Source organism: Xiphias gladius, chromosome 19, assembly GCF_016859285.1.
Source record: "Xiphias gladius isolate SHS-SW01 ecotype Sanya breed wild chromosome 19, ASM1685928v1, whole genome shotgun sequence".
NCBI classification, from domain to species: domain Eukaryota; kingdom Metazoa; phylum Chordata; class Actinopteri; order Istiophoriformes; family Xiphiidae; genus Xiphias; species Xiphias gladius.
In genome coordinates, this window is record NC_053418.1 from 23,038,063 (window position 1) to 23,182,241 (window position 144,179).

Here is a 144,179-nt window from a genome sequence, read left to right on the forward strand (position 1 = left end):
TCCCCTAAATTTCCAAGATGTTCTTGACTCAGTTGCTTTTTTATCTTCTGTGATATCCTCATTGAAATATCTATTTATGACACATTAAAATTTAATGTAACATTAGCACAAGTAGAGTAGTAAGAGGCATAAAGACAGCAAACTTACCCAGTTATGTCACACAACCAGTCACACCAGACCAAATAAGGCTATAGCAGCAGAACCCCTCAGAGTACTGAATTGAGTAAAGGTGCATTTCATTGTTTAGGAATTCTGCTTGTGTATTCTAAGAGGAAGCTTGTGTTATTTCCTCTTTTGAAAAGTTACATAGTCTCCTCATGGAGTGTGTCAGATGAGTAGACATGGAGCTTTTCAAATCCTGTGTATCATACAGTATATCATATCATGCATCATAAGTATTAACATTTCCATTTTTCATCGTGGCCTCTTCTTTCTAGTGTGACCCTGTGGTTTGCATGACAAATCCAGATCACTTTGTGTTCTTTTGACACGCTACACTAACAAGACTATCTTAAATCTGGTAGCTCTATTTAAATGCCAGTGCTTTAACAAACTAAATCCTTAATTGTTTTAACTAGTCAGCAGTGGTTGGGGTCAGGAAAGTAAATAAAGGTTAATATAATGCACGGTCCATCATGTCATCCGCCAGTGGCCATGCAGTCATCTCTGGTCAGCTGTTAATCAGCAGGACAATAATCTGATATCCAATGAGAGGATTCAACTGCAAATAATATTATGTTAGATACTGGACTTCTTTTGTGTAGATATACCAACTGGTTTAATCACTACTATCTGTTAGTTAAGGTAACGTGTCATAATATGTCACAGCCTTACAGCAGATGCCTCTCTGGGTACACTATAATAACAAAAGATTATTTCCTTGACTCACTTCATGTCTGAAGAATCCTGCACCCCCCCAATCAGGAAGTAGGCTAATGCTTAAAGCCTTTATCCTCTTTTATGTAGCCACCAGCCTTTCTTTGTTCCCCTTCAGTCCAGGAATCTTAAACCAGTGCAGAATAACAGCCCACAGAAACAATTTAGAGTCAATTCTTAAAAAAGAATTTTACAATTTTGTAAAAATTTTACAAAAATAAAAATCTGAAAAGTATTTTGTAATAAATCTTGGAAAAAAAATTATCACAAAGTGTTGTAGTTTTCCCACAACCAACATGAAAGTAATGAAAGACATGCAGTGGTATTTTCCAATAATAGCCTTCCAATATGACTTCCTTGAGTAATCTGTAGGGATTTCAAAAAGATTAATGCATGACACATTTCCTATGCACTCAGAAATTAATGTATTGAAAAAAGCAGTTATTGTTGCTTATACTTTCTTTAAAACATTCAAATCAGATGTAAGCACTATAAGTTAATATCATAAAATATGTATAACCCAAAAGTGAGTGAGTTCCATGGAGCAATTTGTTGGGATATGCCACACAGCCAACGTCATGTCAGCCAGGCAGCTCAGCAGGGGATAATGGTATTTAGACGTCCTGTAAGCACGCGGATCCTCTCTGTCAGCAACATTAATGGGGCCATGAGGCGTCCTGCTCCTTTCTTCCATGCTTAGGTAAAGGGGGTATTAGACAGCAGTAATGTTGGCTGGTCTGTGCGCTCTGTCTGCCGTGTAGTCTGGGGGGGATCGACATGGGGAGCACCAGCAAGGTGGTCCACTGGTGGAACAGGAGACAGAGTCTCTTCCCCAACTACAAAGTAACAGATTCAGACATTAATCGAAGACCCTCTGAGATCGTTTACCCACTAGCCAAGGAAACCCTCGTGAAGACATGGAACTCCATGCAGGAGCTGAGCAGAGACATCTACGACATTTATGCTGAGTATGAGGATGAAGATGATGACAATGCTCCGTACAGCTTCTCCAAGCAGATTTCACCCTCCAAGAGGAACTACATGATCAACATCAATGTAGGGGGGAAGCCCTATCAGATAGCCTACAAGATGGCTGCCAAGTACCCCAAGACCAGAATAGGACGACTGGCCACTTACACTGACCACAACATGAAGCTGGACCTGTGCGATGACTACACTGTGACCAACAATGAGTACTTCTTTGACAGGGACCCAGATGTCTTCCACAGCATCTTCAACTTCTACAGGACTGGTGTGCTGTGGATTAAAGACGAGTTGTGTCCCCGCAACTTCCTGGAGGAAATCAACTACTGGGGTGTGAGGATCAAGAACACCCACCGCTGCTGCCGCATCTCCTTCGAGGAGAGGCAGGACGAGCTGAACGAGCAGCTGAAGATCCAGAGGGAGCTGGAGGCCGAGGTGGAGATCGAGGAGAATGAGGAGCTCTTTCAGGACATGTTCATGGGCCAGAGGCGGCGAGCTATCTGGAACCTGATGGAGAAGCCGTTTTCGTCTATTAAGGCCAAATTGATGGCTGTGGCCTCCAGTCTGTTTGTCCTGGTCTCCCTGGTGGCCATGACTCTCAACACAGTGCAGGAGATGCAATACAGAACTCCCACAGGTCAGCTCAGTGGTAAGACATACTGGGAATACGTGGAGTCCATGTGCATCGCCTTCTTCACCATGGAGTACCTGCTCCGTCTGGTGTCCACTCCTGACCTCACGGCCTTCAGCAGGAGTGTGCTCAACACCGTGGACCTGATCGCCATCCTGCCTCAGTATCTGCAGGCCATCCTAGAGTTCTTTGACAAACAGGAAAACTACATGAAGCACGAGGCCGACATGCAGGCGGTGGGGCAGGTGGGAAAGCTGGGGCAAGTGTTGAGGATCATGAGACTGATGCGAATCTTCCGTATCTTGAAGCTGGCGCGACACTCCACGGGTCTGCGGGCGTTTGGCTTCACTCTGCGTCAGTGCTACCAGCAAGTGGGCTGCCTCTTCCTCTTCATTGCCATGGGCATTTTCAGCTTCTCTGCCATGGTTTACACTGTGGAGCATGACATGCCACACACAAACTTCACCAGCATTCCTCATGCATGGTGGTGGGCAGCTGTAAGTACATCTTTGTAAAATGTAATAGTGTAAAAGACCAGGAGAATAAGAATCTAATGTGACAACACAGAGAGAAGATACATGCTAAAAAAAAAATAGAATAAAAAGAATACGATATATGAAAAACATACAGGTCATACAATTAGAAATGTTGTATAGATCCCTTACCTAAGTGACAAACCAAAGTAACCTATTTAAGTAAGTATAATGAAGTGCCCTGTCCTGTAATTAGTTTAATGCTGATATAGTCCCTGAATGGTGTTAACTGTGTAATGTTATTAGATTACACTCCAGGACTACCTGGTTTACAAAACACAATACGGTCAACTCTACTCCAGGATGTGTCACGTCCTGCTTTGGCATGTGTGACCTGTGTGGTCAGTAGGAAGATTCAAACTACAGAGTATATATTTATACTGTATTGTATATTAACTGATTTATTCTTGGCACCTGGTCAGTTTTACAGGGTGGAATAATGTTAATAGTTGTACCTGTACTTAAGGTCTTTATTTGAATTAGACTGCTAACACGAACCTTGGATTCACTGAGTCTGTTGCCATGAAAAAAACCCGTTAACAGATCATTCCCCTCCCTCTTTGACCGAGTGGTAGACTCTTACCTCTAATCCTGGGGAAGGAAATAATAATCCTTGTAATCATAGTAATGGTTGTAGTAACAGTTACTTTAAGCACTACTTACTGCTCCTGACTCCTGCTGTATTCATATGAACTGAAGCACAAGAATTGTGTACCGTCTTTGCGTCACCGGAGCGTCCACCTCTGGGTCAGTTTTGCTGCAGTCTGTTGGCAGGAAACCTCAAAAATCTATGAATGTCCACGTGGGTGTGACAGTGGGCATAATTTCTCACTAAAAGGCAGATACAGTAGAGCCAGACTGTCTGCCTATCAACAGGAAGAAGAAGCAGGAAACCTGAGTGGGAAACGTCACTGACCTACCACTTCTTCTAGAGACTTTAGGGCAAAGCTAATGACCACACAATGGTGACTGTCTATACAGTGCTGCTACAAACTGCTAAAACTGTGATGTGTCTAGAATTTTAACAGGCGTATCTCATGGAGTTTAAGGTGCAGTCAAGAAAAGATGCAGGAGACGTATGTGCTTCTCCTGATGTGAAACTTTGTTGGTAATAGAGGGTACCGGAAAAAATTGTTCTGCAATTTAATACTTTTGGTGGACGTGTGGGTCCTAATGAGTGCGATGTAATTATTCGAGCATAAAATCAACCATCAACTTATGGTTTGATTTTGTTGTCTAACAGTTGGTTTTGCTTGTGACCATAAGTGGTCATTTTTTATTTTTATTACTTTGACTATCAACAGTTTAAGGAAACCTAAACAATTTCTTTCCCCAGTTGGCAGCAGTAAATCCAATATGATGCAAACCGTTATAATCAGCGAACTTTACGAGGTTTTTCAGACTCTGCATACCCTGGTTGAATGGGTGTATGTTTTTTCCTGTGTTAATTGTTTTTTACGGTGCAGAGGGGCTCCAGACTTATGATTGGTTGATACTTTCACTGTTGCAGTGTGGTCTGGTCATACTTTGTTTCTGCTTTAACTTTTTATACTTATACTTTTTATATAATTACCTGTGTTACTGGATTAGGCATACAATTACTGTGGCTGTCCTTGTGGTCGTAACATATTCACAAGTTTCGCAGTTTGATTCCAGTCCCCCTACTGACTGCTCTCCTCACTCCTCCGTAGGTCAGCATCTCCACCGTGGGCTACGGAGACGTCTACCCAGAGACCATACTGGGTCGTCTTTTCGCTTTCATCTGCATCGCTTTTGGAATTATCCTGAACGGCCTGCCCATATCCATCCTCTTCAACAAGTTCTCAGACTATTACTCTAAACTCAAGTCCAATCAGTACACAGCCTCCCTGAAGAAACGAGGGAAGGTCAGATTTGCCAAGAGGACAGTGAAAAAGCTCAGCCACTGCTTTGGAAACCGCCATTGTCAAGCACACTGATTTCTTATGTAATTTTTCATTTAAAAAATATCTTGACTGTAAAACTGTGCAAAAAATTTGTATTTTATGGAGACAAATACATGTAACATGGACAAAAGATGAGGGTTCAATCCCCTGTGGTGGCACGTCTGGCCACGCATTCCAGTAAATTGGCAGCATTTGTGGTTGGGAAGCCAGTGAGGGATCACAAAGGCACATGTCTATCTACTTCCTCTCCAAGCCAGATTGCAATGCCAAATGGGGAGAACAAGTGGGCTAAAAATAAGCAGTAAGACTGACTGATCTCTTAAAATATTTACTTTTCTATTTGGAAAATAATATTCAGTTAGAGTACAGTCTTGTTATTAACACATCTTATCTTGTGTTATCACCATAGCAGCTCTCATGGCTTAGAGGTTTTTGCTGATCTGCAACATAACTCCATACCGCACTGATTTAGGAAGTTGTAGTTTTCAGAGACAGCTTAACCAGGTACAAATAAAGATATCCGCAACAAATATTAGTTCCCTTCTAAATGCAACTGTGATGTTTTAAATACCGTGTGCAGGGGCTTGCAAATTGTACTAAACCTTGAAACACTGGCACTGCTTTTCATTGGTTTGCAGTGTTCGGCAGTTTTGCCTACAAAGTATGCAGTATGATTTACTTGCAATGCATGTAGGTATCAAATAATGCAGTCTGATACTCTGCTGTCAATAAACACTGTACTGCTCACCAAACTATTCTCCTCACTGACTAGAATACTACCAGCTTCCTGAGAACTGTCAGGCACAGACCTGTCCACCTGCATGCATCTCTAGGGGCCTCTTCTGGATGACCTTTGCCAGTGCAAAAATCCTTTTTCATCGGTGTGTAATGAGGTGCTCCATTTTTAGTTTACCAATGACTATTGGTGCTACAATAGAGAAAAACAACATACTATAGAGAAATTCACAGCTCATTCAACACATCTGTGACACAGTTTAACTAAAAACTGAACATGGAAATCTCTATAAAGGTAAGAATTATAGATGTTATATCGGTTTATATTCTATTAAGTTAGGCATATTTCCTGAACTGGACACTCAGAGTAGGACAATTGAGGTGAGAAAGAGTCCATAATAGAACTTTGTATTTATCGGGTTTGTAGAGATATGCGGAGATATCATGGAAGATTGCCAGAGGTCTCCTGTCGAACCATGGTGATTTTAGTAGTGAAATGTGAAATATGGACCCAATGTTATGTTTGAATTCAGCAGACGGAGAGCAATTAATAAAGGGATGCTTTCTTTATGATGTAAAGAAAGCATACGACATGGTATGGAAGGGGATAGTGAAGGTTCTAATAAGATGATGACTTGTTTTGAATGGGAGACCTATGCAACTAAAAATTTGATCATGCATTTTATATAGGTATGTTTACAGTCTATATATTAATAACGAGGAAAAAAGTGCATTTATAAATAAATCACTGATATGGTATGATCTTTATTTGAAGGTGTTTTGTGGCAAAGAGAGAATTACAATTATTTATTATCACTATTTATTTAATTTTATTTTCTATAGTTACAATGACAAATGCCTTAAACAAACTTAAACTTCGAAAAGAACACAACTGACATCCACTTTCCACCGAAAGGGACAATTTATTCCAGAAGATGGCAGTACTTAAAACAACGTCAATATTAGCTACAGTAACGCGTCAACGAAGAAGACGTATCTTCTCCCGTAGCTCTCTGCTTTGCTAAAGTGACCTCTGCTGCTAGCAGTTAGCCTCTCCTGGAACAATGGCTCCTCCAGTTGCAGTGTCGCCTTTGATTAAGGTCTGTGTGGTCAGATATACTGTGAAAAGAGGTTGCTCGTGTTTTACTTTAGAATGACCCTTGCGATCGTATTTCAGTTTGCTAGCTACGCAGAGCACGCTAACCTGCTAACCATTAGCTAGGAAGCATGCTAGCCAACAGCTAGCTGTAACTTGGCAACGGTACTGAAGTCTGCAGTCAGGCAAACTCCAAGCTAGTGATTACAGTTGTGCTGCATTAGATTTTAATAACGCATTTGGTGAGTGTTACTGTGTAGTGCAACGTGCATTGACGGAACATCAATCTTGACGTTGCTGAAGGCTAAGACAAGAAGCTGTCTCATTGAAAGGACGTAGCGCTAGCCGGTGGTTATAAATAGAAAAGTCCTTGGAAATAATGGACATATATACAATACAAGGCATTTTATAAACAATTCCGCATCTTTTACCTCGGTTAACAAAAAGTTTACCTATAGTTAATCATTCAATTCAGCTGTAACACAGGTTTTAGAATCAGTCTGATGTCCTCGTCGTTGCCCACCACTGCAAACATCGGAGCGACAGGTTGTTATGTTTGAATGAAGCCAATGCTTCTCAGTGGATTGTGTTTTTCTGCCGAGCTAAAGAGTGGGCAAACGCCCTGGAAACTCATTCAATTCAACTCTGTTAGACGTCCGTTTAGTGCACAGGACTAAGGTCTTAACTACTTCCTGCAGCACTGCAACGCTATGGAGTTTAGTGGATGCAGCAACGATATGGGAAGCGATGCTAAGTAAGGATGTCACCAACTACTGTGTACTTCTAGATGCCCTGGACCTGTGTTGAATCTCAATGGGCTCATTGGAGATTTTGTGACTGTCACTAATGTGTATCCTCTTTTTCCATCACAGACAGCCAGGTATTCAGCTTTGATTGCTGGCATCATCTATGGCAAAAGGAAATATGGTGCGTTATTCTAAATAGTCTTTTACAACAACAGTGCACTTAGATCAACCTACTTAAACCCACAAAATTTTTCAACAGAAATTTTGCACACCAAACATTATGTTTAAAACACTAGAGACAAATGATCTGTCGGTTTTACAGGGAAGTATGAAAACTGTTTAATGATTAAGGCTCATTAGAGATAAGTCATATGCAGACATTGAAATCTCGCTTGATAATGATAACCAGATGTAACCAGATGTCATTTTGAACTATATTGTAGGCAGTTACGATGATGGTTGGGATTTATTCCTTAATTAATGTTGTATTTTTTTTTTTTTGTTAAAAATAAACCCTTTAATTTGCTCAGATAACCTGAAGCCTATTGCAGCTGAGGAGAGGAGGATCGAGGAGGAGGAGAAAAAGGCCCGCGAGGAGCAGGAGCGCATTGCCAAGCAGCTAGCAGAAGGTTGTCCCTTCAGCCTTATTCACGTCAGATATTCAGTCCCCAGTTAGCACACGCATACGTCTGTGCATACAGTGTACAGACGTATGCGAGCTGTTGTTAAATCACTCTTTGAACTGCAAAATTTTTTTTTACACTTAGCGTTTTTGAATCGTGCTTGCAGTGTAAAATCCAAATTTTACTAATCTTATATATTTTGCTTTCCTCCTTACAGCAAATGAAGACACCATTCTGAAGTAAAGCTTTGGAGTGCTGTGTGTAGATGTCCACGTACATGTGCAGTTTCCAACCTCTTCCTCCTTTTTCTGGAGTAACAATGGCAAAGTCGGGTCACAACCAGTCAAACACTCCCGAGTAGTGGATATGTTCACTGTTAGCTTGAACAATACAACACTTCTCTGGATTGCCAGATATAGCAATTTTAATGTAGTTACATGTTATGAAATAAGGCTCTTGTACTCAGCATTGTAATACTGCAAATGCAGCCTCATAAGTTATTAAGTTTGTTTGTAATGAAGCAATGTCATAAACACAGAAGAACACGATCACTGTAGTCTTTGTCTTTGTTTGCTCACGTGTGACCTTTGAGTGTAATCTGTGTTTTCCCAGAAACTGCACAGAAAAAGCACAGATGAGGCCGATGTAATATTATAGTCAGACCTTGTTGTTTTGCAGTTAAAACTCAGTTGAGTCTTAACATAAAATGCAGAAGTTTTTTATTTGTCTTAACGGGAATATGGTAAGAACAAGAAGTGTTGTCACTGTATAGCTCTCGGATGATGATCCATTGCCCCCTGCTTACCAACACGTTTATCGATCTCATTAGAAATATGACGGGTCTTATTTATTGCACTGATTTAGTATTTTTTTTTAAAGTAGCTGTATATTTGTAGTAGGAACAATCTCCCTAAGGTGTAGTTAATCAATATTTCAATTGGAAAGGCAAATATATGCTATAAACCGGAATTCCTTTCCCTGTTGCGTCACTAATGAAGTTTTGTGAGCATATGACAAATGTTAATACGTAAATGCTGAAATTGAACATGGAATTATGGGGAAAAGTATTAGATATAGCCATAATATCCCTATTATTTCATAGTGTGTTATTTCTTGTGGACATTTGTGGGCAATTGTCAGCTTTAAAATGATAAAGACTTGTAAACTAGAGATTTAACAATTATTTTTATTATTGGTAAATTGCTCTGTAAAAATGAAAGAATGTGAAATATGGCCATTACAATTTTCAAATTTCCCAAGGTGATGTCAGTTTATTGTCACAAAAGAGAAAAGCTGAATTTTCACAACTGGGAAGCTGGAAGTAGGGAATGTTTGCTTTTTTTGGGTTTTTTTTGTGGTTTTTGTCTTGAAAAATGAATCTAACAACTTCAGATGCAAGAGGAGTTAAAAAAAATTTATATGAATGATTTTCACTGCTGAATAGTCTGGCAATATTTTCTATGGAAAGTGCTATTTATTTATTTATTTTTTAGTTTAGTTTAAAAAAAAACATGTTAATGAAGACCTGCTAAAAATCAATAAATAAAAAATGCAAAATGTTTTTTCTGACCATCATCTGCTCTTATTCTCTTGTTATTCAACTTGCCTCTTTCATACCCATCAGCCAGTGGCCTGACATGGCTCGGGCCCAGACATGTTCAACCTGAGCTCATCTCCAGTTAAGCATGTGTGCGTCTGCAACAGGATCACTTAAACCTAACTTTTGTTTTCTGATTAGTGATGCGGAGTTAATTCTGTTGACATGTCACTTGTCGGGTCGACAGATTTGACTGTGCTGAACAGCCCAGGATGTCAAAACACGAAGGCCTTACCTAATATCTTCAGGACAGGTTATTAATAGAACTACAAAAATTCCAGGGATGACTACAAAATCCAGCTGGATTTACTGGAATGCTTCTCCTGTTTAATTAGCTGTCACCTACCGTAGTGCAAAACAAAAAAATCTCCTGAGGACTGGTGAGGGGAACTTGTTAGGAGTGAAAGCGATTACAGTGAACTATTTAAATTTTTTTCTTTTTTTTTTTAAGTACCGCACAACATAGATAACAGTTTAAAAAAAAAAAAAACAGTTGCATTGCTCAACAACAAGGTTGAATGAGAAAATTTAAATACTGAGTAAGAAATTAAAACATTCTTATACTTAGGGAAAACCCATGAAATTATTTAAAGTACAATTGGGTTGAATTATAGCAATAAAGAACTGCTTTAAAGCAGATCTACAAAGTTTGGTTTAACAAATGACATAAAATGTGATATTGATAACATTGGGAGTAAAAAAACTAATTAGATTCATAAATGCATCTGCTGAAGCAAAATGGAAAGTAACACACCCCAGCTTTACACCTGTGAAAAGGGGACATTGTTAAACTTTGGTATCTCTCTGCGCTTTGCTACTTTGCTGATGCTGAAGTGGTGTAAACTTCCTTTAACAAACCTTAGCTGTTTCCTATATGACATGTTTTGCTTGTGGGATTACAGGTTTAAGCTCAGGCAGCATTTACGGGCAAGATGACAGCGCGTTACTTAACCGAGTGGGTGACAGCAGACAGGAACACCTGAGCCTCTGCTCACATTACATGACAGTTGTTCATTACTCAGTTCTATTCTCCAGGCTGTTTTCTAATGTAAAATGTTACTAGTTTTGGTTTTTTTTTATTTGTGGTGCCTGTCATGGGGAGTATGCCCCTTTTTCTTCCCTTTCACTTCCTTTATGTCTTACAAAACATTTTGTATCTGAATGTAGAATTGATTGAGGACTTCAACTTTGTGGATCTTTTAATGTTTTACACCCAAATAAAAAGTTCTGTCTACAGTAATCAACAACAAAACCCTACTCACTTCAAGCGCACTTACAGTCTCTCTCCCATTAATCAGAGCTGGAGATTCAAATCGAAATCTATTAATAATAAAATGAGGCACTTTATTTTTGTCCCTGGTTATCAAGGCCAGTTGTGAAGCATAAAAGAAGAACAGGAAAAACTTTTCTTGACAGTCATGAACTTCAGCTTTTGTTGTTGAGATTAGTATCCCAGTCCAGAGATTTGGGAACATTTTATCTGAAGATGGGCAAAGAAGAAAGAAGATGGCTGGGTTTATGGACACTTTAAGTAGAGGAAAACAAAACCAAGAATCACAACAACATAATCTTATCTCATAGTCTTTCATTCACCCTATATTCACACTACTTTCTCACAGGTCTGACTCAACAAATCTGTATCAACACTTTGTCCTATTTTAGGTTTTCGTGTGACCTTAGTGCCCAAAATACACCTGTTTGCTCATGTAAAAACATTTGCTGTGGACGTGTGACTTGAGGCTCAGGCAAACTCTTTGCCCCCACGGCATCGGGCCATTATGTATCCCATTATGTATACCTGCAAACAATTGCATAAAGCCTATACACTGCTGAATGCGAGGGTTCATCAGCTTACAGCGGGGGATTTCCTTAACTGGATTAGCGGTAGATTTAAACTCTGCATTTAGGTTCAAGAAGTGAAAGTAATCAGTGAGCCTGTTTGTGCCTCAGGTATAAAAGGCACCATCTTCTCACCACAGCTCAGACACTGCAACAGCTCTGCACTGAAAAGTTCCATTGGCTCCGTTCTACACTTCAGGTAAGGAGATGCAGCTTTATGGGGAGCAGCTGATCTTTTTACAATAGAGCTGCTAGAGTGATGTTTTAGTTTAGCTCCGTGCCGCGTCTTTAAACAATTGTAAATGAAAAAAAGATTACAATTACACTATCAAGCAAATTGACATTTGCTCTATTTGGGTTTTCACCTAGAATGGACTTCCAAGTCTTTGCCCTGGTGATGTTGTTCCTGGCCTGCGTGGAGCAGAGCCTGGCCTCCTGTGTGGTGGACAGCTTCACAGTCAAAGAGGACTTCGACCCCAGAAGAGTGAGTACAGACATATCTCTTTTAGAAAAAACTTTAAGTCCATAAATAGAAGGACAGACGAAAGACAGCCAGCTAGCTCCGACAGATACAGACAAGTAGGAAAAACAAATTCACATCCTCCATATAAACCAGGACATCATCGACAAACAATGAAATATTGTGTTGTACATTGTGTACACACACACACACACACACACACACACACACACACACACACACACACACACACACACACACACACACACACACACACACACAAAAGAGACTCTGTACAGTGTATGTACATATCCATAGCCTACTGCTGAAATGTCTATTAAAATAATCTGTATATTTATCTTTTTGATGTTTTTTTTTCCACAACAGTATGCAGGAAAATGGTACGCTCTGCAGAAGAAAGATCCAGAGGGTTTGTTCCTGCAGGACAACATCTCGGCTGAATACACTGTTGGAGATGACGGTGCCATGGTGGCCTCCTCCAGGGGCAGAGTCACTCTCTTTGGGTGAGTAACTCTCATTTTTAAAAATCTCTTTAGCAGCAGTCTGAATGTGATATATTTAAATAACTAAATGTATCCATTCCTGCTTGCAAATGTGACATTTCTCTCTCTACTTGACACCCAGGTTCTGGGTTGTGTGCGCTGACATGGCTGCTCAGTACTCAGTGCCCGACCCCAGCACCCCTGGCAAGATGTTCATGAACTACCAGGGACTGGCCAGCTACCTGTCCAGCGGCGGTAAGCCTCCTCAGTTATACACACACATTCTCTAGGTCTCTCTCACACACAATTGAGACTAACTTCTTGTTCTCTGCTCTTCCAGGTGACAACTACTGGATCATTGACACAGACTATGACAACTATGCCATCACCTATGCCTGCCGCACCCTGAAGGAGGATGGAAGCTGTGAGGACAGTTACGCCCTGGTCTTTTCCCGCAACCCTCGTGGCCTCCCACCTGCCATCCAGAGAGTCGTCCGCCAAAAACAAGAGGAAATCTGCATGGCCGGAGAGTTTCAGCCTGTGCTGCAGTCTGGTATGTACTCAGGGTTTCAAATTCACTTTAACAGATTGTAAAGCCGTGACCATGAGTTACTTGCATTTGATGGTTTTGGTTGGTGCTCCGATGCCAAAAAAACTCCTAAAAAGCGCAAATTTGTAAGATTGGAAGTAAACAATAATGTACAAGTGTCTAGGCCACTCTTGTATTCACAATATTATCACTCACTTTTTCAAAGAACGTGTATCCTTGAGTTTAAATTTAGAAAAAGGAGGAAGTATCTTAGCTAAATAGTTTGTTTATCTAGAGTTTCACTGTTCATATTTTAGTCTTTACATTCAGGACAGATATTTCAAGCTCCGTGTTAACATGTAAACTCATCTGACACGTGTTCTTCTTCTTTCTCTGTTCTTAACAGGAGCTTGCTAAACTGGTCCGAAGATGGAGCTTGTTGAGCAGCCCTCAGTTACACTGGATTGATCATCCTGTCTAAGATGAAGACAGAGCTCCTCTCAATGACGCAAACAGGAGAATAATCCTGTTACGCTTCTGATTTGCTATGTTCCGACAGCATAGGACGGAATTATCAGACAAATCCAATTCAACGCCCCATGAAAAAATCAAATTAATGCTGCCAAAATGAAAACCAAATTCATTAAAAAACTATTACTGGTTAAGTGAACGGGATGACAGAACCAACCATTTGGTATTGTCACACTGATGGGTAACATCCGCACTGCGTAATCATTCTGTATAGGTGACAATAAATTTTGTAAAGAAACTTGCTGTTGTCCTTGTGTTTGTAAAAACAACACATTCCAGTATAGAACAAAATCTTATAAAAGTATGAGACATTTCAAGTATACAACATAGAATGTAACATTGAAAAACAGATTACAGATAAAAGACTCTTAATGTATCCATTAGATTTGTTGGTCTGATGGTATCAGTTTATGTAACAGTGTGATCAGTTGATGACTAATTTCATGGCCCAGTGATATGTTTTTTACTTCTCCTTTTATGCCAGTGACATTATGATGAAAAACTAAAGCGCCAAATGTGTATAAATTCACCGCTGAAAACAGTCCTCAACACATGTGCTAGTTACTTTTGTTTGAGTAATGTTTACTAAAAATTACAGCGACCAGCTGTTTTAGGTAATTATTTAGCCTTTTAAAAAAAATGAGACTTTATATCTGTGACCCGTTTTACGTCTTTAGCAAAATCCAGTGGGTGCCACAGACAGGGTAGAAAAGTAGCTGAGACCGACATGCACATTGTTGGTTTTGGCATTTCATGGGATTAGTTTACAATTACAAAACTATAGAATACTGTCACACAGTTTTTTATTTTGTGTTTTTATTAGTTTAAAACAAAAAGCTTGTAATTACATGTTACTGTGTGCTATGATGCGGCCAGCCCTGAGGTTAAAAGGCTTCCACCCAGACAGGATGTATTCAGTAACTTTATCCATCTCCATTACCCAATACATCTACAACAGCTTCAGAAAAGAATGTATTTTTGAGCAGGTAATGTTTGTTGATGATTATTGTATTCAGTCATTTTTATCTAATATTCAAGTCGTTGAAATTACAACCATTCCTACTGTTACCAAAAAATGTGATGCCTATATCACTGTCAAATAGAGCACGAGCATAAATACTAAATGTTTCCTTAAAATGTGACTGGGTGGATGAAACAACATTTCGCAAATGACCCATGCTGTATAACATATATCATCAGCACGCTGATTTATATAAAATGTATTTCCATTGTAAAAAACAATTTAGAAACATAATATGAATACTATCAGACGCGATCCTGGTCTAGAGCTCCTCGGAATACATCTCTGGCAGCGAGTACTGCCCGGGTCTTCCCCAGTAGTCCACAGCTCGAACTCTGTACAAACCGCCAACTTCTTTGTCCACTACAGAACACAACATGGTATATGTCATTACTTCTATGGCTGGTTGTGGCAATGCCAAAATAAAATTTGAAAAATAAAGAACATGTTGTTTTGCTGCGCAATGGCATCACTTATTATTAATCCTTGGAGGAGTTTACAGCGAATTCTTACCAGGTGAATAGACATATGAAGTAAAAATTGTGTCCTGTGTATTAATCCTGCTGAATTTCTCATTGTCTGTGGAGAATTCAACTTCAAATGTCTTGATGCATCTGCAAATACAAAGAAAAGAAAACGAGTGAATGAATGATTCATGTTTTCATATTGCATTTACATATTCACTGCATTTAAACATCATACAGAGATTACATCTACTGCACTGCTTCTGGATAAGAAGCAGTATCTACTTTCACTCCTCTACAATTTCTTGCGTTGTCATATACATAAATAGAGAAATAATCAGTCGTGTGAACCTACTTGGAATCAACACAGTGATCAGACCAGACAATCAGGACTTGGCCTTTGGTGATCCCGATGAAGCGCAATCCATTAACCTATCAGATATAGAGTTCAGGTTAATCTCTTTAGGAATACACAGCCCAGTCACAAACAAGCCCTTTTCTATCAGCTTTTCCATTGCAACACTGTCTTCATACTTCAATCACATCACTTTCTCAAAGTTCAGTGACTGGAGAGAATGTATCTTACTTGCTCTGACACAGAAAAACCTCCTCACCTGAAACACTGACACAGATGGCACAGGCTAGGATTCAACTGATGTACAGAAGAGGAGACCAGCCAGAGTCATTGTAAGTTAAACGTTGTTTTCGTGCGCTGGTACTGACCTGGTCTGGCACGGCTTTGGGCTGGGCACAAACATGGATGAGGAGAACAGAGGGAACAGACAGTTTGGCTTTTACAGTCAGAGTGTCCCCTGCAGGAACTTCCCAGGGGCCATCAACATGAGGGTCCTGCCAGAATGACACATCAGTGGGTCAAAGCATGTCCCAGATAGATCACACCAATCAACTCTGCCTTCATGTCGACAGCAAATTGAATTCAACATTTTAATTTAACCTGCACCGAACATCATGTTAATCAATGAACACACCTTGTCCCAAAACAGTGAGCAACTACAGGACATGTACTGTTGCAGAAAAACTAGTCCATGCTTTTTTTTGCTTCTAGGCTGGATTATTGCAACTTCTTATTATCAGGCTGTCCCAACAAATCTTTAAATGCTCTCCAGCTGATCCAGAATGCTGCAGCACAAGTATATCTCTGCTGTATTAGCTTCTCTCTAATGGCTCCCTGTAAAATCCAGAACAGAATTTAAAATCCTCCTCACCTACAAAGTCCTTAAATGATCAGGCACCATCATATCTTAGAGAGCTCATGGTACCTATTACCCCACTAGAACACTGTGCTCCCAGAACGAAGGCTTACTTGTGGTTCCTAGAGTCTCCAAAAGTGGAATGGGAGGCAGAGCATTGTTATCAGGCTCCTCTACTGTGGAACCATCTTCCAGCTTGGGTTTGGGAGTCAGACACCCTCTCTACGTTTAAGAGTAGGCTTAAAACCTTCGTTTTGATAAAGCTTCTAGACTGCAGGGGGACTTCCCGTGATGCACCGAGCTCCTGTCTCCTCCTCTCCCTCTCCATCTGAATGCATTCATATCGCATCAGTGCTTGTTACTAACTTGGCTTCTTCTCTCTTCCATAGTTTTGTGCTTTTTGGTCTCTTTCCTCTTGTCACTTTCCGCAGGTATTTCTGCCCCTGGTGCTGCAGAGTCTGGATCTGTGACTGCAAACCACCTACTGCCCCCATGATCAACAATCAACACCTACAGCTTCCTACCTGTACTGTGCTATACCCCCTCTCTCTCTCTCAACCCAGCGGGCAGGCGGCCGCCCACCATGAGCCGGGTTCTGTTCAAGGCTTCTACCTGCTAAAAGGGAGTTTTTCCTTGCCGCTGTTGCCAAGTGCTTGCTCATGGGGGAAGGTTGGTTCTCTGTAGATGTAACTATAAAGAGTCCGGTCTAGACCTGCTCTATGTGAAAAGTACCCTGACATAACCTCTGTTCTGATTCAGCGCTATATAAATAAAACTGAATGTAATTGAATTACAGGCACTGTAGTTGCCATCTACCAAACAGCATCCAACGACTACAAATATAAGATAAAAGATAAAACAGATAAAGCAACCGTGCTTTGAAATTGTTTTTGTGTTACTGTTAATTTTTATAACGTCGTTCAGCCCTCCGGTTTACCTGCACACTCCTGAGGTGTCTGAATTGTTCTGCCGTGGGGTAGTCGGGGCTGCCCATGCTCTGCCACAGCTGGTACGGGTTGGTTACATTGTTTTCCATGTAATATGTGACATACACAAGACCTGGACACGCAGAACAGGCAGGACTGAATTGAACCACTCACTTGCAGAAATAACGGCTTGTAGGAATTTCAGACATTAGGAAAATATTTTGATCTAAAATAAGATCAAACCCAACAGTATTTCGTTAAACCTACCTTTTTGTGCAGCCAGTCCTTTCAGTGAGACGGTGACATCATCAGTGTTGGGGGAGGTGCTGCTGTCGTCACTGTTGTAGACCAGCGCTGCTGCCTGCCAGCTGTCTGAGCCGCCCGGCATTACGGGCCTGTGGCTGCTGGCGAGAACTCCCACCGTGCTGCTGTTGCTGGATCCTGCTAAGTTCACGACCTGAGCCAGTACCTGGGTCTCTCCTTGAGGTTAAATCACATACAGGAGAGGCAACGGGGCCATCAGCATAGGACTGGGACAGATGAAATGGCAACATCCTGGAAACCTGAGCTGTAGCTGTACAGGGGCTAGTTTAGAAAATCCACACGCACAGTATATGAATTAAATCTATCATACCTCAATCATCACATTTCCACTGAGGCCCACATAAAACCCTGGAGGGTCACCTGTTCCAGAGTAAAGAGACTGTCACCTAGGAAAGCCAGCAGGCCCATGACGGTGAGCACAGGCTTCCTGATGAGCTGGACGTGAGGCGGCTGGGTGTTGTTGACCTGGAAGCGGGCCGTCAGCGTGCGCTGGGTGAAGGGGTGTGGGTGGTAGCTGAGGAAGGCATTGTCGTTGCTCAGCAGGGTGTAGTTGATGGTGCTGTTCGGGTCAGCCAGCAGCAGATCCTGGTGCTGGTTTATTACCTGTCGAAGGGAGCAGGACAGAGGTAATTTTATATTTCAGAATATTTCTTCAGTAAATCAATACAAAAAAAAAAAAAATCCCCAGTGGTGCTATACAAACACACTAAAGTATTCAGTCACAGCACTCTAAAGGACCTAAATCAGTTCACTTAAAGGACTATGTATAGCACAGACAAACTGTATGAGGGTTAACTTTTGTTGCTATAACAGGCCGATATTGGCCTGTTGTTGTAAACATTCGCTGTCCTGTGGTCTAATTTGTGTTTTCCACCCTGTTAAGTATAAAAGTCAGGGTGAAAAAACTGAACGCCTCTGTCATTTTTGGCTCAGAGTTGACAAATACAGTGAATAGAAAATTGTGCTCTAAAATTAGCAAATTAACAAAACCTGGCGCTTAATCGGAAAACGTAATATTGATTTTCCTGAGGGTCACAGTGTTAATAAAGAATGCAAATAAGTCATAGTGTGAATAACTGTCTTCCCATATAAATTTATTATTTGCTCTACACTTGTATTTCGTGTGTCCAGTGTTCAAAAATGATTTTACTCTCTACGTGATTTTCCTGTGGCTCTCCTCCATCCATTCACCTCACCTTCACAACCATGGCCGCGTAAGTCACATCAGCCCGCCACCCCTGAGGCCTGGACCAGCCCACCAGAGGATCAGCCTCATCATTGTAGACGGGGAGGCCGCGGAACCGGGGGAAACGCTCCTGGATCTCCTCCACGGTCTGGATCTCCTGCTGGAGGATGGGCAACGAAGAGCCTCCTCCCTGAAGGACAGAAACAGAAAGTCAGCTTCCAAAAAAGCATCAGCATTGGTGTTCGGAGAATGCATTAATAAATACACATCAATCATTCCTCGGGGTGTGGTGCTAATGGGATTTAAGGAGTTCTGGTATGTCAAAAACTCACTATCCTTGATGTTGGGGCTCAAAAATGAGTATATCAACTAGACTGTATCAACTAATTGTGAAAAAATCTTCACAACAATAAATATTGCAAATATAGTATTTTCAGTCATTCTGTGAACATTTACATGACCTGATATTAAAGTTCACTCTATAAGGGTTTTAAAGATCAATACAAATAATTTGAAACTTAATTTTGCAAATTTTTATCGTTTTCATACAAAAATTATGAAAACAAAAAAAATGGGAAAAATGACTGAAAATGCCTGTACTGGTTTTCTATTTGTTCTAGGTGTGCTCTGAGCCCAGAAAAGCCCACCTTCTTGTGCAGGGCGATGAAGTCAATCCTAACCCCTGTCTCTCCAGTGAAGTAGTTGGTGCCGTTGTGGCAGTGCTGCAGCATGGCCCAGCAGTATGGCGAGTGTGGGGGGGAGTGACAGGAGTCTCCTGGACCCCCAAACCTCAGGAGACTGCTGGCAGCACGCAGACCCTCCGAACAGGCGTCGTAGTAGTTTAGAAACCCTCAAGAAAAGAAAACCAGGGAACTGTTCATGGGCACAGGATTGCTGTGTCTGGTTTTTCACATTCAGCAAAAGTGACAATACTCTGACAATACTCAGTCTGTGTAGACGATCTGTCTATTCTGGTACAAATACATATATAAAATAAATCTATACATATATGTACATACACAGATATACACACACACACACACACACACACACACACACACACACATATCCTATTACAGGTAGAAGTGATGGTGATTAGCTGAATTTCCATTTTTACATCAGTATCAGCCTCATACAAAGTATGTGTCTAGTCATGGATGTATACAGTTTCAAATAAGCAACTATCAAATGAGTAGAATAAGTAGTAATAAAATAAGCACATAAGTAATATGTCTATGAGAGAAAACAGGAACACAACTGATGGGAGCAAACTGGCATTTCCAAGTAAATTTCCACTTAAAAAGAACTGATATGAATTAAAAAACGTTGTGTAGGATGTTACTGCTTTACCTTGAATTGAAACGGTGACGTTATCAAAGTCATGGTTGTTGGGCTCATTCCACGTTTCAAAGTTCCACTGAGAAACACTTCCCAGGCCATACTTGTCTGAGAAGGTTAAAATGAGCCAAAAAGGTTTTGTATTAAATTATGAAATACAAATGGTAAGATCTCAGCAATCAAGCAATCAGGTTGAAACAACCTGCACAAATCATTATTCAACCAGTTTTGGCCAATGCCTCCTTCTCAATTACAGCTCATGTTTTTTTTTTCAGACTCTGGTTTTATGGACCATGATTACATGGTACGGAGAGCAAACGTACACAATACAGTAATGACAAAACAGTGGCACTCGGCACTCACTCACCGATGTACCTCTTTGCTGTGAGATAAACCAGATTTCTCCACTCGACCACTTGTGATTTGTCTTCAAAGTCAGTGAAGTAGTTAGAGACACTGCCCATGAGTTCAAAACCTGAAAACCAGCCGCGCAAAAAAACAAAAAACAAAAACAAAAAACATCAACTCTGCTTTGGATTCTTAATGAAATCATTAAATTCAAAATTTCATCCGGTCAGCACCAACCGGGAACCGAAAGAAAAACATGAAGAGACTCTTGCCATTTATTTGGGAAGAAGATAACTTTCAATATGCATCACAAATATGGTGGGATGTTTTCCAGACTGGGGTGATGGTACAATACCTGGTTGGAGTCCATTAATCCACAAGAGCTCTATCAGCTGGTCCAGCTTAGTGAAGTTGTAGTGAGGGTGTCCTCCGATATCTCTACAACAACAACAAAATCAGATAGCTGGAATTCATCATAAAGACTACTCACAAAACCAGCGACTGAAAATCGCACTGTATGTCATCCTCAAACTAGAGAAATCTTATATTATACTAAATGGCCCACTTTCGTTCACGAGTAGTTCATATTCATTGCTTACTCTGGGGAGGTCTCAACTTGCTAGTTCACTTACTGTGCCGTGACCAGCTCCAACATCCAGTGTATCCGGACCTGCTGGATCCCTCCATGGGGGACCGAGCCCGCATAGGCCAGGTTCAGCTGCTGGTCGATGCTCAGGTCAAACTGGTGGGCCTGGGAGTGAGGGAGAGGGGGGCTGGGCACAAAGAACGGCTTCCTGTTTCACTTTGTGATGCACCGGTGACACAAAAAATGGATTTATATATTTACATTATGTTTAGACATCGATTCAATACGAAAGTGCAGCCCAGGGAGATATCAGACGGATTCGCGTGATTTGACATTTAGCCTATCCAACATTTCGTTGTCTCTTGAGAAAAACTTTGCGAATCTCCCATGGAAAAAAGGGACATTTTTAAGAAATGTCTTGGCTTTGTTAAAGATGCTGACTTGATGTAACATTACTTAACACCTTTTATTGGTCACAGGGGCCTTCTGGTAGATTCGGTATGAAATAAACCCCACAGTCCTTTCTCCAATCCACTTAAATCTCAACTTTCTGACATAGCTCACACTCGCTGCTTGCTCTCCATCACACTCGATTCTGCTGGAGGCACTGTGGGTTAAAACGGGTTGTATTTGACCTACCAGAAACCGGTGCTCCTCCAGAAATGCTTAAGATCTCCCAGTGGTCTCCCCACATCGACCGTGATGGCATGCGAAGTGCCCGAGGTTTCGGCGACGTTGAGGAGTAAGGCTACGACGGACCAAGTTTGCCACTGCATGTCTGCGTCCGAGCATGGCCACGGTCTACGTCGCGCCCGCTTAAAAATGGCTATAAAAGCGATGCGAGAATCAGCTCCGAGGGGCCAGCTGAACCCGCAGCACGCCTGACACGATGCGTGCGGGGTAAATGAGAGGGAGACCTCTCACATAAGCCACTCCGACATGACCAAAGCGCAACTTAACAAAAACATTTCCGCTCCTAGTCAGCTGAGCGTGATGACGCGTGTTGAACGCGACACCGCTGTAGTCTTTCATGGAAGTTGACTTACGATTGGACGCGTGCGGCGTTGATTTCCTTGCAGCGCAATGCCGGTTTAACCCTGTCGATGCTCGCTCCGTTGCGCCTCTGTGTGAGTGACTACCAAGGCCGAACCGTGCCTGTGTGGTTCTTCGCATTTTGCCACGTTACAGCTGTTCCTACAGCCTGAGATGTTTCAAGCGATATCAAATCTTGTGCTCAGAGACGACAGACACCGAAAGTTTCTGCAGACATGGTCACGGTATAAAGAATAAAATAAACGCTAAAACAACAAGAAGCTGTTAATGGGACATTTATTAAAAAAAACAAAAAACAAAAACAAAAACAAAAACGGGAGAGTCAAGAAGGCATGAAAGGAAAAATTCAGATGACATTTACAGTTGAACTCAAAGATACTGTTAAACAGCAAGTTATACACAACCATTTACACAACCTGTACAAATATTTTTTCCCGCAAATTTGCAATTTAAATTCAAAATAACTTAAATAGGGTTTCTATGTAAAAGTGCAAATCCTTATGTGTGGGATGTATGTAAGACCATGGCGACAGAAGGGTGCTTTGACTACTTGTAAGGCATCACAAGCACATTTCAACGTATAGCTCTACTGTTTGAAGCAGTGATGCATATGATGCCTCTAATGTACATCCACACCCGGTGTAATTAAGATGCCTTACATTGCATTAAGCTACTGATCACACATCCTCTCTCGTACAAATCAATGTTGTAATGACAATAAAACAGTCTCAACTCTTGTGATTTGACAGAGAGCCCTTTCTCAATTGAGCACGTCCAGCCCTGAATAAAAACAGCTAAATAAAAACAAAAACATTTCAGTTCAGTGTCTGTAGTGTTCTGGGGGTGAAAGTTTGGAAAGTCGGCATTTCAGCATAGCAACAATGCACTGTTACCTGTTTGGTAGTGTTATAGGTTAGCATTAAAATCACAGTTACCAGAGGACATTCTGTACGGGATGAACCCAGATACGGTGGGGCAGTAGTAGTCCACAGGTTTCAGGCTTTGACAGTGAGACAGTGTGTGTGTGTGTGTGTGTATAGAGGTGAAGGGTTGGGGATTCTCCACATTCACAAGGCATGAGGCGACAAAGAGTGGCAAACTGTTAATTCTGACACTTCAAAGTCTCTACAAGCATCCTCCTGGTTGGTGAGGAGGGGGGGGAAACTAATCCACACACGCTATTGGGCTTTACATGCTTCTGTATTAACATGCAGCCGATGCAAAAAAGAAAAAAAAAAAAAAAAAAAGTGTGTCATTGTCACGAGTAGGAGAGTATTATACAGCATATCTGCTCATGAAGCACTGGTCACCATGGGTTCTACTGGACAGGAGACTGGAAATGTGCTTGGTAAATAAAAAAGGTGTTTAGGCATCTGCAATACATGGGAGAAAATAACAAGCATTGAGTCCTTGTGTGTGTGTGTGTGTGTGTGTGTGTGTGTGCGTGCATGCGTGATGTAAAGTAACTACGACTTCTGTTCAGCTCCTGCAGCAGACTGGGCTGCGCTCTCTGGTTTAAGGATCTGGTAGGTGATGAGGTACTCTGGGTAAGCCTGAAGGAAAAATACAGACATTATACATTAGTCAGGTGTTTGACACATTTTTTGTTAATACAGCTTGAACAGGATTTAGGGAAAGAAACCTTGTTTACCTGCTCTCCTCTGTAGATGACATACTCAGCGTAGGCTAGCCCGTTAACGCTGGGCCGCCCAATGACTGAATGATGTCCTGGGGGAGCGTGGGCCATCTTCATGGCACTGAACTGTAGGAAGGATTTCCCCAGGGTCACTCGACAGAACAGCATTTGCCTGAGAGTTCAGACGAGGGGAGAAAGGTTAGACACGTGTCTAAAACCTTTAATTTGATAAAAGAACAAAAGGCATCAAAGTAGCTTCACAACCAAGACATCTAGTTAGGTTAGTTTGAACTTTGCAATTAAGCCATGATAGTCAAGGTTCGTGTCAAGTCAAAGTTACCTGTGGCACAGGTAGCAGGAGCGATCTTTGTGCGTTGGGCAGCCCGTGCCTCCACCAATTCCGTAGACGTACTGATTGCTCTTTGAGGAGTTCTCTGCAAAGTAGATCCCCGCTCCAAACATACCTCCTATGTAGGCATGGCGCTCATCAAAGCCTTTGTGGATGATGGCGTTGATGAACGGGGAACCTTAAGGAAGGCAGAATGATGCTGACATACAGTGCCTTATACGATTACGAATAGATGCCTGATCAATAATATTCGGAAGTTAGCAGTCGTTTTTAAAGAACTGAACTCAAATGACACACTAACAGATGGTGTGACTGTGTGTGTGGTTACCATGAAACAACATCCGCTCGTTGTGGTGGTTGTGGTTCTCATCTGCGATCTCCTTCTGCCGGTGGGTGTAACGTTCCCTCAGCTTCTTATTTACCACCTTCTGAATCTGTGGGATGCAATATGACACATCGTCAGACAAGATGCTGGACGCTATGTCTGCTTTAGACCAAGCATTAAATACTGACACTCATACATCTGGTCGGATTCCTGTAGTCAGTTTTCATTAACACTATCTGCCAGAGAAATAGTCCCTATAAAAGCTGTTCAGTGTTCTGTGGATTATCAAATTAGACAGAACAAGTACAGAGAGACTCCCGCTTCACACCTTTATGATGTTGTATCTGCTGAACACACCACCAGCGTTGCCTCCGTCTCTGTGCTCTCGGATGGTGCTCTGCATCTGAGTGACACACGACAAAAGCACCATGATGTTACGCTATTACTAGCCATCAGCCAATGGTCTGCAAACGTTTCTTCATTTTTTCTTTCATGCTTGATGAAAACATTGAGTGCAAAAAAAAAATAAAATAAACGCAGCAGTTAAAACACAACCACAAACAAAGCAGTGAACCTCGACTCACCTCCTCCTCCACAGACTGGTACTCCTTGTCGTCTGGGGCCAGGTCTATCAGGATGGTGCCCTGGTTGGCACAGTGGAATGTCAGGTATGGGTTGGCACCTGAAAAGTAAACAGTCAAAATGTAAAGCTGCTATACGTACAGTTGGAAAATGCCGGACTTTGGTGACGCAATGGTAGTAATAAAAAATCCCGCGGATGCCTCCTCACCTTGCTGGCCGCCCAGCAGCCTCTCAACACCCTTGATAAGCTTGTGTCGGTGGCCATAGGCGTTAATTCCAATCTCCTTCAGCTCCTCGTGACCCATGTCAGCCAACACATCCAGGCTTATCTTCAAAAAGCAAATCATCGAGCAGCTTGAGAAGTTTATAGCAACCAGTAAAATCAACTCAATCTTGTTCTGTTGGTCTGTTTGCCCCAACTACTGTGCTCTAAACCCGGTGCATTAAAATATCAGGAAGTTATACTGTTTTATGGGATTGACTGAATAACAGATGTCAAACACTAATGTGAAATTAACGCCTAAGCTTTAAGTAGGTGAAGTATTTTGGAGGTAGCTGACCTGCTCCCTCTCAAAGATGTCCCTTAGGTGCTCCAGGCCCAGGCTCTTCAGGAACTGACTTATGTTCATGTCCAGCATTGTCACTATAAAAACAGGCCGTTACAAGTTAAATGAAAAATAATTCACTATATCAAAACAGGGTTGGCACACTTTTAAGTATCCATATTTGTTTGTGTTCAGCTGCTTTGTAAACTGACCAGTGTTTGATATTATAAATTCAACAAACTTACTTTCCCCTTCCTTGCGGTCAGTGCCCGCGGCTCCATCTGCCACTCCGGAGTTGCTGGCGGCAGCAGCAGCAGCCAACTCAGTGAGCGGCCCGGCCAGGTTGTCTATGCTGCTGGCGGCTGACAGACAGGACGGTGTGGAGGCAGGGGAGATGACGGAGGCGCTCACCACTGTAGCCTGGGGCTTAAAGCAGCTGGGCAGGGCATCTGGTGGCATGGCGTCCATCAGCAAAGCCCGGATATCATCAGCCTGCAGGGATGGCGGAGAAAAACTAGTTGAAAGGAGCCCGATTTATTTTTCCATCTCCTGTACATTCTCTTTTCTATCAGCCCAGTAGAGTGACCAGTTTGGGTCCCTCAGTGTAACTGGAGAACTAGTAAGTGAAAACATAGACTTTTCCAATTTATGACGTGTTTTAATATACATCATTTGGCCTTCGCTTAGCTGGACCAGAAAAACTAATTTCACAGTAATTCCTAAGCTGTTGACAAAGGCTGTTACCGTGGCCAGGTCCAGAGCAGTCTGGCCCTCTTGGTTCTTCATGGTGGGGTCGGCTCCATGAGCCAGCAGCAGCGCACAGAGCTGTGTACGACCCTTCTGGGCTGCCTCATGGAGTGGAGTGAAAGCCCATTTGTCTGTAGCATTCACACACGTATTGTACTTGATCAGTAGGGCTGCAATGTCCACATGCTGTGGGGAAGAGAGGCAACATAGGAGAAGTCAGTGTCAATCTCTGAAACACAAAAAGGATGAAATTAAAGTTAAGTAAGACTACACAGAACCAATTAATATTTACTGGTAGCATTTACAGCAGCTGAGGGCCGGACAACCAACACCATAAATATCTTATAGTTTAAAATTTTTTACAAATTTACAATCTTGGGTTTCCTGTAGCTTTTGTTGTTGTTGAGACTGACCCCATAAGAAGCAGCATTATGAAGAGGGATAAGGCCTCCTTTGTCCTGGGCATTGACATCAGCCCCATGCTCCAGCAGATACTCTGCCACCTCAAGGTTGTTGTAGCCAGCTGAGAGAAAGGAACAGCAATCAGAGCATGAAAATGTATATTTTCCTTAATATTCTGCAGAAGTGCAGTGTTTTAATGACTTTTCAAAACACACACATTTTATATATATATATATAATAATTTATATAAATTTATTTATTTATTTATTATGTATATGTTTATATGTTTTATAAGTTATTTTTTTCCACCAGGTAGTCTCCCTGAGATCAAGACCTCTTTTGCAAGAGAGACCTGAATATAGCAGATAAACAAAAACGACCAACCAGACAAACAAAAGCACATACAGCATCAGAGACAATGTTGAAAGCTTTTCAATTTCCAATTTCCAATATTTCAATAAGGGACTAGACAAAAGATCAGAAATCTTTCAACTTCCCTGTAAATGTCATATCAGGAGTGTGTGTTGGTACTTGTATTAGGTCCAAAAAAAAAAAACCCAAAAACCGTCACACATTAAAGCAGCTAGTACTGTTTACCAGCGAGGTGGAGTGGTGTGGAGTTGCGCCCCTGTGTGTCCCTGCAGTTGATATTCTCTGGGGAGCAGAGTTTCTGGACTCGGGCCAGGCAGCCTTTCTTGGCAGCGTCCAGCAGGGCAGCATCACCCCTCAGCAGGTCCTGGATGTCTGTGTCTCCATCTTTCACCATGTCCAGCGGCATGTTGCCATCCCGGTTTTTCTTGGAGGGGTCGGCTCCGTGCTGAACAGGTCAAACAGATCATCATCAAAACAATCACTAACGGAGGACGCAAATCATTCTCAGACAACACGTGTGACAGATGACAACAATGGATCCTCACTTTGAGCAGCAGTTTGCAGATCTCGTATTTGCCTTTGGCTGCAGCCTCGTGAAGTGGGGTGAACTTCCACAGATCGGCCACGTTGACTGAAGCTCCATGTCTGACCAGCAGCTCAGCCACTTCATAGTGACCGTAGGAGCATGCGTTGTGGAGGGGGACCAGACCGCTGGAGGAGGAAAAACAGGAGTGAAAATCTTCACACCACCTAATTAAAACTTTGTATTTGTATCTGCTGCAAAACAATTGAATTATTCTAAAGATGCAGGCATGGATCACCACTGTACTGACATACAAGGCTTACAGAAAATCTGAAAAATCAATTTTAGCTCTAAAAATCCAAACACATTTCATTAATTTGTTTTATTTCTTATATAAACTACAGATAGGTAAGATGGTATTTGAAGAACACACCCCTTGTCTTTGGCATGGACATCAGCTCCATGGTGCAGTAGATATTCAACTACAGCCACACGGTTGTAACCAGCTGCAAAATGGAGAGGTGTGGAGTGGCGGCCCTCCAAGTCCCGGCAGTTTACGTTCTGTGGGGTGCAAAGTTGCTGCCATACACATAGACAATGTGACAATTAGCAACTTAACTGAGATAGTTAAAATGGGGCCTTCACAGCAATTTGTAAACCACTGCTACTAGTGAGCATGTGAAATTTCAGCACTACAAATTCTTCAAGAAAGCAAAAAAACAACTCCAGTGCACAACAATGATTGTTACAATAATGCGTAAGTAGTTTTGCTGCCAAAATCGGCAAGTGAAAATCATCTTTGAACAATACAGGTACCATGTCTAAAAACTAAACTGCGGCCACTACTACAGAAGAAACAGTGAACTTACTTGCACTGTGTCCAGATCCCCTGCTTTGGCCGCCTCCAGAAATCTGTAGTCCACGTCAGAATTACGTGTGGGAACATTTTCTGGAGAAAAAAAAAAAGGAATACATACCTCACATGAAAATCCTATGATAAGGGTTTAAATCTGGTACATCCCCCTGAAGACACTTTTGTAAAAAGCACTGAGCCCTGACATTCACTGAAGAGATACGCATACTTCAGACAACAAAATCTGCCTTATCTGGGCTGAATAAAGTTCATATGTTGGGATTGCATTTCCATTCTCAGGGGAAAAAACAAAATCAAAAAAAAACAAAACAAAAAAAACCCCAAAGCTAAAAGCAAACCATTTGAAACAGTTAGAAGTGCAGCGGGTCTGATTACCATTAAGAATCTGTTGCACAGCCTCATTGCCCATCTGGGCAGCAGTGAAACCCTGTAGAGACACGATGGAGGGGTCGGCCCCGAAGCTCAGCAGCAGCTTGCAGGTCTGGATGTGGCCCGCCAGTGCAGCTCTATGAAGAGCTGTCTGACCCAGTGTATCCACAGCATTTACCTGGAGTCACAGAAGGCGGAGTTAAGGTTCTGTAACACATTTCTACATACGGCAAATTCAACACACACACTTCTAAAAACCATTTACAAGCTGACTGCACAGAAGGAACATGTATACGGTAAACGAAACAACAGACCTTTGCTCCGTGTTTCTGCAGCACCTCCAGGATATCGTTGTGAGCTCTCTCGGCAGCGACATGCAAGGGGGTCATGAAGCTGGAAGACACAACATACAGGAAGTTCTCACTGTTAATGGTCCAGGCCAGTGCTGTAGTAATGGATACCCTTTTTTGATTTTTTTTGTTTTTGCCACTATTTCTTTTCTTCTTAGTTCTAAATGTGCTGGAGCATACTGATTACTTTCTCTCTTGTTGCTATTTTTTTATTTTATTTTTTAAAGTTTTTAATCATCTTACACATTTTTACTCATTAAAATCACGGGTAAAAAGCAAAAACTAAATGTCGTGAACTTACTCTTTGTTCTTCTCATTGATGTTGGCACCTTTACGTAGCAACAACTCAGTCACCTGCTTCCTTTTAGGGTGGGGGGAGGCCACGGCACAGTGCTGAAAGAGACATCATTAGATTAGTGCACTGGAATCTAAATCAAAGACCTGCAAAACCCTGGAAAAATGTTTTATAAAATTGCCAAGCCGCTAAACCAACAGCTAATCACGTATAACTAACTGTTCTGAACATCATCATTAATCATACAGAGCATTGCTGGAAAGACCACTTTCAATTCACCATACGAATTTCCTTCAAAATTTGAAATCAGAGAATTTTTTTTTGACATATACCGAATTTGTAACCAATAAGTAAACTAGGAAAAGGAGCTCTACCAGCACTGTTTAAGCAGTGATTTTAATTTCCAAGCTGTATGTGAAAGTGATCTTGAGCCCCAACACAAGTGTTAACGCTTGGTTCTGACCAGAGCAGTCTCGTTGGTCTGCGGATGTTTGAAGCTGATGATCTCCAGAGCCAACGTCTTCTTCACTTTGGCCATGTCTGCCTCCCGGGCTGCCTGCAGCAGCGAGTGCCCTTTGAACTCATCTACATGAAGAGAAAAAGAAAATGAAGTGTGTTTCATGGTCTGATTTTTTGAATGTAATTTGAATGATGTCAGGCTACTTAGAGAAGGGTTGAACTGATTTGGGTTTTTGGCCGCTTTTACAAACACCTGAAGTGCCAACATCCAAGCCAAAAGATATTGCTTATGCACTGAACCTATAGTGGAAGTATACTGTGTCTGTGAGATTGCTCTCCATAAAATCTTATCCAATCATTATTGTGTATGTGTGTGTCTATATGTTTGCTGTGTGACAGAGAGAACTCACAGGTGAGCCTCTCTTTAAGCTCTGGGGTCGGGGCCATATCCACGGCGCTCTTGCTGTGACAGTTGAGCAGGGTGGGATCGGCCCCGTGGCTCAGCAGCAAGGAACAGACCTCCACTCGGTTCTTGGATGCTGCCTCGTGGAGAGGAGTGAACTGCCACAAGTCCATGGCGTTCACACAAGCGCCGTGCTGCAGAGAGAACATCACATCAGAGCACAGGATATGCACAGGACAATGAACTAACAATTGCTTGCTTGAATGTGGAAAGAGCAAAATGTGTATAAAATGATAAGATGGGAGAATTGTTGTAATTGGGAGATTTTATTTTCTGGTTAAAGTGGTGAAGGTGGCCATTATAATTAAAAACAAACAAACAAACAAACAAATACCACACAACTGTACTGTGCACTTAAAAGGTATTATTTAATAAAAGAGTTGGTTTTGTTAACAACCAAGTTATGTTTTCACTCAGTGTTTCTCACTAAAACACACTGTAGATATGCCTAAGACCTAATGTATGTATTTACTGTAACCTGCCAGTAAATGAGCTTGACAGCATTTCCAAATAGTGTGACAAAGCTGCTGGCTGCAGTTTCTACGACACACAGACACACACAAAAAAGGAAAGGCACCCTAACTCCGCTAGGATGGGTTAACTTTTATCATCATATCATGGTTAAGTCTTGTCAAATGTCCTTGTTTATGATGCAGTTAAAGAGTATCTGCAATTTGATCAAAGATCAATAGCTACCTAAATGTGTTTTTCACAGCTATTCCTTCTTTCCCAGGGATAGGAACAAGTGAGGAAAATAAAAATGATGGAACTGTGGTGGCAGTAAACACTGATATCAATACACTGTGTTCAACTATGTCTGTAACCAAGGCCATGTTTGACTTTGCTGTATTGAACAACCCTGAAATGTAAAGCACATTAAGGTAAGAACTGAGACCTTTTTGTGTTTCTTACCTTAAGCAGAAGCTCAGTGACCTCAAAGTGACCGTAGGAGCAAGCATTGTGAAGAGGAACCAGGCCACTGCAGAGACAAGACAGTCAGGTTAAATTCAATAAAAATGGCTGAGTGACAAATTTAGCTCTGCGGACGTCCATTATGTCTCACCCTTTGTCCTTGGCATGAACATCGGCTCCGTGCTGAAGAAGGAGCTGAACAATACGGACCCGGTTGTAGCCGGCAGCCAGGTGGAGGGGCGTTGACTGTAAGAGAGGACAGCTTGTTAACACACACACACACACACACACACACACACACACCGATCGCCGGCTGCTTTAGTGTGTTCTGCCTTCGGTGGCCACGGGAGCAAGCAGCTGATTAGGGCCAGAAGCAATGTGCTATGGCAGGCTATGCTCGGCAAGTTGCAGATGAATGGAGGATATGATGCAAGGTCAATGGAGTTTTTTGGGGAAATCCAGCGACACAAATTCATTTGCTGTCCATGTGTGTCTGACCTGAGTGAGTGACAACAAGCAACTTAACATCTTTACTCATCTATCTCAAATTCCATTTGATAAGATCGGTGAAATAAAATATTGTTCTAGGGCTTAGAGGTTTAAAAAGATGTAGAGAGCTGGCAAGGAAGAATCCACTAGTGCAACTGTTAGAGGATTAAATTCAAAACTGCTGGGAAGGAATTATGGTTGGGATACAATAGCCTGTTTAATTTTTATCTAGTTCCAGTTAGTAAAATTTCCAAAGTTGTTTAGCTCCAAGTCCTTTGTATTTTTATGAAGAATAGGAGAAATGTAGATAGTAAACTGGCTAAATAAATATATAAAAAGGCAAATATTCACATCTTTGAATGTCAATCATTGAGTTTTGGCTCTTTAATATATTTATGTATAACATTACTTAAAATTCTTGAAAACTAAGCTTTCAGTAAATACATTTAATTAAGTTTCATAAGTAGATTTAATACTGGATTCAAGTTTGATAAAATGCGATTGAACCCCAACCGTAATAGGATGCAATGACGCTACAATAAGCAGGTTAAGTATTTGAGAAAGCATCTGTGCAAGCTATTAGATGATCAAATCAAATGGCTTTATTTCAGCCAAGAAAATAAACGTTAGTCTAAGCAAAGCTGCAAATCCAAACGTCAGTGGCATTTGTTCTCTCTTCAAAATCTAGTTCAGGTCAAAATCAAAAGAATGGACATCATTCATTTCAATTTCCATGCAGTGATATAATAGTAAAACCCAAAAAGCCAACTGTTAGATCTCAAGCCACAGTGATAAAGTCAGATGGACAAGAGAGTCGAATCATGGAGGCATCATTCAGTGTGGGATGACACGAGCAATCAAAAGCAATCAAAAGTCATTACCATGGCGGGCACAGCACTAGAATGACAGTGAAATGTAGTCCATTCATTATTGCACACCAACTGATCCAACAGGGTATGTGAAGTAGACACAAATTTCACACGTATTCAGGATTCGATTGACAAAATGCAGAGGGGCAGGCCTTCAGGCATGCATGAGTAATGATCATTAAAAAGAAAAAAAAAAAAAAAAAATCAAATTAAAAGCCAAATCAGATACTGACTGAAGAGCAAGTGACTGAAAGTTGGAGAAGTGTGGGTGAGTGTGCACAGGAGAGGACAGGCGCTGAAGAAAGCAGGCAGTGGACATTTTGAGCTCCTCTCCAAATCCAAAAAGATGAGTTGTCACCATGACACCAACCCAACTCTCTCTCTAACTCACTCACATGCCACGCACGCACGCACGCACGCACACAGAGGAGCATCAGGGTAGGATACATGAGTGACCCGTACACCCAGGTCCATGATGTGCAATTAACAAGTGACAGCCAGCTCATTTGTCAAATAAAACAATGGATTAAGGGAATAAAAACAAACAAAAAAAAAGATCACAACAGTGCATCAATCAAGTGGCCGTTAACAAGGTCAACTTACCAGCATTTTTTGGGATGTTGACTGATCGACAAATGTTGCCAGAGTCACACGGAAAACAGAACGAAACAAAAATTACAAAATGACAGGATCTTTTCACAGCAATTCTTTTCTCCCTTCCTAAGTCAATGAAACACAGGCTCTAGCTACAAATCACTGTTTGATCCATCAAACATGGTTCGTGATGAAATGTGACACAAGGCCAGGCAGGCTAAATAGCTGGAGGTGAAGTGCGACCTCACCTCCTTGGTTTTCTCTATGGCTTGGCGTTAAGGCCAGAACTGGTTAATGGTACCTGGCCAAGTCTACACCGGCATACTGGCTTAGATCATGCAAACTCTAAATATACTCTGAAGGAGGCAGAGAATGAGTAATACTTTTACTGCTGTTGAAGAAAATGTGTTTAGGAATGAATGACATAAGCTAATACTGTTATATTGTTAGGGACAATAGATTTTTCTGGCATAGTGTCATAGTGAGTCGGTGATTGTGTTTTTTGTGAGTTATTTACAACAATAAGAAAGCAATTTCACCAGATAAGACAGGAAATACTGAAATAATTTCCAAGAAAAGTAATGCATGATAGACAAAAAAGAAAACCACACAATAACAGTGTGTCTGACACGACGTGGATATGAAATGCAAAAACAATCCTACAGCTAAATCAGCAATGCTAAATGCTGAAGTCAGCAAATAACTGCAAAGTACGTTCTATAAAAAGCGCTTTTGTATAGTTATCCTTCTAGTCCACCTGCCAACAAAGATGAAAAGAGAAAAAACCTAAAATGAATGCCAAAAATATCATGATCATGACAATGCTTACATAGTTAGCAAGTTTCAATAACATGTATTGAATGCAGAGGAGACGCTAGAAATTACACAGAGAAATAAACTGCAAAAATAAACTACAGTAGTCTACTGAAGTCTTGTTTTCTGATCTGACCAGGTGGTTGAGTACTGTAATAGATTTCAAGATCACAATTAGCTTTCGCTCCAGGATCTGGCATGGAAAAAATTGATTATGGGACAGAAGAAAAAGATACTCCCATCCAGACACCTGATCCAAACGTGTTGAGAAACCATTAACAAAAACACTCAGCTGTAAATAAAGGAGTAGTCCATCTACTTTAAACTCCAGAAAATGAAAAAACTTTTTATGGTGGGAAAAAAAACAAACAAACAAACACCTGACAACACAAAAGAAAAGAACGGAGCTGAAAAATTAAAGCTGAACCTCCACACACCGTAAACGATTAATAAGTTTGGTAAAGTGAAAGTCGAAATGTTATGACAGCAGCAAATTGATTTCAAGGATGATCTGATGAGAGTCACACATGCATAATTTGAGAAAGAAAAACATTGACAGTGAGCCCCATTAAAAGCCTCCCACAAATCCGATGACATAAATCGTCTTTATACCTGCACCACACAAACTAATCCAGCCAGCATCAGCCTACTCACACGCTGCCTGACTCAGAGACCTTCTTGCTAGTTGTTAAAATACAGTATAATGATTTTGCAACCCTGCACAACATGTTGTATCAAAAGTGTTGTCAAAGATATCTGCCTGGTGTGATATGGTGTGGTACTAGCGGCTCATTTACCTTGCGGCCATCACTGGCATGACAGTTTACATTTAATGGAGTCAGCAGTGCCATCAGCTTTTCTTCATTTCCACTCCTGTAATTACATGGAAAAGACTGGTGTCATTAAGTATTCTCCATCCAAAAATCACTATACCCTGGAATTTAAATTGAGAAATTGAATTCCATAACCTACATGTTCCACAGGACTTCACAGATGACAAGAATGCAATATTAGATAAAAATAAGCACTACTTTTTGTTACTCTCATGTGTTTAACTGTTTCATATATGTATAAAACTACACTACCCACCAGTGTAGTTTATCACTTACTGGTTGTAAGCTTGTGCGATACTGTCAAACAATCTCCTTCTCACTGTACCTTAACCACTTCATGTTATAGCCACAAACACAGCTAAGAATGTCCTCTCTTGTAGTTAAGTCAAACTTAAACCCGAAGAGCAGAAAACAATGCAGCTGTTTTGACTCTGGCCGACCGGAAAATTGAGTATTGACCAGTCAGACTGATACTCGCCTTGCTGCTTCCAGAAGTTCGTCCTTCTTGTATTCACCTGGATGAAAATAAACATGAAGATTAGAGCCAGGCATGCCAAACACTTTGCTTAAATGCTCGCATGTGATGTCACTTTTTGTTTTGTGTAAATTGTTACTGCCCATGTCTGTGTTTGGTTTGTGGCAATCATTCCATGCCAGGGGACAACCGGAACTAAGTTTGCTAGCCTTTACACTTTGTTCGGGTGGAAAAAACTGGGGTGTTGACAAAGAGAACATGCATTAAAGGTTGTTAACAAAGCGCCTTGCTGCAGTTACATGCCTCTGCTCTACCAAGATACCCCAAAAACAAAGAATAAAAAGGAGCAAGGGGTCAGATAACCTGGCGCTTCACTGTTATTGCTAAATGCCTGGTTCCATGTAACAATGGTTCACTGATGTCAGGACAGAATCACGTGTACCATCTCGTGTGTGAATGCAGTTTACCTGACCATTACATTTTGAGTACTGGTTCCATTTAATGATGATTATCTGCAAACTGAAGGTTTATTTAGTCCTGTGCTCACATTTCACTTCCTGTAAAAGCATGAGTTCAATGCCTGAAATGTAAATGTGAGAGATAAACTGCTGAGAGGGACTGACCAGTGAGAACAGCCTTGGCTGACGGGTCAGCGAGATCCAGAGCAGATTTGCCATCGGTGTTGCGGATGTTTGGATCGGCTCCATGTTGGAGTAACACTGAGTGAGAGAGGTGCAGAAAAAAACAAAAAGACACATTAGTTGGTTACACAGCAGAGAGGTTGGAAGACAAACTTTCTGGTTGTTTGCTAAATTAAATTCCTATCCTGGCACGAACACACATATTTCAAAAATCTCTGTCTTAAAGTCAGACTTTCATATGCAGTTGTCAAGCTTTGAGAACCTTAGCTTGACATGCATATAATGACACATAAGACAAGAACGGTCTCGCAAAACTTTTAATCACAGATTTGCAGAATTGCCTGTGCCTGGACATAACGGACATGGATCCTTACCAATGCACACATCTATCTTTCCCTTGATGGCGGCCTCATGTAACGGAGTGTAGTTCCAGTTGTCTCTGGCGTTGGGGTCAGCGCCCTGACACAAGAGGAGGCTGACAACTTCTGCGTGGCCGAAAGAGCAGGCATTATGCAGGGGGATAAGTCCTCCATCATCTCTGGCATGAACATTGGCCCCTGTCTGTAGGAGGTGCTCCACCACATCTTTCCGGCCGAAACCTGAGAGAAGATTAAAATGCATTTAAACGTAACTTTGCCTCAGTGTTAAGTTAGGAGTGGTACACGTACACTATATAACCAGCTTGGCTATACTATCTAAAATTGCCCCGGAATAATCACAGCCGTAGGGTTCAAACGAAAATCCCTGAAAAAACTTTATGAACACACTGGAACGTCGTTGTAGACGTACCTCGTAGCCATGATTGACGTAACAGCACAGTTTGCGTTTATTTTGTTCAGGAGAAATTATGCTAACGCAACCTGCACACACAACACATAACCGTGCGTTGTGCTGCAGTTCTTGCCCCCATTATACTTAAAAGTAACGATTTCCTTCCTTCCTTCCTTCCTTCCTTTTTGCCAGGCTAAAGCTGGGGTCGTTTCGATAATCCACCCGGAGAGCGTCAAATTAGCTGGTTAGCACTGCCAGGCTATCACTTCAAAGGCGATAAACTGTAGTTACATTTAACGTTATCAGAAGGATGCGTGGCAGAAAAGGAAGGTTAGCAGTAAATACGTCCAGCAAAACACAACAACGTTAGCTAACTAGCCGTCACTTTTTAGAAACAAAACATAATGCTGCTGTATCATTAGCTTAGCTCATCGTTACCCGCAGCGAAATGAAGGGGAGTTGATTTTCGACCAGCCATGTCCTTCGCGTTTACGTTCACCGAATCGACAAGTCTCTTGACTCTGGATACATCTCCGTTACGGCAGGCCTCGAACAACTCCCTGAACGCCCCGCCGATGCCGCTGCTACCGTCACTGGGACTGGCAGCTCCAGAGCCGGGGCTTGAGACGCTGCTGCCGCCGCCGCCAGAGGTTGTCGTGGTGGAGCTCGCACTGCTCGCTAGGACCGGGGCTGGTAGGTCCGGGGAGGCCACGGCCTTCTCGATCCCTCCGCTGCATTCCCTTTCATTCTCCGGGGTTCCGACGGCCGAGGTCAGCAGAGCCATCGGCGGAGAGGCCGGAGGAGCGCCCGAAAGAGAGCTGTTTCTTGGCGGAGACTGTAAGGTACTTTGCTGTTGTTGCTGCTGCGAGGAGCGACGAGACACCGCCATTACAGCAGCTCTCTGGCGACAATAAGAGCTGTTCCTCCTTTCCGGTGAAAGTGGTGGTTATTTCCTGTCAGCTGTTTACTCTCAGTGGGGCTGACTGTGGAGAAACCCCACGATTTTTATTTCTTTGCAAAGACGTACTGAAACTACACAATCAAGTCACAAGAACTCGCGATCGCCCATATGTATGCGCTTTATTATGTTGTTTGTTATGTGCCACCTCTGGCAAAATTTTGATCTCCGTTCGTCAGTTTTCTCCATCAGTCCAAGGTTCAACTTTTTATCCTGTAATCGTTCTCCCCCCTCCATACACACAAGACTATTTGGATCAGAAATCCCTACAGCAGCCAAGCTGTTTTCCTGGTATAGCATACTCCCATTACTACTGTATCGTTCTTTTGTGTACATCTCCTGTCCTCCACAGTAAATTATCAGCAAAAAAACAATAATCATCAGACAAAAATCGATCACCAAACAAGAATACATTTTACTTTTTCTACTAAACTTTGTATGTAAATGCTTCATTTTCAGGTTGAACCCCAAGTTATGTGGAAAAAACCGGCAAAAATGACTTTACATATTAACATTTCATAGGTGACTTTGTTTTTTTCTAATATACATGAAAATAATTTGAAATGGTTAATAGCCTCTTTCAGTCATTCAAGTTTTGTATGAATATTGACACCATCAATGTAACTGTGGGGAGGCTCACCAAATCAATGTATTCCCCTTAAAACACTCATTAAAACTCATTTTTTATGAATCATCCAAATGTCAACAGTTAAAAAAGAACCTCACTGATTAACTGTATCTGAAAACTTACTTAATAATTGCAGCTCATATCAGTTTAAATCAACTATGCTTGTAACGCAGTTTCACAGGTCAGACTAAGTAACTATTTGATTACAATGATGCTCAACAATGTCTGATTCAAAATGATTCATTTATTTATTGCACAGAAAGGGGAAGGACAAGATTCAGGACTTAATGCTACACCATTGAAATTTACAATTATAAATGTGGAATAAACATCTTCTCCAATTAAAGAATTTAAGTAAGAAATGTCGGTACCAGGCCAAAAAGGCAAGACAAATATATAAATAAACAAAGAAAATGTATTAAAAATATTACATCTACAATATCAATCTTAAATCTTCAACAAAACTAAAAGCATTAGCACTGGAGTAAGAAGTAATTAGTCCAGTGAAAAAAAGAGCCATGTTTTAATGCTTAATAAATCAATGAATGACCACAGTCACACAGTCACATTTACCACCAATGGTACATACTCTACTGGTGCTCCTGGTGACATTCTCTGCCATAAACATGGAGGAAATAAGTGATTTAAAGTGTAAAATGTTTCAAACTGATGAAGCAGATTTTTCACCATTGGACATCTGACGCCTCAGAGGCTCCTAAAAAAATCAAGTCATAAAAAGGGTCAGAGTCCTGCAGCTTCAACACAGATCCAATAGCCTGAAAATCCCCAAAGACAACATCAGGCTCCTCACACTGGTTACATTAAAAAACAAACAACAGATGTTATTAAATAAAAGTTGAGACATCAAGGTCTCACAATTGAGATTAAAGATACAGTATATGGATGTCAGGAGAAAGAGGAGGGTTTCTTTATTATTTTATTTATTTTATGTATAATATGTGTTTTTCTGGGGAATGCAGGGGAATGGAGGTTGGGGCTTACAGTCATTGTGATTTTGTCTGATTCTTGTGGGAAAGTTTTATATCAAGTATATTAATTCTAGCTATTAAAAAAAAAGGGTATAAAAGAGAGAGTTCCAGCAGCGAGGCAAACAAACTAACTGCGTGAACTTGATCTACTGATAGCTAGCAAAGGTAATCTAGGACAATCAACTTAAAGTTATCAGTAAAGTGGTTAGTCAGTTAAGCAGTATGCATCCTAACCATTAGGCTACCGGGTTATCATTCTTAACAGAAACAATGAAATTGTACTCAGCAAGTTAAGCGGTGAAATCACAGAAAAAAAAAAAAAGTCATCTGGGTGAGTAAACTCAAGCAGTCAGAAGATCAGACACACTGGAAACAATCTTAGCTAAACTTATTGGGAGGATAACATGAAGGCAAATTGTAAAATTATTATGCTGTAAACATTCATCACAGTTTACAGACCAATTTCCTGCCTCATCTTGGATTCAGGATGCTTTCCACAGCTATGGGCGCACAGTTTTCCAGTGCCATGCGGGATTATTCTGTACTCTTTGTCAGTTTGACATCCAAATAATGTGGTTAGGATAATCTGGATAAACTATAGACTTGTCTACAACCTGTCTGATTGCCTGACTGCTTCTGTCTTTGTTGAAGCAATGTTGCTGTGCACCCACACACATTCCCACACAGCTCAGCAATTAACTTGCCAAGTACAATGTTGTAATGACCAATAATTATCCTTTAATACTACATATTTTTCTATTTGTGAAGTTTAGCTTTATTTACACTATCACGATTTGAAAGAAAGAGATGGAAAAATTAGGTGATTTGGGTCGAAAAATATCCAGAAACAGCAGATGAGTGCAAACCTGAGGGCTGCAGGAGTTCACTGTCTGGATTGGCACCAGCAGGGTTCAGGCTCAGGACCTCCTTTTGGACAGAGTTGTCCTCAGAGATGCACAAAACCATCAGCTCCTGAATCAAGTCATCTAATTTCTGCCAATCACACGTTTATTTCCTTAAAACCTGACAGCACCAGAACTGATTGGAAATCAACACTCCAAGCAAAAATCACTCTCAGATCAGTTAAACAGATCCATGACAACACTTTGAGATAACTGATGACTAACCATGCTGTCCTCCGAGGCCTTCCTGATGGATTTTTTGATGTCACCCCTTGGGAGCTTGTCCACAGAGAGCTTCAAAGCAGTCGCTTTCTTAACAAAGTTGTCATACTCCTGCCAATCACATGTTTATTTTCAAAGCAGCACACCATAAATTGCTCGCAGATCAATGAAACACATGTATGAAATCACTCTGAGATAACTGATGGCCAACCATTAACTCTCGAGAGATGTCATCCTTCAGTTCCCTGATGGTGGCTTGTTTGGACTTAAACAGTTCCTACAGTACAACAATAACGACAAGAGCTCACACACGGCAACTCACAAAAATTTAAAACAAACTTAGACTGTTGTGAGAATAATTCTAAGACCTGACTGGGTTCAGTTGGTCCTGATTGGGACTAGAAGAAAGGTGATGGGGCTATTAAAGACACTATGAAATGACATGACACATTAATGTGATGTTATTCCTGTTGACTGCTTGGTCATATAAACTACGGAACACAGGTTGAAATAAAATTTCAGATATAAAACCATACCTTAATGTTTTCTGCAGCTGTCTGGTCTCCCTGTCCAAAGGCGAGTGCCACCCAGAGTTTAAGCTGCTCCTTCTCCAGAGTTTCTTCAACGGCCTTTATCTGCCTCTCCAGCACCAAGACCTTCAGGTCACTCTGACGCTGCACTTCCAGAGTGGCCTCGGTCTGTGTCTTCTGCAGCTCTTCATATTCCTGCTGACACTGCGGGACACATGCATCACACGAATACCCACCAGGCATTGTTCAGTGTTCATCAACTGAGTGAATGAATAAAGTTAAAACTATGGATGTAAGTGGTTTACCTGTACGTGTTTAATCTCCAACTGCTGGTGCTTCAAATACAGGTCCCGTCTCTTCTCGAGTATACGTGCAGTTATGGCGTTGCTCCTCTGTACGAGACGTTATCAGAAATTTCAAAGTTTTAGTCAACATTCCAGTTAGTTATAAAAGCTTATTCACCACTTTCACTGTGATTTCACCGAGACCTGAAATGTTTATTGAATCAATATAATTGTCTTTTTAAATTTTACATTTTAAAATGTATGAAAATCAGAGCTTCCTTTAAACCTGAACGACAATGAACATCAATGCACCATAACAAAAATCTCTGAAAATAAACAAATATTCAACATGATTTGATCTGTTGACATCTAAAATTAGACTATCATCATATTTGTTGCCTATTCTTGTGAGGTATTATCACACCTACACTATGACAATGATGTACATGGTAGCTTTGTTGCTTTCTGCAGGATGGACTCTGCCAAAAAGCCTTAAAATGAAGCAGAACAGTTAACCTTCAGTCTCTTGGCCATGGCCTTTCTCTGGACTATCAGTTCTTGGCGCCTCTCAGACAACTTCTGCTCCATTTCCTGCAGAGACTCTGTCAGGCGTTTCTTCTTCTGCACAGCTGCAGCCATCCTCCTATCCAGTTTCTTGTCTGTTTCCTTCGCAATGTCAAGGTCTTTCTACGTAACGGCAACAAAGCATGGCATATCAAGCAAGAGCTATCTGGAAAAACAACCTCTACTTCATTCAGTTGTGGAATTCCATTTCCTGTCAAAGTCGAGTAGTTTAGTAGACTCACTGGGAAAAAAGCTATTTGTCAACAAATTCACCTCCAATGTGCGACAGGTTTGTGTATTTTCTTGTCCTTTAGTGTGACAGGACTATGGTGATTCTTTAACACATCTTACCTCTAGCTTCTTCCTCTTCAAGCTTGCTAAGTTTACATTGTTAATGGACTGTCCCCAAGCTTTATCGTGCTCCTCTATAATACTTGTGGTGAATTTTTTCATTCTCTTGTTAATCTCATTGAGCTCAGTTTGTGTTTGTATCTTGTTGTCTTCAACCATGATTTTTATTTTGTCCTTATATTGGGCCTCCATTTCTATTTAAATAGCAACAGAGAGAAATCATAGTTTAGATATCACAGTTTACAATCAGAGTTTCTGATAGCACTTTTTGACTTCTAAGTTTATTTACCTCTTAATTGCTTTTCATAGCTCACGTTTAGTTCCCTTAATTCATCCTGTTGTTTCTGATCAGAATAAAAAAGGTGACAGGTTTGTATTACAGATGCTTACTTGTGGGACTAAAACAAAAGACAACTGGAGAACCAAAAGTGCAAAAAATATGCTGGACTCAGTGCATTCTCACCTGCTTGAGCTTCCTAATGTAGATTTCTGTGTGGAACTCTCTCTCCCCCCTGTCTGCCTGTAAACGGTCCATTTTCTTCAGAAGCTCGACCTCTGAACCCACACACTCTTTATGAGTCTTTGAAGTCATGGCAGAGGCGGCCATCTTCAGCTCACAGATCTCCCTGTGGTTTGCATTCTCCAACTGTGTCAGCTTCTGCTGGTACTCCTGGAATCAATGATCAAATGTTATGTTCATATTTGAAATTCATACGCTTGTTGATTATGATTTACTCCTTTATATAACACTTTATATTACCATTCATTCGGCAGATGCTTTTGTTCAAAACAACTTAGAATAATATTTTTAAAAATGCATTTTAAATGCATGTTTAAGACTTATGTTCATATATACAGTATTTCATATGTTTTGAATTTGTATTTAAAAGGAATTGCTTAACAATGTGGGAAATATGCATATTCTCTTTCTTCCTTAGAATCCATCTTATGTCTGGGCATTAACTATGGAGCCGGAGCCAGGGGATATACTAGCTTAGCTTAGTATAAAGACTGGATGCAGGGGGAAACAGCTAGCCTGGCTCTTTTGCAAAGTTCAAAAGTAGGCTGACCATCACCTCTACAGCTCACTTATTAACAAACTGTATCTTGTTCATTTCTCTGTCCTCTGGAGTCTTAGATTTTTAATTCTGCAACGATCATGAAGACATTAAGAAATCAACTCCGCACTAATATTTCTTATCTAAAAGAAGATTGCTAGTTTGACTTATGTTACAATCACCTTAATATCACCCGGTAGTCATCTGAATATAAAACACAAAAAACCCAGTGACAATGTGCACAGGATTTAGTTTTCAAGAACAATGTTAAACAAAACAGCTACTGCTGCTGATCTAGATGAACCATATCAGAGAGAATTGTATTTCCTTGTTGAACTAGAATTCCTTTGAGAGGGTTTCTTGGAGGAATATACTTTATCTAATATTTATACTGTATATACAATATAGTGTATAAATTATACAAGCTTTTCTTTTTACCTTTGAGATAACTGACAAGAACTTGTTTTTTAAGTACATAAAAAGTTATTTATAAATGAAATATTCATGGAACACAGAGAGCTCTTTTCCCAACACTTGTTGATTGGACATTGGTCATGATGTGACTGATCCACATACAGTTTTAAATACAGTTTCTTTATCAATGCCATTATAAAATTCAGTGCTTCCATTGCATTCATTAAAACACAGTGGGCTGGCAATTCATAACATCTCTGACCAAAAAATGATTGCAGTGAGTTCAAGACTATGAGGTATACATTTTTTAAATTTGGGAGAAAGAGAGCACTGTTAAGTATCAACCTGGGTACCAACTACGACAGCAAAATGCTATTTACATATTGGTGCATCCGTATGAACAATCTAATAATATTTTATATAATAATATAACCCAGGGGCCATTTCTTACCCTTGATACTTAAAGTACATTTTGCTGATGATATTGCTGTACTTTTTCCTATGTCAGATTTTACATGAACGACATTTACTTGTAATGGTATAATTTTTATCTCAGTATTTCTTTCACCACTGGATGTGTAAAACTGGAATATAACTTAGGAATTCTTGGATAAAGCATAAAAACTGTCCAAAAAGTGTGTGAGAAGCTTACTTCAGTTTCTGCTAGATGGCGTATCTCAGCCTCCTGTTTCAACCTGTGCTTTTCTCTCATCCTGGCCTTGAGCTCCTCCAGGTTTCTCTTGGAGTTTCCATAGGATCTTAGGGCCTTGTCCCTCTTAATCTGAAAGTACTTTTTCTCCTTCTGCACCCTCTGGAGTTCCTCTTGGAGGCTCACACACTCCTCCCACAGCTGCAGGTAAAAACGTCTGTGTCAGTGTGTGAAGAGAGTTTAGCTATTTTCACTGTTCAATTACATACAATCTGACAATTTAACTGCTTTTCGGGCCCAGTAATCCTGGTTAGCTAAATTAGCCATCAGCTCTGACCTGGTCCTTCCTCCTTTCTGCCGTTGAAGGCCCGTCGACCACAGCAGGCGACTTCTCCTCAACCCTCTCCTTGGTTTCCCCTTTAGTCTTTGTTGGCAGGACAGACAATAAATTAACATTAGTAAAACCTCTTTGCATTAGCTAAACTAGTTTTCTAACAGTTGGCTAGTGTCTGGTTAATGCTTATGTCACCTGGCATACATGTCCATTCCAATCTAGTCCAGATTTGACAAGTATAAGTGTAGCAGTTTTTGTTCTAGATCTGGTCCAATGTGGTCTATGTGAAAATAGCTTTGAAATCTCCCTTCTATGTCTTGTCAACAATCTGAAAGTAGGTTTCAAACAGTGTTAAGGCTTTAACTAGAATGTCCAACACCCTCTCTCAACAGTAAGATGTGCAAAAAAATAATTGGGCGTGTAGATTTGTAAGTTACGTTTCCGTTAACTTTCCCCTTAACTGCCGAATCGGAAGCGCAAATCGGTCACTAACCCCAGCCCGATTTCTCAAATGTGTGATTGTATCTGGCTAGCAATGTTAGCCATCAGCTCTGACCTTAGTCGCCTGAGCCCTGGGCCTCTTGTCTTTTTTCTGCTTCCCACTTTTGCCTTTCGTTTTAGTCTTAGATGGCTGGACAGAAAATAGATGAAGAATAACGCATTAAAACTTGAAAACAAAGCTTATTCCTGGTTGATTCTTAGCTACCTGTCAGCCAAACCATTATTGTAAAACAAGTTTACTTACCATCATGAAATATTGCTCAGACACACACAGATATTGGCAAATTAAATGTAAATTTAAGTAAGTTTCGGCCTGGCTAAATTTAAACAAGATGCAATGTCATGGCAACCATGTTGGTGCTCCAAGTTTAGTTTAAGGATTCCAAAAAATAATAATAAAGTGTATAAATCCGTGTATGCACCACACATTATGTTACACTATTTTAATATTAGTGAAAGAATAATGGGCGAAATTAATACAAAAAATACATTTTAGTTTTTTAAATAAATATTGTAAATGCGGGCGTGCCTCAGGACGTTAATTAGGAAATGACAGGAGGATTCTTTGGTTGCTATGGATTCCATACACCGATCAGCCACAACATTAAAACCAGTTACCTGCTGAATGTTGTGCATACAGTACCTTTTATATGGAAACATTTGTCCACGCTAATAATTTCAACAACTTGGAGAAACCTCATCACCATCATGTTTGTGAAATCTTCACTTGGCTGTCCAGGGTGGCCACACCATACACCTAACAGTGTATGTGAGACATCAGTGGCCTAAAAGGCAATAATAATAATAATAATAATAATAATAATAATGAAAGGCATTTCTCACATGAAACATTTTGACATGTCACAGTAGGAAAAAACACATGACTGAATTCCATTTAGCTGCTGTAAAAGGTTTACGGATAAAAATTTGACATGAAAAAAAATCCCAGGAAGACACCATCATGATTATTTGAGGAGGGGGGAAAAAAAACCAATCACTCCACAGGACTTATGACCAAGGCCGATCAACAAAAAAAGGTTCACATTTCTGCCAAAAAGCAGGCCTTAACATTACAAGTACAAATCAGGCACAGGCTTTTTTTCAGATACAAAACTCAGCAGGAGTGATGAATGTTACTGGTATAAGGAAATCTTCCCTGGTATGACGTTTTCATCAGTCAGTATGGTCTACCTTTGCAACTTTTCAATACAGTATTCCCTTATCATAAAGAAGAGCTTAAATTTCCCCCATCATATTTATGGTGAATGATAAAAACAGATATCCAGTCAAAGATGAAATGTATATGTACAGATGGGGGACAAATTAAAGGAAGAATGTGGAAAAAAAGTGGAGAAACAGGATGACAATGCCCCCATCCATAGGGGTCACTGAATGGTTTGATAAGTATGAAAATGATGTGAATCATATGCTACGGCCTCGTAGTCACCAAGTCTCAACCCAATTGAAGGCCTATGAGAGATTTTGGACTGATGTGTTAGACAGCTCTCTCAACCACCATCATCAAAACACCAAATTAAGGAATATCTTTTGGAAGAATGTTCATCCCTCCAGCAGAGAGACTTGGAGAATCAATGCCGAGGCACATTGAGGCTGTTCTGGTGGCCGCAGCACCTTACTAAGACACTTTATGTTGGTTTTTCCTTCAATTTCTCACCCGTCTGTATTTCTGAAATCTCTTCAATGTCAAGGTGTTGGTGCATGTGTCCTGCGAACATCATGTCTTGAATATGAAAACGATGGCACTTTGTTTGGCCAAATGATAGGGAGACACTAAGGACTAATGATGGTGACGTGTTAAGTGTATGAGGAAGAAAAAAATACGTTTTATTGAAGCCCAAGCAGTTATACAGGCTTTAATGTAAGTTACATATACACACACACAAGTTTTTGCTATTGCTGCAAAGCTAATATTAGGATTAACAGCAGTTTACTTACCAGTCTTTACGCACTACTTTTTCATCCTCTCATGTTGGACTGAGGACAGACTGGAAGCTACAGTGACTCCCTATTGCAAAGTGGTATTAGGAGAAGACACTGGCCATGGCTAGCTGGTCAGCATGCTATCTTCAGTAAAAGGAAGGAAGTAAGTGTTAGAAATACAAGCAGAACAAGAGTTACCATTTGCAATGCTTTCCACAGCTCTTGGTGAGTAAAGGAATGAAGTCTGATGTCGAACTTGCAACATTTCTTCAACACTGGTAACTAAACTTCTGTTAATTCCAACGTTGGCTATGTAGCAATAGCAAAAACTTGCACATACAGAACCACTTTTAATTACTGTTGACATGAAGAGCTGAAAGCTGTATAAAGACACATTCTAGGATTTAACCTGAAAACCTGTATAAACTTATTTATAGAGCACAGAACTGTAAATAACAATCTGTATGAACATTACCAGAACACTGCCCAGTAATTTTGCCACAGGAACAATGGCTAAAAAGCATTTAAATCTTTAAGTCAGAACTTTGCAAACCATGGGCCAGTACTAATTTCAAACTTAACTGTTACACATTTGTTTAGACTTGAAATTAAAAAATGCTTATACTAATATGCCACACATATCTAAATTATTTCAGTGATGCAATACAATGTTACCTTCATGAGAAGAGTTAGCTTTTTGTTTTTCTTTTCTTTTTTTTCTTTAAATCATGGTGTGAAATGATAAGCAGCCTTCTGGGAAACATCTGTAGTACTAAAGGATTATTCACAATCCCCGGAGGAAATCTTAGGACTTTAAAGTCCTAGGTGCCACATGTCAATAATGAAGCCCTCATTTATTCAAATGAGTTGTTTGTCATTCGTGTCTTTCACCACAGCTGGTTTTGCTGTGACCTGTGCAGTTTGTTTGTGGCTGTGACTGCTGCAGCTCAAAGGAAGAAGAGCTTGTCTGATAGCTGGATGGCCGGTTCTGCGTGCAGGTACTGGCCAGACAGGAAAGCCAGTTTGTGGGCATACTTGCATGGTGCTGGAACACGAATGGTGCCCGGCCAGTTCCAGTACAAATGGCACATCTTGAAGGTCAGCCTGGTGTGGGACAAAAATAACACAATGTTACATGTGTTTTGGAACTGACCAAACATGATCCTTAAAGCCTCTCTTATTTTCACTCACCTGAAGACATACAAAATCATCTATGGAATAACAGCAACACTTAACAAAAACAACATGCCTGTAGTTAAATCAGCAGGGTGAAGGTCAAAGATATTTAACTTTTTTCACCAGGTTGTGATCAAATATTGTTTTCAGTCACTGCTGGTGAGAGTCCAACTTCTGACTGCTTTTCCTGCCCGTTTCTTAGGTACACCTAGCTAAAACTAATGCAGTCTAATCCAATAACCCTGAAATAATTCAATCTTCATCAAGGTGGAACGTTCAGTATTTCAAAGTTTATAATTGTGATGCGTTTCTTCTTGATTTTGGTATTTAACATGAATGCTTCTCCCTTATTTCTCGTTTCCTTGTTTGTTATTTATTTAGGTACTATACATGTACAGTATAGTAACTATTATAGATGTTTGTCTCATGTTTAGATGTTGTACCTTGTCTCCTCCTTTGACTTGACCTAATCCCAATCTCATAAAATCATTGCCTCACTGAGTAATTTACTGTCTGACTACTTAAGTGATTTGCCTGGTTGGCTGTCTAGTTAGTTTAGCGTTTAATGATAAGTTGAGTGACTCTTCAATAAGACGCAATGTATAAAGAACTTCAGCAATTTATTGATTTTATACCAAGAATCTAAAACTCTAATGGCATGGTATTGATCGACCCGGTTATATACATGAATGATACTCATGTTGCATATTCGCCATCCCAAAGTGCAACTGCTTTCTTTACATATAGCGTTTCTTCAGTGATCTTGATTTGCTAAAACACTGTCCAAGTGGGATTTATGAAAAATATTTACCAGCTGGTTAAAAATTTTTACTCACCCACTCATTCATTCAGATGGCATATACTGGATTAGCAACATGTTATGAATGTATACCATCATATATATTTAGAGGTAAAGAAAATGGGTAATTGGTACCTTTGCAAATGGTCTGGTGTGAGGTTTGCTGTGTTGTACAAAGAGATGTAGTGTGTAGGAAGACCACAACCCTGGCGAATGTGATGTGCCATCAGATAGAAGTCCACCCTGCATGAAAAAACAAAAGAAAACAAAAGAAAACAAAAATCCATTTAAAGTTATGAATGTTAAATAGCCAACATTAGATACACTGTGTCTCTGATGGTTTCCTTATCAAAGTGCACATATTTAAAACTGTTGCTAGGAGTTAATATGTATGAATAAAAAAAGAACCAATTCTCTTTTCAACTAAACTACCGGTGTAAAAGCAAATTACAGCAGAGAGCCGGTCCTCTGTGGCCCAAGGCTGGATTCAGACTGAAAACACTGTCAAGAAATGCAGCCCTCTCATTGATTTTAGAAGAAACCAGTGCTTTTGTACATTTGGAGTTTTGCTGTGGAGGGATACAGTAAAAAATGAACAACACAGGACCATTTTGCAAAGAAGTTAATCCTAGCTCACCTTTTATCAAAGCACAGTTTGTCAGCCTTCAATGCATTTTGATGGCCTATCCAAAACAGGTAGAATAACTAATTTCTAATGCCAATTTTACTGTTTAACCCACAATATTTGAAACAGAAGCAAACATGACTGCTGCCATGATTATTTTCCAGTTTTAAAACCGTAGATCAAAAAAATAAATTAATTAAAAAAACAAAAAACAAAGAAAAAAAAACCAGCAGTGTAGCATCTTGGCATCTAATAAACCTTCAAATGGAATAATACTAAGAGCTTAAAAGAGAATCTACTGACAACTTTTTCACTGGGATAGAAGAAGCCTGACCAGTCTTTCTGAGTGAGTGTGTGATCCAGAACAGTCCCAGGTGGAGGAATGCCAAAGTTGTTTGCAGCCCAGGAGTAGAGGGTGGTGCTAATGCGCTTTTGGACCACAATGAAGACCAGCTTGGGCTCATAGCTGGGGAAAGTCTCAAAGCATTTGATCAGCTGTGGGATCTCATACTGCTCCACCATCTTCAGCTGGCCGTCTGACACACCATCCCGATACACCACAATCTTCTCTGGCAAATTGTGGTTCACCTGTAAAGATGTACAGGTGTTATATCAGATGTGGGTAAATAAACTAGAGTTGTGCAATTTTGATTCAGATTAAAATGTGCGCTGTGTGCATTTACACCTTACGTAACACAAATTTTTCTTTATCCCAATAATGTATCCAGACACAGATTATAAGGATTAAGACACTGAACCAGCTGAGAGGAACAGAGAAGACATGACGGGAAGGTCCTCGTCGTCTGTGATTGTTGGCCAAAATAGTTGTGTGGTTTAGGAAGAAGGGAGACTGAATTGCATGACATTTCTGTAATGCATCTTGGTAGTAGTTACCTCGTAGTACTTCTGTAGTGCAGCCAGCAAGCAAACTCTGAAGCCATTGATCAGTTCCTCGGTGGGTGTCTGGAAAGTTACTCTGGAGTACCACCGGGTCAGTGAACTTGAGAAGAAAACATCAAATGCATTTCTGTTATGACAGAGTCCTTAGTGATCAGGCACCATCATATCTTAGAGAGCTCATGGTACCTATTACCCCACTAGAACACTGTGCTCCCAGAACGAAGGCTTACTTGTGGTTCCTAGAGTCTCCAAAAGTGGAATGGGAGGCAGAGCATTGTTATCAGGCTCCTCTACTGTGGAACCATCTTCCAGCTTGGGTCTGGGAGTCAGACACCCTCTCTACGTTTAAGAGTAGGCTTAAAACCTTCGTTTTGATAAAGCTTCTAGACTGCAGGGCGAGTTCCCATGATGCACCGAGCTCCTGTCTCCTCCTCTCCCTCTCCATCTGAATGCATTCATATCGCATCAGTGCTTGTTACTAACTTGGCTTCTTCTCTCTTCCATAGTTTTGTGCTTTTTGGTCTCTTTCCTCTTGTCACTTTCCGCAGGTATTTCTGCCCCTGGTGCTGCAGAGTCTGGATCTGTGACTGCAAACCACCTACTGCCCCCATGATCAACAATCAACACCTACAGCTTCCTACCTGTACTGTGCTATACCCCCTCTCTCTCTCTCAACCCAGCGGGCAGGCGGCCGCCCACCATGAGCCGGGTTCTGTTCAAGGCTTCTACCTGCTAAAAGGGAGTTTTTCCTTGCCGCTGTTGCCAAGTGCTTGCTCATGGGGGAAGGTTGGGTCTCTGTAAATGTAACTATAAAGAGTCCAGTCTAGACCTGCTCTATATGAAGAGTACCCTGACATAACCTCTGTTATGATTTGGCGCTATATAAATAAAACTGAATGTAATGGAACCACTATTACCACAGATTTTTTTTTATCAGCGTTACAAGTAAAAAAGTAAAATACATGGTTATTATCTAAAACACAGACATTTATAGTACTAATATAAAGATTGACCAAGTTTATTGTAAGGATGTTCTTCTAATGAACGGTCTGCACACACACAACCTTAAAATCTGCCATCAAAGCTTTGTGCAGGGGGCATAATGTAGAAATTGTACTGGTAAGTAGTAACTGAAATTAATACTATGACCTTGTGTTTTGTGTTTCACATGACAATTTACAAACAGTTACTGAGAAAATATACAATCTAAAAAAGAGAAAAGGTTTACCTGTTCACACTTGCGACAAAACCCATGACTGACCGATGCGCCTTGCTGGTGTCATGGTGGACATCAACTCCAACCACCATCAAGTGTTTCTACTCATGTGAGATAAAGCTTCATTATTTCCCCATCGACTGCAGTAATGATACAATCTCATATTTTCACATAAATCACAACATCTGTGCAACGGTTCTGTGGTATCCATTTTTCCTTCAAATATTGTGCATTGTTTTCTCTGGCAGTATTATGAGAAATGACCAGTACCCACCAAGATATTTTCCCCTAACCGTCTAGTCCCAGCAGATGAGCTGTAATCTTCCTGGTCTTTTAAGACATGATACTCACCAGAGGGACGTTAACAGTCCAGAGCTCTCCTCCTAATTTACTGTTCATCTGCAGGAGTATCTTTTGGGCAACGCTCTTCAACTTCTGTTGCTGGGAAATTGTCCGGACATTGATGGCCTGATGAAAAGTGAAAAAAAAAAAAAAAAAAACCTTTACTTGTATGTGTTAGAAAATATATTATTTTGCCAACATTTCCAAACTATACACTGTTTTTCTCCAAACCTAAAACAGCCATGCACAAACCCTTGGACAAACACTACAAACCTGGGATGGGATGGGACTTTTAACACAGCAGAGCTTCTTGATGGCACTGTAGAGATCGTCTCTGTTGCCAACCATGATGCACACTACGAGCTGCATGTTGGGCTGCAAACAGTTGAGAGATAGAAAACTTACACAGGATCCACATAACTGCACTGTAGGTTTGCTTCAGTGGTACCAGACACAGTCAACATTTCTACATGGTCAAAAAACTTGTGCAGCTGTTTAAATTTCTCTCGCATGTACTGAACATCGCAGCATTCAATAGTAATGAAAAAGAAATACAGATATTGCAAATGGGATACTCTGAATTTAGTCATATATTTCATTTTACATGGTTTTCAAGAGAATCTGCCAGAAAACAAACATTCTGAATTATAAATCATTAGCAGTCATGTCGATGCAGTTCGCAGTAAATGGGCTAAAACAAAAACTATTGCAAAACTATAGAGGACCTGACAGTTCACAGTTGCTCAGGTTGCCCCAGGCAAACAGACAGGAACCACTGCCAGTAATTTTGTGGTCTTGCTTCTGCAGTAACCACTTTTACACAGTTAAAAATAGACGCAGAAATAAAGTTTTTGATGCCAGCAACTGCTATTTAGACACAAGGCTTTGTTGTTTTTCAATGGAGGAAGGAGGATATTTATATATATCTAATCACTAATTAATCTATAATTACTGCAGGACAAATATTTGCAAAGCTGATGGTAGCTGCTCTTTATTTATAATGCAAACTACTATTTAGCCAATATCCCTCTGTGTGGTTCGGGAAGGTCCTTACTTCAGTTTAATGCTAATCATATTTTAAGACAACATGTCAAATGTCGGAAAAGCCGACACTAGCTCATACGTGTGCCACTCTTAACTTCATTATCTTGAACCTGCATTTTAATCTTAACAGTTGTCTCCCATACACACGAAAGCCCCAACATGACATGACTTCAGTTGCTTGGTACAGGAGGTGAATTCTTATCCTTATTTAGTATTACACTGCGTGCACAATTATTAGGCAGATTGTATTTTTGAGGGTTAATTTTGTTATTTTACAACTACATTGCTCTTGGTCGATCCAAAATGTTAAGAAACCCTCAAACCTGAACATTTAAGTAGTAAAAGTGAAGTTTTGGCTTTCTTAAGAGAATATCTATATGTACACCATTATTAGGCAACTATTAGTGTGCAGAATTATTATGCAACTAAATAACAAACAAAGATTTTCCCAACTCACTTGTGTATTTTCACCTTTTAAAGTGAGAATAATAAACAAACTCAAAATTTACAAATAAACATTTCTGAAATTAAAAAAAAAAAAAAAACGTCAGTGACCAATATAGCCACCCTTCTTTCCGATAAGAGTCACAAGCCTTCCATTCAGGGAGTCAGTCAGTTTCTTGATCTTCTCAGAATCAACTTTTTGTGCAGCCGCAACCACAGCCTCCCAGACACTGTTCAGAGAGGTGTACTGTTTACCTTCACTGTCAATTTCCTGCTTAAGAAGAGCCCAAAGGTTCTCAATAGGGTTTAAATCAGGTGAAGAAGGGGGCCATGTCATTAGTTTTTCATCTTTAAGGCCTTTACTGGCCAGCCACGCAGTGGAGTACTTTGATGCATCTGATGGAGCGTTGTCATGCATAAAAATCAAAGTCTTCTTGGAAGATGCAGACTTTTACCTGTACCACTGCTTGAAGAAAGTGTCTTCTAAAAATTGACAGTAGGTCTGAGAGTTGATTTTGAGTCCATTTTCAACCCGAAAAGGTCCAACTAGCTCATCTTTAATAATACCTGCCCATACCAGTACCCCACCTCCACCTTGCTGGCATCTGAGTCGAAGTGGAGCTCTGTGTCCGTTACTGATCCAACCACGGGCCCATCCATCTGGTCCGTCAAGAGTCACTCTCATCTCATCAGTCGACAAAACCCTTGAAAAATCTGTCTTCAGATATTTCTTGGCCCATTCTTGACGTTTCAACTTATGTGTCTTGTTCAGAGGTGGTCGGGTTTCAGCCTCTCTTACCTTGGCCATGTCTCTGAGAACTGAACACCTAGTACTTCTTGACACTCCAGGTAGATTGCAGTTGTGGAATATGGCAGCACTGGAGGATAATGGGTTCCTGGTAGCTCCTTGTTTGATTCTTTTCAAATCTTTGGTGGTTAATTTTCGTCTTTTCTTCTTGACACGTTTCTTGTGACCCTGTTGACTATTTGCAACAAAACGTTTGATGGTTCTATGATCACGCCCCAATATCTTAGATATTTTAAGAGTGCTGCATCCCTCTGAAAGACTTTTTACAAGTTTTGACCCATTTTCCCTGAGGAGAAGAATATGCCTAATAATTATGCACACCTTGATATAGGGTGCTGATCTCCTTAGACCACACCCTCCCTCCTTACACAAATACACATCACCTGATATGCATTAAATCCAATAAGTGTTCAAGTTTATACAGCTTGGAGTTGGAAAGTATGGATAAAATGATGATATGGTCAAAATATTCACTTGCCTAATAATTGTGCACACAGTGTACACTCTAAATTTTAATGTCATACTTCACTGGTGAGCTGAGAGTGGATGCTCTTGACATAAGTCTCAGTGCGATCATCCCTCAGCTCCACCCGAATAGGTCGCTCCAGTCGCACCCCAATAGGCCCGGCCACCTTTTTAAAGGTGGAAACCAGCTCCTCAGCCTGCTCAGCACAGCGGCGAGGGTAGAAGATGGCCCAGATGTTCAAGGGGATCTACGAATAAGATGGGTGAAGAAATAAAAGTAATACATCGGATATTCCTGAGGCCAAGGTAAAAATCAAGCAAGTGGCTACACACTAATGCTTGAGGAGGGCAGATAGCAGCTATGGCCACAATCACTGCAGACAGAGTTTGTGAATTAAGGCAACATTAAGCTAGCCATCAACTGTGAAAAAAATGTCAACGTTGCTACCTCACTTCCTCAACTTTCCAGTTAAAAAGTTTTATATTTTGCATAACAGCTAAATAACGTTCATCAAAAATGAGGAGGCAGCACCAGAGATGCCAATACTTACAGAACTGATTGAAGCATCCCTGACAATCTCTCTGGACCAGGATACGTCAGCACTGGTGGCAAAGGATGAAGAGTGCAGGCAGATGGTTTCAAGGGGCAGAGTTCTACCTTTAATCTGTAGCAGAGAAAACAAATACACAATATTCTGTTAAAAAATAAAGTGTGTTACGAATAAATAAAATAAATGAATGAATAGAATAAAATAAATAAATAAATAAAGGCTAAGGAACACAAAGAGCATGTATCAGCCTAGATTCTAGTATCCTCTATCTACCTGCTTCACCACTGCGTAGATATCGGTTAATCAAGCAGCATTTAAATATTCAACAGATATTGACATAGTTAGTGTTATGAAATCCTGATTCTCAGGAAACAGACTTGCTTTTAGTCGGTCCCAAGCTCAATGACTAGAAAAGGTTCTGGGTCCCGGACCAGGATTGGTAACGACAGCTTTTAAAGAAATATGATTTACGTGACTTCAAAAACTAATGACTCCTTCTTTTGTGTCCTTCTGACATACAAAAGTGGAACATGGCTACAATTCTGTCAGGATTCACTGTATTGTACTGCAGACTAAAGGGAAGGGGTGTGATAGCGGACAAATACTTCATTTTTCATGTTACTCTTGTGGAAAAAATAAAGCCTATGGAAATTCTGCATCTGTATCCTGCCCTGCGACAAAACTATAAAGCATTTCTCTGAAGTTATACATATTCTTACCACTAGTATTTCTGAGCTGATCTCCAGTCCCCATCGGCCGAGCTCCTTCAGACTCTCGGGGTTGGCGTTGATGGTCTTCAGAAGCTGCTTTATTGAGTGGGTGTGCTGCTCACTGCTCACATTGATGTGCATGGTCAGGTCCTACAATATATGACACACACATTCTCACCAAGAGTGCAGTCAGGGTTCTTACAAGTTCTTTTATTACCCATTTTTGAACAAACATTTTCAGACCTGAACATTTTAAGATTACATTACAAGTTTTTTGTTCTAGATTTTCTAGTTTTACGCATCAGATATTGGGTGAGGGGATGGTAGTGTCTACCTTCTGCTGCTGCTGTTGCAGATGACATTTCTGACCTTCTACACTAATACAGTAAGATAGGCTAGGTTTAACTGGGACATTCAGACCAATATTAATCATCTGCCAATTATGATTCATTTATACTCAGATACTATTGAGTTAGCTCTTGGGGACTTAAACATAAAACTTAAATGAATAAACCAGTCCCAACTAAAAGCAGAGTTCCTTTTGCCCAGTTATGGCTACACATTTTGACAAATAAACACAAGTCTAATTAGACGCCAGATGTGGTTTTTACACAAGTAATCTGGATGTATTGTTGCTAGAGTGAACGATGCTCAAATTCAAGTACCATGATGGCTCAGAAAAAACTATGACCTGAAATTCAAGATGTCAGTTGTCAAATTTGCTGAACAAAACTCAGAATTAGCACCAAGAAATTCCTCTGTTGTTCAAAGAAAGTAAGAGAATGGCAAAAAAATAAAGTTATAAAAAGGTATAACATATCCCAATGAGAGCGAATGTGTTCTACCTGATGTTTTTTTACACCCCGAACTGATTTGTTACAACCTTTTTTCAAACTCTAAGTGCAAATACAAGGTTGAAATAACTATATTTGTATAAAAATGACCAGGCTATTGAATAAAGTATCAATTAAGAATCATTCATATTATCAGCTCCGAGAGACAGCGCATCTAGGCCAATTTCATGCAATTTGATAGTATTTCCCATCTTTGCAGAGCAAAAGTTTTGTGCGAAAGGAATTAGAGGCCTTTCCCATATAAAACACTGTCCGAAATATATAGGCTGGTTGATATCAGTGATTGAAGCAAATAGAAGCCCGGGCTATTAATTGAAGTTTCACAGCAACTGTTCAGGCCAAGTGGACATCCAGTTCTAAAGATCAGTTTCGACAAATGGAATTGCAGTCCACTCTATGACTGTCAAACAGCCTCTCTCTCTCTGGTGTGCAGCAATAACATTATAACACTCACTCAAATTGGTAGTAACCTTGTATCATGACTGTAACTGAGCTGACTATCATTACAAACCTACCTTGTCTGCTTTCAATATTTAAAAAAAAAATATGTATTTTTAAAAAAACGTTGTCTTCCATAGTTTAAGAACAAAATTTATTCTTTACAGCTTCTAAATGAAGGTTTTGTGTCTAAAGTTGGAAGGTGTAAGATCAGAATAACAGGACAACGACAGTGTTGGCACATCAAATTACCTTCATAGCTCTGAAATCCTTCCTCATTTTCTCAGGGATTCCCGTCATGAAGGAAAGCTCTGGCACTAAAAGGATCTCTCCAGTTATGATTTGCTGCAATAAATCAATATTATAAAATTATCTACACAGTAATGTACCTACTGTTCACGTAATAATTTCAATATAATTTACAGCTTGTTATTAGCAGTTATTTTTATTTTGTGGGTTTTAGTGTGTTTATAAGGCTTTGCCATGCCTTAAATGTCAAGCAGATTGCAGGACCTATTGTAGCCACAAGGTAGCGTTCTGATGCAAGAATTCAGGTCACATCAGTTGAGTGGTCTACTGTAAAGAGCTTAGAGTTATCATTAAAAAAAATAAAAAAAATAAATAAAAATAAAAAGACACCTGACTGTGTGTCTTGAGCATCTATTATGTTAAAATAGTTGATGCTGAAGAGGGATTTTACCTTCCCTCCTGGTTTGGACCTCTCTTTTGGCCGATGCATGAGCATAGGTTGGTCTATCTCTTTGATTGTAATCCCATAGTTCTTGCTGTTAAAATGTGAAAACCCATCAATGAAATGACATTTGAAATGTGACAAATTAATGTTTACTAATGATAAATAATAAAAACGAACAGCCAGATATAATGGAGATGTTCATTCCTGCTCTGAAATAAATAAGCTAAGTAAGCTGCCACCATTGCAATGCATAAATACACAAAAACTATATTTTCCTGCTCAGTTCTGAAGAGTTCATGGAAAGAGCAGTCTCACCTGTAGTAATCCAGAAAGGTGTTTTTTGTGCCATCCATCAAAGGGAAGGTGTCTTTGGGTGACTTGTTCCACTCAATGGCATCAATGCGGTAGGTACGGTTGTTGTAGCGGGTGATGACGATGCTGCCAATCAGTTCTTTGGTGCATTCATCTTGGAAGTTCTCCTTGCTATGTTGGTACAATATGTTCCTGGCAGACAGCAGGGGCCAAAGGTCATAGTTATAATCCCTTTCTGGTTAAATTGAAAGGCCCTGTGCCTTGTTTTGGCCTTTTCTGTTAAAATGGAAAGGGCAAAGCAAGGGCAAGGTTATTTTCTGTTTATAAATAATCTATAGACACAATAAGCCTGTTGCATTACTCAAGTCGTTGCCCTCCAACTCACCTCTTCATCCAACCACATTCCTAGAGGGAAGGGTCATAGTGTATCTGTCCTCTGAGACAGAACTGTGAAAACCTTAACCACTAAGAATGTCAAACATTGCAACCTGGTATATAAATATTTATGACTATATCACAGAATATGACATTTATATAGCCCTGTGTGGCTTGGTCGTGGTATATTCAATGTGTACTGAATACGCATACAAAAGGCATAAAGACATTATAGCATCCAATAGCACCTCCCAAAATCAGCAGACTTCCTCCCAGCTCACTGTTGATGTTGAGTGACTTTGAACTGTGTAGTTTCAAAATATCGACAGCAAGCTGGGAAGAATTTCTGGAGCACAATTGGGCCCTGTTACAAAATCAGAAAGTATAAACTAAGATTAAAAAAAAAAAAAAGATTACTTGCAATAACAAGACAAAAAACGATTTCTTCCCTGTAGCACTGAAAAGTGTAATTTATGTAAAGAAATATTTTATATTGAAGAATTACCCAGTATTACTATTAGATACAAGCTTGCAAATCATTTAAAAAAAAAAAATGCCTGAATTATAAATATTAATTTATCCATAAACGTACTTCTGTTGACTTGCTGTGTGAACTCACATGACATCCAGCACAGAGTCATTCCGCAGCACTTTGTGACACACATCCACACACAGGTACAGGCCTCCATCTGTGTGCTTGATACAGGTTGAATATCCTGGCCACACTTGAAGCCTAAAAAACACCCAGACAAACAGGATAATGAATGGACTAGAGTTGTCATGACATTAGCTGGTGTCTGCCCTATGATGTTATAATACAACGCATTACTGACCGATGTTTTCCAAGAATGACTGCACTTTCTGGATCGTAATGATTTCGCCCCACCAACTTCAGTCCGATGATTTTCATTACCCTTGGAAAACATGAACAACACTGAGTCCTGTCATGTCATCTGACCAACCAAATAGTACCACAATGAGTAAAGTAATTATTGTTGCTAAGTTTTTAAATGTTTTTTATGAATACAAGGAAAAGTTTTTAAAAATTCTAAAGCAGTCTGGTTTGCAAAACTTTTGGCAACCTACTATTGCAGTACTTAGTAACATGGTTTTAGTTTCATCAAATGCTGCTTCTTTTTTTCCCCTAACACATCATCGGTGATTGCTTTACAGACTTCAGAAGTTGAGTTTTGTGATGAGATTGCAGCTAAGGTTTCCTTCTGATAACTTTGCTCACATAGACCCTGTTTGTACAAGCAACATGAACTTAAAAAATGTGCAAAAGTTTGGCTACCCTATTATAACAACTAAGGCCTTGTTCAGACTGCTAGCCCAAATCGGTTTTTTTTGGCATATCCATATTGTATCTGGATTGATTTTAAAAAGTCATGACAACAAAAAAACCACATGAAATCCAATTTTGGAAAATTGGATCCAACTCACATTTGAAAGTAGTTTCTACAGATGTGTCTCAATCCGGACACTGACAGCTCAAATTGGATTTCAAAGTGTTTTTTGCATCACTCAACGCAACACAAAATGATGTCAAATCCAGACTGATGGAGTGTGCAGAATCCTTGCTGCTACTAGCGGAACGCTATCAGATCGAATAGTTTTTTGACAATATGGAGGACAACTTGACAGCTTGATTGGAGGGCGAGATGACGAACCTCCATTTCTCATGCTTCTGCATTGGAAAGCCAAGTCAACAGTGCAGCTACGCTTACATTGATACCAGAGCAACACTTGCAGATAGGTTAGTGATGTCTGGACACACAAATCCAAACTGATCACTTGCAAATTACAGTGCGGACAGCTTGTCCTAAAGATCTGATTTGAGGAACAAAATCGGATTTGCCTGAATTCTGAAGAAAGCCTTAAACACTCAGAAGTTAATTAACTCGTTAGGCCTTAATGACTTGTTAATACCTGTAAGGCAGGTCTACCTATTAAATCTACCATTGTCCTTCCTATTGGGAATTGTCAGTTGATAACAGTTCCAGAGCTGAACAAGCCTGACTCTTCAAACCTTGTGGTAAAACTCAACAACCATGGGCTCCTCTAGGCAACTGGCTGAAAATGAAAATGAGAGCTAACTACTGCCTACAAAGCAGGGGAGGCTATAAAAGACATCAAAATGCTTTCAGCTTGAATATCCAATGTTCAAAATGTCATTAAGAAATAGTAGCTAAGGGAAACTGTGGAAGTCAAGACTAGATCTGGTAGACAATAGATGAAAGATAAAACTGTAGGTCTGCTGGACAGAAAGTCATATGACTGCAAAGGAGCTGCAAGAAGGTTCAGCCAACACAGGAGTGGTGGTGCTGAAGTCTGTAAAGTAACACCTGTATAAGTCAAAGTTGTTTTAGAAAGAAGTGCTGTGGAGAGGTTAAACAAGTTAACAAGTTAAATGTGAGCTCTTTGGCCATAATCACTAAGGATGTGTTTGTAAAAAAAAAGGGAGGCATTTGATAAAAAGAACTCCATCTCATTAAGTACTGCATTAGCAGGATGCCTAAACTTTCCTATGTGCCATAATTAGTTTATTTTTTTCACCTATTTTTTAAAGTCATGAAATAAAAAGTAAAAGTGCATTAGCATTATAAGAAGTCTCATTTTTAACTTCTGTTTGCTGCAGGGGTTGTATTTACTTATTTCTCTCTTCAAAAATCAATACCACATGGAATTTGCCCAGGGATGCCCAAACTTCTACATACAACTGTATCTTATGGCAACCAAGTTGCCACAATGCATGACACATACAGGGAACAAATAGTACTTTAACTTATTAATCAAAACACAAATTACTGAGATTCTGACACAGACTCATGAACTAGCTTAATGCAGTCTTTTATCAAAAGTAAGAAAAATGTCCCTAAATTAACAAAAAATATCCAAAACCTAAATAAAATCATGTCACTGTTTGAGTGGATGGAGGGCAATTGTAACTTTACGGGTTAAGTAGAAGATTATTGCCATTATTTTCTAGTATTGCTAAACACCATCTTTCTGCGCATTGATATGTATTTCAGTATGATCATTTCTGTACAATCGAAAGCCAAAGTTGTTGAATCTCGGACCAAACAGTGAAGGAGTACTTTTAAAAAAATACCTCCTAAGCACCACATTGTAGAACGGGATGCATAGATCCGAGTCGGGTAGCAACATTTTCGTCATCTGGATTTTTATTTGTATTTCTTCATTATCGGTCCGTCTCAAACTCTTGAGAACAACCACCTGCATGTCATCAAAATATTATGCAAAAAACAAGTAAAAAAGGCACCTGGTATTAGGTAACATTGTGGCAGATTTTACATTGTCAAACAACTCCAAATCAGTCATCTACATACACAACAATTTCAATCAGCAAAAAATTACATTTATACAGTTAACACACCATAGTCAATCAGCCACAAAAATAATCACTGAGATACCCACGTCGTTCAGCTTAACAGGCAGGTAGAGTATGGAGCCATCAAAAGCCACTACATCTCCTGTGGTTGAGCGGTGATCTTTCATCATGCCGAAACGCATTGCCATTGATTCAACATTTGGACTGAAAGATATGATTAGAAATACATATGACTTCAAAGAATACATACGGTACTTTTCAGTCACAATTACCAGTATCGACTGACATTATCGATTCAACAAAAGTGGCTTTGGAATAACCTTATGGCACTAAGCATGTCTCCTCTGGGACTTTATTAACAGTGGTGCTTTAGCTTTGGTTCACATTATGGTTCAAAATCAAATTAACTATAAACATCAGAACACATTCTTATGACACAGGAAAAGGTTTTTTTTATTTCCACCAGTAATTTGTGTTGAATGGTTGCTAAATAGAGGTAATACAAATCAATGATACAGGATACTTACGTGAATGTTACATGGTACTGATAAACAGCTTCATTCTTGCATCTTATTGGGATGTGGTTTGAGCCAATACTTATAGGAGCTCCTTTTGTCCCAGCCTTATTAGGTGGCTCACTGACCAGAGGGGAATAAACATGAGAAAACAGATCATTTCAGCAACAGACACATGAACGGTCAGTTACCTCACACACTGAGTTGTGTAAGTTTCCTAACACAGCATGCTGACCTCTAGCATTGATAAAGGCTGATCAAACATATTGTACTGCCTTACATCTGTAAAATGTTACATTTGAACACACCACAAAGACCATGGTCAAAGGCCTGCTAACAGCTGGTCGGCACATGCTGTGCACATGCTATACACATGCTGTAAACTCAAACACACATGCTAGAGGAAATATCTGGTCACTAATATCCAATTATAAATCAATAAAAGATCACATCATATGCTCACAATACATTGAGAATCCAACATTTTGCTTCGTTTTGCACTCGCATCATCTGTCCATGGTATGGTAGAGGACTAATTGGACGAGTGGTGGAAGAACGACTCATAATACTCAGATAAGGCCACTGATTTGCTAGACTGAACAGCCAGTCAGAGAGCACTCTCTCACTGACTGCCTTCATGCTCAGATGGCCGAATAGCCTGCACTAAGGCTATTCGAGACAATGGCGCTGGATACACTGCGAAAGTAACGAGTGATACTCCATCTGGCCGATGGTAGCTGGAGGTCAGCTTGGTGTGTCAGGAGCCTAGGAGGTAACTGTGAAGGAGAAATAGTATACTCACTGGACTGCCTCCATTTTCAGCTCTCTCCTAGCTGGTCCAATATTAGGAAGCTCCAGGACATCTTGAGTGGTGGTGGGCATGTGGGGCATGCCTGCTTCACATTATACATATCATAGATTGGGCTTACATACAAGTGCCATAATGCAAATTATGAGGTAATGCATTGGACAAACTGAATAGAAGTAGCACATTATATAGTATACATTATATTCCCAGCATTTTCAAGGTAAACTGTTTTTCCCCTTAATATTCATGAATCCTAAATATCCACTTTAACCAATCTGCAGGAAACATTTTCTCTTTTGCAATGTTTCATGGATTATTAGAATAATTCTTCAAAGTTGCCCTACCTGCATGGGAAGGCTGAGAGTATAGGGCTAGTTGTGGGTTAGAGGCAGGAGAAATTGACTCAACATGACCTGAAGGAAAAGAAGGAAGTAAAGGGCGTCCTCTTCCTACTCCAAGCTGTGGCATTGCTGCTCTTGCAAGCCCCACCATTGTCTGCAGGGACAAACCTCGCCCATGGAAACTGTAACAGGTCAAATTCCACAGTAGCTAGGGTTGCATATCACTTTTACCAATACTTGTAAGGCTACATTTCCTTGAAGATGGATTACGTCTTATTGATTCTATTGCAAGTATTTCTATGAGCAACAAGAAACCTACAGTGACCTCAATTTTATAAAATGTAAGTTTAAGAACAATCTTTACTGTGGGAAACTCTAGATTAACAATTATGAGACACTGCGTTTATTATCTGTCCACCTGTGGAATCAAAAGCTGCTCTCGCACTTTCAAAGAAAGTACCCCACATACAACAGTACCCCTTCAGTTACACCGATGTTGTCTGCAAAAGCTAAAACTGTATCTTTATCTCTGTCGACAAAAGACTCGAACCTGAAGTGATGTTTATACAACCTTATGGTCGTTATGGAGGCTGTTCTTTGTGTGCAGTTGAATTATATAACATTATACTGAGCCCCCCCTCACTGCCCAAATATTTATTCTACCTTGGTCTTTATAAATGACACAATTAAAGGAAGGAGTAAGAACATCTAAGAAACCCTGTTAGTCAGTAGATAGACCTTGTAACTCCTCTGCCTCCTACCTGCTGCCTCTGCCCATCACCTCTTCAGGTTGGCTAATACTCTCTGGGCTGCTGATGACACCTACTGGGGCACCTTGCAGCTTTACCTCTCCCATATCTCCAGCTGCTCCTCTTCCTGCAATAAAATTTAACAAATCACTTCTCATGGTTCTTCTGCACATGCACAGTAACACTAGTTAAACCTGCTTTAGAGGTTAATCTGAATAGGTCAATTCATTAAGGTTTACTAATGTCCTCATGACCTTGGTTGAAGACAGCTCTAGACTTTCCATTTGTAGCACTGGTGCAACCAACTTTCTCATCATCAGTTGTGTCTGAGTCCAGACCTCTCATTAGCTCTCCCTCTCAACCAGCCTCCTTCTCTCTCCTCATTGTGTTTTAAAAAAAAAAAAAAAAATCAGCCACAGACTGCTTCATCTTTGGAACACAGATTGTTTTGCATGTTCCATCATCAGGTTGCATGTGCTCAAAGTGCAGGAAGGGAGCGTACAGGTAGGGAGAGAGTGACAGAGCCAGTATAGAGGAAAAAGCAGTACATTTTAAACCACAATAGCTAAGGCAGTACTCGCCCTGGAGGGGCACCAAAACAGCCTTATGACCATCATGCACTCACACAAATGCAACTCTTAAAAAAATGGTCGTATATGCGACCATTTTGGTTGCACTCTGGAGTCCTTGTGAACTATATGAACAATGTTGTGGCACGATCAAATCAACTAGGGCTTTTTTGCACTGCAGGAACTGTTTTATCTGAAAACTTGGGAGCACACAGACTATATAAAATTTCTTGACCTATTATTTCTTAATCCATTAGGATTACTATATTACTTTATATAGTCTCTCTGTTAATAAATATTGTTTAATGAATACAGAGGAAAATTTTCTACGGCTGTTACAATATATAATTTTCTTTAAGTCAAATATAAAAAGTTGATATAGGTTTTGATTCATTGGATTTACACTATTTTTTAACATTCTTAACAGTGTATGTTTTCTGCGTATGAAGTCCCTCTCACATCACACAGTTTCTTGAGTGACATGAGACGGTGCCAAAGCTTTATGCATTGTAATTAAAACTCTTCCCTATCTAAGAACTTTGCTGCATTAGTGATGTACTAAGTATTGCTCAGTAAATATTCTCAAAAATAATCATCATAACACACAGAGGAATTTGCCCATTGATGACACACCTGCACATAAGACACATTTGACAATGGTAGCAGTAACACTTTGTTTACATTGTCAGAACAGCATGCAAAATGTTATGTGCAAAACTATCACTAAGTCATTATAATTAGACATTTTTAAAATACAGTAGCTTAAAATAATTGTCAATAAACCAATCATTTATTTTTTTCCCCCTTAAATTCCAAGTTTTAAATACAGACCAACTGGTAGTGTTCCTCTTCCCCATGAAGTCTTTGAGGGCTCAATGCCCATTCCTCTAAACATGGAGACCAGTGTTGATCCTTGACCTTGGGTAGGCATGTCAACCTGTAAGCAGACAAAAATCTTAGCAGCTCTTTAAGCAGACCAGTAATATTTAGAAAATTAAAACATGCAAAGGTATACCCATAGACACATTTTTGGATCAACCTCTTTAGTTGTTGAAGTCTGGGTCTCTTCTGTTAGGGCTGGTGCTGTGGCTTCACATGGAAGTGTCTGTCCTTCCTGTGGCTCCAGACCAGGTAGGTTATCACCTCTTGCCACCACTACCTTTGGTTTGGCTGCTTGGAAGAGCAGTCCTCTGGCTCGTCCAGATCCTTCATCATCAGACTGCACTAGCAGTCCTCTAGCTCGTCCAAGCACCGGTTCAGTAATGGGTACAGTTACTCCTCGTCCTTGTGGGGTATCACCCACAGTGGGGAAACTTCTGGCTCGTCCTACACCAGGCTCTTCTGTAAAGAGCAGCAGCCCTCTACTACGTCCTACAGCCAACTCCTCAGGCTGTAGTCCTCTCCCGTGTCCCAGCCAAGGAACGCCCTTCATACCACTGAGGTCTGGCTTGTTTGGATCCATTCAGTCAACGTCGGATACCACCAGTTGATGGACTAACTGTAGGGAACAACCCATGGGATAAAAGTTAGCAGTACATCTCATTTTCTTATACAACCAAAGGAATTGGTGAGTCTATGTTAGATAGCATGGGTTATAGTTTAATGGTAGTAATAACAGACTACACCAAACTTGGTGTAGGGTTGAATTCTGATTGTCCTAGCCAAGCTCTAACTTACCCAACTACAAGCTTGAATAACATTATCATTTCAGCTCTCATTTACTATCAATACGTCTTCTAATGAAGCACACTGTATAGACAACAAAAACGAGTAAACATTATACTCAGTTTCTGCATGCATCATCAAAATGCGACTAAATATTACAATATATGTATAAAAACATCTTCTCATTAAGAAAGACTGGGTCTCCAACAGGTACAGAAAGATGTAAAGCACAAGGGACAGCTTTATGTTATGTAACTATAACATTATTAGTGAAGTGACAAAATGCATTTAATTGTTTAACATCTGCCAAAAATACCATTGTGGTTGCAAGAAGAGATATATAACTAAAAAAACAAACAAACAAACCAACAAAAACTGTCATTTTTTTTTGTTAGTGTGGTGCACAGTTAATGTTAACAATGAAGAAAAAAGTGGTCACTTTATATGACAAATTTACTTTTACAAAAGTCAAATGTTTCGTTCTAAAACAAGTTTATTGATATGAAAGGAATCTGTATCTGTTGTAAAATGGGAGTGCGTTGATAATAATATTACTGGGTTGTCTAATTAGCTTACTCGAGATGATGGCACATTACTTAACCAGGTTGCCCTTATCTTCATCAAAGTACTTCTAAAACTTCACGAAAACCTAATTCATGCTATCTGTCCTTTCATTCACTTGTTAACTCAGTTAATATTACTAGACATAAACAGTTATGTCAATCCTTCGACAAAATACCCTGCAGTTAACTACAATTAGCAGTAGCTAGCTAGCCTAACTGTAACAGGCGTTGAAGAAAATGACGCAGCTAAGGCTGACAACCACTAGCTAGCAATTAAATACAACGGGAACACTTCCAGGAAACTCAGCAAGTTTTCTGCAAACACTAATAGTTGTTAAAGCTACCAAATAAGAACTAATTTTTAATTTGGCGGGTGCGTCTCTTACCTAGTGCTAGGCGCCAATTCACTCCGCACTAAATGTATCCAAGGCACTAACTGAAGGGTTGACCAATGGTATCTGCCCTCCTATACCCTTATTGGATAATCAATCAAGATAGTGCAGAAAGGCATTGGTTTACTGCACCTGTCAATCTTTTACTTTCAATGTACACGACACTGGGGAATGTTGTTTTGTCGCCCGCCTGTGTCCTCAGGTGTACAACACCTTGAGCAGTCCAATGCAATGGGCAATCCGTGTCACGTTTCATGACAGCAACATGATGTCAGTTGTCTGTTGATGTCAGTGACCTGCATGTCCTGTAACAGACTTTTTAATGCGGACTCATGAGGTGAAGTCCTGGTTGCTCCCATGGAACAATTCAATAAAAATCAAATGATTCAATCTTGATATTACAAAAAGAAATGCAATCAAACTGAAATAACGGGCAAAACAAGAGAACAGAAACACTGAACTCAGGTAAAGCATTATTGTGTGTTGGGAATATATATACCTATATACATTAGATAGAATTTCTATTATTAAAATCTTTCCACTGGATTTTTTCTGAGCTGTTATTCAGTAGTGGCCAATTACGACCCACTAAAGTCACTGGGGAATATTACGTATTTTTAAGCAGTTTTGAGTAGGTGGATAATATGTTTGACAAGCTCAACCATATGATGCCATTATCTCGAAGCTCGTTATTCACAAATTGTCACACATTCAGCCAATTATGTCTGTGGTCTATAAAACACATTTAAATGGGCTCGCTGGTTGGTTAAAAGGGTGCCCTTTTGTAGGGGTTTCTTTTTCAATAGGGGTTGTGGCTCTGGCCTACACAAAATAAATCATGAGCCATGTTCATATTTAAAACACTTGAGACAACGTGAACAACTGTGTGATTAGAGCAAACTTGGGTACAAGCGGGCGGTCCCTCCTGAAACAGTTTTTAGTCTTTTGTCTTTTAGTATTTGCTGTGTATGTCACAGCCATTGATGGCATTCATAAGGAATTACTAACAATGGCAAGTTTGACGAATCTTGGCTTTCACTAACTGTCTCATTTCAGAACAATGAACATTTATTTTCGATCCAAAAAGGCATGACTAAAAAGATAATCATAATGAAAAGATGCTTCACCAGCTACTCAAGGTCAGCTGCTGAAATGAGCATAGCTTTGTGTCTCTTTGCTATATATATTAAAAAAAAATGATAAGAATGTCAGTGGAGTAGGTCTAACATTCTTAAAAGTCCAAAAGCCAGCAGAGCTTTGGTTTTCAGGTCACTAGTCAGGCATATTTGTAATTAGTCTTAGACTCCTTTGAAATAAACAGGAAAACGCTCCCAGAGGCATTGAGACGATGACTTTGTCCTCAGAACTGGTCTCTGCAGGGATAAATTAATCACTCTTCCGGAAAGTAAACATTCTTCTAGTCCTTTTATATTAACTACAGTTTTTCGGGGAGTGACTTGATGGTCACTTTGGTGGCGTTTCACTGCTTTCAGATAAACTCTTCTGGGGTCATCGTATAAGAATTTAAGGAGAAAAAATTAATAGTAGTTATATAGATAGTTCATTATTGATTGTTGAAAAATGTCTTTCCTATTTTATTTATTTATTTTTTTAAGTCAGTTGTCAACACACTCCGTTTCATCCTTGGTGCCATCACATAAACAACAAAAACTACAAGGGAACCTGACGGGTCCTGTAAATGATTTGGGTTTTCAGGGAGGCAGTGCCATCTATTGACATGTTGAGGTAACTCTAACAGATTTTCAAATCAAATTGCCCTTCATGATAAATGTCAACAGTGCCAACATCAGTATCTGGTCAGTTTGACAGCAGCAATCAATAAATTAAGCGTGATGTGTGGACAGTTGAAATTTGTGTCAATATAGGAACATTTACGCCTAATTGTATATTGACTCACTACTCACTGTACACGTGACTACATGTGAACAAGAGCCTCAGCAAAATGTAGACGTAAAACTGTGTAGCTAATAACTTCTCAGCAGGAAGGTTTTATGTTATTCTAATTCGAGCAAGCCTTGTTTCAGATTCATGAGGGGTAATCAGCAATCAGTAAGTATTTATATGAGAATAAACTTCTCAGCCCAGAGGAGCTTGAGGTGTTTGTAACGTTGTATTTAGACCCCCTGCACCTGGAATGATCTGGATAGGCCCAGAGATGTGCCTGTGAGCAAGGAATGTCCACTCTTACTGTCTCAGTGGCCAACAGCAGAGATTTTGTGGGTGTGAGAATGTTGCACATTAATAATATAAATCCGGTTCAGCATGCTCATTCAGCAGACCCAACTCCTTGGATAAATAAAGAAAATTTGAAAACCCCTATCCCCTGTAGTAATTAGTCTGCTCGCCCACCTCACTGGAACTGACAAACTGTCATGTTTGCTTCTTTCTTATGTGCATTTTGTAACTTCGCCCTATTTTGACTCATCATTCTGCCTGGAGCTTCTCAGTTTGACCATTGTAAATAAAAGATAAACAATAAAACTTTAGTCTTCAGATCACCAACCCCACCAAACATTATTTGAAATAAACATAGGAGAGTCCTCAAAGCAGTGAACTAAAAAAAGATTCAATTCAAATGCAGTGCGAACATTATATACATTTGCCAGGCACTTTTTTTTCAAAGCAACTTACAGTTTTCTAACATATACAAACACACAAATTAGGAACTCAGTGTCTTGCCATTTAATAATTGGACATGAAGGAAGAAAGGTTGAACCACAAACTCTTTTTATATGCCAAATTTTTTCTACCACCTGGTAAATGACATACTGTAGGTTTTACACGTCACAATACAACCTATACTGTTAAAGCTTTAGGTATATATAATTAGACTAATCTTCAGATACAAATGGCAAGCTTTCCTAAAGATACAGTGAAAGAGTGTTGATACAGTTATGATATCAGAAGAGAAACATGCAGATCTTTGCGAAATCATTATGACCTGTTTAGGTTATTGTCACAATTTCATTACCTGTACTTATTCATGATAAATTATGAAACAAAATTAAAGTTTGTACACTAAAAAAAGAACCAACGCTAATTTTGAGATACTTCGAACTAAAAGACATAAACTCAACAAAGAGATTCTGACTGTTGAAACATATGGCATTTTGTTTGATAGTAAAGTGGGAATTTGTCATTTGAGCACTAAAACTCATTTAATAATCAACTTCTACGTTATTTTTCAAGGCAATTTTAATAAGGTTTCATTATCATATCAGTCATATGATTATTACTTAAACATCTCACCAGCATCACTCATGGTCACCAGCAATATTATGTAACAGGGATGAAAGTATGGAAACAGTAAAAGAAGAAAAGCCAAGAAACAAATAATGATATAAAAGCTAAAGAGACAGAACACCCCCATTTTTCCAGTTTTTAATGAAATTTAAGCAGTTCAAGTCCAATGAATAAACTTAAGTGGTACAAAGATCAGCGATAAACTGCCCGAGGTAAAAAAAAAGGTTTAGGTCACCAAAAACTGAAAAATCATGTACATTTCATACAAATCCAGCCTTTTTCAGTTATTAAGAAATCGGTTAAGTTACAGCTTTCCCGAAGCAATGAAGTAAATGAATGTGAACAGTTCCTACAGGGTCCCTAACTTTTGGTGATCACTTATAAACCCTCTGTCTGTACAAAGGCAGTGTTGGAACAAACTGTGTTACTACACCCTCTGATGTATTATTAGGACAATACTGAACTGCGGGAAGTAGAACTGTATGTTGCTATTAGAATGGTGAGAAAAAGACAAGTAAAAAAAGGAAGACAGACTGGACGGTGAATTTAAGGGATGGCAGAGCAGCACGGAACCCAGACCTAAACCCCATGGAGCTGGTTTGGGATGAACTAGACAAAAGGTGAAAGCAAAGCAACCTGCAAGTGCAACACATTTGTGAGAACTTCTGCAACAGTGTTGGGACGAACTTTCTGAGCAATATTAGATTTCCATTGTAGGAAGAACGACACAAGTGAGTTCGGCTGCTGTATGAGTCAAACATTTAGATGAAATTTAGTTCAACCAGAGGATTCTATGATTCCTTGTTTTTAAATCTTTATTATTTATTCGTTATATGCTTAAATTTCAGAAACACTGAGACATTACATTAGGATGTAAATTACAACAACTGGAAAAATTGAGGTGCTCTAAAACTTTTGACTGGCAGTGTAAACATGTATTGACTAATGTTTTTGCTAATGGACCTATTAGGATGTTGTTGTTCTTTTTAAATAAATGACGTGACCTTTTCCTTTGTACTGCTGTAGGTATTTAAAAAACTTATTCTGACTTTCTAAGACATAACCTAGAATTAGCTTTTCTGATCTGAAAAAAAAAAAATCACACCACAAGTTTTTAGGAGTTCTACTCTTTTAGACATTACATTTCCTTAAGATTAGACTTTCTAACACAGACAGTTCCATTTAGGTTCAGCACTACACTGATATAGCTACATTGATGCACAGCTTGATTTTGATGTGTGACCTTGTCACAAACATAAAATAACAGTTTATCTTAGCTGTGGCTCTGAGTAAACAAAGGCCGATAAATATATGCATGAGGATAAGGTGTTGTTGAGATAAAGGGGTTTAGGACAACACAAGCAGCTGCATGGCTTCTCTAGTAAGCTGAAAAACGAAAAAATGAGCAAAAGTAGCAGAATCAAACTTATTTAAGTTATATGAATAAAGCTTATACCGCTATCTGCAAGAAAACGCCTGTTGGTTTTACAATTATTGTCATTTGAAAGTGATCACCCCTGCAAGTTCAGCACTGGGTCGCACACAGATCCTCTCTGTGTTTTCATCAGTCATTACTGTGGTCAGGTATTTCTGAAACAAATGTTTTTTTCTATTCTGCTCCTTGCGTTCATTTTCTTGTCATGATGAAATTACCTGCCAAGAAGAACAAGAAAAACAATGTTTATCTCCCCACGGTCTTTGAAGAGGGAAAATCTCCACTGGTCTACCTTCCGCTGTGATCTACATCTGAAGAACAACCATTTCATTTCAACCGACTGACTGATAACGTTATGCCAATCCAAGTCAAAGGCACAGATGGGCTAAAGATTGACATAGTCAGCAGCATAACCTGTCATGTCTAATCCAGCATGTCCGGATAAGACCCGAAGGTTTGCATTGGCAGTGTGTTATGAAAATTAAACATCAGAAAATGACTGACATGTTGGCGTAATTACAGGTCAAAATGTGAAACCCGATGGCAGCCTGCATCATTCCTGTGAAACAACATGTTTACTTCAAGTTTTGGGTTCATTAAGATTCTTACTACCCAATTAGATGGGATCCGGGGCGTGCGAGCATCAATCACATGGACTCACATGGGGCTTGTTTACTGGACAGAGTCTTAGTAACATGACATCCAAACAGGCCACCGGGGATTTTGGCAGCGAGGGGGATCAAAACATGCTTTATGTTTTGAGGTCATTTTCTGTAACTGATTCAAATTGGCTTTCACTTCTGACTCACCACACCACAGTTCTGTTAAAGGAGCACGGAGATCTGCATTTCCAGCTGTATCTGTTTGGAAACCTGGTTTCACCCAAGTTTTACTGTCAAAGAATTAAATGAACGAGTAATGCTCGGCCATACACATTTGATGCCTGGAAGCAACACAGATTTAAACATAGTTACACCTGAAAGCATGGATGGATTACTGAATGGTCCGAGAAGGCCCCTGGCCCAGGGGCCCTCATACACGTCTGTGCTGTGACTCTCATTGTTTCAAGATCTCTCCATATCTGAATGCATGTTTTTGTGGTTGCCTCCACAGAGATGAAACAGCTGGATTAACTGTTAACAGTTTGTATCTGATTTTAGACTCTCTTTTCATGCTTTCTCCTAATAATCTGTCATTATTGCTCCCAAAGCAGGTGTAATCCATACCCGTTTAACCCCTCTTATTACAAGACCCGCAGAAGGGCTGAAAGCGACAGTGACGTACTGACAGGTTGGTTTGAATAAACCCCGTAGGCTTGCCTTAGAAGCCTTCCCCCCTGGAAACCTGACCCATCTTCTCTGACATCGACACATGGGTCCTTAGTTTAAATGGGACACATTTCCCTGACAGCAGGAGGCGTTGCAGAAACTGCCAGTGGTCACAGGCATTCATCTGATGTGACAATCATTACTGACCTGTCTGTCAGACTAAAGAGCAGGTAATGGTGAGTAAAAGGCCAAGGCTGTGGTGGCTCACATCAGAAGGGTTGAGGGTAGCAGCTGTGACAGGCTGTGGAGGGGGGTTGAAAGAAAAGCTGCACTGGCCCCTCCAGAGCCAGAGGGGACAAACACACCACAGCTGCCTGGATGAGGATACAAGCAGCCCAGAGTCCTGAGAAGCTTTCCCATATGTCACTTCTGTCTCCCAACATCATCACCGGAGCTGGATTTTCTCTTTTGATTTGTCTTCAGTGCTTTAATTTGAGGGGCCAGGGCAACCACGAAAAGCACCGTCACATGGCAGTAGAAAATAATATTGTCCACTGCAAGAGAAAATGCACTTTTAGTCAAGCGGCGTTGCTTTTGTGAGATATTCTATTTATAATCAGGTGCTCTTTCCTCCTCCAAAAAAGGCTGGGCTGACTTATCTCTTAAGTGCCGCATGTGTCCAGTTAGTAGGCTGTCTGTGCGTGTTAAGTGGTGCGTCACTTGGTTAGATGTGGCTTGCGCAGCGCTTTACCCAAATAGTCCATTTTTCTCGGGGTAGTGCAGTGATAAAGAAAGGGCTTCTGGAGAGGCTAGATTTAGATTCCGTAACTTTTTTTTTTCATTTCTTAGGTTTGGAGCAGAAGCTATTTTGCCCTCTAGGGACGGACCAGGCACCTATATAACATTTCTTTCAGACGGATGATTCCTAAACAGGAAGCAGTCAAGAAGCCCTTTGAGTTGTTTGCAGCTCTGATGTGGTGCAGCCACAACAGCCTCAATCGAAAACCGCTGGACAGGAGCCGATAGCAGTTTACACATCCAAATATGCGCGTAATTGGAGCGCACTGGCGAGGCGTCCCTGGCACCCCTACTGGGATAACGTTGTCGTGATGTTCAATACTTCCGGGATTGACTTCACTTTTAACAAGAAAGAGGACATTTCCGAAGTTACCAATGGCAGCCTGCAGCTTCTCTACAACGTCCCCGTCACCATTAGTCCCACAGCCATGTGGAACGAGTCGTGCGGGGAGCAGCTGTTGGATTTCGGGCGCCCGGAGAAGATCATCATCGGGGTGATGCTGGCGATCATCACGGCGGTCACCGTGATGGGAAACACGCTGGTGGTGATCGCGGTGTGCGTGGTGAAGAAACTAAGGCAGCCTTCGAACTACCTTCTGGTGTCCCTAGCAGTGGCGGACCTGTCGGTGGCCATAGTTGTGATGCCGTTTGTGATAGTGACAGACCTCACCGGGGGCAAGTGGCTTTTTGGGGAGGTCTTCTGCAACATCTTCATCGGCATGGATGTAATGTGCTGCACTGCCTCCATCATGACCCTGTGTGTGATCAGCGTGGATAGGTGAGTTTCAAAAGTTAGCAGCCGGACTCGAGCTGCTTGTCTCGTGAGGGCTGTCCTTTTCCAGCGGTACCGAAATTACGCACGCAGTGCGCCTTGCATTGAAATGACACGGAGGAGACAAATACAAGCTGCTCCAACCCACTTAGGTACACTGAGGGTATGAACAGTTCAAGTGTCAAATGAAGTAATGAACTGTGATCTAAACGCATGAAATAACTGGGCGTTCTGCACCAGAGGACGGCTTTTAAATGCCTTATTCCAGATCAACGGTTCCTCTGATTATCTGTGCGGTTGAAGCCACTGATCCAGAAAATGAATACGCAGACCATGATTAATTTGTAGCACCCTCGATTCATTTGCTTGGCCCGACCGGGGGCAGTGTTTCCTGCAATTAGCCTACGCTCTTAGGATCGGCGCCCTAGGACTTTGATACATGATTTACCATCGTCCTACATTTCTGTTAAGTTCACAGAGGTCGAACGCGCTCTTTATTATTACAGCCCCATAACGATAAGACCAAATCAAAAACTGCTGGAATTCACTTTACGCATCGTCCAGCAGCTCACCTCTGAGGAAGCTCAACTACAAATACTGTTTTTCTGTCTCACTACTTACATACATAATGTAAATATGGGGGTTACCACCCTGGTGTTTTGCATCAGCACACTGTTCCAAAATGACGCCCGACTGTGAGTCGCTTGAAATGCTACAGTTAAACTGGGGAAAGCAAGGCTTGAGCAATCACCCCCACCAATCAAGATCCATCAGGATCATCTGCACCTCAGGCATACTAGAGCTCTTTGGAGTCTCTGCTCATAATGCCACAGTGGAGCCTGATAGCTTGTGACAAATGAGACATGTCCACTGCTCCCACTATAATCCACAATGAAATAAAAGGTGATTGGTGTTACTGTTCTGCCTCAGTAACCTTAATGGAGAAAAAAGCTCATTGTAGTATTGATGATCTGATTATTTCCTCCCACCTGCCAATCAGGCGTTATTGCCTCAGTGCATTGCACCCAGAACAATGCATGTGTCATGCTCGTGCATGCGCCGTGCATGAGGAACTTCAGGACTATATGCTTGAGGAGCTAATGATATTATTGGAGGCAATGGATCAAAGATATCACAGTGTGATACACTTTGATTGCTCCAGTCAGCTGTGGTAAGGCTGACAGAGGTATGACTGTGTTTTGGGCTGGTTGGATAGGAGGTAACAAGATTAGTTGTAGTAAAGGCAGACAAGCCTGATGTAGGATTTGTGCGTCAACTGTGGCCACTCTGTCCTCAGTGAGGTCATGAGCTGGCCACCAGTATGAAACCAGTTACACATCCTTCTGCGGCACCATTCTGTAGAATTACATTTTTTCCATCTTAACCTCAGCAAATATACAAGGCCCCTCTTTGTCATCCAGTGGAGGATACATAAGCGGAAGTGTGGCAAACCAGCTTCGTCAGGTGGCTACAGTATATACTCAAAAAGGAAAAATGGACCGACCTGTGAGTGAGCACGTCTGAGAAGATAGAGTTGATGATTAATTGTGTTACCCTTGAAATGAAAGCACGCACACCCACCAAACCACACCATTCTAGCAGAGCATGTCCCAGTCCCTCTGCCTTTTGCCAGGCGCAAGACTAAATTGAGAATTTAAAATAATGTGATGTCACTCTGGGATTATTTTCATCCCCACACAAGCTACAAAGACAGTTCTGTGAACTGTTTTCGCTGATCTCCATGAAAAGACTCATTTTAATTAAACACTGCAGAGTTTGGCATATGAGTCACAATGGGAATCATAGCAATAATTCATTAGGATGGGATTTGCCAATTAGAAACATGATTAGCTGTAATTAGGGCTCTCTCGCTGTCGCCCAGGATTCCCAAGGACATGCGCTGTAATATGAAGCGGAAGAGTAGGGAGTGCTGCAAATAAGGCTCAGGATTGAACAGGTGTGTAGTGGTGGAGGTTAGGGGGTTAAACAGTCCCTGAAGACGAGGTGCTCCGCTGCAGAGAGGGGTGCTAATTGTCTCTTGGAGCGGCTTAAGGTTTACAGAGGAAATGCTGCACTGTATATGTATATATCATCCCGCAGTGACTTGACAGGCTTGACGTGGATGCCATCAGAGAGACTGGAATCCTGTTGGAATAGAGTAACCGACATCCGCCATCCATACACGTTGACACAGGTTTAATCAATAACTACTGTTTGACTTAAATGCTCACAGTGATGAGTAAACTTATACCTCATGTTGTAAAAAGGCGAATTTCTTGTCACAGGACACAGTGTGGCAAAATAATACTGTGGTTAAGGGGCATTTGTTAGGATGCATTTACCTGCATTTATTTAATTTAGCAAATGAAAGACCTAATAAATCAAAGTACTTCATCACAATAATGCAAAAATCATATAAAAATTCAATATGGCCACTAAACATTCCTGCTCATCGATTTGCAGCATTTTCCACAAATAGGCCTAAAACACTATATCGTCTTTGCACACACTTCTACTTAATATACGTATTATGAATCTAATGGACATAAGAAACTACCTTTCAACTTTTTAAATAATAAACAGAATAATCCTACATCAATTCCAAATCTGAATGTCCAACCAATTGCCTCTTTTTCCCCCTGCAATATGCTTGAAATGTCATCTTCTATAGTAGCAACTCCCCTTATAAAACTTGGTTTAGTAACCGTTCTCACACAATAACAGCAAGCTATTGGGATCACGTCTAGGTCATGTCAACATAACTGCAGAATGGTGGTATTGGTATTGATTTTGTACTGTATGTGGAAATGCTGATTTATGGCTGTGAAAGCCATGCTTATGGATGAGTACCCATTCATCACTTCCATCCTCTTTAAGTGGGGATTCAACACTACAAATTGAAGCTAACACACCAAAGCATTGATCCAGTCACAGCAGAAAAGTCTAGTCTGAGTGTTGTGAAGTGAGTAAAAGATAAGTTATATACTCAAAGCCTCCAGTCTAAACTAATGCAGGTCTGGTCTTTTCAAAGGCATCCCGGCATGTAATTTCAGCCAAGGGTTAGCCACATTCGTGCCCACTTCCCTAAAAAGTTAGTATCTCTTTTGGCTACAGCCAGTTCTTACCTTCACTGAGAGTAATATGTTGTAAGTTCAATAATTCAAAAGTCAAATATGAATGATTTATTCACAACAGTGAGAAGAGATGGTAGTCGTTTTCTGACGTCTAAGAAAAGACGGCACTAAAGGAATGGAGGAGCTCGGTATAGCAAGAGACAGACACAATATAAAACTGCAAATCAAATATAGCCCGGTGTAACTATCTATGGACTTGTGGAAGATGGATGGGATGTAGGTCAAGAAAAAATATCACATAACTGCAGTAAACTTTTCCACCATTGTTCAGACTAAAGAAAATACAGTGTAGGTGTGATCACACCTGTAAACTCCTGCAGGGGATTTGAGGGAGGAAATCACGCTAGCTAGGGCCCATAGATGGCAGCAGGATTAGCCGCAGCCTTTACATCCTTTCTACCAACTGGTGTGTCACTGATGTGCTGAGTTCACACACATCTCCCACATCGACCTGCCCTCCACATGTGATAATAATTTTTGGGAAGTCAGCGCCAGAGTTTGTCCCAGGAGAGACGGCGCCTGCTTAGTGCAGCCGGGGAACATCCACCTGCAGCAGCGGCCACAGATGACTTGACCTAGCTGACGCATCCTCAGGTAATGTGATGTGACGCCTAAGCCCCACTCTCTCAGGCACTATTCACTTCCAACTTGTCGGCCACCTTGCCGGAATGTGGAGGATTGGATATGTTCTGCTAGGCCAGTCTGATCAGATGAAAGGCAGTTCATGCTTTTAAAGAAAAGCTAAATCGGGACAGAGAGTGTGTTTCGCTACTAAATAGGATGTTACAGTGAATTCCTAAATCCTGTGATCCCAACCAGTTTACAGAGTGTTTTAGAAACCATAAGGGACACATTTCATGTCACAAGCCACTACAGCTATTTCATACTGAGAGGGAAAAACCACTCTTATCTTTACAGAGGAAACAACATTTAAATTTAAAATGTATCACTGCTCGTATCCTGTAAACAAGCACTCTTTCTAGAGCAAAACTGCTGTCAATGAAAATATTTCAAAGCACCATTAAATAAAAATGCTATGAGAAGGCATTTGGCAAGTTAATCATTGATAAGTGGTGCTTGTACTATGAACCACAGTTCTGTTTCAATCCTTTTTGACTGTCCTTTTTGACTTTTATTACAGAAGCACATGAGGTGAGAGACAAATTGTTTGCTGATAATGTGATCAGATAGGGTGGTGTGTGTGGGAATGGATCCAAAGGGGGCTGAGATGTTTGAGAACAGAAAATCAAAAGGAGGAGAGCAAAATGATGGCGGCTGCTAATTGTTTGTCTGTTGACTCTGTGATTGTTCTTTACTTTTATCAGAGTTTTGGTACTGAGGTTCATGAGGTTACGGTAATTACAAAGGTTTGTAAGGTTATTTACTTGAGATTTGAAGCAATTTATCTTGCAAGGTGTAAGCAACTATTATCTAAGGGCTTCCAGTTGGTTCATTTGAAAAACAAATATATTTAGTTCTGGCTAAATCTATGGCAGCATGTGCAAGTTTCCATATTTAGCAGATTTAGTGGTCTGTCTACCTACATGTGAAATGAAAATAAAAAGAAAAAAATCCGTTACTAACAACATGTTTGTGCATCAAAGTGTTTATTACCAAGAATCTCTCTTTTTTTTAAATCTCTGAACCAAATCCTAATATAGTGCTAATTTAGAAAAGAAACATATTTTGCTTAGCCATCAACATGTTCGATTGTGCTAACTGGCAGATAATTGAGAATGGATATGGTGAAGTGACTTAAAGCTCTGTTAGAGGTCACTTGAACCAAACCACAGTGTGCACTGTACATAGTGTGTTATCATGCACCCCATTTTTCCGTTTGCCTTTACTTCACCCTTGTCCTTCCTCTTCTAATTCCATTATCACTTTGTTCTCTTTTAAGCGATCACATTCATTAAACTGAATGTAATAAAGTAATCAAGAAGAAGGAATCAAGACTAATAGTCTCCAGGCATGCTAGCGGCCCTGCGAGGTTGCACTTAAAGCAGTGGTTTGAGCTAAATGCCAATGTCAGCATGTTAACATGCTAACAATGATAAAATAACATGCTGATGTTTAGCAGGTATAATATTTGTTGTAGTTATAGCAATAGTTGTTTAGGTATTTCAGTCTGGACCAAAGTGGTGGACTGGCCGAGATTGCCCTCCCTAGAGCCGCACCGCTAGCATGGCTAATGATGACCCTGCACATGTGGTTTTTGCTCTGCCGTTGGCTTCAAGTCATATTAAATGTCCAACTCCACAGCATAGTTTTTTTAAATATTTTGACAACTGGCCCTCGCTTTGGAGGGACACTCCAAAGTGAGGGGAAGGGTTAAGCATGAGAATTGAGACAAAGTCTTATGCAGAGAGGCTGGCCCTTGCCCTTGCAAGGGACGTGGTTAGAATTTATGGTAGAGAAAGATTCATGCTTCACTGACAGATCACATGCTCTGCGGATTGATTTATCTTTCTGTATGGACCGCAAAAGCGGGGCCAGTCATATAAATGCAAATGTCCGTGAGTGACTGACTGATCGACTGACTGAGAGATTGACCGAGTGCGTGACAGAGTTACACCACTGGTCATCCGAATGACTCGTGACTAAGTTCTGAAGTTATACCACTGGTCGTCTCTCTTTGAAAATAAATAGGTGCAAACAGTTTCTGTTACGTCATTGGGGAGGGGTTTACTGGCAGTGTTGCCAAGTTAGTCTTTGTTGCTACATTTGACGTCTTTCCACACCCCTTTAGTGACTTTTTTTCAAAAACAGACCGAAAAGTTATTTAGCAAACCTTAGCTACTTTCCACAGAAGAGAGCTGCCGGTATTGCCCTGCAAGCTCTAGTTTGGGCTTTCCCTCCGCAGGCAAACCTCTCTATGCGTCTCATTCAGTTGACCACACGGCAGCTGACATAGATGTGAATGAGCTTCTAACTCTCTCTCTGAGTGATCATGTTACAAGTCAATATAGCTGATATTACAGCACAGCTGTTGTCTTTAACTTACAGGTATGGTGCTTTTGTCAGACGATGTTGCGGTTATAAAATCAGGATTTGAGCAGAGCAGAGCAGCAGTTTGGAAATGGCTTGGAAGTGACTGCTGGTTAACATGTCGTCTTAATGGGCCGCATTTCAGTCACTATTTCATATTTGTTCCGTTGTCTGACAACAGAAACAGAAAAAAAACTAAATGAGAACAGTTTTATGGGGAATTCGGCTGTATTAAAATACTGTATATGTGAGCACAGAAAGTAGCAGAGAAGCAAACAGATAAAGGTCGGTCCAGCCACATACTAGGTTTTGACCTAGTCTTGGTGATTCATTGGTTTTCTTTGTTGGGAGCCATTTAAATCAGATTTGCCTATGTAACTAATCAGTGAGCTCTTGAATTGAATTCAGCTCTGCATAATATTTGAATAGTAGCAGTGGTATTGTTGAATCAAAGACTGACATGAAAATATTCAGTGCATTCAAAAATGAAAATTAGGCCATGAAGAAGGTTGCTCTGGCCTGTTCTGCTGATGTTTGGCATAATTTGCATGTCCCTCTTGTTTGGTAAGAACCACCGGACCCACATTGGATGTTTGTGCTTTACTTCCTTGAAGTGAAATATACAAGGTTATTGGTGTTTTGAGGGAGTTTTATAGACATATGCTTGATGAAAACTGTTAGAAACCCTTAATTCCTAAAAAGCTGGGGATAAGCATCCTTCATACGTTGTTAGCAGTATTGGTATGTTGCAGTTTCCGGAGCAATTTGAAATGGAGGATGATGGATTAGTATTGACTCCACAGATAGAGATCTTAGTTTTATTTTGCTATCCCTAACTTGTCATCCTATTTACCTAGCAATCTCCAGGGACAGGAAGCAGAAAAGGGAAAAGCGCCGCATGACTTTACTGTGGCATAAATCATGTTTTGTGTTTGGCATAACAAAGGTGGGGTCCATTATTCATCAAGATTGAACATAGGGCCAATGAACATTTACCAGGCAGTGAGATAATGGAACTTAGAGACCGCAAATAAACACAGATCAACACACATCATGCTGTGGATTGCAGATAATATATCTGGAACATTTAGCATGGTGCTATTGCAGAGTAACTATGCAACTCAAGTTTTGGCAATCAGCTCGTCCGTGCAAATGAACTGAATATTTATAGTATACAGTCTATTAAATCAGGCAGTATGAATGATCGTATCAACAATTACTGAGAAGTTAACTTTTTAAATCTTGTGCATTCATGTGTATCTATTTTTAGAGGGAGCATAAACTACAGGTGTCTCTGTTTGAGCTGTACTGTAAAGCTCCTAAAGGCAACAGCTTTTAAAAGCAATTCCCTTTAGAAATGCAGACATTAAGAAATAACGTGATATTTCTCTCACTGGCACACCACTCTTCATATATGTTCACTGCTGTGCATTGATCTGTTGCAGTTGTCAGTTAATTTGAAACTCATTATCCAAGAGCATTGTATGATTGAAATGTTCCATGTGACTTTGTAGCTTAATTCTGGTGCTTAGAAGTTAGTGATTAGACCCCTGGCACTGAACTGAGTTTCTATTCCAGCTATGAAAGAGCAGATTGAGTTATGGTACCCACATCACTGCCAAACTCCCCTTGAGCACGAAACTGAACCCTAGTACTGCCCACTAACTGGGTCATTGCACTGTATGCAGCCCTGCACTTTTTGAAATGCCTGTGTCTCCGTATGTGACGCACTGGGAATAGGAAAAGTCATAAGCAACATCAAATGAAATCCAGTGCATTAACATTGCAGACACAGTTGAGAGTGAAAGTTCCCTCTTGACCTTGGAATCAACTGTTGAGAAAAATAGATGGAATCACACTTGAAGTGCTCAGCAAAATGGAAATCTGAACACCTACAATTCCAGGGCAACCGTAGATATTAGCTGCTGTTGGAGAGACTTTGTGGTGACCATCCTCAATCCAATTTTGCAGAAGATTTTCGGGACACTGGTCAGTTTACCTGTTAAACCACTCAACAGCATACAGTACTATACATAATGAGTAGGCAACTAAAATTTAAACCAGGACATTTTATTAGCTAGTAGGCATTCAGAACAGTTTGGCAGTTCTGGGATGGGATTGTGTTTGTGTGTCTGTGTCTATTTACTGTCGCTCTATACCCCCATAAATCTCAATCGTGTGTTTGTTGAAATTTGCCTGTTAGTCTGAGCGCCACCTGATTGAATAAGCATGGACATTAGCCACCTCTTACTGCCAGGCTAGGCCACGAGTACCAATCTTTAATAAAACTCCTCACTGAGGTAAATTCTTGGCCCACTGTCACGCAACATGCTGTCATGCATGTGAACTTGGAGCCAATGATCTGGCAGGGCAAAGATGGATGATTTTAGTGTCACTTAACCTCCCCAAAGCCTGGTATATAGTCACAGATGAAAGGTTCTGTTATTTTAATGACCACTAGGCTGTTAAGAGTTATACCCCTTCATTTCTTTTGTATATGTGAAGTTCATTGCACTGTTCAGTATTATGTCTAGATTGACTGTTTATTACCCATCATTATATGCACTGCTGTGTCAACACTAAAGTGACCTTTACTCCGCTGGGTCTGTATTATCAGTATTATTATCTTGTTGTCCCAGCTGTGTTTGCTCACCTATAACGGTATTTTGTTTGTCTATCTTTCAAATTAGCCTGCCTTGAGATGAATCAATGTCATACTGTACATTTAAACCCGTTTCTCTAGCAGAAAGAGGCTGAATAACTCTGAAATGTTTTCTCCCCCACTGCTCATAGGCGAGATAAACAGTAGTTAAATTACTTTTGTTATGAATATTCCTGCCATCAGTCACACTGCTCAGACAGGAACATAGATTCCACCTCCACACCTGATGTTCTGAGTTAATCTGGTGCCAAATCAAATTACAGTACATTCAATTTACTTGTGAAAAACAATGTCAGTCTTGCTGATGTGAGCAGTAAGGCTGCCATTATTCCTTTTTGCTTGAATTATTATTCTGGCATAGCTGAACATAAGGTATTCCCTTTGTGCACCTTTCTCATATGTTTTACCTAAATGTTTCTGTATAGAATACTACTTAATTGAGTGATTTATAGGTTGCATATTTTATTTTCCATTAAAACGGCACACCTAACATCTGACTGAAGACTGGAGGCATACTGTGGATCCAGTTATTCATTTAGAAGATCACAGACGTCCTCAGATCTCCTGTGTTGTACTGTTTAGGTTGAGAATAGCGGAGAGCTGTTAATATGAACAAAAAATGTAAGAATTCTTCTTTTTCTAACATGACATGATTTACACTTGCACATAACCCCAGTGAAAGAGAAGACCTGTACACACTGTATCTGCTTCTTTGATGATGTTTGATGCCCTTGTCAATGATGTTACATATGAGCTACTATTTTAAGACAGTGATGAGGCAACCGTTGCACTATATACTGGAGGCAAATCTGTTGGGAGAGGACTTAGGTAAGGCAACGCAAGTTTATTTGTGTAGCACCCTTTGACAACAAGGCAATTCAAAGTCCTTTACATAAAAAGGAATAAAGAAAAGGTATGAGTGAAAGATGTTAAAGCTTTGGGGCATTATTGAGGCAGGCCATTTTTTCGCCATGGAATTTGAGTCAATTATTGTGTCCGCATTTCTCACAATGCCATGTTGTATCTGCCTTTTGAAGAAGGGCTCATAAGATATGATACCTGGTGCTGGGTGATGCACTTTTATAACTTTAAATTTGTTAAATTTGTTTTGAAAAACACTTACATTTTGGGCTCCTGGAATGAATTCCTTAGATGCCAGTCATATATTTTATGTTTTTCATGTTTCTTAGGCTATGTTTGTATAAATACATTGCACTCAGGAATGTTGACACTGAAAACGTTTTGGAAGTTGGAATGTGTTTATTGTAGCTGAGGTTTCGTTGACGTTTGTGTTTAATTATAGTGGGAATTTGTGTAGGATATATGAATTGAACATGTTTTCATTCAACATCCTGTGTGAGGCAGAATTCTAGAAAAGAATTCATTATAATAATGCCATTGATTTGCCTAATGTGAATCAGGATTTTGAATTAATGTTTCATTCACTTCTAATTATACTGTTAGGCCTCATGGTATATGTCATGTTATGCTGACATGAGCTTGAATGTGAAAGATTTGGGGATTTTGGTTCTGTTTTTCCAGTATTGTTATCATTTTTATCTTCTTAATAAAAAAATGGACAGGGGTTATAATATGGTTATAAATTTACGCTATATAAAATTCCTAAAAGATAAATATGTTTTAGTGTTGAGTTAATGTATCAGACTGTATCATGGAGTCACATATTTTCTATGTGTGTACACAAGTTGAACTCTGGGGTTAAAATGCCAAAATTCAGAGCATTTTTTCTTCATCTTAAATAAACACAGGTATGGGTTTTTTTAAAATAGGAAGTAAGTAATATTTTCATTTCCCAAAAATAAAATGTCAGTAAGAGAATCGGAGGTGGAAAAAAGCAGAGCCCTCAACTGCTGCTTTTAGTCAATACTGACTAAGGAGCAAGTTAGGTGCATCTACTCCTCACTGTCCTGTTCCATTTGCCGAGCCACAAAATGATGACATATAATGGGTTGTGCAGCTACTTCAGCTATAGGCTACCAACTGCTGGCCACACGCCAAATTGGAAAAAGAGGAGCTGCCTGTGGTATCCTTGGTAACTAAAACTGTTCAACATTTTTTCTAAAAGGTCAGAAGTAAAACGTGAGGAAGTGGAGAATTAGATTTTCTCCCCCACATCTGAAACATCCTTTAAGCTTATTTAGTTTTCGAAGTGTCCTTTGAGAGAGCGAATCATAGAACCAAATGGAAGGCGACAAAGAAGAAGGGGCTCTTCACACTCGCTCTCTCACATCATCATGACAGGAAAAGGAGAGGAAGATGGACTCACTGGCACATACTTATTCACCTTCCACTATCAGAATTCAGTCATTGTATAATAATAAAGAGAGAGTTATTAATATTCATTAATATTTGAGAGCACCTGCCCACAGTAAAATTTACATTTTGGTGGTCAGTAATAGCACTTCACATGCCATATTACACACAAATTAAAAATTCTTTCTAAACATATCCCACTGAGGAAATGGCATGCATGTACATGTACAAATTAAATTTTCTTGGAAGAGAGAAGGGTCTATAGAGGCTTTGTGGCTGCATCGCAAATCTGGTCACCATGGCTACCACCATAATGGAAGTCCATTAAAGAATTGACAGGGAGCAGAAAATGGCTAAATACATAACAAGCAGGGAAAAAAATCCAATCAGAAAATAAAAGTAAACGCCGGGACGATGTAGATTTAATTTACTAATTTAAACACAGACATCAGTGACACACAAAACTGTTTCTTTTCTTCACTTATCTCATCACTGAAAACACTTTGGTCCAGATTACAGAAACAGTGAAAACCACATGCTACACCAACCAAAAGACCAGAGACACAAGGCGTGACTAAAAGTTTTAGTTGACTGAGAAGCTTCCTAACAGTGCTGGTCAAAAAAATAAAGCCTGTTTGTTGTTATGCATATGTAAATTTTGTGCTAACCTCATTATTTTGCTTACATAATAATTATTTATAGGTGAGGCCATGAAAATTAAGGTTGTGACCAATTTGCTTTTGCTCCAGAATATTAACTACAAGAAACAGTAAGACGAGCTGCAAATTTATCAGAGGAAACTAACTAACAACTAATGACAATCTGGGCTCTCAACCAGGAGCGACCAACTTGAAAATAAATGTCAGGTACCGTTTGCAGTACTAAAATGTTGACACTGAACATATACGGTAAGTAAAATGTTTCCTGACAATGTATTTCATTTCCTTCCCCCCAGGTAGATAGATACATTTAAAAAATGTAGCACTTCATTCACTCAAAAAAAACAACAACAACTTCACCTGTGAACACAAACCAGGAAGAAATTATGTTTGTCAACACAACATAAATGAGAGAACAGTTTGGTAATATATAATTGTAATTTCTAGAAAACAGGGTTGACCAGCGTGACAGAAAAATTCTTGATAAGGAAGAATCATGTACACTTACAAGATAATGATAAAATTAATGTGTCTATAAGGCGTAGTGGCCCAACTAAATATTAAACAGCATAACCGCAATCTTTAGTAAGAAACGTTTTTGTCACGATGCATGCATTTTGGAAATATAGTCGGTTCAGTTTGTTTAAAGCAGTTTCCCCACTGAATCACAATCCACCTTATGCTGGGGCAGTAAAAGACACTTAGAACTAGTAATGGAACGAATGGAGCCGCACAAAACACTGCTGTCCAGTGTATGATAGATTGACCAATAAACCGTGGATCACAGATTAAAAAATACGTTTGAGTGCTTTCCAAGTATCTTGAGGCCTGGAAGAGCTGAGAGAAGCTCTCCGACGCTAATATTATCACAGTGAAAAGGTCGAAACACACTAGTGAGAGATCAGGGATAGATGATTTCGTCAGAGTCCGGTGGGACAGGGAGTCCAAAGAGTGAGCCAAAAAGAGAAGAGAGCGTTAAATAATGTGTGTGATGGGAATTGCTGATGTTTTTTACTTAAACTTAAAATAAAATGCACACAATATAAAGGCAGGATCCCAGTGGTGTGTTTCGGCTTGTAGCGCAGCAGGGACTGCTGTTCTGAACAGAAACAGAAAGCTGCTAGCAACAGCAATAAGACAGGAAGAGTTAATGTGTCTAAAGGGCATTTTAATGTTGAGCAAGAGAGTCCATTTTTGACCTTAAATATAGAAGTTTGACAAAAAAAAATATTGACTACAGGTTAAAGCTAGAAAATAGAGCTAGTTAAGATATTTCATTTTGTCAAAAGAAATATATGGTGGTCCAAAGGTAACAAAATCTGTCTACCTGCACCAAACCAAAGTGTAAAAACGACACATGGTTTTACAAGTGCCAGACTATTTCTTGGCTATTTCTTTTTTTTTAACATTTGACACACAACAAATGTATTTCTGTTCAATTTTTTGTATTTCCAAACGTGTCCAACACTATGAATACCTCCCACGAAAGATTGTCCAATAGAATGGACCATCATTCCCCCTTCTCAATCTGCCCTTTAAACTTTTGCCGTCAGACGTGGGTAGATGACATGTCAAACAAACTACTTTATTTTGAGTATAACCCACCCCTTAAGTCACCTTGCTGTGTCTCCCTTGGAGTTTCCTCTGCTCAACACCTTCAACACCTCTAGCTGTTGTCTGTGAGTGTCATGCACAGACATCGTCTGTGGTTTTACTGAATTAGCTTCTACTTTGTTGCTGAGTTTATGCATAGTTTTTTCGTTGCCATATCTCTTCTATTACCCTATTCTCTCCCCTGATCTCATTCCTTGTCATTTCTTTCTTGTGCAAAGACACCCAGCTCCACTGTTGGGGGGATGGACATGCTCACTGTAGCTCTAATAGCTGCTCATCATCTCTATTGCTGTGAGAGCCAGTAAACCACTGATAGGGACAGGTGGTGTGCTGCGCTGCCAAGGCCATAAAATATCCACACAAGCACTTTACAACAATCAGGAGGAAGTAAAACAGACATCACAAAGGTTTCAGGACTTAAGGTCAGATGAGTGGATGCACTGTGTGTAGCAAAGTGTGTCTTTCAAGTACACAGTCATTCTGCAAATAGCTCACTATTTAAACAAGCTTACCACAGCAACATAATTAGCAGTATATGGCAAAGCATAATGGTTTCAAAGGGGTAATATAATAATAATATAATATGGAAAGTATATGTTTTTGTAATTTGGGTTAAATGACCTTCTAAACTTAACATTATAGTCTACTCAGGCAAGTACACTATTACCTGGTCAAAATCCTGCAGTCACCTCTTGAACATCTGAATATTTTGATGTTTACCAGCACAGACTTAGAGCCCATAAGTGCTCAGTTACAATAAAGTATCCACAATTTTGACCTATGAATTCTCAGGTAAACTTTTCTTTTGTCTTGTGGCAATTCCCAAGCATCTTCGATTACATGTAGGCTAAAATAAGTGCCGACAGTTATTCACAGACTATTTGACCCCAGTCTTACCTAAGCTAGCAATCTGAGGGAAGAAGGATGTCTGTTGAGGGATGACTCAGTTTGGCTTATGTAAGAGTCTAAATGAGATTTAAAAAACACTACTGCTGCTACTTTACTCACCCATACAAACCTTAACCTGAGCAGAAGTCAGAGAACAAACAGAACCTGACCTAAAAAGGGTGCAAGTGAGTTTGAACTAAAAAGAGTAAGGCTGAATTCTGTGTAAAGCATGAGACAGATGGGATTGCTCCTTTGCTTCCTGGTTGAGGAGGAAATTACGATTCGACTCATGTTGAGCAGTGTGCTCTGTGAGAGAAGCAACTCAGTTTCTGTCTTACGGAGGCTACTCAAGTAGAACATGGGAGCTGAAGAAGTCCTTGAGGACTGAGGTTGTTGTCTGATGTCAGAGATATCCCAGAACTTTCAATAGACAGATCTGGGCCTCCTCAGTCTAGGGCAGGTTAGAATAAATACTCTGTGATTACATCTCTGTTGAAATAAACATGGTCTCATTTTTATTATTTATTTATTTTGTTTTGTTTTTATTTTTACTTAAAGAGAAACCTTACATGGGTTTAAGGTTAGTCTTCCAGCTGGTCAAAACCCGACTAATTTAACATTGTAAAATCAATAAGGACACAAATTGTTCTCTCATATATTCTGCAGACATCTGATTTGCAACAATTAGAGTTTCCGATGACCATAGATGGAATAAGGAATTGGGTGTTTTCGGATTTCCCCCTTTTTCAGCCCTCTCATTCACTTTATGTAAAACAAACCAAGCATGAAAGCAGTTAATACCCACTGCTGACTGCTTGCTAAAAAGCAGCTGAGCTGCACTTCTCAGTTCCTGAAGAGACATTCTTCAAAAAAATTGTGCTGATTTCAGGCGATGTCTGTATCTCTGGGTCTACTTCACTCACACAGATAGACTGTAACAAAAAAAGATTTTCTCCCTAAAATGGGGAACACTTCACTTTTTCAGAGGCTAAATCTGGAATGCCCTGAAGAGCAATGATATAGGAATTATAAATCCCTCAATAGTGAGATGAATGAGTGAGGAAAGATTCTTTGGGAAAACGGTAATTTGTCAGACTTCCCTCCCGCCCTGTTACTTCCTTTTTAGGGGAACCTGTTCCAGATTTACCACTCTGCGATCCAATTCTAGTGCAACTTGGTAAATATTTAACTGTGTATCCCTTCTCAGACATAAAAGGTTTCAAAGGTGCTCCTTGATGACTGACGACTGTTGCACAAGAGGGTCAGTTATTGGTTTTTTCTATACTGGTAGCCTAGTGGAAGTAATGGAATTCTCCATTGGCTCTGGCACGCTGTTTGTCTGTGGCTGGGTAATCCCTGAGGGCTGCTGCAGCTGTGGATATGTCCCAAATCATCCGAAGATAGGAAAAAAATTTCTCTAAACTCCCCGTGTGTGTCACTGTTTCTGCTAAACACACGCTGTTTTATGGGAGGTGATTATAATACTTTGCCACTGGTTTTAAGCTTGATTATGTGCCTCCTCTGAGGTGTGAGGTATCCCATGTGGTTTTAAATATGTTATGCATTTTGTACAACATGCTGTACTTTCACTGATTTATGTATCTGAGTTCAATTAATTAAATATGGCAGATAACAAACTATAAAATGAATGAAAAATCTTAAATATATGTAATATAATCAATATTTTTATATTAATAATGTATCAGATGACTGTGTGTAATGTGAGACATTTTGCTTATAGTGCTGAATCCAGTTCTCTTCAGCTCTGCAGAGCTTTTTAGTATCTTTAAGCTTATTGTTATTGTTTTATGGCCTGCAACTTTACTGATTTGGTTCACTCTCACAGCTCTCGTTATCGTAGTTTTTTAGCTTCAGCAGGCAGCTGTTTTCATTTTGTTGTGCTCATTGTATACCTTTTATACTTTTTCTGTATCCTGTTATTGCCTCAAAAGGACCAGTAAAGTTAAATCTCTTTGTGTCAAAACACACAAGATAAAACCAATGGCAGTTCCACAGATGTTCACATCAGCTCATTCTGCTAAAATACACACAGGAAGCTGTGTAATGAAGTGTTAAAATGCGTGCTATCTTATCAAACCTGGCAGTCGTTTGTCTCTAAAAGGATGGTGAAAGGATTTTATATCCAATGAGAGTGCATCTGAAAACAGATCTGCCCTCTAAAGGGCTGAAGATGAGTCATGGACTGTGGAAAACTACCCTACAACCACTCCGCAGACACACAAATATCCCCCCAGATAAGCATCACAACCAGCTTCCTCATTACTGAAGAATGCATTCAGAGAGGAGTGTTGCATTACCGGCTATCCCATATGTATCCTTAAGAATTCCCACAGCATGGAGTGTATCCATCTCAGGATCTGTCTTGTATCTGTTTGACACTGCTCGCGTGGATGTGTTCAGCCGCCACTGTAAAGCTGGAGTACATTTTACGTGAGAGTTGTAAGGTAAGCATAGCAGTGGTTGGAGAGATTGGGGTTGAATGAACAGTAGTTATTATGTAATGTTCACAGACCACAACTAACTGGAGCCAAGGGATGTTTAAGAAAGACATGGTAATACAATGTGGCACATGAGTTTATACGGGAACCTGAAATCTATTGTCTGGGCTTATGTTGTGAGAGGAATGGTAAATGTAATTTTTTAAAATTTTGTCATAGAAACACTGACAAATTCACAAACAAGGTGTGCGTGTGTGTGTGTGTGTGTGTGTGTGTGTGTGTGTGTGTGTGTGTGTGTGTGTGTGTGTGTTTGGGATGGTGGTGGTGGTTGGGGGGATGGGGTGAGTTATAACCCTATTGTCCTAAGTGATTCTGATTCTCTCCTGATTGGCTAGATCAATACCAATTGCACTGTGTGTTGCCAGTTACACAGTTCTACACAGTGCCATGGCATTTGGTACAAGCACAAAACTATGCTGTAGAAGTATTAAAGCTGATGTGTTAGGCTAAAGTAACATTTTCTGACCAGACATGATGTGTATAAGCTCAATACCTAAAAAGCTGTGAATTAAGTGACGTATCTAGCCCAGGGTGACTGAGCTGAATTGGATTTCCACACTGCTGATAGCATCACTGGTGGACGACAAGGCGAATTGGCCAGTGCTCCCTAAAGCTTTTTATCTGGTGATTAACAATAGAGTGGAAACCACAAAAACAGCCTGGTGTCTCAAATATACTGCTCCCATCAATGACGCATTTTGTTCTGATGAAGGCTGTGGGCATACAGCTAAAACACGCTGAGATGTATACACAAATGTATCATTTTGTGCGAATAGTGGCTATTTTCTCAGTTCTATACACCTCACTTTATCTTTATATTTCTGACACTGCCAGCTGCTATTTGAAACCACTGAGCTGCCTGTTTGATTGATAGCTCCCTCTCAACCTGCTAAGCTCCTCCAAAGCCAAAGAAAAGCAGCTAATTGCCACTAGGCAATCAGAAATCTTATGACCTCTGATTGAAAAGTCTCTCTTTGAAATGCGCAGACGTGTTTGATGCTTCTGCACTGCACTTTCATGTTAATGAAGACAGCAGATTTCTGTGCTTCAGCAGAATGCCTTGGTGCTTATATGTGATAAGTGAATAACCATCCTTGGTTTTGAGATAATAAAGCTACTGCGCTCAACAAGGTATTAAAGTGTTTTAGAGGAAAATACTCTGCTTCAACTGCTTTTTTGTCCTATGTTGAAGAGCTGTCTGGGAGTTAGAACTGATACTTCTTTTGTCTCCTTTCCTCGCAGGTATCTAGGGATCACACGGCCTCTCACCTACCCAGCCCGGCAGAACGGTCAGCTGATGGCAAAGATGATCTTGGGAGTGTGGCTGGTGTCAGCATCCATCACCCTGCCACCGTTCTGCGGCTGGGCCAAAAATGTCCACACAGCCGGCGTGTGCCTCATTAGCCAAGACTTTGGCTACACCATCTACTCCACAGCTGTAGCCTTTTACATCCCTATGCTGGTCATGCTGGTCATGTACTACAAGATCTTTAGGGCTGCTCGCAAGAGCGGCGCCAAGCACCGCTTCACCAACCTTTCGCGGCGCGAACGCCTTGATACCGTGACTAATGAGGCGCTGCGCATGCAGGGCTTGAAGCCGCCTGGTGTGGTGGAGGAGTGTGCCGCCTTGTCTCGCCTGCTGCACCGTGAGCGCAGAAACATCTCCATCTTCAAGCGGGAGCAGAAAGCAGCCACAACACTGGGGGTTATCGTGGGGGTCTTTGCTGTGTGCTGGCTGCCATTCTTCATACTGTCCACTGCCAGGCCCTTTATCTGTGGAGTGGAGTGTAGCTGTGTTCCCATCTGGCTGGAGCGCACGCTGCTCTGGTTAGGCTACGCCAACTCCCTAATGAACCCCTTCATCTATGCCTTCTTCAACCGAGACCTGCGCTCCACTTATCGTGACCTTCTCCGCTGTCGTTATCGCAACATCAACCGTCGACTGTCCGCTGTGGGCGTGCATGAGGCTCTCAAGGTGTAATACCTTGAGTTTAAAAAGTGGGGCACGGTGGCCCTGTGCTTGTACACTTGGTTCTTAAAGGGCGACGTGTACACAACAGGCCTGTAGATAAAACACAGACTGACAGAATGGGAGTCAATGTTGGTGGCTCTCTGGCCCATCCGCAAAGGCAGAGAGACAGCACGATCGCTCCAGCGTGTGTGACTCAGCCTTTCTATTTTGGGGGAGAAAATCATAGAAGGTATTTGATGAGCTATACAAGCTGACACTACTTTTGTGCATATGTCATAAGAAATGACATGTAAACACAATCAATCATCCTAGAGCTTTCAAAGAGAACAGAAAGAAATCTTTGTACAATAACAAAATTGATGTTTGATAAAGAAAAGCATGTTTTGTGCACAATGTCTTCTGAGCATCTTCATCAAAGCATCTAAGGAAATCCCAGTTTAATTTCAAATAGGAGGTAAAGACTTTGAGGTGTATTGTGCTTTGAGCCAGGATTAAATATTATCTATATCATTTTATTTATAGTCATAGCTTTCATTTTGGTCTTCTCACTAAATTTAACGTTAGCACCTTTAATGTTTCAAAAATGTTTAAAATGTGGTGGTGCCAAATGAACATAGGTGGATGGAAAATTTTGGTTAATATGCAACATGTAGGGAACATTTTCCTTTAATGAAATGTCAGCGTTTGTTAATATAAAAAGAAACTGAAAGAAGTTTGTTTAGTGTCTGCATGAAACATATTTGTCTTACATGCCACTGTATACATAAATCATAAGAGATTTTGAATAGTGAATGAAGGTTTGGCAGAAATGTTTCCATGTTTCACCCAAATACTTTATCGCACACTTGAATTCAGTATGAACTCAATAGTGTATGTGTCAGAAACCATGATACTGTGGACTTTTTTCACTCTTGTTATTTTGTCTTGATCGAATTCATTCCGCATTTGGCTGCTGACCCTCTTGGTTGACACGGGAAACTAAATCTGTTGAACTCTGCAGTTTCATTTTAAGAATTTACATGTTCCTCAGACTCTTTTGCTCCACTGGTTGTCAACAGCGTTTCTATTTCCCTTTTACATCGGAATGTGGTCACTTCACTCCTGGCTACATATCCAAGAACCTGTAAGAACCTGTGTCAAATGTCAACAGTTGAGCAGTGTTTGCTTTTTCTACCTCGATTTTTTGAGAATACTGTACATTTTCTCCAAACAGATGTACCACTGTTTTGCATCATTTTGTAATTAACTGCTATTTTATATTGTGTAGGATCGATCTGTCTACAATTCCTCTGTGTTTGCTTTGTTTTACCACTTTGCCATTACCTTCAGAAACAAGCTGGGGAAGTGGCAAAGCATTTCACACTTTGTAAATAAAGAAACACTTGGTTAAAATGCAATTGTGGCCTAAATTGGTAACCTCAGATGATATATGTTCATGCAAACATAACTAGTACAGCAATGGAGTTCTTCTTATGTTCTTCAGAGTGAGAATCAATCTACACAAGTCCCCTTTACTTTCTAGCCCCCATATCCTCATCAACAGTCTGATGCACGCAGTTGCTCGTACAAAGTCATCATCCTTTGCTGACGAGATTGATAGGTCTATCATTAGGAATAAAGATGCACCTTAAGGCCTGCTGGAAGCCTTTGAAACATTCATAGCATTAGAATTAGCACCAAGGCCGTCATGCTACTGAAAGGACTCTGGAGACGTGTTTGAGGATGGTGACCCAAAAAAGACGCTTTATTTCTCTGTCTGCCTGGAGCTAAATCTTTCATTCAGAAACTGGGTGACAGCTGTCTGCTTGCTTTCATGACTGAAACTGTCCTGTAGAGACACACAGATGAGGTCGAGTCTGACATCTGTGATGAGTTGTGTCTTGTGGTCAGAAGGTGTGTACTGTAGATATGCAAACCAATGGGGAATAAGTTACACTTAACCTCAAAAGCAGAAAACGACTGGACTTTTTGGCCACTTTTGAACACAAGTGACATAGTATCACCTCTTAAGTTGATATGGTGAACTTGTTGCCCAGACACATCTAGTAGGTACGGAACAACATTAGCAGTCATTTGGAGTCATATATGGCCATCCGTTGAAAGTAAGTACAATCTTCCTTCTCTTTTTAGTTATATTGGTCTTCACCAATTCTTGTTGGAAATATCAGATTCTTTATTGGCTATAGAGAGCCAAAATGAAACCAAACTTCCGAACAGTCCAGTTTCGGAATAAAGCGCTTCTCTGCTATACGTTGTATGGTTCGCCTCATATCTTTATGTAAGGATGGTAGAAAACTGCAGGATGGTGAAAAAAATGGATCTATTACTGTTGTTTATTCAATATTTATTTTTTAGCGCCCTTTATCTAACAACATTTCCTATAAGCCCCAGATGTTTGTAGCAATGACTTCATATGAAGTATCCCATATCCAGGATATTATATATGGTTTTATTTTTGTGCGGTGGGAGGAAGTGGAGACACGTTGTCCATCTTTATATAGATGGACGACGTACCATGACGTTTACTGCACGGTAAACGTCACAACCCAAGAGAAGACGCGAGTCCCTGTTAGCTCAGACATATTTGTACAGTGAGGACAGATACTGATACGGAAAAAATCAAGTTAAGAGGACGTGCAGTAAATTCCTGAACCGTTGTAGTTTTTTTTTCATGAGAGCTGTAGTTTTCTCTGTGCTCACAAAGTAATAGTTGTATAGCTTTGTTTAAATAATGAAGTTTTCACTTTTCTTATAGCAACTGCTGTAGTGGATGACAAATTGTCTCGGACACTTCATTTTTTCAGAAAGACTTACAGAAGCTATTGAAATAGAGGCTAGTCTGGATGTGACATCATGACTTTGGCTCTCAATGTGCTGCACGATGTTCACCAGCTAGCCGTTTACTTTGTCTGTTTGTCATTTGAGCGAAACAATGAGCTGAAACTCACTTTAAATTTCATAGAGCTGAGGGTAACTATGGATTCAACTGATAATTATTTGTGAGTTCATCACAATATGCCCTGACATTTAATCCAGTGTTATTATAAAAGTATTTAATATAACTGCTTTAACATGCTGATGTTTCGCAAGTAATATTTACTAAGTTCCCTACTTACTAAACTTACTTTACTAAATTCCCAAGTAATTCAGTAGAAATCTGTTAGATATTTTGCTGTTGAACAGACATGGATACGATGGTTTGCATCATCGAAACCTTGTGAATGCAATGCCAAAAAAAGTGACATTTCTGTACTTGTTTTGTTTGTAGCTGCTTCCTGCATTCGCTTGTCAGATCAGGGCCAGCTCAAATTTCCAAAGCTGTTTCAATATTTTTACCATGTCATAACATAATGTTCCAAAAATCATCTGCTTGTTTGGGTTGGCGGTACAGTTGGCCAATGCCTGCATGTTGCCGTCTGTCAAATGATTTGGTGGGACAGTTCCCAATTAGAGCATAAGGACATTTCTAATTATACTTTTCACTCTCGCCATGAGTATCTCTTCTAGTCCACTGAACACTGTTACATAATTAACTTCTAATTCATTAACAAAAACTCATATCAGAGTCCCAGAGACAAAAACTATTGAAATAGGGCTTTGTGGCCCAATGTGTGTCTAGTTGGGGCACACGTGACAAAAAAATGTTTGAAACTCCCTGAAGTAAAGAGCAGGAACATGGCTTCAGCCAGCATGTTGACTTTTGTTTTGGCACATGAAATAGCAGGCAGCCCTAGTGGACTTTGTGCGTCTCCCCCAAGACGTCCAGTCTCCCGGCAGCCATGTCAACAGGCGTTACTCTCGGGGAATGAGCACCATTGAGCCTGAGAGAATCGCCTGCTCTCTCAGTCAATGTGGCTTGCCTCCTGCGCTGGCCCCCGATGTGTGTCATCACTATCAGTGAGCGGGAGAAGAGGGTCAAATGTTTATGCGTGATGTAGAATATTCATCAAAGCAATAAAGGACAGTAGCAGATGAGTCTTTCACATATGCTGCCCATGGGCTCAGTCGCCAGCTCTGATAGGCTGTGGGGGCTGACAAGGGAAGACACACTCTCACTTTCCTATTTTTAATCTGCCCCAGTAATGAAGTCGAGATGTTTTAATTGTGCATGGGGAAAGAAATCTTAAGCGCTAGATTGTAATGTGTCCTTTGCACCCCCATATGTAAACACTCAGTGATTAGGAGAGAACCTTTGTTTGATGTTACCAATGTTGACCAGCAAGTGATAAAGTTAATAATTTTCAACATTTTTACGCATTATTAACAACTACTATCCACTTTACTAATCTCTACTGCTGAATTTTAAAGGGTAGTACAGGAGTGAAACAATCTGCTCATATGGCCAAATCATATATGCAGTGACATATATAATTTATATAGTTGTCACATGAACACACAATATTGGTCTATCTTGTCATATTTGATAAATATTTCATTCAAGTTTACACTTGTTTGTTACGTGGTAGTATATGTTTTATATATGATGATGTGTCAAACGTCTGGCATAAAAAACGCACAATACAAGATATTCAGTTGTCATATACAACATGCAGTATATTACAAGTTTGATCTTGTATGAAATCTGTATTAAAGAGTGTGTGTGTTGAGACTGTCGGTATGTTCAGTATGTACAAACTTTTTCAAGTTTCACTAGATGATTACTCAGAAAGGAAACGAGAAACATTTTTTCCAAAAAAAGACATTGTAAGAAACAAAATGATGATTAATTTTTTTAACTTTTCTCTAATCCTCGGATCCTTCTTGTGAAATACTACCTCACCTTTTCAAGCCTTTAAAAATGATTCAAATGAAACAGTCTGAGAAAGGAAAATTATTGCAATTTAAGGATTTACAATGTGTAGACGTGCAGCCCATTACGAGGTGTTAAAATAAGATGTTTCTTCATATTACTGGGTCACAGCTGGGAACCACTGGCATACCTTATACAAATTCAAGTTGCTGTGTGGAGTTTTCTAGTGAACGAACAAAAGTTATGTTTACATTCAGTGTATCTCAATAAAGTGATCTGCGTGTATTCATGATTTCCAATAATTGTGTTGAAAGCATTTCCTTCCTTCTTTTTCTAAACACATTTTTGAGATATTTTAGTTTCTACATTGTTTATATCTGTATTTTCTATTGCGCATTACAGCCACCAACTGTAAATGAGTGGAATAGAATGAATATAATTCAATTTTTTATTTTTTTTCAATGTTTCAGTATTTTTACATATAACATTATAGTGGTGATTCACTTAATCGCAGCTTCAAGGAATATTTCAATTACCTACGCTTTAACAAGGTCACCCTCAATTTATTTCAAGCACAGAGAGATGTAAATCAGATTTGTAAGGTAGTGTGGGCACTTATGTACCCAACAGTTACATCCTCAAATGTAGTTGGACCATGAATGTGTTCCCTGCTTTCCAATCAAGTGCAGGCTATAAATACTGCAGTAAACAATACAATTATGTGTTAATCCGATTTATGTTGTGTGTCCTAAAATATATACTTCTTCCCACGGCCACTACCAGCAGCCAGTCACAGCAAGGGAGTCTCATATTGGTCTATGCCACTTCCTGCGGTAATGGGCCGGCAGCAAATGAACGTGCAGAGAGCTTATCTGCAAATTATCAAAGTGACAGTCAATTTGGTTTCTTTTCCTCTCATCTTATTTTCTGGAGGCAGCTTTCTGTAATTAGGTTCTGTCATACTGCTAGCAGGTAAATGCATCCTTTTTAAGAGTGCCAGCATCAAAGGAACTGTACATGAAGGCACCCGCCCCTGAACACTTCAAAGTGAACACAGTAGATATTGCTATGCCTAAACTGTGTTGATTTTACTGCCATGGGTGTTGGGTTTTACTCTAGCTGTGGAGTACCTGAGTGTTGACTCGTCGCCTTATATTTTCACAAATGTTCACACCGCAAACTGCCAAGAATCCGAGCCCTCCTACACGACGAGTATGGAATGAGCCTGTCCGTCGTGTGGCACTTCATCTGTGATACAGATCTGTCAGTGTGTGTGTGTGTGTGTGTGTCTGCTAGAAAGCCACCCCTATGTTCTAATACTGCTGTCTCCATATTCACTTAATCTGTTTAAAATATCAAAGTAGTTGCATTTCCTAAATCATCCCTTGTCTTTGTGCTCATGGACAAGTCCACATGCACACAAGGATTACAAATTACCCTCATAGGTCTTATTTTTTTTGCATCATTCAATTAAAATTCAACATTTACATTAACTGGAAACCTTCAAGAAGCACATCTCTTTCCTTTTTAAAAATATACTGCAGTCAGAAAATGTGGAGTATAAAGCATATTGTGAACAAAATTTTTCAGACAGACCTTTATTAAGGTCCTGCTGTTAGATTTTCCAGAAATTAAAGCTCCCAAATTGGGAGGTTGATTTAAATATTATTTACAACATATTTCTGACAATGCTTAAAAATATAGTCAGATGTGTAATCCACTGAAATACCTCAGCCTAAAACTAAAAATCATTTTAGGATGCAGAATAACGTCAATAATTTTCCTAATCCAAAGCAACAGATGTGATTTTCTAGATTTTTGAGTCATCCAGCAGTATTTTCTTTTGTCAAGCTGATTTAAACCTTGTGCGCAGTAGACATTAGTTGTCCATCATTCTGTCCTCCATTTGTACACCTCAAACACAGTCTCCACGGCAGGCCAGCTACTCGCTATCTGCTCTGCTACCTTGATTGTGTCTTTAATTTCTTTCAACATTAGTTGAACAGTTAAAGCCACTATGTATAGAATTATTATGTGTTTGCTGGATCTTAAAATTGCACACACAGTGGCATTGACATTCACTTAACTTGGTGCTTAGTGCACTAAACTTAGAGTATAATATAATCAGTTTAAAGTGGCAGTAGACAACCTCACAATAAGGGACAATGGGAATTATTTAAACTTCAACAACCAAAGGTGCTCACTGCAATTGATTAGACAGTTTGTACTTTGCTGTGCGGTTTCCTTTTTTTTTTAAAAATTTACTAGTTGATAAGATTTTAATATGATCTGTGCCTTGTGTAGCTTTAACCATACTTACATTATAATTGCTGTGTAGCCAAACACTGAGCAACTCTAATCTCCCCCTGCATATTTTTTTCCTTGAAATGCTACAAATTCTCATAGATTACTCTCTACAGGCCTCCTGAGTTCATTTATGTAAACAGATCACAGTATTCTGTGAACTGATCCATATTAACCTTTTTATCAAATCTAACAAAGACACTTGGTATATTTTTATTTGGCTCAGTTTAAATGCAACCTGACTGCTGTCGTTCACTCAAAATCTTTAACTGGGATTGTATCAGTGTTTGGAATATTTAATATTTAACAACAGTGTATGTTTTATCTGGATCCTGCCACTAATTCCACAAAGGCAGCACTGTGTTTGTGTGTGTGTGTGTGTGTGTGTGTGTGTGTGTGTGTGTGTGTGTGTGTGTGTGTGTGGTGTAGTCGTGAAGTGTGGGTGAGGTGGGAACTAAATTGCACAGCTTGCCTGTGTCACTTTGCTAAGGCTCTGGTGGTGCAGCAGGGTGTGCCAAGTGACATCAAGTGGTCTGTGAGCATTGGCTCAAGTACACTCAGGTGTTCTTGTGCTGTCTAAGTCAGTTACAGCAGTAGTCAATCTGCATCTGACTGCACATTGTTGCCGGTGACACCTTGTTTGACTGTCCTCAAATCTCAGCGCTATTTGCTCCTCATGACTCCTACATTGAACTGCCCCACAGTGACTCAGGTTTGCTGTCAGTTATGAGGAGCCATAACCAGACAAGAGGAAGGTCTTTCTCAAAGGACTTAGTCTCCATGACTCCATTCCATGCATTTTCATCTTAATTGGTTTATTTTGTTTCTCTTGATTGCCACCTAGTCAATCACAATCATCATTGTAGTATTGTGTATTAATTCATGATAGCTAGCGTATATTTGCAGTTCTAAACACCCAGATCTTTCCTGGGGAAAAAAATGTCTGTTGCACAGGAAATTATGCATTGTATGTTTCTTGTTTGTTGCAATTGCAAGACAAATAGTCTACAGTCATGCTAGTGGCTCTGTGAAGCTGTACCAATACAATGTCTACACAGCCAGCACAGCCAAAGCAGCACATTAGCAGAGCAGCAGTAGCAGATTCAGTCTTCTATAAGCGTTTACACTGGATGTGTGCAGGCTAAATATTGCTTGTAGGTCACCCATGTTTTAGCAGCGCTCAGAACCCATATATGAGTGTTAAACACTGTTACACATACAAAATAGACTTGAAGTATAAAACTATACATCAGGTTGTGGTTACACACATATGGCAGAAGACTGTGTGGACAGTTGTGCTGATTAAAATAGAGGCATATCTGTTCCGTCAGACATGTGTGATGACTGAAAAGCTGGCTGGAACATCTCCTGTGTAGACAAGCTGTTATGTACAGCGATGCTTTGAGCTAAATGCTAATGTCAGCACAATGATAAGGCTGACATGCTAATGTTCAGCAGGCAATGTTCACCAAGTTTGCCATCTTAGTTTAGCATGTTGGCGTCCTAACATTTGCTAATTAGCATAAAACACAAAGTACAAACAAGAGACTGTTGTCTTGTTTTGTAGATGCATTTTTATGATCAATGGTGCTAAGCTCACAAACACATTGCCTTTCCTGTGACTACTTCGTAATAAAATTCAACTCATGTTTCGCCATTTAATGCTTAAGCTGCAGCAGTAGGAAATTTGAAAAGTTTGCATTAGCAGTAAATTAATACAGCATTTTTTCAGGGAATGTCGCCACAGACACCCAGTTCCTCACACTGCAAATATATAAATAATGCACTTCTTTCATCTGCGGGCCATAGGCTCAATCACCATTGTGTTACCCCATTCAGTGATAGACAGTGACCTAACAGATTTATTTAAATGAAAATCTTCAAGGTTGCCGCTTCAGAGTCATTAGGCCTCATTCCTTGGGGATGATGAACATCTGTACAAAATTCATCCTTTACTCGTTGAGATATTGCCGACCAGCATTGCCAGCCCTAGAGCAGCTCCACTAGCATGATTAAGAAATGGGTACTTAACCAGGGAAATGCCAGCCGCCAAAGATGAAGAGACAAAGAAAGTAGGGCCATCCATAGAAATTGCCGTTAACTCTGTTTGATAAGTGATACTGTATAGAGGAAATCCATTGCAATAAGTATCTAGCACCCAAAACTGAGAGGAAATATTATAAATAATTTGCATATTAGGACTTTAAAACTGTCTATCCCTGATCAGATGTGTCAATTAATGCATATTTTTCTCTATCTTGATTTCCTTCACACTATGTAGTTGTACTCCATGCTTAGATACCAACGATGAGACACCGGCTTTGTGATTTTCGTATAACATTTATGACCTTTGCATGGGCAGCGGTGCCTTGCAGAGGCTGAGCGTAACTCATGCAGCCCAAATGACCTTCAGAACGCAAGCTTAAAAAGACAGCGTTGGTTACTGCTTCCATCTTGAGATTTCAGTGCTCACTGACACAAGCCGCTGGTCCTCCTAGCCTCAGCCTTCATGTGGCATCTCACACAAGTTAGCTCGTCTAAGATTAATGTACTTGAGAGCATGGTAGAGCACATCCCGTCATAGTAAGGAACAAGATTCATGGTTTTAAAATAGATTGTTCTGTTTGATAGACAAATTTAAAGCCCATATAACTCTGTCTACAACACACAAGGTGACTACCACAACTTTTTTCTTCCCTTTGTACAGGGACTTCTAAGCATACAGATTCACAGCCATGACCAAAAGTAACTGAACATCTCCTCATTTAAGTGCATCATACAACCTGCAACATGACAGGAGTTTTTACACAGAAGGCCTAGGCTGTCTCAGAATGAACAGAACTGTAGCCTATTATTGTATCAGTTCAATGTTGAACAGACTGTTGAGTATGAACAAAAACAGACTGCGTATAGACCCTCCTCATTTTCACTCCAGATTTCATGGCAGTCAATGCAGTCAATGGATATTCCACTGGACAAGTGAAAATGTTGACCTGCTTGGTGACACTAGAGGAAAAGTCTGGGGGATCACCGAAGTCAATAGGGTTCATCCTCCGTGGACAATGAATGTATAAAATTTCATGGTAATCCATCCAATAGTTATTGAGATTTTCAGCCTGGACAGAAGTGGTGGACCACCCTATCAACCCACACTGCCAATCCTAGAGCGCTGGTGAAAAAGCATTGATTTTGTCAGTTATATGACAAGTTGGATGTTTTTGTTTTAGGATGGAAGAAACAATGAAAAGGTTCTATGAATGTTTGCATGGTCAGTGCATGGTCATTAAGAAAAAAATGTGTTGTATATTGTAGGTTGCTTTTGTAACATGAAGCAATGATTTGTTTTTCTACGGAACATAGATACCAGCTGCCTTTATTTACTGCATACAGTATGTGATATTGTTCTATGTCATGGATGGACATGGATCGTTAAGTGCAAAATAAAAAAATGTATTAATTCATAGATTCATTCATACATACACTGCACATATAACATTTTTAACAGATTTAACATGAGCACATGAATACATTTTCCCTGTCTAATCGTCCAAATCCCCTACCCACGATAACATCAGAAATTAGGGTTACCTGGCTCGGACAGTGTGGGCAACTCTTATTTTGGTCAAGGTTAATGAATGCACTGGGAAGTCGGTAAGCCTCGATGAGCCGTGCAGCGTGTGTTTTGTCGTCTCCATTCATGACCCTGTCTGCATGCAAGAGGCAACAGCGGGAGAGCAGAATTAATTTATTGAGATTTTCTCTGCTTATGAATCAGCTTTTATTACTCACCCACCAAAGGACAGCAGGGCGCTGCTGGTATGGATCAGCTAACTTGTGCATAATGTATATTTGATAGACATCAGTGCTCTAAAATCAAGTAATGTACATGTTATGTGGGAGGAATTAAACACAGATACCATATATACCACTATTCATCACTTTTATTTGAGGTCATACTCTTTTCTCACATAATTTCTTCCTCCTACAAAAATGTTCTATTGTGATTAGTCTGTACTAAACCTGATAGAACTGGCCCCAAAGTCCTGTCTCCCTGGTCTGGGAAATAACATACGTGCAGATATATACTTCACATGTAATAACACAGATTTGACAAGGCAGAGTTAGTTACTCACATGGACAAAATATAAAATGGAAAAAAGCGTGAAACACAATTGAGCTATTAGGCATAAATCTGAAAGAAAACACAGACTAAAACAATAAAAGTTAGCAATCTGGATGCTATATTAATTTTTAATTAAGTACATTTTTACTCCTACACACACAAGGATTCTGGATTGTGACATTATCTGCTAATGGCTGAAAGGATTTGGCCCAAAATAACCGTCAATAAATTCTGACAGAAACTGTTATACAGTATGGTACATTCAAACACCTGTAATTATTCCAGTGGCTGGCCATTTAAACATTTAGACACCCATCCTGCTGGTACATAGGTAAACCTGTTGATCATGTTTGAAAAAACAGTTTTATATATATATAGTAAAATGCTAATACCGACAAGATTAAACATGAAAAACAACTGTTATGGTCAATATAGTCCTTTAAGGTTGGTGTCTGTGCTGTTAATGTACTGATAATAAACTAGGCACATATCCAGAGTGCATTTAATGCAGACGTATTGATAAGACATGACTGTATCTGTTGCTTGCTGCTTTAGACAGCAACGACCAGACATTTATGTTCCCAGCTTGTTGCTGTGTCCAAAGGTGTTGGATAGAGCTCATGCTCTTTGTCACTGAGCACTTGTCTGCACTGATATTATGATAACCAGTCTCTAATGTCTAAAAGCACAAATTTGATCTGGTCACTTATAAATTATAATGAGAGTGTTAATTGGGGATCCTTTTCATAATCCTCTCCTGATCATGCACAGATGCCAGCTGTCTGCAATGACCTGACCAGGGATTAGCTTCGGAGGGTTTGAGAGTTTGAGAAACTGTTGGAGCACCAGCTTCTCGGCTTCTCTATGTCAAGTAGCAGTGCACTGAGAAACAACGGGGCTGGCTCAGATAACATTTCGGTTTTTAAGTGATAAACATACGAGTACACAAACATTGTCTGTGTACTCATTGTCTTTGTACTGGCCTTTGTGCCATAAGACATTCCTGCACATTTTGTACCAAATTTCTAGAAAAAATACAATAGATGATGGAAACAACACTAGATATTGACTAATGTTTCTGCAGCCAACATAATATGCTGTGAAATTCATAGAATGATAAGAGACCAAGGAGCTCCTGGTTAGATTCGAAGTCAGTCAGTCGCTACTTGTTTTCACAGCAGATGTCATGCAGGGAACCTGTGTACTGACTGCCTGTGGCCGAAGGTCGCACATTGAAAAAAACAAAAAACAAAAAACACTCCAGATACAGTATCAAAGGGGGACATGAATTCATGTCACTTTTTATCTGAATGTAGCTTGCTTGTTATCTTACTCCACAGTGCTCTGTTCACTCTGTCAGATGATAAGATTTATATTGATTCACAATGGAATATTATTTTTTTAGCTCTGTCATGGTTTTGTATTTGCAAATATTGTGCCATGATATTTCATAGCCCTTCGTACACATTCCCAAATAAAGCAGAAAATTGATTAAAAAGAAAAAGCCTGAACAGTAGAAGTCAGCCATATGATCTCAGTCTAACCCAAGTGTTTCACGGGCTGAAGACCAGAGCGAAGGCAAAAGGCCTTTGAGAGAAAAACTGAAGATACTCAATGATTTAAAAGGACGAAAAACAAAGTATTACTTTAATTCATTTGGATTTGTTGTTGATTACAGTGGCACGAAAAAAGTTTGGGAAAAATTTCTGTTACTGTGAATATTAAAGTGAATGGAAGATGACCTGTTTTTCAGAAGGCACTAAGTTAAGGATGAAACATTATTTTCAACAATTTATGCAAGATCAGTGTATTATTTTTATTTTGTACAGGAGTGAAAAAAGGAAAGGAGCAACATACAAAAGCTTGGGCACCCCAAGAGATTTGAGCTCTCAAAAACTTTTACCAAAGTCTTAGACCTTAAGTAGCTTGTTAGGGCTATGGCTATGGCTTGTTCACAGTCATCATTAGGAAAGGCCATGGGTTGCAAATTCCAAAGCTTTATAAATACTCTGACTCCCCAAACCTTGTCCCAATAATCAGCAGCCATTGGCTCCTCTAAGTGGCTAAAATAATTGATGCCCACAAAGCAGGAGAAAGCTATAAAAAGATATTAAAGCCTTTTCAGGTAGCCGTTTCCTCAGTTCATAATGAAATTAAGAAATGGCAATTAACAGGAACGGTGGAGGTCAAGTTGAGGTCTGGAAGATCAAGAAATCTTTCTGAGAAAACTGCTCGTAAGATTGCTAGAAAGGCAAATCAAAAGCCCTGTTTGACTGCAAAAAAGACCTTCAAGAAGATTTAGCAGACTCTGGAGTGGTGGTGCATAGTTCTACTGTGCAGCAACACCTGCACAAATATGACCTTCATCGAAGAGCCATCAGTACAAAATTCAGGATCAGAAGTTGCATTTTGGAAACAAGTCCTGTGGACTGATGAAGTTAAAATACAACTTTTTGGCTGCAATGAGCAAAGGTATGTTTTAAGAAAGGGCGCAGCATTTCATTAATAGAACACCTCTCCAACTGTTTAGCACAGGGGTTGATTGATCATTCTTCGGGCTTGTGTCGCAGCCAGTGGCAAAAGGAAGATTTCCCTGGTAGAGAGAAGAATATATTCAATTAAATACCAGCAAACTCTGGAAGCAAATATCACACTGTCTGTAAAAAAGATAAAGATGAAAAGAGGATGGCTTCTACAACAGGATAAAGATCCTAAAAACACCTCAAAATCCACAATGGACTACCTCAAGAGGCGCAAACTGTTGGTTTTGCCATGGCCCTCACAGTCCCTCGACCCAAACATCATGGAAAATCTGTGGATAGACCTCAAAAGAGCAGCGCATGCAAGACGGTCAAAGAATCTCTCAGAACTAGAAGCCTTTTGCAAGGAAGAATGGGGAAAAAAATCCCCCAAACAAGAAATGAAAGACTCTTATCTGGCTACAAAAAGCATTTACAAGCTGTGATACTTGTTCCTCCGTACTGACCAAACAGGGTGCCCAAACTTTTGTCTCATGCCCTTTTCCTTTTTTTTCGTTTTGAAATTATAATAGCTGGAAATAAAAAAGTAATCCTGCTTAAAATATTAAACAAAGTGTGTCCTCCATAACCTCTAAAATGTCATCTTTTACTCACTTAGCTATTCACAGTGACAGAAATTTTGACCAGGGGAGCCCTAACTTTTTAATGCAACAGTATATAAATAAAAATGAGACATTGTGTGTCAGTGCATTCATGGTATTTATCTTTGCTTTCAACTCTCAACAGAAACACTTGACTTCAGGGCAGCAATAAAACACCAACAGCAGCTCAGTGAAGAGATCCTCATCTTTTGATGAAATGACACAACAGAGCTCAAATGTTTGGACATGTTTGAGTTACATCATGAAGAGATGGATGGAGTCAAGTTGAACTGTGTTTAGCAAGGCAGATGCATTTCGTATTCTGTAGGATCTAAGAATGGACTTTGACTGTAATTTAACCTTCACTGCATTGTGATAACTGGAGATTTTAGATATTTCATTACTTTCTAAGGCTTCAAATTTAGATTATTTAGTCTGACTGACTCACATGTCCTATGCTTAGCAGAATGATGAACCACCCATGCTGCCAATTGACTTTAAGTGAATTTCAAGAGAGATAAACCTACAGTACTTGTACAACTGTTTTACATGGAGTGGCACTCCATTTAATAATGGGTGATGTAAAGTGTGTCTGTTTATAACAAACACAGCAAAAGATCCTCAAAATGATCTCACCAACCTGACATGAGTAAATGGATGTGTAGATAATAGTAATGTATATCTCAAAATCATACATATCATATGGCTTGGGAGGGTGTATACAGCCAGGTGTGTAAACTGATACACAAGGAAGTGTCATACTGTATATCATTCGATTTCTTCTACATATTCCAAACACATACTGTTCCTGACTTTGTGAATGTAAAATGCCTCATTTCCTGTGCAGCAAAGGGTTTTTTACTTGGATAAAGAAATCCTTTTGAACAGCCACAGATTCATTTACTACTGAATAATATCAATAGGTGATACAGAGTAGCAAACCTGACATTTATTAATAAGAAAAAAACTTAAATATCATCAATTTAAATAAAGGTGCTATAAACCTTGATCTCTCACTACCAACTGACTGATCCTGCTGCTACTGATATTGAGCAGAGTTTTGAAATCCTAAAGAGGATAAATGACACAATTGCACGAAAAAACAACACCTCCCTGTTTGACACCCTCAGTTTTCACACTCTGCCGTTGCAAGATTTGAAAGTATCACAAAATCCTCACAGTTTGTTTTTTGGTATGTGCATGAAAATGTTGCTCCCTTTCACGTCCGACAGCTCTGGACAATGAAATTAGGCAAATAATCTTGAGGCGGGCGAGAAAGTCATCAACAGGGAAAGCAATTGCACCTACAGCAGAGAGTGAATGGCAGCAAATGGCTCCTCCTGAACATCAGAAAATGAAAATGGTCTAGTAAATGAAGAGAGAGGAATATGGGAAACAAGAATGTTATCACTAAAACAAGATTTATGATAAATTAAAGGAAGACAGAAGCCAATGGGTATAATTCAGTACTACCAGATAGACTCCGTCCTGATAAACATATTATAAGAATTTTATAAAGGGCTTGAAATGGCTAAGTGAATGTATGAATGCATTGGTCTGTATTTTTTATTGCATTACTTTGGCTTATTTCTATGAAAACCTCTTCTTTACATCCTGAAAGGAACAAAATAATGTAAGGTTAAGGCCTATGGGTTACTGATGTTGAACTATTATTTTTTTTTTTTCATTCCGACCTGATTGATTACAGAAAGCCTCTCCTGTATCACAAAGAAGTACAACAGATATTGTGCACAGATATCACTTTTAAAGCCTCCACACGGCTACGGCTGGGCCAAAACAAACCAACCCAAAAAACAAGAAAAACCAAACAACTTTTTTACACAATTTCTGTGTTGTGCCATAGCCTCCTCAAAGCTCCAAAGTTCTGCTTGACATTGTGTATATGGCAATTTACCGTACTGGCAGAGTTGTTGGAATATACAGATCAATGCTGGAGAAGTGGATTATGTGGCCAGAGTGCATCATATGATCCAACTCTTCTATCGGTAGAATCATTTTCATTCAAATCATTTGTCTGTGCCTTCCAAAACCGCACAGTTGTTTTCTGATCTGGCACTAGATGTGGTTAAGGTAAATAACTACTCTGTTAAGGTTAGGGGACCTTTGTTGTCATGGTTACAATGATCACCACTTGGGGAATGTTAGGGAAGAGTTAATAAAAATTTAAGTTGACTTTCATTATCAAGGGGTTCGGTTTGGTTTTAGTGTTGGTGTTGGTTAGTATTGTCTTTTCTGTCTTTTGCTGGACAACCAATACGCACACTTGTGTGTGCGCTCATGTTGCTCACATGTGCATATTCACACACACACACACACACACACACACACACACACACACACACACACACACACACACATACATATAAAGTCGATTCTGAAAAATGGTTGTTTTATGAAATATGTATTTGCTTATACTTGTCCAAAACTCCACTTTTATTATGTGGATTTTTATTTGTCATGTCAAATAAAACGTTTACATGTCAGAGGTAGTAACATTAAAGCACAGGCACACCACTGACATTTAGTTGCTCTTAATTGGGCTTAATTGACATGACCAGCAGTAGCAGAGCAAGAATTATCTGAAGTGGAATGAAGGTTCATGAAACTATATTAATATGTAACATAAAGCACTGCTAAGGTATAGTTCAATCAATACACACAACAGTCAATACAAAGACAGTACACCCAATTTGGAAGTTTACTTCTACTGGGATTCAGAAAAAGCTCCTGAAAAGCATCTTCATTAGGGGCGGATCTAAAGTTTGAAGTCAAGTTACATTTTTGGGTAATGTATGCACCAGATTTTGAGAAGAAACAAGAATGTATGGAATAAAAAGGACAATATCTTTGGTTGTGCTGCATCATTTCTGATCCTTTTTTTAAGCGTCCATCAGCAGTCAGAAGATGTACAATGCTAAAGCAGTAGAGTACACTTTAAAAGGAATACTTCACTGAAAATCTTTTTGCATAGGCTATCAAACACTCACCATGGGCTTTAAGCATTACTCTGTGAGTATTTTTAAAAAAACAGTAATTTCACTCTTGCTTAAGTATTTTTTAACTCAAGCATTCTACTTTGCTACATTTGAAAATGAAATCGACACAGAGTAAAACCAAAAGTCACATGATGAAGTTATGATTAACCGTGTGAGAACGCAATTCATGAAAAGAGCCAAGTCAGCAGCTGCAGCAGAGAGGAAGCTGCTGGTGAGTCTGCAGCAACATGGTCTGTAGCTGCTGCAGGGCAGAGCTCCGTGTTCAGAAAGGAGCCGCTCTCATCTCACAGTCTACATGTTCTAAATGTTTACATTCACTGACTGAGGCTCAGGGGATGTGAGGGGTGCATTCACACTTGGGCCGGGTCTAACTATGCAATTAAATTAAGGATGGTGTCATTATGGGCCCATGGTTAAGATTAGCATTACCTCTGCATAGATTAAAAAGGTTGCATCTACCTTAATTAATCACTGATGTAATGCACCACCCGGCAACCACAGCAAGCGTCCCAAATCAAACACACCGGCCATGTTGCATGACCAACATGCTGTTAGCAATGTTAGCAATGGTAAAATACTGGATCTTGTTGCTGTGATTTCTATGTTCACTTCTACTATCAGTGACGTGTGCACCACATTTCTGTTGTTTCTGATATTCCCTGTTGTGACTATAGAGGTCATTCAGCTCTGTGTTTGAAACCTTGGAGGAGCGCAGTGACTGGTTGTATTTTGCATTGAGAATGAACTTGCAGCAAAGTTGTATTTAGAGCAGATTGTGTGCAACAAATAACTGACTGTTGAAACTCAGTGTACAGAGGAGGGAGCATCAACAACCACTGTGTTCCCTAGCAACGTAGCATTTTGTCTGTGCTTGTCGGCTGCAGTCACTGTGGAGTCAGTCAATACATTTCCGCCTTTTCTGCTGCTTTATTCTGCTGTTAATTCTAAAAGAAGTGGCAGCTATTTAATGTATATAGCTTAATATTGCTTGATAAAGTCTATGGACACCCATCAAAGTGTCCAGATGTTTCTATTACTTTGTCCACCCCCTTTATATCGGTGAAGGCAGGCTAAATAAAAGAAACATCTCTGTATAATAAAGTACAGCTCAACAGCAGCACACACTACATCCTCCAAAATGGTCATACAGTTGAATCAACACCTCTCTAAAATGATTTGATGAAAAATGAACATTATTACCTTCATGAAGAGAGTGCAAAGCTGTTGTATCAGACTGCATTAGTTTTAGCTAGGTGTTCCTAATAAACTGCCAACTGAGTGTATGTTTGTAATTATCAGTTGTATGGACAGGCTGTAAAGTGCCTGACTGGAATTTATTGGTTGCTTTCAGTGCAGTTCTCACCTGGGAATGGCATATATGCATTGAAATACCAATGCATATATGCCTGGTAGCCCAAAGATGTTATTTAATCTAAAGGTTTTATCATATTATTATTATTATTATTATTATTATTATTATTATTATTATTATTATTATTATTATTATTATTATTATTATCACCAGATAAAATTTTTACTTCTCCCCTTCCCCCTTTAAAAAATGTAACACAATAACACCTACTCAGAATATATTTTGACTGACTTACTTTGTACTTCTACCTGAATCCATTTTTACACAAGTATTTTTACTTCTACCTGAGTTAAAGTTCTTTTAAGTAAAAGTATTTTTACTCGAGTACAATTTTCAAGTACTCTTTCCAGATCCGGCTTGAAGGTGGTTCTGTAAACACATTGACATTGGAATGAATTCCAGTGTCAACTGTATAAAATGACCCATAGAAACACTGTCCTCCCACAAAAATCTACTTGTTTCCAGATCCAGCAATTACCTTGGTGAAGCTGACCATTACCAATAGGAAGGATGGCAAAAGATACCAAAGTAATAACTAAGTTGGAATAAACAGGAATGATCCTTTAACAAAAATAGTAAAGTAAGATTTACAGGAGGCAGCTGGGGCCGGGTAGTAGACTAGAGACACTATATATTGTAACATTTTAATCAGAAGACAAATGCAGCTTGCTGGCACCTCAGGTGCAGCTTTCAATAGTTTTGCATCTCTTCTCTTTAACAGGAACTTTTCTGTCTATCTGTAAATACTCGGCTGAATATCAATTTGAAGTTACCCCTTGGTCACATAATCAGATGACATGACATGTCTTCTTACGGTATGGTGAGGTCACACAACTCTTCACCAATCCAAATCAATCTAAAATATGATTTACACTTCAGTAAAAACATGGCGTACAGAAATGTTATGTACTGGTCCAGATCCTAGTCCTGAAACTATCCTTGGAATACAAGCCAGAGCCATTTCAGTGTCATCTCAGAGCCATTTTGTCATTCCAGGGACTGAGAAAGTTATTCTTACCATTATTATTTCTTACTTAGACTATTGTAATTGTCTTGTGTGCAACTAAAACATTTTTAAATTCTTGTCAATTTCCTTAAAAATCAGCAGTCAGGCTTTTGTCTAAGACCAGACGTTCTGCCCAGTTTTCCCTACATTACACTGGCTGTTCTTATGTTTGGAGACTCATTTGTAGACTCTTTTTATCAGCTACAAGGCAAAGATTCAACATACAGTTTATTGTTGACCTAAAACCCTACTATATTTAAAGGGGTCTAATGTTTTTTGTTTTAACCTGTTCATTTTATTGTCTTCATTTTATTAATCCTTTAACCGATGGCTTAAAGCATTACATTGTTTTGTTTTAGTGTCCCTTTCTTATGTCTATTATTAATATCAATCCTTCCATCATCTCTTTTTATATTTAAATTTCAGAATAAAGATCAGCTAATTGGACATGGCTTGTCCAACTGGGGAGAGAAGCCATGTCCCCAACTGAGAAAAAGCTGATTTTTGGGTCCGTGGTTGAGGTTAGGCTTATGGTTAGGGTTAGGAAAAGTCCCAAGGAAATGATTGCAAGTCTATGTTATGTCCCCAAAAGTGACCAAGGTCAAGAAGCCTCCAAAATGACAGGTACTGAAGGGAACACTAAGCAGAGGGTGAACCAGGACCTTGCTGAATCTGAGGAGAACAAAGCTCCCTCTAAACCTGCTCAGCACAGTACACCTGAAGAAAAGAAACCAAACCTCTTCAGTATGGTTAAAACTATTCTCAACAGACTCACTCATGAAACCTTTCAGGAGCTCATGGCTCAGCTGGGAAATCTTAAGACTGTGACTAAACAGAATCTGAAAGGAGTCATGGACCTTGTCTATGAGAAGGCCATGTTGAGGCCCAACTCATCTGCTTTGTATGCATGCATGTGCTGCTGCCTTGCAGGGGTAAGTCTGTTTCACTCGTGTTTTCTCTCCTTAAATTAATCTGAGTTAACCCAAACATAAAATGAAAGACAAACAACCAACTACAAGTAAAGCCAGAAACATATATATGTGTTGTGCACAACTTCAATAGATAAAACAAACTGATAAAACAAAATGTGCTCTGTACTTTAAAGAAGAAAACTATAAAAATAATAGTATCACTCTGCAATGGGCTGAAAGACTCAATCATGTACTTATTCTTCTAATTTTGCAAATTAGTATTTAGATGGAAAAGAAGAATACTACCTCAGCCTTATTTGAAACCATTAGCCAATGAAGCTACAAAGACACCTCTATATTTTGAAAGTACGAGAAAGAACATCAAACGATACCCTGATGACACTGTTCTATTTCTTAAAAGTGAAATTGTCTTTTTGACATTTCCAGTTACTTCGTTTTTGTACGACGTTTTTTTCCTTTAAACAGTTTACAGCTTACACAAACATTTATTATTATTACTATGTTTTCAAACTGATGGGAGTTGAGGTCCTATAACAAGAGTCTCATTTGGTTCATTTCTCTCCAGGTGAAAGTGCCAACCACAGACAAGTCAACAGTCCCATTCACACTGCTCCTCAGACGCTGCCAGACAGAATTTGAGGAAAATCCCTGCAAAGACGGTGACTTACAGGAGCAGCAGCAGCTAACAAGAGCTGGAAACATAAGAATTTTGTTCCTTCTGTGTAGCTATCACAACCACCACAGTTTGGGTTTTTTTCATTTGTTTTTTGAGTTTATGGTAATTGTTATTTATCTTTTCAAATGTTTATGTAATAGTGTGCATAGATAATGTTGTTTCGTTGTTTTGACTTCTAAAAATATCTGGAACTAAGTGAAAACAGGGTCCAGTGCCATTTATAGATATAAGTTTGGGGTCAGATTTTTTACTTTTAATCTCTTTCTGCACTCAGGCTGAATTGGGCTTTTTGATTAAAGTCATCTGATTAAAGTCATCCGATAATTCATGTTGTTACAGAGTACAGTCAAAAGTTCATGTTTACTTGTATCTGTCTGCAGGAGGAGGAGCATGTACAGGTGCAGCCAAATGAAGCAATGAATAGCCGACGTTTAGTTGCCAGCATCAAATTCATCGAGGAGCTGTTTAAAATCTGGCCGCTGAATAGTGTCATTATTCATGACTGCATCAGTCGGCCTCTGAGGAAAGGTGACGTGCCTGATCCATCTCCTCACCATCAACGGCCAACAGATGGAGCTAGTGACAGCCAAGCATTGGATTAATGGATATTTCCACAAGCTGGATGAAATTGTCGAGAAGAGACCTCATCCAGAAATATTTGGATGCTGCAGGAGCTGCTTGAACTCAGCAGGAGACACTGGCTTCCTGGCAAAAAGGGAATAGGGAGGCAGTCTTCCCCTGAGTCTGAGTCTGCAGACTCTGTGGGGAAACCCAGTCATCTGAACAAACTAATGAGTGGAGACTCCAGCTGGATTCCAGAGCTGAAGCCAACAGTGGACCTGCCAAAAGAGGCTCAGGACACTGAAGCAATGCGTCAGCGTGATTGCTCTGAGAAGTGAATAAAGGCATGATGGCAACAGTGTCTACTCTGCACTTCACAACCTCTAACTTTAACTTCTCTCTACTCCAATCCCTCTGTGTCTCCCTCCACTTCTCACTCCTCTCTCTATCCTTGTGTGTGTGTCAAGGATCAAGAATTAAGGAAACTTTATTATCACATGCAGCAGGTACAGCTACAATGAAAATTACAAAAGGCCCAACCCGTCCCCTGTACTGATGAAAACAGTTATCCATTTAAATAAATACACAATAAAACAAATTCTTAAAAAAAATAGAATATAAGAGGCATCAAAAAGTAAAGTATAAAATCTGGCAAGTATGCAATAAAAACAACTAAAAGAAGTCCTTCCCTAAGCCAGTATGTGCAATCAGACAACCATGCAGTAAAAGCTGACAGTTGTGGGCAGAATGTTAAGAGTTTATAGCCCGGGGGGCTTGGGGGAAGAAACTCCCTCTCAACCTCAAGTTCTTGCTTTGAGGGAGCAGATATGTCTGCCAGATGGTAGCCACTGGTAAAAAACATGATTAGGATGTTGTGAATCTTTAAGAATCCAGTCTGCTTTGGATCCACACCGCGTGGTGTAGATATCCTGGAGGGAGTGCAGTGCAGACCCAGTGATGCTCTCTGCACACCTTATTACTCTGTTTAATGCCTTCTTTCCTGGGAGGAGCAGTTACCAAACCAGACTGTGATACAACCAACGAGAGCACCAACTCAGTTGTAGGAGTGTAGAAATTTCTTTGCAGTGCTGAGGAGATTTTGAATTTTCTCAGCAGCCTTAGATGGTACAGGTGCTGCCTTGCTTTCTTCACCAACGTAGTGGTGTCAGTCAACCAACATTTCCTTTGTTTTTGAGACGTTCAAGTCCAGGTTGTTATCCTTACACCATGATGTCAGCTCCTTATCTTTAATCAGCCCCACAACTGCTGTGTCATCAGCGAATTTCACAATGTTGTTGGAGCTGTGGAGGGCTGTATTATTGTGTATATATAGGGAGTAGAGCAAGGGACTAAGCACACAACCTTGACAGGCACCGATGCCGAGGATGCGTATGCTGGATATGCAGTTGCCGACCTTCACCACCTGTGGTCTGTCTGTCAAAAAGCTTTATATCCAGGAGCAGAGTGAAGAGCTCAGCCCCAGGCTCCTGTGCTCAGTGTCCAGTCTGTGGGGGAATACATTGTTAAAGGCTGAGCTTTAATCAATAAGCAGCAGTTCCCCTCATAGATGTCCAAGTGGGAAAGGGTTGTATGGAGAACATGGGAGATGGCGTTATCTGTACTCCTGTTTGGGTGGTAGGCAAACTGCAGGGGATAAAGGGAGTTAGGTAGTGATGAACAAACCAATTCTTTAATAAGTCTTTCCAAGCACTTCATCACGGTAGATGTTAAAGAAGTGGGATAGACATTTTTTCTTGGGTACAGGGATAATAGGGGAATTTTTTGAACAGGAGGGGACGGTGGAGCTGGCCAGGGATAGGTTTAATATGGAGGTGAAGATTGGTGCTAGCTAATCTGTTAAGATTTCCTCAATACTCCTCCTCAGTTAGAGGTTGTGAAGCAGGTGCAGAGGAGACACTGTTGCCATCATGCCTTTATTCACTCTCAGAGCAGCTGATGCACTGCTTCAGTGTCCTGAGCTTCTTTTGGCAGGTCCACCGTTGGCTTCAGCTCTGGAGTGCAGCTGGAGTCTCCACACATTAGTTTGTTCAGTGGTGGTTAGTTTCTCCACAGGGTCTGCTGACTCAGCCTCAGGGGAAGACTGCCTAACTATTCCCTTTTTGCCAGTGTTTCCTGCAGAGTTCGAGCAGCTCCTGCTCCTCATGCTCCTCCTCTGGTAGACAGATACAGGTAAACATGAACATTTGACTGTACTCTGTAACAACATGAATTATCGGATGAGCCTAATTCAGCCTGAGTGCAGAGAGAGATTATAAGTAATAAAACTGACCAAAATGGCACTGGACCGTGTTTTCACTGAGTGCCAGATATTTTCAGAAGTCAACACACAAAAAAAAACTTTATCCATGCACACTATTACATAAACGTTTGAAAAGATAAATAACAATTGACACTGTGTGGACAAAAAGTCTTGAATTCAGACACTTGTTTGTGGGCTGATGCTGTGAGTGTAAGTGGACAAGTCCATCCACTTCACTCCAAAAATGAAATTCTGTACACAGCACTCAGCAGCTGAAGAGTTTTGTTCTAAAATGTGGCATCCTCTACTCTGCATGGAAAAGTGACACCTACTCGCACAATATTCAAAGTTCAAGATCACAACAAATTGCAGTGCTTTTGAAAGACTGAGAACTTTATAAAGGGTATTTCCTGCTTCTGAGAGAAATCCTGAACATTGAAGTTCAGGTGCCAAAATGGATAAGCGGTAAAATGTTTCGGAAATGAACATGTCAGTTAAATTTCCGGAGAAAAGCTTTCTTAGTGGCTCTGGCTCTCTTGCCATCATCCCCAGCACTGACGCTAATTCATATTTACATCTTAGTCAAGGTTCTTATGCAAAGCAACTTATAATCAGTGCTACTCAGCTATGAGAGCAGCTGTAGTCACAATCACCGTAAGCCTTAATTAAAAGACGGGGCCAGGAAAATAATAAAATAACTGCATGGTTAGTAGTTATGACACTCCAAAAGCAGCAACAGCTGATAGAGCACAAATGTCAATAAGAGATAATTCCCTTTTGTGTCCATGTGTCTTTGTTAAAACAATTCTTGTTATTTCCTGACTTGATAAGGGTTGACACCTGAGCAGCAAGATATGCATGACAAGATACTGTCCTTTTCATGTCCCGAGCACGATTATATTCAACTTACACAAGTATTCTGCTGAAGTCCCAAACCCTAATAAGAAAAGATGATTGAGGTCCCCGGACAAGGTGGCCTAAGTGACTGGAAGAATAGATTTTCTGTCACCAATTCCATCCTCTAATCACTGCTGTATGCTGCATTTCAATGCGTCCAGTATCAGCAGCTGTAGACCGAGAGTGTCAAAGAGTGTGGGCCTGATCTAGTCATGGATTAGGTTTCATTTAATCAAAGACAAATGTAATGCACTATATCTCTGTATGTTTTGTAGACCAAGCTGATTCTTATTTAGTCAGCTAACTATATCAAGATAGCTGTTGGAGGATGTCAATATCAAATTTAACTTTTTTTTTCTCATTAAATTTCGAAAGAAATTGGGATCCTGAAGGCCATGTAGGATATGTTATCCCTGCATCGTGCTCTGAATATGCCCCAGGGTTTCCCTCCATTTGGACACGTCCAGGCTACCTCCACGGGAAAGCGTCTGGCAGCTATCCTGATTTGATGTGGAACCATCTCAACTGGCTGAATGTGAAGAATTTCAATCTGCCTGTCAGTCTCCCGTGCCATGTCGGCTTCCCTTAACCATGACTCTTGGATTTTTGAATTTGAACAATTCTTCACTTCGCGCAGAAACTCATTCCCAAACCAATTGGGGCAATCCACCACCCTGGTCAGTATCTTGGCCTCAGACATGCTGATGCTCATTGAGATTTTTAAAAATATTTTCACAAATTGACTTCTTTTGGCACTTCCCTTTATAAATCCCATAGTAACTTTGCAGACACTGGCAGCCTCAGCCTCAGGGTAAATGCTGTAGGGTGGTTAGCTTGTCAAGATGATTTACAAGTGATGAGACATTAGGTCATACTGTAGCTTTAAAATGGAAAGAAATATCCCTGTAAAGACAACACCACAGAGCCACTATAGCACCCACTGCAACAATTTCAATGATTTGTGCAGCAGGAGAGAGTGTACAACATTTAATACCTAAGGGTTTACCTGAACTGTCAAGTATCTGCTGTAAAAGAAGCACAGATTATGATTCAGAAAATATAACAGTCAAGCTTTGGTGTATCCTTTTTAAAAGGAAATTAGCAAAAAATTAATAAGGTCGCGCAGATTGTTTTCCATTCATCTCACCATAGGCCTCAGCTCTGCTCTATGCACATGGTTTATGCTGCAGATCAAATGAGGCACAGAGAAAATATACAATTAACATCTGGGTATTCCCCAAAGGTGAAGCTTAAATACACTCCATAATCGACTGAAATCACACAGCACAAAGTGCACATTAATTATGAAATGTGTGTGAGTAAACACAGTCGCAGACTGCATGGAGGATCCACTGAATGTACCTTTAAATTGTAGTAGTAAGCAGAGCTGGGAGAATAGATTAAAAACCCTCCTTACCACAGTAGAGTCCCATCATGGAGAAAATGCATGAACAAATGTTTCAAAGTCTGACCACTGAGAAAAAAATGAATCTCAGACAGAAAGAGTGATAGCACTGGGAATAAAAATCCCAGCTGTTGTGAATAAATTGGTCACATTTAGCTACTGGTATGTTTCCTAAATATAAATTCCCCAAGCGACATCTTGTATTCAGCAGAAATGCTACTTGGGTTTTACTACAGATTTACTGCTATATAGTCTGGGAATCATGTTGCATGCCAACTGCTGCTTGTGTTGGAAGTTATCTTTGTCTAGATTGAGAGTTTCCCATCTGTTGTATCGTCTACTACTTGTGGCTACTGAACAGCTGCACTGTAGAGGTTGGCAGTGAACTGCTTTGTGTTGGGAGTTGCTGAAGGAGGGGAGTGTGCTACTTGTGTCCTTTTTCCCACGCAGATTTTCTCAGCTGCTCTGAGAATTGAAACTTGGACTTTGCCAGCTCCATTAAAAAGTAACAGAGATATAATATCTCTTAGAGCGGTCCAAGAACCATCCTTTTGTTAAAATAGATGATAGGAGATTGATACAGTTAAGGTGTCTGAATTTAAATTACTTTTACCCAAAGGAATAGTTCAACATAATGGAAAATATGCCTATTCCCTGTTTTGCAGAGTTACATTAGAAGATTGTTGCCACACAAGTCTGTACAGTAAATATGAAGCTACAGCTACAGGGAGAGCTTAGTTTTTGCGCAAAGACCGGTTGTCTCCGTACTCTTCCCTACAAAAGCCGGTGAGTAAAAAAATGATAGGTACTACCCTTGTACAGTGCTGGGCTACCTTTTTTCCCCTCCTTCCAGTCTTTTTGCTAAGATAGGCTGTCTCATGGCTGTAGCCACATATTACAAGTATCTCATCGAGTTGATTATATGGTAGGTTACTGGTTGTACATCCTCTGTGTATTCACTTACTATCACCGTTGAACCAAGAGGTTGGCTGAACTTCAGCTGAACTTAATTTGCATAGATTCACACAATTAGACAAGGCAGTGCCACTACAGTGGAAACCAAATGGACAGCATTTATCATAGTTTGCATACAAGCATATGATTGTAAAAGCATTAACTTTACACCTTGCAGCTATGAGCAAACAGGAGCGAGAAAATTTACAACTGAAAGCCCAGGGCGCCAGTCTGGTAATAAAAAAGTATGTTCAAACATATTTCAGCATTAGTTTGAATTCTGTGGTACATAAATAGAGCAGGTAAGCTTGTCCAGACAATATAGATAACACTTGTCGGCACAGCGTTCCTTGATGTCAACTTATCAAATAATTTTGTTGTTTGGCCACCAACAAGGAGATATTGATTCTCATGTGCTATTTTCTGTGTAATGGCTTTTAAAGCAGGGATGAACAAATTCAAAGAAAATGCAGAACATCTTTAAAGCACACCTTCATGCTGTGTGTCAACATTAAATGAGGAAAGTGGAAAATATATATGTGGTTGGAATGAGAGGACAGCATTTGCATTTTGAGTTTCTTTTTATGAAAATGTAATTGTGTGCTTACCTGGATGCTTCATAGGGAAGTGGCTTTTATTCAAAAGGTCATCTCTGCAGTGGCATGACCATCCACCCACACCTCTCTCCAAGGGGCCTCGCCTCAGCCTTCATCTGAGCTGCCAGCCCCACTCTCTATACACTTAGTATACAAACAAGCAGGAGCACATACACACTCACTCAGAACTATAATTACTGTCAGGGAAGGCTATGCAGAGAAAACGGGCTGCAGCCAAGTTGTTCTAGCGTTCCTCCAGCTGGCATGATGTCCATGTAGAATCACCCAATTCTGACTGTTTAGAGAACAGGAGTCTGATCAGAGAGAGTCAGAGGGACTAGGCGGCAATTGCGGAGCAACCTGTTATGACGTTAAAGCCCCCATTTACTGTATTTGTACCATTATTAACAGTTGGTGTTTTGTGACAGCCGAATTATTGTCATTTCTCCAACCTCTGCAGTAATCAGACTTCCATTTACTTTCCCCGTATGCTGAACAACACAATGATTGATGTGAGTGGACAGAAACTGTTGCTAAAAGCTACTCGGTGAAGTCTGGAAAAAATCTAATAACACAGAAACTAAAATTTAATTTTCAACTCCACATTGGTTGTTGACATGGAAGTAAATGAGATTACACTTTGTCTGTGTGTGTGTGTGTGTGTGTGTGTGTGTGTATGTGTGTGTATGTGGGTGTATGCATTTTTGTTTCCTCTTTGGGACATTTTCCAGGATAAACACAGTAGACCAAAAGCCTGGGTCTAATGAGGCAAAATGTCATGTCTGAGGTCCTGTCTAGGGTTAGGCTGTCCACAGTGATTGAAAGTCAATGCGATGTCCCAACAAGGATAGTAAACATTTATGTGTGTGTGTGTGTGTGTGTGTGTGTGTGTGTGTGTGTGTGTGTGCGTGTGCGTGTTTTTTTGTGTTTGTGTCCATACTGGGATGATATTTCATCACACAATGGCAGATTTAATTCACACTGTATGACCTGATCTGCTGTGTTCCTTTTTCTTACAGTAATTCCTAGACTGAACTTGTCATCGAGCACTTTTCATTTAAGAATTAGGGAGCTGGATGTGGGTGATTTCCGTGTCCATTTGTGATTAGACCTCACCTGCAGCACAGTGACCATGTAAATTTCACTTGGGGGTCACGTAGCCTCTACTACAACTTAATCAACTAGTCAACAAAAGCTTGAATATTTTGGCAACATTGTCTATGAAAGGTCAGTCGCAAGTTACTGTGCAGAAAAGTTACGTATTGCTTGACAAGCTTGTAGTCAGCTAGCTCAGTCCGGAATAGTTTTGCTTATGGTCTAAAATGGGTTGCCATACGGGCAGGCCAAGGGCCACTTTTTTTTTTTTTACACTGTAAATTTACTGTATAAATTTGATAACTTTTCATCACGTCTAAGAAAAAAAAAGCGAAATTTTAAACTATCAGTATATTTTTACGTCTTGTAAGATGTAAGAAATAAAATGAATAAGCAGTTGCTAAAATGCCGGCCCACAGTTGTCGATAGTCATACTAACACAACACACAAGATGAGCCATCAGAAGACATTAAATCAGACTGTACACTGAAAGCTACTTGACTCCCAGCTTTTCTTGGAGAGGTGAAGCCAGCTATCCCAAACTGGAAAGCCGCATTGATACGGAAAAACTAGGACTGCGTTTGAAATCATTCCCTTGTTTATTCATTCTCATTTCTGTTTAAATTAAACACACAGGACGTCACCCTAAAGTGAGCAGCAAATTGATAATTCTGACACATCATTGCCATTTTGCATCATCACTGACAGCTTTAGCGTTGCACGACTGCTAAGTTTTGCACCTATAAAGTGTGGCACATTGCACTGTGGGTTTGTTGGCAGAGGATAGTGCATATGCCACTGTTTTTGAGGGCATTATATAATGCATAAATTTCACACCCGGAAATCAGGCTGCATTGAAACGGCCAAGGGTAAATGTAGTGCACTTATAGCAAATAGTTGAGTGATAGCAATGATGGTAACTAAGCTCAGAGGACATCTCAAGACAAAACCTCTCTTCAGGTAGAAAAGATATGGAGCACTACAAGCAACTAAGCAACGTATATGAAAAACAGAATAAATACATGTTTATGTGTTTATTGTCTTTAGAATCTACGTGGATTTTACCATCAGACAGAACAGAATACATTTAACCAATGAGCCTTTTTTTGTTGTTTAATCTAGAGGACTTGCTGGTAGGTGGGTTTGCACATGTAGGGGTACTACGAAGAGGCACCTTGGTTTCAAACACTTTAGGAACTACTAGTGTAAAGACAATGTATCATCTTTACAGCTGGAGTTTTAGTGACTTCACAAATGATGTGTTACTTGTTTACTGGCTAATATTTCGGGGTGTGAAATAAATAAATACATTTGTTTGATTCATATACTTTTTGATTAAGAACTTCATGAGAGCTTTTTCTGTTTAACCATAAATAAATCAGGCTTTTCCGTTTTGGGTGACACACAGTGGACCACTGTGTAAACATGCAAATGGAAAAACACTGTATTTTCAAATGTACAATTCAATTTCAATTCAATTCAATTTTATTTATACAGCGCCAAATCATAACATCATAACAGAGGTTATCTCAGGGCATAATGTAAACATTGTGTAACACTGCCACTGAAACTGAAAGTGACAGGACTCTTATGCAGGAGTTGGTTAGGTAATTTTATGGTCATGTTTTGCCCTTTTTGTTTACAATAAAAAAAACAGGACACAACCAATCCATTAGTTAAGGTTTACAGAGTGAGCTCTATTGAAACATCATTGTTTACCTATCTTTACAGCACTGTATGAAGTAAGGAAGTTATCGCTGACCTGACCTCAGACGTTTTTCAGTCAATTTTACTATGAAAAAACTCTAGTCACAGCTTACACACCATGGGTTTGAACTTCATGTATGTGTTTCGAATAGTGTAAGTGTCATAAGTGTAATAGAAAGAAAGGAAGGATGCAAGAGGGAGGGGGGAAATAAGATAGACTGAAACAGCTTTTGCTGATGAGGGTGAGCCAGTGGGCCGCTGGCTGTTTGTTCCACATCGGAATGTCAAGCAGGGCAGCAGCAGCAGCCTGCGCTGAGTCACAGAAGTGAAAATAATGTCAGGTGTTGGAGAAGACGAGTCACCAGACTCCCAGGACCCAAAAGTCATCCACAACTCAAAAGCAGTGCTGACACAGTGGAATACTAAGCAGACTGCATAATCACAGGCTTGAATTTCCTGCTCCAGGAGACGTGTATGTTTGGGTTGAAATATACCTTGAGTAAACGTGACTTCTTTTTCCTTGATATGTGCAGTTCTCTCTTTGTGGTGAGTGCAGAATTTAGGGCTGTGAACAAGAGACTGTGACAAGGCTTTGATGTCTTCACAACACAAACCGCACGAGGAACCAGCTACCGAATGTCATTTCAATAAGCAAAGACACATTTACTGATGTGTGATGCTCACCTTGACTCAGTGTGAGAATGTTGCAAGAGTGAGCTTTCAGCTTAGCAGCCTGCAACTGCAAATGATACAGTGAAGTCAGAAAGTATTCAGACCCATTCACTTTTTTTCCACATTTTGTTAAAATGCACCCTTTTGCGAAAATCGTTTACAATAATTTTTTAGACTAATCAATCTATATCATTCCACCTGTGGTAAATTCGTGTGGTAAATTCAAATGATTAGACATTATTTGGAAAGGCACAAACCTGTCTATATAAGGTCTCACAGCTGACAATGCATATCAGAGCATAAGCCAAGCCATGAGGTCGAAGGAACTGCCTGCAGAGCTCAGAGACAGGATTGTGTCGAGGCACACATCTGGGGAAGGCTACAAAAAAATTCTGCTGCATTGAAGGTTTCCAAGAGCACAGTGGCCTGTATAATTCTTCAATGGAAGAAGTTTGGATCAACCAGGACTCTTCTGAGCGCTGGCGACCTGGCCAAACTGAGCAATCGGGGGAGAGGGGCCTTGATAAGAGAGGTGACCATGAATCTGATGGTCACTCTGGCTGAGCTCCAGAGATCCTGTGTGGAGATGTAAGAAACTTCCAGAAGGACAACCGTCACTGCAGCAATCCACCGATCTGGGCTTTATGGCAGAGTGGCCAGACCTGAGCCTCTCCTCAGTGAAAGACACATGAAAGCCCACTTGGAGTTTGCAAAAAAGCACCTAAGGGACTCTCAGACTGTGAGAAACAAGATTCTCTGATCTGGTGAAACCAAGATTGAATTGTTTGGCCTCAAGTCTAAGCTTCATGCCCAGAGGAAATAGGCGCCGCTCATCAGCTGCCCAATACCATCCCAGTGATGATGCATGGTGGTGGCAGCATCATGCTGTGGGGTTTTTTTTAAGCCACAGGGACATGGAGACTTGTCAGGGTTGTGGCTTAGTGACAACTCTGTGAGTGTCCTTGAGTGGCCCAGCCAGAGCCCTGACCTGAACCCAATCGAACATCTCTGGAGAGACCTGAAAATGGCCGTTCACCAACGGTTCCCATCTACCCTGACAGAGCTTTGAGAGGATCTGCAGAGAAGAATGGCAGAAAATCCCCAAATCCAGGTGTGCAAAGCTTCTTGCGTCAAATCCAAGAAGACTCGAGGCTCTAACCTCTGCCAAAGGTGCTTCAGCTAAGCACTGAGTAAAGTGTCAGAATTATGCCAGTGTCATATTTCAGTTTTTCCTTTTTAATAAATTTGCAAACATTTCCAAAAATCTTTTTTTTGCTTTGTTATTATAGGGTATTGAGTGTAGATTAATTAGGGAAAAAATTAATTTAAATGATTTTAGCATAAGGCATATAACGAAATGTGACAAAAAGTGAAGGGGTCTGACTGCTTTCTGACTGCACTTTATAGCTGTGTTTACTGCATGTCCTGACTATTCCTGCACCACCACTGGCAGTGCAGCTGACTCCAATCAGCCACCCAACAGCTTGTGGCGATGTGGCTGTGGGCGGTGTGAATGTTGTCGGTCCTCAGTGAGTCTAGAGACCTGGAGATTTTTTCTGCTACTTCTTCTTGGTCATGACAACCAAGTCTCTGTGCAATCGATGGCAAGAGTGGCTCATCAATCAGTCTCAACTTGTATTGATTGCGCTTGTGTACTGTAGCTCACAAAATCAGTCAGTGGAAAGATGAACAACAAGATGCAAGAGACTGAATTTGTTGACTATTCTGTTGATATCTGAGTGCAACAACAAAACAGGGATAAGGGCAGAAACAGCATTTGCTAATGTAGTAATGCGAAAAAAGGACATGAAAGAGAACTATAACCAAAATAAATACCAAATAAGGAGAATAAAATAAAGTCAGAAATAATGCAATTCAGGAAATAATGAGAAATGATGAAATGAGAAACAGTCATTCCTGTGGTTGATCAGCCATAACTATACATTTACTTTGCCCCAAAAATGTATTACTGCTTAGCTTCCTTAATCTTCATGCAGAGGGTTTCAAAGGTTGAGTGTGATTATTTCACAGACAGGAAATTAATTGTTAGGGTCTTATGCTCTCTGCTCGTCACATCCATGGAATCCAAAATGTGAGTGCTTGGCCCAAAGCTTCTCAAGGAAAGCTTTTGTTTTTCATTTGCTTTTCCAGCCCTGAGCTTAGCATTTGACAAACTGCCACCTCACCTCACCCCTGCAATGGGATCAAGTTACTTCAACAGGCTGCCATTAGTATGGCAAAGTGTGGACCCTTTTAAAGCAAAATGTAGACAACTGTGCATGTTTTACCTTTTAATGTATCTTTGTTACTTAAACTGTATGTACTTATACAACCAAAAATATCTAAAAAATATAACTATGAATGCATACTTAGTTTTTGATGATATAAACTTCTAAAAGGCCACTTGATGTTTTAGTGAGGGTAAATATAGTGCAGTGGCACCAGGGTCACATTCTGCTGATGTGATGGAGAATTGTATGGGACTCCATAACCTGGTTTCCATTTGGGAGTATTTTTATTGTTGTCAGCAGAACTGACAGTACTGAGGAGCTGATGATAATGGTGATAAGAGTACTCTTGCTTTTTGGCCACACTAGCAGCATAAAATTATTATTGACCCAGTAGTTCAGGCTGATTTCAGGGAATTATGCAGAAAAAAGCCAAGTTGTTGTTGAATACTTTAATTCATATAAATCATTCTTACTACCTCTGAAGCAGCAGAAATTTGTTCTATTTATAATCATAAAGGAAAGCTAATGAAGCATAGTGCCGGATGTTGTGGTTTTATGCGTTAAAACCCAAACAAAATCCTTCACCATACTAATCCACAAAACACCATCTTTTGGATATGCCTGTTACCAATATTGTTAATCTACAAGTACAATTATAAGCGAGACTGAGTCTTTCTGTCTCCCCACAAATCCAAAGACCCACTGAGGACTTTCTTTAAAACCACGAAATTGTTTCAATATTCACATCACAGATGTATAATAGCAAACATTTGCAAATGATGGAGAAAGCATATTCAGCAACCAGTGTCATAAACAACTGGAGCTACATTCACAGCTCCTTCCTCTAAAATCCCTTTCAAGTGGCTATCTGAATATTCATTAGTGAACCTTCGCACTTGAAGTTGTTCTAGAAATTCCCTTTTTATTGAGCACAGCCGTACTCATCCAGTTAAATAACTGCATGAAAGTGTAATCAGCTGCACCTTTGAATGTTAATGTTCAAGATGGGAAACATCGCAAAACAGCTTTGATAGGCATGATGGGATACATTGCTTCTTGTGTTGCCTCATTCGTATGATCTGGACATAAAGCCTTATTCATTAAAAACTGCCAAGAATCCAAACTCAGCTTGATGTCATTACATTAGCTTTTGTCCCTATTTATCTTTCAGTGCAGTGTCATGAAGTCAAAATGTTGTGATATGCATAGCCAACCAGTCTTTTCAAGTCTATTTCTATCCTACTATTGTCTGTGTCATTCCTGCTGTTTGACTGGTGAAGGTGCAGATCAGTCAGCCAACCCCAGAGCCGCTTGCAAACTGTCAGTAGTTATGAAAGCAATTCACAGCAATCAAAAGGCAAGTTACCAGTCGGATAGCAGAGATGGAGAAGAAAACAAAAAAGAAAAGGTAATTACAGTTCTGAGGAATACAATATAAAATGTTTTATACATTATGTCAAGAGTAAAACTTTTTTAGCTTTTTTTTTATTTTGTGCAGCAAAATATGCACAGTAACATCTAAGCTCATATTAACAATGCAGTATAAAATGCTGTATACCTCAGAAATATTTCTCAAGTGATAGCCAGGCCTGCTTATCAGACAACTTTCAGGAAGCAGCCTGCAAACTAACTGGTTACCAGGACATTTAGTTTTGCACTGGGTTTCAAGCTTGCACAAAATGGAAGTGCAGAGAGTACCAAAGTATCCTACTCTCGTATGGAGAAGGTAAAACTTACACTCAACTAAAAGTAAAAGTCCTTTAAAAAAAGTTGTTCATTCCTCCATCAAGAGGGACTCAAAGTGACTTAAGATACGACTGATAACTGTGAGTAACTGTTGGGTAACTTTATGATCATTCTCATGTTAGACAAAATCAGATCAGGGATTTTAGATTAGAGAGTCACTTTGCAATGCAGCCGGCGAGTTACAGTGTAATTTTGTTGAATGAATCAGGTACTATTAGAATATTTGCTGGCCCCTACTGGTACTTAAATGTACATTGGAATAAATGTAGCATTTGGGCATTTCAAAGAAAAGAAGAAATAATTAAAATTTATCAGAAATTATAGGAAAGATTATTGGAAATACTGTGCATCTTCGGGGTACAGTAATGAGAAACAAAATTAAAATTTGGAAAAAATGGAAGAAATTGGAAAAAAAAATCTTGATTCATACAACAAAATTGAACTGTAAATAACAGGATATATTATGAAGTGTAACCCTGATAATTGCATGGAAATATCCATCCTCATTAATTAGAAAACTTCCTTGTTTTTAGTGTTTAAATCATTCTTGTTCTATTCTATTGCTCAAGCAGGGCAGGTTGCCAGTAGTGGAGTAGAATTATAAAGAAGCATAAAATGGAAATACTATATTACAAGTACCTCAAAACTGTAGTAAGTACATTACTTGAGTAAATGTACTTAATGACATTCCGCCACTGACTGTCTTCAATAATGTTAGTAGGATATTTAATGTTGAAGTAAGTTAGCCCAATGTTTCCTCAAAATGCTTGCAAAGTTTTCCATCCATCCATCCATTTTCTGCCACTTATCCGAAGTTGGGTCGCAGTGGCAACAGGTTAAACAAGGCAGCCCAGATGTCCCTCTCCCCAGCAACATTTTCCAGCTCCTCCTGGGGGATCTCAAGGCGTCGCCAGGCCCGATGAAATATATAATCTCTCAAGTGTGTTGGTCTACAGTGTATTCTGGGCACTCTTACCAGGTGCCTGAACCCCCTCAACTGGCTCCCTTCGATGCAGAGGAGCAGCAGCTCTACTCTGAGCTCCCCACGGATGTCAGAGCTCCTTACCCCGCCAGCCTGCAGAGGAAACTCATTTCAACCGCTTGTATCCACGATCTCATTTTTTCTGCAATTAGTAGAAACACAATTCTGAGGCCCTCAAACCGGACATTGTCCCCCCGGCTGCAGCTTGAAATCCTTTCCATTAAGATCACAGACAGGATCAGTGACAAGGGACAACCCTGGTGGAGGCCAACATCTGATGAAAATGTGTTTGACTTCTTTGCCCCAGAAGCCCGTCTTCCCATTTTTCCGCAGTACCCCCCACAACATCCCCTGAGGGACACGGTTGTAGGCCTTCTCTAAGTCCACAAAGCACTTGTGGACTGGATGGGCAAACTCTTATGACCCCTCAAGTAGCCTTGCAAGAGTAAAGAGATGGTCCACTGTTCCACGGCCAGGACGGAATATGCAGAGCTTCCTTTCCAGCTAGCTGACATAAAGCTTTCCCCGGGACGCTAAGCAGCGTTTCTGATAATTCGAGCACACCCTCTGGTCCCCCTATTTAAAAATGGGAACCACCACCCTGGTCTGCCAGTCCACAGACCAGGGTGGTGGTCCCCAACCTCCATGCGACATTGGAGAACCCAAGACAGTCCAGCAATGTCCAGTGCTTTTAGCATCTCAGGGTGAATGCCATCCACTCCTGGCACCTTGTCACTTGCCACTTGCAAAGGTACCACATTGAGCTTTACATATATACTCTCTGATTGTGTTGCAGTGCCCAATGGTGTTGCCAAATCCAAAATTTTCACTATGGATGTCTTGAAACTCACAAAATCAGTGAGATGAGAGGAAATTCTTCACTGTGCAAATAAACTAAGTTAGTATAGTAAAGAAGCATTAAGATCCCAGTAACAATAGCAATTTTATAAATCTTCTGCTCATCTCAGCATGTGGCTTTGTGCTTGATGCACTTTAATACTCTGCTAAGAATGAACTTCTGTGAGAGATAAACATGTAATGCAAGAACAGACATTGTGTTAAATATACATGTGTATTAATAAATGATTAGACATGCATCAATAACCCTTTTTCCCAGAGCAGCTCACACATTTGTATCACTGGCTGAGACTAATAAAAGGTGTCTTGCTAAGATACTCATGTCTCACTTCATTCAGCTGCCTCCTATGTGGAGCCTTCAGCAGGAAGTGAGTCATAGCCTCCTGCTCCTGTGTCGGTGGTGAAGAGATGAGCGGCATGACCCCCGTGCATGATTAATTAGAGATCATTATCCCATCTCTGCTCTCCTCTGTGGGTGCTGTACTTTTATCCTCACCTTTATTAGCATAGCTAGCTTACTAAATGCCTTTTGACGTGACTCTGGCACATTGGAGTGTGTGTGTTGCATAGGTCTGGCAGAGGCTGTCCGATATTCTTATTGGATGCTTTGTTATGTTAACATTTCTTTCTTTCCATGAGTTAAAGATGAATAAAGGGAAGCAAGCACGGAAGGAAGAAAATGTTCCATTGGTGACAGCAAGGGTATTATTAGACCTCTTTCAGAGGGGCATGAGCACAAGAGTTATTGTGCCCCAGTTAAAAAAGTAGCTTATTCATGGAAAACAAAACTGAAAAAAGTTTTAAATTAATATTCATTCATCAAAAAACATACACTAAACCACTTTTCGTGGACAGGTAGTGTATTTGCAACTGGCTTGGACATTTAGAGGAAATATTGCATTCATTAGACACCCAGGAAGGCTAATGTTTTTTTGCAGCAGATTTCTGATGAGTCAGTGAAGCTATTAGTTCTGAATACAAGGACACCTGGGCCCTGTTCATTATCTGCCGATTATAACTATAATTAAGGGTGACGTGATTTTAGCCAGTTCAAATGTTGTCGCTATCATTTGACTGTTATTTCCCCCAATTTACTTATTTTAATACAGGACTAATATAGGATGACATCGCCTTGGATAACTCACATTTTGAAATGAAGGGAAAAACAAGTTGAAACCACATTAAGCAATAAAATGATTGGCTGACCTGGTACCATTGCCTAAAAACACAACACCTTGTCATTAGCTGAGAAGGATTTAATTTGAAACTATTAAAAGGCATAACCCAAAAACATCTAAAAATTAAACCCTGCCAAAGCCTGTAATAAAACGGGCAATTAAAGAGACCTTGAAACATGGCATTAATTTGAAAGCAGAAGATTATGATAGCATCTGTAGCATACTGTATGACGCATCTTTGTAATGGCCTAGATTTAAATTTCTTCAAGATCTCTCATGTTTTTTTAAATCCAGAGTGATTGAGTGAAAAACCATAAGTGATTTTAAGACTGATAACGAGTGGCAACAGTTTAAAGAATTAAAATCAATTCAAGGAACAATATCCCTGCAGACTCTTTAGCTCCACACGCTTTACGACAGGTGTTTGACAGTAGCTCGTCACCATAGCTGTTGCCATTTTTACGTTATTTTTCACAGATGTACAGTATGTAGGTAAGTTGCAAGCTATGTAGGAAGATGAAATCCTTGCTCTTATTACCACCTACATACAGGGCCGGGCCAGGAATGTAACTTCAGTCCACTTATTCACAACAGACCACATAGAGTAAACTGTAAGGCATTTTTATAGGATAAGGACAAAGGATATGCTAAATGTTGATCTTATGATCCATCCCTGCAACCTCTGGCTCTTCTTCTAACTCACCTGGCTTTTTTTTCCCTCATTTGCTTGCTGGGAGAATAATTTTTAGTTGTGCTGCTTCTCCCGCAAACTTCTGTTTTACTAACCAAGCCAAAATCAAAGTGCTGCATGAATCAGAGTTGTTATATCATGTGCAGAAAATCATTATATGATAAATACACCTGAGGCTGTAACTGCAGTGTCATAGTTCATCCTTGAGTGACACTCGTGCACACACACTACTTCCTTAAATTTCACTGTACTCACTCACGGAAAAGATGAGCTGTGCGTCTGATTTTGGAGTGCTCTCTGTCCAAGGAGGGATGCTCAACTGCAGCAGTAAGCCCTAAGCGCTGACCTGTCCAATCCACAGCCACACACCATCTGATTATCTTTCATCTGGTGTGCTGCCACCATGAGACACTCCAATTACATCTGCTAATGGAGCAGCCTCTTCTCCAACCTGGCCCTCCATCTAGTTAGGTGTGAGGCAGCAGAGGTGAGAGAAAAGCTGGATAAAAAAAAAGCTGGACTGTGTGGACTCAGGAGAGTCGTTTTACAACCACTGTATACTAAAAGAAAGAAAGAAAAAAAAAGAAACAGTAAATATTTTAACAATTATTAGTGGCTTATGCAAAGCCACAGCTCATTTCCTGGAAGCATACGGTTTCATTAAAAGCTAAGTCAACACTGAAATCACACTGACTGGAAATCTGCTAATGCACCGGGTTGAAGCTATTAAATATGTTGCATTTGTTGCCACACCCCAATCAGTGATGTCACAGCTAGTGTTTATGAGCTAGAAACACTAGCTGTGACATCGCTACAAATCCAACGTGCTTCAGTTTCAGCGCATAGATGACGTCAAACAAAACTCTTTAGGGTGAAGCTGCCATGACACGCACTTTATTATACTGAATTATTATTTTCAAATGATTTTGTTGTGAAGCCGTCCATTTTCACTTTCATTGTAGCCTAAAAGTTGTGAAACTGATTCTCACTAACAAAAATAGATGTAACGGAAAGTTACCCGCATAACCTACCGAGCACTGAATTTGCACAAGCTGTCTACCTGATAGTTTCAAACATTAGCATAAATCATTGTTTGTAACAGAGTAAGTTACAGTCCTCTTTGTGAATTGAGACATGCAACCCAGCAGATGGTTGTACACAAACTGATCGTGGCAGAGACAGGATTTCTAACTATATTTGAATATGATTATTTTTTAATGCTGCTTAACAGCAGAGGAACCAAGAGCTCATTTGATTCTCAATTGCTGATGAACATTACAGTATAATAGGTGTCTAATTTTCATTTAAAAGCTTATACACTCAGGGGTGTACATTAGGTCTTAACACATTTTACCCTTTAATTATTGCTTCAAAGCTTTTCTCTTCTTTCGCAGTAGATTATGGGTCACAGCAAGAGGAGGAATTCAAGTTAATTACTTTTACTCAACAGTTCTGCAGTGACAGGCTACAGCACTTGACGCAGTAACCAAATTCAAATTGTTAACCTTTGGATTGTGGCTTATGACTCAGTCTAAGCTGCTATTGTGTATTTCATAATCGGTTAAGAGGGTTTTTCCCAAATTCCTAGACTGTAGCTCTGTGTGAATTGACACAGGGAGTGCTTTGACGAATTCGAGCCTCTGTCAAATTCTGTGTTGCCTGGTTCAAGGACACACAGGAGGTTTACGTCAACGTGTAGCCTAAGCTCCCTCTCGCCTCCTTAAGGCCTAATGTCAGAACGGAGATAAAGTGATATATGTGGGATGAGCAGTTGGGGAGTGAGAACACTGAAACTGACCCTAATTGGTAACGAACCAAAGTTGGGAGTGGGATATCCTGAATATTAAAGGTTTAATTTGCGTAAGCCTATATATTTGGGACAACACCCTGATATTGTTGGAGTATCAGAATTGGAGAATCAGAATTGGAGAATCGGACTCGACTGGACCCTTGCAGGCTTTTTAATTTGACTTCAATGATTCTCTCCCTGCAAACTATGTTTACCTGATTTTTATAAATAAAGAAAACTCAAAAGGAGCATCGACATGCTGTGAATCATTCTTCTCCACTCAAGAGGTGCAAGGTCGTGATATACGACACTGCCTTGGTTGTCTATACCGGGCACAGACAGTGGATAACCCAACTCAACATCTCTGCAGGTATGAAGACAACAGACAGCTAAATCTGAGGGGGTGCTGGCCAGCTGTGTATCTCGTTGTCGAATCATGCATCTTTATGCCTGGGAGCCTATCACACTGCCTGTAGCTTAAGTAAATATAATGTTAGGGCCATTATAATAGTATCAATATAAACTCCATAGCTGTAATAACATGAGGACTGATGGAGCATAAAGCTGATTCTGTTGAATTTTTCAGGCACCATTATGATAATGGAACTGACAAAAAAATGTATTTCAAATATAGATATTCTCAGGAATTTTACTTAACATAAATTGTAGATCTCATATATGCCCAAAATATAATTTATGTCCTCTTGTTTCTACGTTTCTCCTTTAAGGATAAAAGGATGATTGTTTTGTTTGCCTTTTAACCATCACCACACAGAGCTTTTACCACATGACTGTCTCTTGAATAATCATAAGGTGTGCTGCCATCCTTGAAGCTTTTTTTTTTGAAACTTCAATAAAACCCTGTGGGCCATAAAGTCTACAATGATTACATTAAGCTTGGTTGATTTGTAAAGACATTTTAATGTGATTTTATTCATTCATTTGCTGCCCCTGCTTTACAGCATCCTTGTGGGTGAGGCTCCTTTGGATTATGTCAGTGGCTTTTATGGCAGGACTGTTGTAGCACTTAGACAAATAATGGAGCACAAGCATCATTTAAGTGTTCCCTTCAGGGCCAGCTCGAGAGGTTAACTCTGAGAGGTTAATGTAGGCAAGACCTCTCCGACAACATGCAACCAAAGAGTCCCGGACCCACTGAGGTCTCTCTGATGACCCTGTGGCTGCACGACCTCTCCACAGGGTTGGGAAACAGCGCTCGTGGATGATTTACCACAGTAATCCAGTGCAGTAATGGTGGCAGACTGTTTTTTTCAACCACAATTACCTCACTTAGTCTCTTAGAATATTCTACCATCATTGGCCAAATAAAAACTCAATGAAAACATTTTTTGGACAACTTCCAAAACACATTGTTGTTAAAGCCAAGTTAAAATGAAGCTGCTTAGCTCCTGGATAGCTGCCATTTTTTTGAGAATGAAATGTTTCATGTGACTAATGATTTGTCTCTACAGCTGTACCATACTCAAGGACAGCATGCTACTATATAAGTAACACAATAAATATTTTCGATGTGTCTTCTTGCATAAGTCTATCAATCAAAGGAATAGTTTGAAAAATGTTGAGAAATGTGCTTATGTTGCTTTCTTTCCAAGAGTTAGATGAGAAGACTGACACCACTCGCATGACTGTATGTTACATATGAAGCTACACCCAGCAGCCAGATATCTTAGTTCAGGCAGAAACAGCTAGCCTGCCACTGTCTAAAAGCAAAATAATCTAAAGAATAGCACCTCTCAAACAAAAAAATGTCATGCCGCCAAGACAAGGCTGCCAGACAGCAACTGGAAACTCCAGGAAATCACTGCACCTGGCCAAGAAATAGTCTGGGCCATAACACCCTATAAAAACTAACTGACATTCTTGCACTTCGGTACACTTGGTTTTGTTACATATTAAACAAACAAGATATAACATCAATAAGTGAGCTTTAGAGGTGCCATTGGGCAGATTTTGTTACCTTTGGACGAGCCAGCCTCTTCCGCCCTCTTCCAGGTTTTTATGCTAAGCTAAGCTAATTATCGGCTTGCTGTAGCTTTGTAATTAGAATACAGACATGAGACTGGGATCAATCTTCTCATCTGACTCTTGGAAGAAAGTAAATAAGAGTATTTCCCAAAATTTCAAACTAACTTCTGAATTTAAGATACTTTATAAAATGTATTTTAAGAAACAGTACATCATGCGCCTATTTATGTATAGGAACAAAGATAAATATATAGTGTGATCTATATACTGTTGGTGGGTAGAGTATGTACAATATGTGTGTGCAACATTTCAGGTCTACAGCATCTGAATGATTGATGGGGACGATGCATGATAAACCTCTGTTAGAGTGATACGTGCACTTAAAAGCTGAAGCAGTCGCCTGTTCAAAACCTCAGCACTGACATAGTCCTAGGTGCTACTTGTTGAGCAAATCCCTCTGCTTCTGATGTGACTATCCAATGATGCAAAATGATCACAAAATAGGATAAATAAACAGTCCTCTCGCCCAAATGCTAGGACCTCTAGGACTCCTTGAATCTTATTTGCAGCACAACATATGCTTATGCAATATGGCTTTGTGAGTTATCTACTCCAGCTGTAAAACCCTGAGCATCAGCAGGCAATAGGATATCCTGCTGAGAAAGGTGGCAGGGACAACAGCTGCCACAGACTTCTCTAGGCTCGCTCGATCGTGTCCCATGTCACAGAAGCTTTCAGAGGACTGTCACAGAGCAGAGTGGGGCCATTATACACTCACTTTACTGCTCCTATCTGATGGAAAAAAGGTTGAGACCATCAGACCAGCACTGAGAGCTTCTGTACTGACAGACCGTGGCCAGACAAATATGAATCTATCTACGTCTGAGCACCGTTCTCTATGGGAAGTCTTTGACATCTACAGCCAGCTGTGCTGTGGGGGAGAGCTTCCTCCATCTTGTTTATCCACTAAGAGCTGTCCTCTAATTGAAAGAGCCGGAATGGAGACGTTGTCTTTGGCTCCTTCTTCATGAATAACTCATCAATAGCTTTATGAATAACTAATCAATGGTTCTGAGTCAAAGATCAGACATGCATCCTTGCAGAACTTAGAAAACAGTCGAGACTTTGCCTCATTAAAGCCTGAATTGTAAATATCACCTTGCCATCTGTACAGCTATAGGCAACAACATTTATCTGCACTTATTGACATCACTTTATTCAAATACACTTGTTAACTTAGTCAGGAGATTCAAGACCACAGTCAGGCTTTGGATCTTAGAGGCGTTGAATGGGCTTAGAGTGACCTTGTACTTTACATTGCTCTGTCATCATACGTGCTGGTGGGTGAGCCTGCTATTTGCATATGCAGAGCAGAGAAAGGTCAACATAATGTTCAGTCATGCCTCACGTTTGGGAAAGTGGGCTGTTTCTAAGGTGGAAATAGCTTCTTGACCCATCAAATCCCCTTCACCGCACAAACCTAATGTACAACGACACAGGTTGAAGGGCTTAGTACTGTAATATTAGTTATACAGAGTATTTCCCTGGTGTAAATGTGTGTTATGAATGCTAAGCAGAGGTACTGCCAAAAATCCTTAGACCCTTGCAATATATTTGGGCAGCATGCGTTTCATTTGCCAAAAAGATGAGAATCTAATCTATTAGATGTTCATATCCAAGTTCATATCTATATAACTTAGCTGTGTGTGGATATGCTCCATGGTGATATCGTCCCGCAAGCAGGACAACGGTGGTAAGAAGCTATCTCTTTATTTAGCAGGGAAACCATACCAAAATGCATTTATTAACAGAATAAATTGATAAAGTATTAATAAATGATTTACTGATCCAACTCTACAGAAAAACTACGGGGCTCTGTGAGACTGTGGTGCTTTTTGGCTGGACCGCAGCAGCGGGGGCCAGCCCTATAAACGGCAATGTCCATGAGTGAGTCACTGAGTTATAAAGTTACACCATCAGTCTGCTGGCCGAGTGTTGGAGTTTCCTCATTGGTCGTTGCTCTTTCAAAATGAATTGGTGCAAACAGTTTCTATTGCATCATGGGGGGGGGGATTTACAGGCAGCGTTGACAACTTAGCGCATGTTATGCCTTTAGCGACTTTTCTTCGCAAAAGCGACGAATTTAGCGACTTTTTGGACGAACCCTAGCTACTTGGCTATGCCAGTATTGTCCCGCGAGCGTGAGCTCGGGGTTTCCCTCTGCAGTCATAGCTCTCTGTGTGTCTCATTCAGTTGACCACACGGCAGATGACACAGACATGAATGAGCTTCTAACTCTCTCTCTGAACGATCATGTTACATGTAAATATAGCCAAAATCACAGCACTGCCATTGTCTTTAACTCATGTGTATGGTGATTTTGTCAGACGCAAAGTGGTTATAAAATCAGGATTTTAGCAGAGCAGAGCAGCAGCTTGGAAATGGCTTGGAAGTGACTGCTGGTTAACATCTAGTCTTAATGGGCTGCATTTCAGTCACTATTTCATACTTGTTCGGTTGTCTGACAACAGAAACAGAAAAACATGTAATTGAGAACAATTCTATTGGGAATTCAGCTTTATTAAACTACTGTATATGTGAGCACAGAGAGTAGCAGAGAAGCAAACAGATAAAGGGCAGTCCAGCCACATAGTAGGTTTTAACTTAGTCTTGTTAATTCAGATTCCATGTCCTTAGAACACCTGTCCAGACATTCATTAAAAACTCAGATCGCTATTTTAAAACTGTTTGGCCCGGAGTGAATCCTGAATGGTCTTATTAGAGCTGAAAGGCTTTTGCTAAATACCAGCAAGAGGGATGGACAGCAACAGACTGGGAAGAGTAAGAGCTTCATTATAGCCGACAATGGCTTATACCAATGGTGTACCTAAAGCGTACAGGATTTGACTACAACAGACGCAGAATTTAAAAAATAGTTTATGATGATTCAGACTCCCAATAAAGCAGCCAACTCCCATAGTGACACTTTTGGGAGGTCCAAAAAATTAAAAATCCCCATCAACATGTTCCTCACTTGGTGAGAATGTTATTGGTAAAATGACCATACATACATGCATATACAATATACAAAATTAATTTGAGTAATTAGTAGGTTTGTAATACTAGATATTTAAAATCTTCACAGGTTGGGCTAATTTTTGGGAATGATGACATTTATTACTTTTAATACACTTAAACAAGGACATGACAAAGAAAAATTGTGAAATCCAGGCTGAAATAAAAGAAGTAACATTTTACTGGTTGAAAAAAGATAAATACTTTCTTCTGAGTACTTTAATAAATACACTTTACAGTTTATGGTTAACATACTCAACATATACTCAACACTTACACATAGCTGACAGTATTATTTACAGTAACTGAGTAATTGAGACTGTATTCATAGAATTAAGTCTCTGCCACATAACTGATGAATGACGTGGTCAATGATATTGCATTTACAAAGGTGTTACCCTTCTCCAAGAAAGATAACTAAGACCTGCAAGCCGCAGTGACACAATTACTGGTTTACATGGCAACATTTTTACCTTTAACTGTCACCTGAGGTACTCTAATGAAGAGCAACGGATATCTAAATATCTTTGAATGAACCAATAAGGGAGAAACAATCCAGTATGTAGGGTTCTCTATTTCATTCTCTCACTATAATGATATAAAACTGCTATAAATAAAAGCAGTCCATATCTCAGCCTGTAGCACCGGCCTCAGTATCAGGTAGTGAAACTACAGTGCCACCATATGGTCATGGCTGAATGACAAATATGCCCTGGCTTGCTCTGACAGCGTAGGAGAAATATCTGTGGGAGACCCTTGAACAGATCCATGAACACATGCTGTGACCATATGGAAAACAATGAGGCTTTTGATACAGAGGGGAGGTAGAAAAGCATTTCACAAGTTCAGACTGACAGCTGCTTGAAAGCATTCAAACCTGAAAGCTGTGCTCTCCATAAAATGAAAATAAAAGTAACCCTGCTGTTTGTTGCAGTGACATCCACTGCTGTCAGTTGTTGATTGATGCATGAAACATGACACAAAACGTTCATTATAAAAACATTCAAAGTAAAAAAATGGGGACTCACTAATAATGATAATGGCACAATAAATATGACACTAAAAAAGTTGTTTGTGAAAAACACTGGTGAGATTTTAACATGAAAACGTGTCTTTAGCTATTGTCTTTTTGGATGGAAAAAATTATAAAGTTCAGAAGACTGTGTTACAAAGCAGCATCAAATCCACTAAAAGACCATTCATCAGACTTGGTAACTTCAGTTGCATTTAAAAGTCTTGGCCAATATTTTGCTTCCACTTTTACACACATGCATACAGCACGACACGCGTGACACACCTGCTAACAGCTGAGAGGACTGAGTGGTGATACAAGAGTTATGCATATTTTTACAGCAATTTAGTAGTAAAATGATGATGTTGGAGATGATAGGATGTAACAGTGTGCTTTATTGCTGCCCCCGAGCTCAGATCATTATAGCTGTGGTTTCTATGAAAGGGATTATGTGGTGACCCTGCTTCCACTTGACGCGTGAACGTTTGTTTTGTTATCTGCTTTTGTTTACACGTATTAACTGACAGCTCTGGGAAATAACTGCATACGGGCTGCACTGCTATTGGCCCTTCAAACCAAATGCATTGTGTTGTGATTGGTTGGTTTTATGCCTAAAAATGAAACAGTCTTACCACAATGTACAATGACTATGGTCTCACAAATTCTCATTGGAATGATGTAATGGTGTTTATCTGAGCTCTTTGGCAATGATAGCCAACATGTTATATTTCACCCGTGGCTGACTTTTCATTGCTCTTCCTCTTCTTTGTCGCATTCATATTGTGACCTGACAGCATCCGCAGCAGTGTTGACTTCATGACTACAGACATAAATTTAACAATTAAATGTTTTTGTAATTTCAAAAGAAATATTTTGAATTAGTGCTCCTTGGGAGCAGTAACTCATTACATGATGAGTATCACATTACTACCACATGCTGGCTAAATGCGTCTTGTCTTACTTTTAAAAAGCACGGTTGCGATCAAAGAAGTAAAATAAAACAAAACAAAAAAACAAAAACAATGCTGATCAACTATGTGAATGATCATGGAAAGCAAATAGTATTTAAAGTATTAATATTAAATTCAATTTTTGTCAGCTTTAAAAAAAGTCCAAACAGTATCAGCGCATCCACCAGGAGAAAGCAACCATCACTTCACTTTTAACCTAAGCAGGATCTGGTTAAGAAGACAGCAGCTAAAAAGGGGAGGTGGAGTTGTTTTTGAATATTCAAACTCATTTCAGACATTTATACTTTAAGTGGGTACAGATATTCCCAAAAATGAAAACGCTAAGTTTTGCTAGACACCTTGTTATTTGGAAAAGCGATATTACTGAAATGCATTACTGAGTAGATGCTATCATACAACAACATTTGCAGTGAATATAGTATAATGAGACTTCTTTCTTCCGAAGTGCTTGGATATTATCACTTTACAGTTATTTAAGTCTTTGTCTTTCAAACATGTTTTTGCCCAAAAAAGAGTGATAAGAGTGATAGTCGATTTAGAAATCAAGCAGCAAACGTCAAAAGATTCCAGACTTTGAATGAGTCCTGGCACATGAGTCATTGTCCCTTATCCCCTCTGGTCATGATCATGTGTAACTTAATGGTGGGGTGAAACTAAAACTGTATAGTGGTGTAGTTGAGTAGTTTGTAGAGTTACTAGCAGTAACTTCAGACAGCTTCATAAAGTTCATGAAAAATGCTTTCTCCTCTTTGAAACAAACTGTACTGGTGCCCTTGAGCAAGGCACTGACTGTAAATCGCTCCAATGGAGCTGTCAGTGGTCAATAGGAGGAGACTGTAGATTTTTGACTGTATGTTATCTGTACACAGATGGTGGTCGGGCTGTGCTGAAAAAGAACATGCTCAGAACAACCTCTGGCTGGATAAATAAAGTTTAAGAAAAATATGGCTGCCTTGCTGTCTGTGGGCTCGCCCAACTTCACCTCAGACATGGTGGAGGAGTTTCCCATCAGTGGTGTGGTGTTTGTGTTTAGTCCAGGGGAACCTCCGCCACCCTGGGTAACATGGATGCTGTAGCCTGCTTAGATTCCTTCATCTTGTCAAGGCCGAAGAGGAGGTCCAGCTGGGTTACTGGCCGCAACCGCTCCTCATCCACAGGTCTGGAGCAAAGGACACGAGAGGTCAGGGGTCAGGAACAGTGGCATACAAAAGCAACAGTTGTTTCCCAATTTCCCAATTACACAATATACATCAACATAATGCACTTGACCATTTTATTATAACAGGAAATTATACAATAGATCAGCTGTTGGACATCAATCAAATTGTGACATCACTATGCCACTGACAATTAATCTCCAGAAAGCAATAGCAAACCGCTGTTCCAAAAATGTAACTGTTGTTTTGTTTTCTGAGGTGTTCCGGGAGCTGTTTCACTTCCACCCAGAGTTACTTCAAAGTTTTTTCCAGTTGTGAGCAGCTCCTTTATTTCCTACATTGCATTGTGGGTGATTAGTGTCCATCAACAGCCCACTCAAAAATCAAGGGTTTTTTAAGTATGCATACAGACTGTTTTGAGTATACTTCCAGTACATTCATCCTGTCACTTTTCCAGTATGAACGCATATTTAAAACCAGCTTGTAATTATTACGTAGTATGGATGTGGAAACAAATCTAATTTCCTCTGGAAATACCCCTCATTTGAATTTGCTTTATATTTCTTCCTGATCTTGACAAGATGACCAAGGTTGGTTTCAATATACCTGATACACATTCCTATTTGCAACACGAGTAGCCAATTTTCTTCTGTTTTTTTTTAAAAATAATATTGCTAGTGTGACAAACTAACCTACCAATGGGAATTTTTAAAAAGACCACAGGGTCAACTCAGCGTGGATTGATGACTGAGAGACATAGTAAGGCTGCATGTCTGTAGAGAGCCTTTAGCATTTGCGTCTGCATTCTATTATTCACTTGAAACCACATGCTGACACCTAGTATCATTACTGCAGAGAGCTCAGCCATCAGTTATGTGTTTAGATTATTGAAAACTAAAAGTTGACAATATTTCTTCTTTTAGCAATAATGCCTTGCTCCAAGAGGGGTTTCAGTAGTCGCTTAGCAACAGCTGAAGCATGGGTTACACAGATCAGATACAGTTAGGTCCTGAAGTATTTGGA

The 144,179-nt window shown here is 40.0% G+C and overlaps 8 protein-coding genes across 14 annotated transcripts in view; 3 read left to right on the plus strand and 5 right to left on the minus strand.

The window, feature by feature from the left end:
• Positions 1–1,653: 1,653 nt before the first annotated feature.
• LOC120805633 (potassium voltage-gated channel subfamily V member 2-like) lies at positions 1,654–4,982 on the plus strand. The gene is made up of 2 exons (XM_040156043.1): positions 1,654–2,988; positions 4,716–4,982. The coding sequence occupies exons 1-2, from the start codon at positions 1,654–1,656 to the stop codon at positions 4,980–4,982; spliced, it is 1,602 nt and encodes a 533-aa protein (XP_040011977.1).
• Positions 4,983–11,955: 6,973 nt separating this feature from the next.
• On the plus strand, positions 11,956–13,789 carry LOC120805642 (purpurin-like). Its single transcript, XM_040156055.1, has 5 exons — positions 11,956–12,069; positions 12,433–12,569; positions 12,691–12,803; positions 12,889–13,101; positions 13,484–13,789. The coding sequence occupies exons 1-5, from the start codon at positions 11,956–11,958 to the stop codon at positions 13,492–13,494; spliced, it is 588 nt and encodes a 195-aa protein (XP_040011989.1). The 3' UTR covers positions 13,495–13,789.
• idua (alpha-L-iduronidase) lies at positions 13,651–22,018 on the minus strand. Of its 2 annotated transcripts, none has more exons than XM_040156053.1 (14): positions 21,652–22,018; positions 21,059–21,199; positions 20,782–20,864; positions 20,446–20,553; positions 20,091–20,186; positions 19,388–19,590; positions 18,751–18,930; positions 17,941–18,157; positions 17,498–17,710; positions 17,242–17,363; positions 15,817–15,942; positions 15,449–15,525; positions 15,143–15,243; positions 13,651–14,992 (listed from the first exon to the last, which is right to left on the minus strand). In XM_040156053.1, the coding sequence occupies exons 1-14, from the start codon at positions 21,786–21,788 to the stop codon at positions 14,892–14,894; spliced, it is 1,905 nt and encodes a 634-aa protein (XP_040011987.1). In that variant the 5' UTR covers positions 21,789–22,018; the 3' UTR covers positions 13,651–14,891. The 2 variants fall into 2 exon arrangements, with proteins under 2 accessions (XP_040011987.1, XP_040011988.1); XM_040156054.1 differs by having other exon boundaries at positions 21,059–21,228; positions 21,652–21,765.
• Positions 22,019–23,252: 1,234 nt separating this feature from the next.
• LOC120805271 (poly [ADP-ribose] polymerase tankyrase-1) lies at positions 23,253–37,715 on the minus strand. 2 transcript variants are annotated; one of them, XM_040155366.1, is made up of 28 exons: positions 37,192–37,715; positions 36,357–36,581; positions 35,965–36,060; positions 35,345–35,381; positions 34,831–34,906; positions 33,230–33,250; positions 31,420–31,514; positions 31,269–31,335; positions 30,304–30,490; positions 29,898–30,019; positions 29,441–29,532; positions 29,104–29,182; positions 28,796–28,967; positions 28,416–28,495; positions 27,980–28,125; positions 27,569–27,734; positions 27,249–27,468; positions 26,663–26,772; positions 26,247–26,435; positions 25,748–25,994; positions 25,518–25,600; positions 25,166–25,286; positions 24,960–25,057; positions 24,704–24,778; positions 24,379–24,484; positions 24,042–24,228; positions 23,717–23,873; positions 23,253–23,618 (listed from the first exon to the last, which is right to left on the minus strand). In XM_040155366.1, exons 1-28 carry the CDS (start codon positions 37,640–37,642, stop codon positions 23,532–23,534), a joined length of 3,792 nt encoding a protein of 1,263 aa, XP_040011300.1. In that variant the 5' UTR covers positions 37,643–37,715; the 3' UTR covers positions 23,253–23,531. The 2 variants fall into 2 exon arrangements, with proteins under 2 accessions (XP_040011300.1, XP_040011301.1); XM_040155367.1 differs by lacking the exon at positions 33,230–33,250 and having other exon boundaries at positions 23,504–23,618.
• An 853-nt stretch (positions 37,716–38,568) lies between these two features.
• Positions 38,569–45,294, minus strand: LOC120804977 (dynein regulatory complex subunit 4-like; the record flags this gene model as incomplete). The annotated part of the gene is made up of 13 exons (XM_040154737.1): positions 38,569–39,054; positions 40,195–40,321; positions 40,456–40,563; positions 40,664–40,729; positions 40,989–41,186; positions 41,288–41,374; positions 41,783–41,953; positions 42,182–42,375; positions 42,471–42,525; positions 42,645–42,851; positions 44,306–44,503; positions 44,640–44,726; positions 45,193–45,294. Coding segments are annotated over 13 exons (1,632 nt in total), but the record flags the coding sequence as incomplete, so codon positions are not given.
• A 2,490-nt stretch (positions 45,295–47,784) lies between these two features.
• On the minus strand, positions 47,785–68,021 carry piwil2 (piwi-like RNA-mediated gene silencing 2). Of its 4 annotated transcripts, none has more exons than XM_040155815.1 (24): positions 67,918–68,021; positions 66,205–66,663; positions 65,997–66,102; positions 64,609–64,723; positions 63,851–64,029; positions 63,501–63,594; positions 62,711–62,821; positions 62,270–62,387; positions 61,944–62,068; positions 59,665–59,745; positions 59,451–59,564; positions 58,460–58,648; positions 58,151–58,235; positions 57,703–57,795; positions 56,168–56,308; positions 55,449–55,562; positions 54,957–55,145; positions 52,410–52,511; positions 52,146–52,262; positions 51,807–51,895; positions 50,573–50,678; positions 50,013–50,266; positions 49,189–49,296; positions 47,785–48,182 (listed from the first exon to the last, which is right to left on the minus strand). In XM_040155815.1, the coding sequence occupies exons 2-24, from the start codon at positions 66,625–66,627 to the stop codon at positions 48,026–48,028; spliced, it is 3,210 nt and encodes a 1,069-aa protein (XP_040011749.1). In that variant the 5' UTR covers positions 66,628–66,663; positions 67,918–68,021; the 3' UTR covers positions 47,785–48,025. The 4 variants fall into 4 exon arrangements, with proteins under 4 accessions (XP_040011749.1, XP_040011750.1, XP_040011748.1 ...); XM_040155816.1 differs by lacking the exon at positions 67,918–68,021 and adding an exon at positions 67,780–67,907 and having other exon boundaries at positions 63,501–63,591; XM_040155814.1 differs by lacking the exon at positions 67,918–68,021 and adding an exon at positions 67,780–67,907.
• A 6,592-nt stretch (positions 68,022–74,613) lies between these two features.
• htr7c (5-hydroxytryptamine (serotonin) receptor 7c) lies at positions 74,614–95,400 on the plus strand. Its single transcript, XM_040154359.1, has 2 exons — positions 74,614–75,328; positions 93,303–95,400. The coding sequence occupies exons 1-2, from the start codon at positions 74,862–74,864 to the stop codon at positions 94,039–94,041; spliced, it is 1,206 nt and encodes a 401-aa protein (XP_040010293.1). The 5' UTR covers positions 74,614–74,861; the 3' UTR covers positions 94,042–95,400.
• A 44,170-nt stretch (positions 95,401–139,570) lies between these two features.
• The window catches only part of atad1a (ATPase family AAA domain containing 1a), a 12,551-nt gene continuing 7,942 nt past the window's right edge, over positions 139,571–144,179 (minus strand). For both annotated transcript variants that reach the window (XM_040156299.1, XM_040156300.1), the window contains exon 10: positions 139,571–143,158. In XM_040156299.1, coding sequence (XP_040012233.1) covers positions 143,029–143,158 — 130 coding nt within the window. In that variant the 3' untranslated portion in view covers positions 139,571–143,028. The remainder of the gene's footprint in view (positions 143,159–144,179) is intronic.

What these genes read in the sequence shown, in the direction of transcription:
- LOC120805633 (XM_040156043.1), top strand. Translation starts at nt 1,654, where the DNA reads ATGGGGAGCACCAGCAAGGTGGTCCACTGGTGGAACAGGAGACAGAGT. An exon ending in ATGCATGGTGGTGGGCAGCT is followed by an intron (nt 2,989 to 4,715) that starts GTAAGTACATCT and finishes ACTCCTCCGTAG; the next exon opens with GTCAGCATCTCCACCGTGGG.
- LOC120805642 (XM_040156055.1), top strand. Translation starts at nt 11,956, where the DNA reads ATGGACTTCCAAGTCTTTGCCCTGGTGATGTTGTTCCTGGCCTGCGTG. An exon ending in AGGACTTCGACCCCAGAAGA is followed by an intron (nt 12,070 to 12,432) that starts GTGAGTACAGAC and finishes TTTCCACAACAG; the next exon opens with TATGCAGGAAAATGGTACGC. An exon ending in CAGCTACCTGTCCAGCGGCG is followed by an intron (nt 12,804 to 12,888) that starts GTAAGCCTCCTC and finishes CTGCTCTTCCAG; the next exon opens with GTGACAACTACTGGATCATT.
- idua (XM_040156053.1), bottom strand. Translation starts at nt 21,788, where the DNA reads ATGCAGTGGCAAACTTGGTCCGTCGTAGCCTTACTCCTCAACGTCGCC. An exon ending in ACGCGGCCATGGTTGTGAAG is followed by an intron (nt 18,158 to 18,750) that starts GTGAGGTGAATG and finishes TCCCTTCGACAG; the next exon opens with GTAATAAACCAGCACCAGGA. An exon ending in GACACCTCAGGAGTGTGCAG is followed by an intron (nt 15,943 to 17,241) that starts GTAAACCGGAGG and finishes TCATTCTGGCAG; the next exon opens with GACCCTCATGTTGATGGCCC.
- LOC120805271 (XM_040155366.1), bottom strand. Translation starts at nt 37,642, where the DNA reads ATGGCGGTGTCTCGTCGCTCCTCGCAGCAGCAACAACAGCAAAGTACC. An exon ending in GGGATCTGGACACAGTGCAA is followed by an intron (nt 28,126 to 28,415) that starts GTAAGTTCACTG and finishes TGTGTATGGCAG; the next exon opens with CAACTTTGCACCCCACAGAA. An exon ending in TCTGCAAACTGCTGCTCAAA is followed by an intron (nt 27,469 to 27,568) that starts GTGAGGATCCAT and finishes TGACCTGTTCAG; the next exon opens with CACGGAGCCGACCCCTCCAA.
- piwil2 (XM_040155815.1), bottom strand. Translation starts at nt 66,627, where the DNA reads ATGGATCCAAACAAGCCAGACCTCAGTGGTATGAAGGGCGTTCCTTGG. An exon ending in CAGTACCATGTAACATTCAC is followed by an intron (nt 62,388 to 62,710) that starts GTAAGTATCCTG and finishes CATATCTTTCAG; the next exon opens with TCCAAATGTTGAATCAATGG. An exon ending in AGGATTTCAGAGCTATGAAG is followed by an intron (nt 56,309 to 57,702) that starts GTAATTTGATGT and finishes CATATATTGTAG; the next exon opens with GACCTGACCATGCACATCAA.
- htr7c (XM_040154359.1), top strand. Translation starts at nt 74,862, where the DNA reads ATGTTCAATACTTCCGGGATTGACTTCACTTTTAACAAGAAAGAGGAC. An exon ending in TGTGTGATCAGCGTGGATAG is followed by an intron (nt 75,329 to 93,302) that starts GTGAGTTTCAAA and finishes CTTTCCTCGCAG; the next exon opens with GTATCTAGGGATCACACGGC.